This window comes from Chiloscyllium punctatum, chromosome 5, assembly GCF_047496795.1.
Source record: "Chiloscyllium punctatum isolate Juve2018m chromosome 5, sChiPun1.3, whole genome shotgun sequence".
NCBI lineage: Eukaryota > Metazoa > Chordata > Chondrichthyes > Orectolobiformes > Hemiscylliidae > Chiloscyllium > Chiloscyllium punctatum.
This window is the reverse complement of record NC_092743.1, coordinates 92,893,464-93,037,642: the sequence shown is the minus strand read 5'-3', so window position 1 is coordinate 93,037,642 and position 144,179 is coordinate 92,893,464. Positions and strand designations below refer to the sequence as shown.

The window sequence follows — 144,179 nt, the reverse complement described above, 5'->3', positions numbered from 1 at the left end:
GTGTTTCCGAACATCTCTTGCTCCTAAAATATGATGCACAGATCCGAACTCAGTACTCCAAATGGAGTCCAGCTCAAACTTTAAATAATTGGTACATTATAAATGCCCCTTTATATTCTCCATGAAAGATCAACTTTTTAGTGACTGCTTTACTTGGACCCCAAAATCTCTGCCCTTCCACAATATCATGTGGTGTAGCACTATCGCTGTGCTAAATGGGAACGGTCTTGAGCAGATCTTGTAATTCAAGACTAGGCAGCCATGAAGCAGCATGGACTATTTAGCAGCAGCAAAATCAAACTCCAACACAATTTTCAACCTTGTGGCATGGCATATCTGCCACTCAACCATTACCATCAAGCTTGGGGATTGAGCCTGATTCAGTGAAGAGTGCAAAAGGGTATACCAGGGGCAGTGCCAGGCATATTTGAAAATGAGATGTCAACCTGGTGAAGCTACAAAACAGGACTATTTGTGCCAACATCACAGGCAGCAAATGATAGACAGAGTTCAGTGATTCCACAACCAACAGATCAAATCCAACACATAGTCCTGCCACATCCAGTCATGAATGGTGGTGACAATTAAACAACTCAGTGGGGGAGAAGGCTCCACAAATTTTCCCATCCTCAATAATGGGGGAGCCTAGCACTCAGTACAAGAGATAAGACTGAAGCATTCAGATCCATTTCAGCCTCCTCCACTGGTCCTCAGCACCACAGGTACCAGTCTTCAGCCAACTTCAATTCGCTCCACATGTTATCAAGAAACGGAAGGAGACACTGAATACTGAAAGGCAATTGGCCCTGACAACATTCAGCAATAGTACCGAAGAGTTGTGCTCCAGAACTTGTTGCAGTACAGCTTCAACACTGGCATCTGCCTGACAACGTGGAAAATTGCCCAGGTATGTCCTGTACTCAAAAAAGCAGGACAACTCTAACCAGGCTTAATTCAATCCACTGTTGATCATCAGTGAAGTGATGGAAGGTGTCACCATGAGCACCGGCTCAGCAATAACCTGATCAGTGACACCCAGTTTAGGTTCTATCAGGACCACTCAGCTTTTGACCTCCTTACAGCCTTGGTTCAAACATGAACAAAAGAATTTCAAATGTTAAGTGTCAGCCCTTAACATCATTGCTGCAATTGACCAAGTGGGGAATCCAGAAGCTCTAGCAAAAATGGAATAAATATGAATCGGGGAAAACTCTCTACAGGTTTTAGTCATATTTGGCAACAAGGAAAATAGCTGTGGTTGTTGGAGGCCAGCCATCTCAGCTTCAGGACATCTCTTCAGCAGTTCCTCAGGGTAATGTCCTCGGCTGAAACATCTTTAGTTGCTTCATCAATGACCTTCCCTCCCTCATGAGGTCAGAAGTGGGGATGTTCACTGATGATTGCACAATGTTCAGCACCATTCATGACTCCTCATATATTAAAGCAGTCCATGCTCAAATGCAGTAAGACTGTGACAATATCCTGGTTTGGGCTGAAAAGTGGCAAGAAATATGCACACCACACAAGTTCCCCGGCAATGACCACCTCCAACAACAGTCAATCCAAACATCATCCCTTGATATGCCACGGTGTCACCACCATTGAATTTCCCACTAGCAACAGGTTACCATTGACCAAAACTGAAGTGGACTCACCATAAAAATACTGTGGCTACAAGGGCACGTTGGAGGCTAGGAACACTGAACTGAGTATCTCATATCCTGACTCCTTCAAGCCTGTCTGCATCCACATAACACAAGTGAAGATTGTGATGGAATACTCCCCATTTGCCTGGATCAGTGTAACTCCAGTAACACTAAAGAATCTTGACATTATCCAGGACAAAGCAATGCACTTGATTTGCACCACGTCCTCAAATATTTACTCCCTCCACCACCAACATTCAGTAGTGCTAGTGTGTGCTTTCTATAGGATTAGCTGCAGAAAATCCCCAAGACTCCTTAGACAACACCTTCCATAGCTATGACCATTATCATCTAGAAGCACAAGGGTAGCAGATATCATGGGAACACCACTACCTGTAAGTTTCCTTCCAAGCCACTCACCCCCATGACTTAGAAAAATATCATCATTCATTCAATATCAATGCATCAAATTCCAGAATCCCCTCCCAGGTGGCATTGTGGGTTTACGTACAGCATGTGAACCACAATGGTTCGAGAAGGCAGCTCAACATCACCTTCTCAAGGCAAACTAAGGACAAGCAATGAATGTTGGCTGAGCCAATGACATGCACATCCTATGAGTGAATAAATTAAAAATGCCCATCTTCTCAGTATTTAAAAAAATCGAATCTATTGTTCTTCAGTCCACTGAATGATGTCTAGTTTGTGCTCAATTCACTGAGTAATGGCACATTCTGGTCATACATGCAGTGATAGCTGACAGCTTCATGACTAGGCCATGCCACAGAAAGATCAGCATCAGTAGAAGACATTTCCATCATGGGGATGTCAAAAAAATGATTCACTGAGAGGATCAGCTTACGGGATCATATCAATTAAGAAATAATATTTTAAAAATCCCTGTACTGTTGCGTATTTCTCAATGCATGGTTATCCATTCATTCTATTCGAAATACTTCCTGTTGTGAATGCCACAGGTCACTAATTTTCATATACGAATGCACTGTTTAATGGACGGAAAGCAATTTTTTGTTGGAGATCTGTCTCACATTCCACAGCCAAAACAATCATTAATATCCAAGAGTAATAATGCTTTAATTATTTGTTACCTAATCCTTTTACTATGCTGTTGAGGCCCTGTATTCACAGAGATAACCATCTCTGTTTGGATGGAACTCCCAACCTGAAATGTTAACCCCTAATATGTTGGACCAGCTTAGTCATGATTTATTATGGTCAATCTACTGGGGACTTATTGATGCTTAATGCTTTCACATTAAAATCTGAACCAGTTCTTTCTCCTGTCTGTTGCTGATTGGCTTGTTTTGTGTCAACAGCATTTTCTGCCACTTTTAAGAATATCTGACATTGAAGAGAAGAGAATCCCTACAGTGTGGAAACAGGCCCTTCGGCCCAACAGGTCCACACCGACCCTCCAAAGAGTAACCCACCCAGACCCATTCCCCCACACAATACTTATTCCTGACTAATGCACCTAACCTACACATCCCTGAACACTACGGGCAATAAGCACAGCCAATTCACCTAACCTGCACATTTTTGGACTGTGGGAGGAAACTGGAGCACCTGGAGGAAACCCATGCCCACATGGGGAGCATGTGCAAACCCTACACAGACAGTCGCCCGAGGCTGGAATCAAACCTGGGTCCCCGCCGCTGTGAGGCAGCGGTGCTAACCTCTGAGCCACTATGCCACCATGGTTTTTTTTGTATTGTTTCCTCTCCAGTGTATTTTTAAAATCCAACAAAGAAAACTCATAAAATCAAAGCATTTGTTGCAGTACAACAGTGATTACTTTTCAAAAAGAAATCAGTGGCTTTGAAGCTTTTTGAGACATCTACTGATTGTGACATCTACTATTATATAAATGCAACTTCTTTTAAGCAATAGAAATTCTGCTTACTAAAAGAGTTGTTATGCAGTTTTCAGCTGGTCATGTCACCTTGGCCATCAGGAGCTGCTTCTTGTGCCTTGGCCTCCTCACCCACTCCAGCAAGTGCTCACGAACAGCCCCTCTGGCTGGGGCAATCTCTAGATTAATCTTTAAGATGAGTGGCTGGTCAATCTTTGGAGATGCTCAATCCTTGGGGAGCTGATGATTTATTCAAATAAAAATGAAAGAAATTCCTTTCAGAACATAATAATCTGTGGCCAGATACATCAGTCATCTCAGATGCAAAGTTTACAAGGTTTAGATGCTTGGGGGAAAGAAAAATGATGCAAAACACAAAGCAAACAACCTCTCTGCTTTTATTCATATGATTTCTGGACATGCTTTCGTCTAACTGAGGAATATTTATTGCTCTGATCAGTCGAGGAATTCCTTGTAATTGCTTCATGCAGCTATCAGGTTGATGGAAGACAAACTAGATGGCCAATGAAACACACAAAAACAAAAATTGCTGGAGAAACTCAGCAGGTCTGGCAGTATCTGGGGGGAGAAGACAGAGTTAATGTTTTGAGTCCAGTGACCCTTCTTCAGAACTGAATGGACATTCAGAACCAAAACTCAGAACTAGGTGGACATTGGCCTCTCTCTGTCAAGTATTTCCCAAGTGACTTGTGTATTGATTGAGCTCAGCAACTCCAGCAGCATCTGATGTCATAGAAACAGAGTTAGCATTTCAAGTCTGAAATGGACTCTTCTTTGGATCTAAAGGCAAATAGAAATGAAATGAACATTATGCTGATGGAATCGAGAGTGGGTTGGGGTGTGTGTTAAACAAAAGTAAGGGTCTGGGATTGGGTTTTGTTATGATTCTAGGTGATGCATTCCTGGACAGGTCAGATCTCAAACAGAAACCCTAGAAACCCAGTTTTATAGATCATGCCATGATTTCTTTTGGTTTTAACAATGTAGTATATAATTGAGTCATAAGCATGCAATACTGCAGGATTTGCTTAATCAATAACCTGGAAGTTTATTGCAAAAGGAATGTGGATTAAATAGAATAATCCAAATGACCTACTAATAATTTCCACACACACACACACACACAAACATACACTCATATACGATTTACAGAGACAGAACAAGTTGCCATTACAGGACACAGATAATGACAGAGTGAAGGATTGAGATGAATGTAGCTGACATCAGCGAGACCTTCCTATTGAAATGTGATCACACTGAAAATTTTGATGACACTGTAAACCCCATGAATAATGTTGATGATACTTATTATCAACTGAATCAGCAGATGTGTTAATGACTGAGGAGTTCCAAATAATTACTCTTAACAAGTTCAGTTTTTCAATCTAATAAGTGCAGGTAGAATTTGTGAGACGTTTTTATTGCACTTTTGACTGAGCGAAATGTCATGTTGGACTTGTAATCACTGAACAGAAATAAATTGTGCTCCTTGGTACTGTAATTAAAAGAAACCCTTCATTTCTATAGCACTGTCTACAACCTCATCCAAAGCATTATGCAACCATTAAATACTTCTGAAGCTTGTCACTACAATAATGTGGGACTCCTATAGCACAATGATTTGATTTGATTTATTTTGTATGCTTGCTTTGAGTTATGTTGCCAATTCCCATTCTAACTTCAATTAGGTCAACGTAAAATATATTTTCAAAATAGCACAGGTGACTCCTTGGTTATGTTGTCTGTTGTGAGTTGAGCAGTATTGATATTGTATTAAATGATCCAATCTGGGGTATATTTCACTGCACCTTGTGGGAGAATATCAAGTTCTGTCTATTTACTTTATCAGTCTTTAGGTTTAACTAAATTCCCTTATTCAAGTTATTGTAAGGGTACAACAATAGGTGGCAGTGTCATTCCACAATTTTTACTCTTTTGCAAATTGCCCTGCAATTTTCAACCATTGCTACAATTGAGAATGTTAGTCTGTATCACAAAGGTCTAATAGCATAGGCGAAGCTGAACAGCGTGACCAAAAAGAAAGACAGTTTCACTGCGGTAGTATCAAAGACAGCAGTAGAAAGACAGGCCCACACGTCTTTACTGAAAAAAAACTCCAAAGCATCAGGTTAATTTGAAAACTGGAAATTTGAGTTGACTGAAGACATGTATCACAAAAAACATCTGTTGTAAGGATCACCCCCACACATTCTTGCTCTCAGTCACATTGACACTATTATTCATGCAATAGCAATTTTTGTTGAAAATTAGCAAAAAAATCATGATGAAATTGCATAAGTGTTTTTCATCAGTGAAACTAAAAATCTAGGCTGTGTTCCATGTCATGTCAGACGAAAACAATTGTGAAAATAACAAATATCTTTGGGGCTTTTACAAAAGCTAAAAGATACTGTTATCATGAATAGCAGTGCAACTGTGCAGGAATGAAAGGATTTGCTAAGATGCTCACAAACACTTGAAAAAAAATTGCACATCATATAAGGGTGCAATTATACTAGAACTACTTATCTGAGGCCAGTACTGGTTCAGAGTGAAGAACAAGTAATAGGCTCAGGTTGTGCCGACACTCAGGCAGATAACTACCAGTGAATATCAAATGGTCAGTACCAAAGTGATACAGGCTCCTTAAAGTGTTTTCCTACTCCATGATTATTGCTAAGTTCAAGTCACATTTGCTTCATTGGCAAATTGTACTTATTATTTTTATCATGTGTGTTCTGTCCAAAAGCAGGTTTTTGATTCAGAATAGTCTTTCCATGCCTCTTTATCCTGTGTCAGGCTCTGCATGCTTTCATTTTTCATGTGATCTAACATCGATATTCTCTTCCTTCCTCTTCCTCTTTTTTTCCCCTTGAAGTCTTCTCTTTATAACATCTCTTACAAGGCTTTCCCTTGAGATGTTCTCTGTTCCTGATTATGTTCAGCAAATTTCTTTGTTCAGTTTCCACAGGAATTACCTAGAATCTTCACCGTCAAACCGTTTCCGTACCTATAATTTTTCAGGTCCATTTTCTCTTGGTTGATCATGCAGAAATCTGTAAACGCAGGACAGCATGGGTCATTGTTACTGCCGTTACAACCGAATTAAGAGCAGAGAACTCATTCCTTTCTTTGTCTGACTTCTCCAATAGTCACAATAAAGCTTGAATTTTAAAGGGAGATGGTATTGCCATTTACCTTTACGTCAGACTCTGTGTAATTCAGTCAGCCAGGTTCCTTTAATAATAAATCAAGGACTAACTTATTTCAAACAAATTTACTTTAAAGGATTAAATAAAGATTATTAACAAAAGGTTTAAACTGTATAAATATATATACAACTATGCTTCTTGAAGAATGTCATGCCCAACCTTCAGGTCTGGGGAGAAAACCTGATTCAATCTGCCGGATTTCTGCTCAGGGGGTGGGGATAGGTTGAATACTGGAGTCAGACTTGCTGCCCTAGAAGCAATGTAGATGTAGCCACAGAGACTGTTGAGTGCTAAGGAAGGCTGCTGGTTAAAAGGCCGACTTTTGTACTGTGCAACTTCATCTCAGTTATGCATTCTGGCCCTTACCCCTCATGACACTTGTCCCCTGCACCTGACTCCCATCCTTCCCAATACATGCCTCCACTGTTCCCCATGGCTGTATAGAGCACCTAGGCACAATTAGTTTTTATCCATTCCAAATAATGCCCCTGCAAACCACCCTTTTCTTTTTTATTCTCTAGGCCTACTCAGCAAATATCCACCTTGGGTAGGCTGCATGAGGAATGCTGAGATTAAATAATATTAAGTTCTAAGTATCTTTTAGTACATTCAAATAGCATTGTTCTGATAAAAGTCTGTACAATACTTTTTAAATCCCTTCTTGCTCTTAATATGTTTCAAAAGCAAACAATTGTATTCTTGACCCTAATCTTTTAATAACTACTTGGATCTAACCCTAAACATCCACTGCGAAAAGATAGGTTGTGAAAGCAGTCAAAAAGTAATAATACTATAATGATAACCAAAAGATTTACGTCAACAAACTAGGGAACGAGAAACACATTTTTTCAAAACTGACACAATTTTGTGTATAATTTATACCAGAATCAAAATGCTTTGCAAGATGGGAATTTAACTTACAATTATTTCTGACTTCTGCCTACTTTATGCTTTCAAAAAAAACGGTTCTGCAGTCTTGTCATGAAGTAAGATTCTCATGAATTATTGCCTCAAGGCGGACTTGGCAGGTTTGGTGCAAAAGTCGAATTCTATTTTAACTGAAGTGGAATCCAATAATTTTAGCATAGTATCTGAAAACAAGACTTGTCCCTCTCCCAAAAAGAAAATAAAGGTTTTTGACAATCTCAAGGATTCTATTCTCCTCAGTTCCATTCTTTATTTGCGGATTGCACTTCTGTGAATTCTGGTTAAATGAAGAAAGCTTGAGATGTACTTATGGATTTGGGAGGAAGTATGCAATCAGAGCAGTAGTGGGACTGGAAGTTTGATGTTGCTCCTTTAACTGCACATAGCAACTGTTCTCTTCTGGTTCTGAAATCACAAATGGTATATTGATGACATAAATTCAGCTTAAAAGGATCAGTTTAAAATTTGAATAGATGCTCACATTCTTTTTGCCTACGGCAAACTCTTGAACGCAGCACTGACTTGTTTCTATGGAGAAACCTACATAATGACAGCGCTATGCAAGACTTCCTTTTTAATCAGGTCTTAGTGCTTAAATCCACTCCATGGCCACACCCCTTCGTATTTCTGTGTGTTTTTTAGCCTGACAATCCTCAAAGTTTCCTGTGCTTCTTCAATTATGGCATCCTACACATCCCTAATTACGTTCATCAGGCTAATTGTGGCCTTGTCATCAGATATCTGGACTCTAAGCTCTGGAATTCTTTTGATTAACCCCTCTCTCTCATTTAACGCATTCATTAAAAAGAACAACCTGTTTGACCAGGCTTTAGGTTATGTGTCCTAATATCTCCTTACATGGCTCAGTGCTCTACCTGATAATGTTCCTGCAAATTGCCTTCAGATTTACTACTTTAACAGGGTTGTATACACCAGAGATTTTGTTGTTTTAATGAGTTAATCAACGGTTGTGAAGAGGTGACAAACTGTCTGGCCATGAGTATTATTTCTGCGTTGAAGTGATAAGTGTATTATGAAAGCATTGTGAATCTAGTTCATAGCATCATAACTTTGCTGTACAATGTTTACTTTTCTCTTTTATTGCTCAGAAGCCTAAGAACAGAATTCAAATAAGTGTAAAATTAGTAGTAGGGAGGTGGGGCTGAGCATGAGGAGATTGTAGCTTAGTACAGATGGCTGTTAAAGAAAATGCTGACTGCTGTCAAAATTACAACACCATAACCAGAATGAGGGTGAGGAGAGATGTTCCTGGTTTTGTCCTCAGATCCTGTTATTGTATGTCTGGATTCAGTCTGTCCTGACCTGAGTCATTATTTGTAATACTAACTATTATGGTTATGCAGGATCATGTTAATAACATTGTTTGTGTACTATGGATATGTCAACCAATGCAGAGTGGAAGGGATTTGAATCTGGGAGGCTGGTAAATGTGCTATCATCAGCTGCTTTGTCTGTTAAATAGGCTTCCTCTATTTCCATGAAGCTTGCCCAGAGGCATTTTGGGAGGTTAAAGATTCCATCATATATTAGTTAGAGAAATATTAATGCCTTACTTGTATCATAAAAATGATTTTGTCTTTATAAATTGCAGCTATGTACTGTGCACATTTTTGACTTATTTCGGAGGTATAGCTAGTGTCTGAATGGAAGAATACTAAGTGTGAAATAAAATAGCTTTTAATTCAAACAATAGGATCTATAAAGGTATTATAATAGATATTTCAATGGGCAGCTCAGACAACTGAATTAGTTGGAGTGACCAATCGTAAAATTTGGTTTAACCGCGACCAGTGTTGTGGGAGGGGAGAAGGGCACATTTGGTGTTGCTGAGGCTGTACGGAGTGTATATTTCTGGGGTCATTGTGGATTTCTCAAAAACAACGTTTGGAGAATGCATTCAGTCAGGCCAAGATCGATAAACCTACACTTGTATAGCCTTTTTTGCTTCTGAGGAGTTCAAAAATAGCTTACCACCAATTAAGCGCCTTTGAAGTTCAGTCAATGTTGGAATATAAGAAAAGTAGCAGTTAATTTGCACAGACCAAACATCTGAAAATGGCAACTTGATGACTCCCTGCAGATAGTCTGCCTCTCACTTGAGAAAAATTGAGCAAAAGTATTAGCTGGTGCTTTTAAGTTAACTCCCCTGTAAAGAAATGAGATGGGAACTGGACTAATGTGTTGTTTAAAATTTGGCACCAACAGTGTAAAACTCGATGTCAAACATTCAGCTCCTCATTGCTTATGAGGACAGAATCTGGCACTTACAGGAGAACTGAGACTGCTCCTGCAGTGATACAGAGCCATGATGACCACCAATCAAGTAAACTTAAACTTTCACATTAACTATGCTGTCAGGTTAATTCAGTGTACACTGCTTTTAACCAATGGCTGCAATACCTTTCTTCCCCATGTTTTGCAGGTACAGCCAGTACCTCCACCATCTCAAATAAGAAACATCCAACTCCACATGAAACCACCTCCTCGGCCACTGAGGACAGAAGTACTGAGGCTTAAGAGAAAACATGGCTGCCTCCTGCACCTCACCAGTCCAAATTCTGATATTTCCAGTGGGAGTGTTGGGCTTAGAGACTGCAGGACCATAAGCAGGTGAGCAGCTCACAAAGACAGCTGTACAGCTGGTCAAGGGAGAATCATACGCAGGCTCTTGGCTCTGAAAGGAATATTGGAGACCAGACACCTGCTCAGGCCCAGGAGGAGAGGACCCTGGCTGCCATTGAGATACAGGTCCAGCACCCTCAGAGTCTACTGAAGAGGGGTCACTTACATTCCATCGTACCAGCCATTGATCCTTTGACCCGAGGTCATAGTTGCACTGGAGGTATCCCTGGCACATACTAGAGGTGTCCCTTCCTCACAGGGAGATAGGAAATGCCAAGATGCACCGAGCCAGAAACGAGTCAAACACAGTCTCCTCAGAAGTCTGCATTTAGTACAGAGGTGGCTGGGCCTTCCATCTCCACTGTACATGCTCCCTGAACCCTCAGAAGTGAGCAGCCCTGAGATACAGCTTGGTCAAGTATGACTGCATGAGCTGGGTCCTTGTCCATACAGAGAGTGGTCAATCTACAGCTTTTTAATTCCTATATTGGTGCACCCGGCAACGGAGGCATGTGTTTCTTGAGTAGCCTGCTAGAGTAGTAGAGAGGTGTCACGATGATTGTGAAGGGTTGGCAGGTGCCAATGTCTATGGGGAACTGATTGCATGTGGCTGGTGCTCGTGAATCAAGCCCAGAGATGATGATTGGTCATTGGCAGCATGGTGGTACTTGGAACAAGCAGTTATCTAAATCTGCCTGGTACCACTCAGACGTGCATGAAGTTTCTCACATCAAGATTGTTTGGCACATTTGCTAAGATAGGAAGCTAATATTAATGTGGTGAATTGGGACTGAAAACAGGGCATTTAAAAATTAATGACTCTCCTTTTGCAACCCCTCCCCCCCCCCCCCCCCATTACCTTGTTAGAATCTCACCATGATGCTAGCAAAAAGCATTAAAAAAAACATGTTCCTTCTGATATTAAAATTGGTTTTGCTGAACTGTTGGTCTGATTCTGCCATAAATCTCACTACAACCAATATTACTCAGACCCTGGAAAAATTCCACCCATGACTTGTGATCAATGACCTTTCACCCAAACTGCAGAGAGACTCTCAAGCTGAAATGTTGTGGAGTATTTAATGAAGGTTGTTTTGTGCACTGCTAAACAAATGGTGAAAGGCATCATCACTTTGTGTTGATGACCACAACATGAACTCCCAGTCAGACACTTAACTGGGCTGCTACAGGCCTTTCCCTAAGTGAAGGAATTCCCCATGTGAAGGAGGGCATCCCTGGGGGAGGACAGGGGGAGGTAAATAATCTGTCTGTTCAGAAGCTGGCAGCTCTGGATTGTCCTCCAGTTCCAATGTACCCATTCACCAGAGACCTAGAATTGCCACGGGCCATGGTATTGGTTGTGCGATGGCAGTAATGGGTAATTGAGGGGTGGTGGGACACATCAGCAAGGTCAAAGGGTTGGTTCACAATCGTCCCCTCTTCCCAACATCAAGGGTTGCCCCTCAGGTGCCCATTACTGTACACCAGGATTTGATTTTCAAGCTCCCCACATAAGGGCATTAACTGCTCACTTAACGGCATTAATTGGTGGTGGATCAGAAAGATTATCCATTAGCTTCCCATCTTGGAATGCAAGAGGACAGTAGCCTGAAAGGGGCAAGGTCTCCACCAACTCCACTTCCAGCTGATTAAATTCCCCATCACTACCAAACCGGCCATGAAGGAAAGCATTAAATTCTACGACCTGACCTGAATTTTTTTCATCATTTTGATTCTGAGGTCCTTGCTTTGGGGCTAGTTTCAGGAGAAGATTTCAGAGCAAGGGATAGAGGCTGCCTCCTGGTTTTATGCCTAGGATACATTCTACTGGAGATGCAACATTGTCCTTGGACCCCTACTTCATGATGACATAGCACTTGAAAACATCAGATGCAAGCAACCCAACTGCATATCAATCTCTTAAACTGGGACTATCCATAGTAGGGTTAGAGACTTATACTTTTGCTCAGAAGCAGGAGCATGATCACAGAGCCAATGGTTTCCCTGCCTGCATACGATTCCACTGCCAGATACCAATGAAAACAATACTTTGGTTCCTGGCTGGCTGATATATTCGGCTCGAATCCACCACCTCCTGATTCAAAGAGAGGAATGCTATCACTAAGTCAAAGTGCCTCGTGCCCCACAAAATGATAGACAAATAATGTAATAAACATATGTATGAGACCTGTGTAAAGTGCATTATATTGTTCACTTGAATCAGATATGTGAGCCAGTGATTTCTGCACCTGTGCTTAACATTTCTTTCACTTTAATGTGTTGACAATACAATCCGGTGAGTATTGAAGCAGGAGCCCCTAACTTGACACCAATACAGAAAGGCAGCATTTTGCTGGGACAATTGATGGCAAGACTAATGGTGCAGTAGTGAAATTTGTTCACAAATGCTCACAGTCATGACTTACTGCTGACAGGCTCTCTCTTCCTCACTAACCCCTTCCAAGTTGTCGGACTATTTATTCACTAATAATGATGAGCTCTGTTAAAGTTAAACTGAGTGCCATTTTGTCAGCCAGTTTTGACCCAGTGCATTGGTAAATTTACTGGCATTACATGAATGACAAAACTGCTGGGATGTTCAGACAGTGTCAGTTAACATCCAAAACCATTCAACAGATCCTGAATCACCAAGTAAAAAGCAATCATTGAGACTGGACTGCCCATTTCTTTTCAGACCACCCTTGGATACAGTTCGTGCTATGTTGCATAAATAAGTTATTTCCTTTCAATCCAAAATATGATTTGCATTGAAATGTCATCCAACGTAAATCTCATAGTTTAAGTGATCAGTGTTTGTTCTCTGATTTGCATAAATGTTCAATGGAATTAAGTTGTCATAACATCCTGCTATCAGTATTCCAATACTCGTTGCCTGGGAACAAAAAGCAGACAGATTCAGCACAGTGATAAATAAAAATGTTGGTGTCTCAAACAGAGTGGGGAGGGTAACTCTTCTCCTCAGGAGTCACTGCTGCCGCTCCTGCTGCTTGCAGCTCCTCCTGCTAGGAGATCTGCTGTGATGGTAAATCACACTCATCTGTTTTACACATCCTCATACGTTCACTGTACCTTGCATGCACTGTATTTCTCTGTTAGATTCCTCATCCAAATAAACCCAGGTAAGGCCCGCTTTCTTTTGGCCTCCACTTTACCTTGTAGAGCAGCTCTTGGTAGCTTATCAGATCTGATCAGAGAGCTGAAATGCTGTAATTTTCTGTCCCACTTCTTAGAGATCCTTTTGGCTTTGCAATTTTAAGCACCTCTTCATGAGACCTGTGGACTGTATATGGAGTTATTAGCCTCTTTTTAAGCATTCACATGTCAAAAGCTTCTGTTTTTTACCAAAGAACTTCACCTATTACGTAGATTTCTGAGACAAACAGGAAAGTGGATAGAAGGTAGTATCGAAATAAGTTTTACAAGCTTGAGTTTTCCTGTTGTTAACACATCCTTGCTCTTCACAAAAGTAGTTGTGGCAACCTCTGTCTGAAATAGTTTCTTGGGTGAATCATCACAGTTTAGACCATATGCTCTAAGTTTTGCCGTATATGAGCTCATATACTGTATGCCACAAAGGTGGGTTTATTTGTTGAGACAATGTCTCAAAATTTATTAGTGACATTAACTATTTACAAAGCTATTATATCATAGACTTACATGTAGTCTACATTTGATGCTTTCTGATATTATTGCAGTAGTGCACACAAATGCACAGCAATGCAGGATGACTAAGTGGGTATCCACCAGCAACAATTAGCCTGCACATACAGCACTGTTCTCCACTGAGGCAAATGCCAGGGCAGTGACAGACTGGAGAACTTCTTCACCAGGAAAGGAAGCTTTGCTTTGGCCCAAGCCTACCTGGCCACATCTTCCCCAACTCTTGACCAGAGGAACAATGTTGGGTGCTGTTGATGTATGCACCGGTGTCGACGGCACTGCAGATGGGACCTGGTGATGTCAGTGGTGCATGTGCAGATCCTTTCTGCAGTCTCTAATGACCAGGTGACATCAAACCCTAGTTTGGCACAAGTGCAGGTGGCCATTTTGTACATTTGGTGCTACCATTCCCTACTTTACATTGCACACAGCATAACTGACTCACCGAGAGCTTGACTAAAGGTAAAGCAAGTACATTTGTATTGGAACATCACATGTCATGATATCATATAACTTTATTAAAAGTACACATCTTGTCTAGTCTGAAATCCATGCAGTAATAATAAAACATTATCCATTTTCTGACTTCTACATCACGTTCATTATCACTTTTCCTAAATGGACAAAGTTAGCTTTTTGTTCTTGTATTACACCATCTATTTCAATCTTTTTCTACTTTCTTCTAATGTTTCCCTTCTAAGCACCATTATTTTTGTCTTTTTCTTGCACTCTTCTCTTCAACTGGAACACACATCAGGAGCACGGGCTCTTAAAATATCAACTAATATTGCTGTCCTCTCTCTCATTCCAACTTTTAATTTTCCTTTCTCATCAGATCATACATGAGGCAGATATTTAGGATATGTGCAGACATTCCCAGAGATTATGGACCCAATGCATCACTTTGGTCATATTCCCACATAATTGTAATGATCTTCTCCTGTTTGTTATCCTAAGACAGGAGCTAACCTGATTATTTGAAATGAGTGTTTTAAGTAGGTTAACTGCTCTCCTAAAGTAGGACAAACAAATTGCGTATCAATATCTTAAGCCTTCTTCTGCTACTAATGCCATGTAATACTTTGCCTGAAGTGCTTGTTCTCACAACTTCTAACTTCAAATCTAATTAAGTACTTTCAATCTACCCATAATGAATGTAAAATTTGATTGAGAAAAGTACTATTGAAGCAAAACTCTAAGTGAGATTAGCACAGAATAAGGAGTTGGTAAGGATGTCATCCTTTCTCCTTTATATATCTTACTTCACATCTGCGGAAAGTGATAACAAAAGTAAAAAACAGACCATTGCCTGTTGTCATCATGCAGCAAAGGTGTGTGCAAAATAATAAAATCAGGCAAAAATGTATTTAGTGCAGTGAAGGATGATAACAATTATTAACTGAATATTTGGGGTTACCAAGATTAATTATTGCCTCTCTGATTGCAAATACGTATTTAAAGCAAAATAAAACCTTCAGTCTTCAGGTTGACTTACATGTAGTATGCATTTGTTATCGTAGTGGTGCTTATAGCAAAAAAGTTAACAGGCCATATTTGAAGGGCCATGGAGCAAAAGCATGGAATGAATTAGACAGCCATTACTACAAACTGCACAAGCACATTGGGCCAAATGGTCTTGTTCAATGCAGTATGATTCAGTTACTGATTGTATTTTCTAGGTTTACATAGAACATAGAACATAGAAGAATACAGCGCAGTACAGGCCCTTCAGCCCTCGATGTTGCGCCGATCAAAGCCCACCTAACCTACACTAACCCACTATCCTCCATATACCTATCCAATGCCCGCTTAAATACCCATAAAGAGGGAGAGTCCACTACTGCTACTGGCAGGGCATTCCATGAACTTACGACTCGCTGAGTGAAGAATCTACCCCTAACATCAGTCCTATATCTACCCCCCCTTAATTTAAAGCTATGCCCCCTTGTAATAGCTGACTCCATACGTGGAAAAAGGTTCTCACTGTCAACCCTATCTAACCCCCTAGGTTTGTTGACAAGACTGTTGCTAAGCCTTCCTTCTCCAATATAGGCAAAAATTAAATAAGGCAAGAGTAGATAGGCTCATTGTTGTTACACTGATCTCATTCTGTGATCTCATTCATTCAATCAGTGAAAAACCAGGCTCCAGAGCTCAACACCCATTCCAGTAAAATTATTTTTAAACTCTTCAAAAGCTCAATCAGCACTGGCTGTTCTGATACTGATTAAAGCAGTCAGGAAAAGTTCTACATGAAATGCCAAGTTCCTGATGTCGGTTAAGATTACAAAGCTGCAATAGTGGCATTTTTGCTAGACTATTATTCCAGGGACCCAGGTAATATTCAAATTCTGCCAAAGCAGTTGGTGGAATTTGAATTCAATAATCATCTGGAAATAACTTCGAATAACAAAGCCATTGTTGATTGTCAGCAAAAACCCACCTGGTTCACTAATGTTCCTTTAGGGAAGAAAATCTGTCATCTTTACCCGGTATGGCCTACATCTGACTCCAGGCCTACAGCAATGTGCTTGACTCTTTATTGCCTTCTTGGCAATTAGGGATAGTCAATAAATATTGGTCTAGCCAACGGTATGGTGGTTATGATAGGGGATTTTAACTTTCCAAACATAGATTGGGACTGTCATAATGTTAAGGGCTTGGACGGAGAGTCATTTGTTAAGTGTGTACAAGAAAATTTTCTGATTCAGTGTGAAGATGTATCTACTTGAGAAGGTGCAAAACTTGGCTTACTCTTGGGAAATAAGGCAGGACAAGTGACTGAGATGTTAGTGGGGGACCACTTTGGGGTCAGTGACTATAATTCTAGTTGTTTTAAAATAGTTATAGAAAAGGATAGACCAGATCTAAAAGTTAAAGTTCTAAATTGGAGGAAGGCCAATTTTGATGGTATTAGGCAAGACCTTTGGAAAGTTGTTTAGGGGCAGATGTTCATAGGTAAAAGGACGGCTGGAAAATGGGAAGCCTTCAAAACTGAAGTAACGAGAGTCCAGCGAAAGTGTATTCCTGTTAGGGTGAAGGGCAAAGCTGGTAGGTGTAGGGAATGCTGGATGACTGAAGAAACTGAGGCTTTGGTTAAGAATAAGAAGGAAGCATACGTCAGGTATAGACAGGATAGATCAAGTGAATCCCTAGAAGAGTATAAAGGCAGTAGCAGTATACTTAAGAGGGAAATCAGGAGGGCAAAAATGGGATATGAGATAGTTTTGGCAAATAGAGTTAAGGAAAATCCAAAGGAATTCTATCAATATATTAAGGACCAAAAGGGTAACTAGGGAGAGAATAAGGCAGCTAAAAGTTCAACAAGGCCTCCTATGTGTGAAACCACAGGAGGTGGGGGAGATACTAAATGAGTATTTTGCATCAGTGTTTACTGTGGAGAAGGACATGGAAGATAGAGAATGTGGGGAAATAGATGGTGACATCTTGAAAACTATTCATGTTACAGAGGAGGAGGTGCCTGGATGTCTTAAAACACACAAAGGTGGATATATTCCCAAGGCCTGATTAAGTGTACCCTAGAACTCTGTGGGGAACTGGGGAAATGATTGCTGGGCCTCTTGCTGGGATACTTGTATCATTGTTAGCCACAGATGAGGAGCCAGAAGACTGGAGGAGTTGGCTAACATGGGGCTACTATTCAAAAAAGCTGGCAAGGAAAAGCCAAGGAACTATAGACCAGTGAGCCTTTCAACAGTGGTGGGCAAGTTGTTGGAGAGAATCCTGAGGGACAGGATATATAAATATTTAGTCAGCATAGCTTTGTGCATGGGAAATCATGGCTCATTAACTTGATTGAGTTTTTTGAAGGTGTAATGAAGAAGATTGATGAAGGCAGAGAGGTGGACATGATCTATGTGACCTTCAGTAAGGCGTTCAGATTTCTTCATGGAGGCTGAGGGGCTGACCTTGTAGGGGTTTGTAGAATCATGAAAGGCATGGATGTGGTGGATAGACAAAGAATTTTACCTGGGGTGGGGCAGTCCATGCCTGCCTGACTTAGATTTGGGGTGGGAGGGGAGAGTATTGAGGGGGCAGCTTTTTCGCGCAGAGGGTGTTGCTTGTGTGGAGAGGGCTACCAGAGGAAGTGGTGGAGGAGGCTGATGCAATTGCAACTTTTGGGGGCATCTGGATGGGTATAGGAATGGGAGGGTTTCGAGGGATGTGGGCCAAATGCTGGCAAATGGGACTAGATTAATTTAGGATACCTAGTCAGCATGGATGAGTCAGACTGAAGAGTCTGTTTCCGTGTTGTACAACGCTATGACTGTGATGCCATCATCCTGTGAATGAATGATATTCCAATGCATGATCTTCAGATGCTGCGACACTGGCAGAGGTTGTTTATTTTTTGAAGCAAACACGAGATTTTACATTTTCCTTTAATAAAATAAATTCATAATTTTATCAAGGTAAAATAATTTGCCCAACAAATGTGAATTCTCTCATTCCAGAAAATATCCTGACTTGGGCATTTGTGCATGGAGCATTAGTAACAGCCTTTCCAAGGTGATGACCATTCTCTTCTCCATGTTCAAAAATACACAGTCATTCACTCGTGTGGAGAACTAATCACTGAATATCGCCATCATTATAGAGGTCTTCAAAATCATTAAAGGAATCTGCATGGACTGCCTTTTTTATTAGCTGCAAGATCCATCAGAAGTCCTGAATTTCTCCTTGCCTCATCTGGGTCCACATACAGCCCTGTTCCCTCCAGGAGCATCTCATCACTCACTAGCTTCATTGTGACCAGAATATTTTGTCCCAGACTGTCAGCTGTCTCCAAGCCCCGGATGTCTTGGAGGTGAGGATAGATGAGGTCCTTGGCAATTTGTGTACTCACTCAAGTATCTTGACTGCCCTTCTCCATATTCCCAGTGATGTCTCACAATGTATTTAGTGCCTTCCCAAATGAGCCTTCTCTATTTTGGTTGGTCAGCATGAGTCAGTGTGGGGATGTTTTCTGGGATGCTTTATGGACATCCCTGAAGCTTTTCAGTGAAGGTGACTTTGCAACACTGAGCATGTTGAATTGGGAGAAGGTGTAGCTGTGGGGTCACATTTCTTGGCAGTGAATTAGGGAAATCATGTGTAGGCACGGCTGATGGGTGCTTTATGGAGCTTGCCACTGGTTGTTCCAAGTGCCAGAAACATAGGTAGGAGTGTGAAGATCAGTGCTGCCCACAGAGAAGCATGATCCCTGGGTTGGGTTGCCATGCTGACCCTCACACACCCTAATCCTTGATTGGCTGAAGGCTAAGTTGAATCTGTGGAAGTGAGGTCATCTGTGATGGCCTTCTCCAAAAGGAGACCTGGTAGGTATGGAGAATGGTCCACATTTTCCATGATCTCACCATTAGCACAAGCATCTTCTACACAGAGAAGATCAATGATTGACATTGGAGTAATTTTGAACTCAAGATAGCATAGGTTAGACAGTCAGGTCCTGTTGGATTTAATAGGGCAAGGGATGAGGATCTTAAATGACCTGGAAAAATTCATTCAATGACTCTTGGATACTTTTCTTCTTCTGCCAGTTGATGCCCTTGCTGTCAGCAACTGCCCAGTTTATTTCAACACTGTGCCCTTAGTTTGAGTCATCCTCGATAAATGCTTCCACTATCTCACTGATGAGTTGGAATGCTCCTGACAGCTGTTTTATGAGACAACTCAAAGGGGTGATGCTTCAGTTTAGTTTTCTCCAGCTTGTTGACTCGAAAGGCATACAGTCTTCATTAGACAATTCCTCTCCATGGAAACCAAGCAATGTTAGAACAGCAGCCTCATAGTTGGATCAAAGCCAGTTGTCTTCACCCAGGTGATGATTTCATGTGGAACCTTAGGAACAGAGTTGTGAAATTCTCATGAGCGCCGGATATTTTAAATTGTAGAGATTGGGGTACCTCTCAAAATGCTTGAAACATCCAATAAGTTGTACTGGAAATTTCTGACTGGGAACTGTCAGTCTGCTCATTCTGCACATTTCATTCGGCCTTCTGTTTGTTCTTGGATTATCCCAAGAGGTGCCTTCAATTTTGTTCTTCAGTTCAGCCTGTCAGAGTCTTTTCATGTTTTCCATTATTCTGTTTCTAGTTCAACTCGCCCTGTCAATTCATAAAATGTGATACTTGTTTCGTTTTATCAGCATTACTTTGGATTGGTCTAACTGTTGTTACACATACTCTGCCAATATCCATTTGAAGTCCCCAACCTAAAAACATTGTAATGCACCCAGTGTAATAGCCAAAGTGATAGTTTTCTTATTTTCTTAGCAGCAGCACATTCATTACTTTTACACAGATTTTAAAATTACCATTTTACTTCATCCATTGTGTAGTTCCATACCAGGCATGCCTGGAGCTCCAATATTAAAATAGGATTGTAGAGTTAGAGGTTGCACTTTGTACTGCACAATTGTTTTGAATGGGCCAGTGTTACACTACCTTTACTCACTGCATTTGGTGAATGTCAGCATTCAGCCTATTTATATAATCCTCCTACTCAAATACCAATGCATGCCGTGTAGCTGTCCAGCACATTTCTTAAACCCCCAGTTTGAAGTTCATACTTCAAAAAAATACTACTGCCAATTTGTAAAAATTCCTTCATGGAATGTGGGCATCACTGACTGGCCAGCAATCATTCTTCATCCTCTGTTAGCCTTGAGAATGTGCCTTCTTGAACCATTGCAGACCGTGTGCTATGGGTAGATCCACAATTCCACTGAGGTCAGATTCAGGATTTTGATTTAGTGACGACAAGAAAGAAATGATGATAAATTTCTTGTGGCTTGGAGGCAAACTTGCAGGTTGTGGTGTTCCCATCAGTCTGCTTCACTTGTCCTTTGAAGCTGTCATGGGTTTGGAAGGTTCTGTCTAAGGATCTTGGGTGAATTTCTGCAGTGCCTTTTATAGGTAGTGCTTACTACTGCTACTGAGTGTCGCTGGTGGAGGTCTGTATGTTTGTGGATGTGATGCCAATGAAGCAGGCTGCTTTGTGTGAATGGTGTGGAATCTTTTGAGTGTTGAGGCTGCACCCATCCAGGCAAGTGGGGAGTATTCTGTAACGCTCCTGACTTGTGCCTTGTAGATGATGGACAGGCTTTGGGGAGTCAGGAAATTACTCGCTGTTGGATTCCTAGTCAAGATGAGTTTCTGGTTAAAGGTAACTCCCAGATCATTGTCTGGCATTTTTGTCATGTAATTATTGCTTGCTACTTCTCAACCCAATCTTGTATATTGTCCAGATCTTGTTACAGGCAGAAAGTGAGGACAGCAGATACTGAAGGTCAGAGTCGAGACAGTGGTGCTGGAAAAACACAGCAGGTCAGGCAGCATCCGAGGAGCAAGATAATCTATGTTTCGGGCATAAGCCCTGATGAAGGGCTTATGCCCGAAACGTCAATTCTCCTGCTCCTCAGATGCTGCCTGACCTGCTGTGCTTTTTTAGCACCACACTCTCGATTCAGATCTTGTTATAGTTGAACATGCTTCAGTTTCTGAGAAGTTACAAATGGTACCGAACATTTTGTAAGCATTGACAAGCATCCCCACTGCTGACCTTATGAAGGAGGGTAGGTCATTGATGAAGCAACTGAAGATGGTTGGGCTGAGGACACTACCCTGAGGACCTTCTGCAGAGATGTCCTGGAACTGAGCTGACTGGCCTCCAAAACCCTCAACCATCCTGATTTATCCCAGGTATCACTCCAATGGACAATTTTCTTCTTGCTTCTCATTAATTTCAGTTTAGCTGGAGCTCCTTGATGCGACACATGGTCAAATGCAGCCAAATGAGGAGGGCTATTGGTCCCAACTCACCTCTGGAATTCAGCTCTTCTGTCCATGTTTGAACCAAGTCTGTGATGGGATTAGGGGCTGAATGGCCCTGGTCGAACCCAAACTGAGTGTCACTGAGCAGGCTATTGCTGAGCAGGTGCTGCTTGATAGCACTGTTAATGTCAAGTTCCATTAGTTTACTGATGATCAAGAGTACACTTTTGGGGTGGTAATTGGTCTGGATGGATTGTCCTGGTATTTTTGTACAGGATATACCTGAGAGATTTTCCACACTTTCAGGTAAATGCCAGTGTTGTAGCTATATGGGAATAGTTTAGAGACAAAAGAAAACTGCAGATGCTGGAATCCAAAGTAGACAGGCAGGAGGCTGGAAGAACACAGCAAGCCAGGCAGCATCAGGAAATAGAGAAGTCAATGTTTCAGGTGTAACCCTTCTTCAGGACTGGGGGTGGGTGTAAAGGGAGCTGCAGAAAAAGTTGGTGGCTGGGGCAGGGTGAAGTGAGGATAGGTGAAGACAGGCAGAGGGTACGACCTGGTTAATCAATGGGAGGAATGAATCTGATGGGTGGCTGGGAGGAGTGGAAGGGAGGGAGAGGGCCTGGGAAGGGATTCAGGGGATGGGAAGGGAGGTTACTTGAATATGGAGAACTCAATGTTGAGTCCTCCAGACTGTAGGCTGCCCAGGCAGAAGATGAGGTGTTGTTCCTCCAATGTGCGGTTTAGTTTGTCCTAGCAATGGACGAGGCCAAGGATGGCCATATCAGAAAGACAGCAGGAAGGGGAATTAAAATGGATGGTGACTGGGAGGTCTGGTTGGCTCCTGTGGGCCTGGCTGAGATGGTCAGTGAACCGTTACCTATGTTTACATTATATGGGAATAGCTCGGCTAGGGGAGTGGCAAGTTCTGGAGCACAACTCTTGAGTACTATTGCCAGAATATGTCAGGACCCTTGGCCTTTGCATTATCAAATGCCTTCGATCATTTTTTGATATCACATGGAGCAAACCAAATTGACTGAAGACTGGCATCTATGTTATTGGGACATCTGGAGGAGGCTGAGATGAATTATCCACTCAGTACTTCTCGCCCAAGATTGTTAAGAATGTTTCAGTCTTATTTTTTTGCATTGATGTGCTGGGCTACCCCATAATTGAATTGGGAAATATTTGGGGAGTGACCTCCAATGCATTGTTTAATTGTCTCCCACCATTCGCAAGTCGGTGTGGCAGGACCAAGTCTGATTGCTTGGTAATGGAATTGCTTAGCTCTACCTATGACTTGCTACTTACGCTGTTTAGCACACAAGTAGTCCTGTTGGTAGTTTCAGGTTAACATCTCAGTTTTGGTGTGTCTGGCATAGTACCTGGCATTCCCTCTTCCACTCTCCATTGATCCAGGGTTGATCCTCAGGCTTGGCGGTAAAGCTAGAGTGCTGGGCCATGAGATTGTAGATTGTGTTGGAGTATAATTCAGCTGCTGTTGATTGTCCGTAACTCCTCGTGGATGCCCAGCCTTCAGCTGCAAGATCTGTTCAAAGTCTATCCCATTTAGCAGAGTGGAAGCGCCACAGTAAATATTGAAAAGTGTTCCCAAAGTGTAGTTAAGACTTTTTCTCACAAAGATCGCTTGGAGATCACTCTCACTGATGCATTTGCAGCAGGCAGATTGGTAAGGATAAGGTCAGGAATGCTTTTCCCTCTTGATTAGTTGTTGTAAACCCAGCCTAGCAGTTACGTCCTTTAGGACTCAAACAGCATGGTCGGTAGTGCTGCTGCTAAGCCAGTTTTAGAGGAAAATCATCCCACCACACCCTCCTCTCCCACTCCACCACCACCTCCATCCCAGAGTACTTTCTGAGCCCTTGCTTTCCTTGGTGCTTCCCCAAGTGCTGATCAGCATAGAGTAGAGCTGATTCACCAGCTGAGAAGTGGTGGAATATATTAATTAGCAGGAGGCTTCCTTGACCTTGTTTGCTCTGAAGCTATGCGACTCTGGAGTCAATGTTGAGGACTCCTGGAGTAGCAATCATCTGACTGTGTAGCATTATGCTGCCAATCTGCGGGATCTGTCCTGCCAGTGGGTCAGGACATATTCAGTAATGGTGATGGTGATATTTGGATCTCTAACTACGTTAGACTGTTGCTTCACTAGTCTGTGAGATGGCTCTCCCAATCTTGGCACAAGGCCCCAGACGTTAATAAAGAGGACACTTCAGTGTCAACAGAGTTATGTTTACCATAATTGTTTCTGGTACCTTAGTCGATTCTTCATTCAAAACTGCATAGTTTTAAGACATCTTTGAGTGGGATCAAACTTCTCTCTTTGTACTAGGTCTAAGATGAATCAGTGCACTCCAGGCCCTGGCACAGAAGAAAACAAATTGAGAAGGACTGTAGGTTGATACCACTGTTGATAACCCTTTCCATCACTGAACTGTTTGTAGAGATTAGACTGATGGGATTGTAATTCTCAAAGTCCCACAGGTGGGGAGATGCCTACTTTGTGTATGTTGTTGGCTGTTGTAGGGATCCAATATATTTGGTATTTCCAAGAGCATTGAAGATGTCACTACGTTCCTGCCACACACCTCGCCTTCATTCTTCTACCCAGCTTCAAGGATAACTGTGAAGAATGTCCCACTGGCAATGCTATCCTCACCTTTAACGTGAGGCTACAGGTCCCACCTACATTACTAGTGCCCACCGCTCCTGGTAAGCCTTTTAGAGTCTGGGAACAGTTACTGGTTGTTATACATATAGAGCCCACTCACTGTCCTCAACTGGTTGGGGGTCGCTAACTTGACAGTCACTGGGTAGATTGTGCAGCTGAGTGAGGTTCAGGCACCACCAGGGTCAGTACCTCCAAAAATTCCCAAAACCCGAGAATCCTTCAGGAGGAGAAGATTCTACATGTAATATTGATAACCATCTGTACTTTAAAATATTAAACAAACATACTGTTTCTGAACATCCTTCTGTGATTTGCTTCACATATTCACATTCAATTTGACAAAAGAAAGTTACTTAGCACTATGAGATGAATTCTGTTACACCTCAGTCCTGCCTTAGATGTTATTTATCTCCTTTGCATATCATTTGCTTGCACTGTGAATCCCAGGTGCTACCTCTTCAGCACAAGAAGAAAACAGTTTATTGTCGAACAATGAATTTAGGAATTGTCTGACGAGTAGTCTCTATGCCCACAAGCACCTGGTGTGTACAGTTTGCCTTCAGGTTAACCTGCCATTCAGATGGACTGAAGTTAAGAGATGCTTATGCAAATCCTTCCTGAGCCCGTCATTAAACACATATATCATCTTTATAACATGTTTAATCTACTTTGCATGATGTTATCCAGAACAATGTACACACATTTATTTCTCTTCTTTTACTGAATGAGCTTTCCCATGAACTTTCTGAAACACATGCCCCCAGCAACAGACATTTTATTAATTTTGATCATTCACCTTCAAACCAGCTCCCTGGGTATGAAATGCTGTCTGCTCTGTTTTTCATACATCACCACCACACCCTTCCCCACACAATGCTGCCCCATTAGCCTTGTTTTATTCACTTTGCTGTCAGTGGAGAGGACCCATCTCCAACTTCCACACCTAATGCACACCCCATTGTACAACACTATTCCTCTTTCACAATTAGCAACCCTTTTGTGTTTTGCACTGGGCCTCCAGACCATCTGTTATCCTTGCCTCTCTTCTGACTCTGTCAAGAATGTTAAAAAAGAAATTCCAACCCTCTTTCAGTTTTGAAGATCGTAGTGGACTCAAAGTTAATTCTGTTTCACTGTCCACAGATGCTGCCAGACCTGCTGAGTTTCTCTAACATTTTTCTGTTGTATGATGTGATAAACAACTACTCTCCCTTTTACACCCCTTTTCACCTATGACACTGCTCCATCAATCAACAACGATGGATTGGACAATAATACTTGAATACAAAACAAATCGAAACCATAGAATCTGTCTAGGATCTACCATTTGTGTTAAATTTACAGTCTATAGAAAAATAGAGAAATTGACATATAAAAATTGGAGGTTCTCCCAATCTCCTTGCGTGTAGGGGCAAGAGATTGACAGAACCTCTGGGGAAGCATGTAGAGTGCAGATTCAGGTCCAAAATTCAAGATTTGAAAGTTATATGTTGGGATGTACTGATATGCAATTTCTGGTGAAAATCTAATCAATAACTCTTGCCTATGTTAGTTGCTTGTCACACTCAAATTCCTTAATTTCATTTCATAATGGAAGCCTAAAGGAACAAAGGACATTCCTTTGGAGACTTAAAATATGAAGAAAGTGAACACCTTTCACCCCAAAGTGACCTTGCCATAAACATATCCAATTTCACCTAACAGTTACACTCTGTAGTTTCAAAGAGGCGTACCCCAACACTGCTGCAAAGGTATAAAATGTTTGACATGAAAATCCACGCATCCTGTCTGCTGACCTCAGTTTTCATGGTGGAGGACGACAGTACCATTCCAATTGGAACGGGCAAGTCAAAGGCAATAGAAAAGGTAGACCTTAGAACAACCAACATTGATAGGGAAAAGGTACTAAGCAAACAATTAGAATTGAGGACAGACAAGTCCCCCAGACCTGATGGCCTACATCCGAGGTTATTAAAGGAAGTGGCAGTGGAGATAATGGATCCATTGGTTACAATATTCTAAAATTCCCTGGACATTGGAAAGATTCCAGAGGATTGGAAAATGGCTAATGTAATTCCCTTATTCATAAAGGGAGGGAGGCAGAATGTGGGAAATTACAGACCAGTTACAGGTTCACAGGAACAGGCCCAGGAATGAAAATCTTAACAGATGAGGAACATTTGAAGACTGTGGGTCTACATGCTCTGTGTCAACCCACGCAGACACAGGGAGAAATGTACAAACTCCACACGGACAGTTGTCCAAGGGTGGAAATGAGCCTGGGTCCCTGGCGCTGTGAGGCAGCTGTGCAAGCCATTGATCCACTGTGTACATTTATTGAATGGTGTTATATGCTTGACACTAACATCTCTCTTTGGAGGAAATCCAGACTAGCCTGTGAAGATGATCAGTGATTGTTGGTTGATTGATCATATGTGAAATACATTCAGGCAACAAAAAATCACAAGGAGGGAGAAGATTAAATATGAGGGTAAGCTAGGCAGTAATATAAAGGAAGACTGTAGATATATGTAAAGGGCAAAAGAGAGGCAAAAGTGGCCATTGGACCACTGGAAAATGATGCTGTAGAGATAGTAGTGGGGAACAAGGAAATGGTTGAGAAATGAATAATTACTGCATGTCAGTCTTCACGGTGGAAGACATGAGCACTATTCCAAAAATTCAAGAGAGTCAAGGAGCAGAGCTGAGTATGGTGGCCATCAGAAGGAGAAGGTGCTAGAAAAACTGAATGGTCTGAAGGTGAATAAATCATCTGGACTAGATGGACTACACCCAGAATTCTAAAGGAGATAGCTGAAGGGATATTGGAGGCATTAGTAGTGATCTCTCAGGAATTGCTAGAGTCAGGAAAGGTGCCAGCAGACTGGAAAATCATTGGAAAACACCCTGGTTTAAAAAGGGAGTAAGGCAAAAGACAGAAAATTACGGTCCGATTAGCCTAACCTCGGTCGTGGGAAAGATTTTGAACTATATTGTGAATGATGAATTTTCTGAATACTTGGAAATGTCTGGTAAAATAGGACAAAGTCAGCATGGTTTCATCAAGGGGAGGTCATGCCTGACAAATCTGGTCGAATTCTTTGAGGAAGTAACAAGCAATTTAGACCAAGGAGGGCTAATGGATGTTATCTACCTGGGCTTCAAAATGGCCTTTGACAAGGTGCCACACAGATAAGTAAGATAAGTGCCCATTGTGTTAGAGGCAATGTGCTAGCATGGATAGAAGACTGGCTATCTGAAAGGAAGTAGACCATGGGGACAAAAGGGTCTTTCTCAGGATAGCAGCCAGTGACAAGGGTCAGTGTTTGGACTACAACTTTTCACTTTATACATCATTGATCTAGATGAAGCAAGTGAGGGTGTTCTAGCTAAGTTTGCAGATGATATAAAGATAGATAGAGGGAGAGATAGTATTGAGGAGGTGGGAGGCTTCAGAAGGACTTGGGCAGGTTAAGAGAGTGGGCAAAGAAGTGGCAGATAGAGTACAATATGGGAAAGTTAGATGTCCTGCACTTTGGTAAGAAGAATAGAGGCATGGATTATTTTCTAAATGGGAAGAAAATTCCAAAGCCTGAAGTGCAAAGAGACTTTTGAGTTCTAGTCCAGGATTCTGTCAAGGTAAACTTGCAGGTTGAGTCAGGACAGAGGAACCTTGATTATCCAGCACTCGATGATGTGAATTACAGATTATTCAGCAAGATCGCAAGGTCCCGATGCTTGGGTAAACTGTTTGATTATCCGAACATTCAATTATCTGAACAAAATACTCCCTGCCCGGTCTCTGGAGTGAAAAGCTGAAAAGATGAGGAACTGTGGGTCTACACTCGATGGAGTTCAGAAAGATGAGGGGGGATCTAATTGAAACTTACATAATACTGAATGACCCTGGACAGAGTGGATGTTGGGAAGATATTTCCATTGGTAGGAGAGACTAGGGCCCAAGGGCATAGCCTTAGAGTAAAGGGAAGACATTTTAGAATGGAGATAAGGAGAAACTTCTTCAGCCAGAGAGTGGTGGATCTATGGAATTCACTGCCACAAGAGTCTGTGGAAGCCAGGTCATAAGTATATTTAAGACGACGCAGATGGATAGGTTCTTGAGTATCAAAGGGTTCAAGGGTTATGGGGAGAAAGCAGGAGAATGGGGATGTGAAACTTATCAGCCATGATTAAATGGAGGAGCAGACTTGATGGGCGGAATGGTCTAATTTCTGTTCCTATGTCTTCTGGTCTTATGGCCTTTCTGCAGGCTTTCTCTATCTAAATAATATTCAGCTCCTCATTCTCCCTGCCAAAGTGCATAACTGCACATTTTCCCACATGATATTACATCTGCTAAGTTTTTGACCACCAACATAACGTGTCTATTTTCTTATGCGGACTTTTGCGTCATCCACACCTAGCAGCTTCCCGTCTATTTTTGTCTGATCCACAAACTTGACAATATTAAATTCACTTCCGTCAACCGAATAATTCATATATATTGCAAATATTTGTTGTCACAGTATTGATCCCTTTAGCACTCCACTAGTTATGGGTGATCATCCTTTAAATGCCACCATTATCCCAATTCTCTGTCTTCTATTGATTAGCCAATCCCCTCTCCATCCTATTTATACCTTCAATGCCAGGGCCTCTTATTAAGTAGCCTTAGGTGTGATATCTTATGGAACAGCTTTTGAAAAACCAAATATGCTACATTTACTGAAACAAAATAGTACGTGCTGGAGAAACTTGGCAGGTCTGGCAGCATCTGCGGAGAGAAAAATAGAATTGATGTTTCAAGTCCAGTTACATTTTGGCAGTTGCAGTTCAACAAGGACAACAGCAGAGTCGACTATCAGAATGCTGATTGCAAAGTTCTGCTATGTGGCCCACCCATGTAGAGTGCTTCAGTACTCAGCTCAGAGAATCTGAGATCATTGTGATCTGTTACACCCTACACAACCGTGCACAGCACAGGCATGAGGAATCTGTATGCAGGGAGTTAGTGGAGCTGGAAGTCATGCAAGCTCTGTTGATCTCCTCATGAAATGATGCTGTGTAGGTGTCTGCACGGGATATACAAGCACCTTACAAACAGCCATACCCATGCTATTGTTGGCAGGGGTGGATGCTTAGCTGGGTGATGTTCAACTATGAAGCTCGGACCTTCAACCATTGCAGGGCTGGCAACCTCCTGCTCAACCTAGGCATATGACTCACTGGGGCCCCCCTCACTTCTATATATCTGACCAGCTGGCCACTTGCTGCCTGTTTAATTATTGATTAGAAGTGCTATATATTTCTGGTTCTGTCACTGGGATCCTTGATGTGAGAAGAAGATTCTGCCTTCACTCTGCGGTTTGCCAAAATGTACTGTATCAAAGGGCATCCTACAATAGTGATCCTAATTCAAATAAAGTGCACTGTTGCTCTTCTTCAAACACATTAATGCAGGCAATTTTCCTGTGAACTGCAAACTACAGGAGCTGGGTTGTGTTGTTTATATGTTTATATAGTGATTGCTAAAATACTGATGGAAGCTTGGTTAGCTCAGTTGCCTGCATGGCTGGTGTGTACTGCAGAATAATACCAACAGCAGGGTTTCAATTCCTGTACTGGCTGTGATCACCATGAAGTATCTGCCTTCTCAACTTTGCTCCTTACTTGAGGTGCAGTGACCTTCAGGTTAGACTCACCACGAGTGGTCTCTCTCTCTCTATTGGGAAGGTGGGACTCTGGCAACTTTACCATCCTTTACTGTGGCAGACAGTGTGGAAAACATGAAGACAGCCCTGCACTACACTCACTCTAAAAAGTTGGTAATACATGAGTTAAAAACGCACTTGAAATAAAATTGACACTACGTATTAGAGTTATCATTATGATGAATTATCGATGAATGTTGTATATTGACTCTTGGATTCAGCTCATAAGTTGAACATATTTAAGCCAGATCAGATGGAATCTGTCTGTGGGAATTTACAATCACCTCCTCCAGCTATATCTGTGGCAATATCAAACAGAACAGGATCACTGACTCACTAATCCATTGTATTATAATCTATACGTTTGGCAAAAGAGCCTTGGGAACAATGGGAAAAATAATGTTTAAAAGGTTCCTGTGGGTGAGTGGAGAATTTTTACAGAAATTCAACTAACTAAGTTTGCAAGCAAGCTTCTAAAAGAAACAAAAATGTGATCAGTTGTTTCAATTGTCAGTAGCTATGTGTTAATGGATTAATTATTGTGTTTCAGTTGATTCTGTCAATGGACGTAGCTCCATGGATTTATTTTCCCATTCACAATCACAGAACTTGCAGCTGACAGCAGTTTAATCTATAGTTGAAGACATTGCAGTTACCTTCTGACATTGCCTGCAGGGTAACTGCTTAGTTCAGAACATTTACCCTATAGAAAACAAACATTTAGTAGAATGAAGCTTGCTTTTGCATGTTATTTCAGAGATGTGCACATTGAAGAGATAGCTGAGTACAATATTATTCCAAGAAAATAGAACATGAATTCATCTTCTTCCATTAAAATTGACAGGAGTTTTTATTAAGAATGCCATGGATTTCAGATCTCAAGCTAGAACAGACAGCCTTTGATTCTCACACTGTCACGTTGCACAGCATGACAAAATGTCTTGCTTCATTTAAATTGCTACTTCTGACAAGTAACAATTACAGTGATTTACTTTGTATTAGTCAAACCGCCCCAGGGTTTAGAGAAGAACACAGTCAGATCACATTTCTACAGCCATGCATTTCCATAATTTTTGGTTGGACTGAAGGTTACTATTATAATTTGATAAACTAAAGAAAATGTGTTTGCTCAGTAGACAAAGGACTCCTAAACTTGATAAGAACCTAGACTGGGTTCAGTAAATGTAACAAAGCACAGCTGCAAATGTCAGAGTAAAAGAAGTGGGATTTACAACATCAGTGGGCATAATGTCTATTCCCTTTTCTTATATAGATGTTGTCAGCTAATTCACCTCTGTTTTCAAATCATTATCTTGAAATGGCAATTGAGTACAAGCAATGATATTAATTACAGAACCTTTAGAACAATTATGGTAGCTAAACGTTCACACCAGAATTTTGCAATTATTTGCTGTCTGTATTAATTCAGCCTGTGGTATTGAAGCATTACTAATTGGTAATTTAGTGAGTGTCATTTATCGACTGCTTGTTCACTAAATTGTGACCAAGAAAATGTTGGTTTTTGTAGGGTTAGGGATTGAGTCAAAATGTGTGAGATGCTAATGTGGTACAGTCTGCATTATCACCAGAAGCAATGCAAAATCAAATGATCTTGCTCTCTCTCGTAACCTCATGGTAAGATGAAACTCCAGTAAGATGTATCTGAATTAAAGTTAATGCTCAGCAGACTCTGTTAACATTCTTTCGCAGCACAATGAAACCAAGTATATTGTAGTTCTGAGTGCAACAATGCTGAAGGCATCCAATGGATTTATTAATTTTAATTCCCAGCACAGTACTTTACCAAAGTGCCACCTTCTCCACCAGCTTCCCACTTCCTTCCAAATGATAACACATCTTAAGTGTCATATGATGGCAGTCCTTATTGAGTCATTAAGACCCACTGGAAAATGAGCAGTGTCATATGTCAGCTGAAACTTTCATATTACGTGCTGAATTTTACACTGGAGAAATAAAATTCACTGGCAGATGTTTTATTGCAATAGCACCAGCTCGTATGATGACCACCGCTGAGACTTGTTGGGAAGTGTGTTGTGATAAAGCTAGACTTCAACGTAAGTCTGAAATCTTGCCAGGCCCAAGGGTGTATAGCAAGGAGCTTGGGAGCTGAGGTTGGAGCAGGGATGGGAATGGGGTGCAGTCAGGAGGAGGAAGTTGAGGGAGGGAGGTCTCTGATGAGCACGGGGAAACTGAAGAGAAGGCATAAGTACCAGCTCATGCTGTGAAAGATAGCAGGGTGGAGGATGAGCACTGGCCTCCCTCTATGGTGAACAAAATCCCAGAGGGTGCACAGAAAGCTGATAAGTAGCTACTTAAGGTCACTTAAGGCCATTAATTAATCCACAGGCAGACAGGAGTCCTGGTAGTTCCCTGGTTGCTGGTGAAATTATAGCAGGTGTAGATCCACAAGAGCAGCAGAAATCTAGCCTAGTGTCCAATTTTAAGGGTGTCATCTGCATATAATCCCACTCTGGGGAGGTCCTAAAAATAGCACCATAAATGTTAACAGCTTCTTTCCACTATCTCTGAATAGACAAAAGAAAACAAGAAAGGGCTGTTTGTGATAATAGGTGACCTGTGAGGCCTAGTATCAGGTTTGGTAAATACACAATACAATATGGTCTACCGTTTTAGCTGTGTAAATGAGAGATCGGCCTCAGGGGACTGAGGTTTCCTGACATGCTGGATCACTTCCACTGGTATCTCTACTACCCAGGACAAACCTGGTTTCTTCTGTTGATATTTCTGGAGTGCTTGTATCATCTTTCCTTCTCGTTCATAAGCACAAAAGCAAGGAGGTTATGATGAAGCCCTTATAAAGCATTGGTTTGTCTTTGCATGGAGCACTGTATCCATCCAAACTTTAGGAAAGGTGTAAAAGCTGAAAACATTGATGAGAATGATTTTAGGGATGAAGTATTTCATTTATGTGAATAGGATAGGCAAAATGGTGATGTTCTCCTTTGGGAAGAGAAGGTAGATAGAGGTGTTTAAAACCAAGGGATATCCAGTCAGAATCTGTTTTCATTGGCAGATGCATTGAGCATTATGTAAGTTTAAGTTGAATAGCAATATAACCAAAGTGACAAGAGGAGAATCTTTATACGGCAAGTGGTTATGATCTGGAATATGCCACCTAGGAGTCTGGAGAAGGCAGATTCAATTATGGTTTTCAAAAGAGCATTGGATAAGAACTTTAAAGGAAAACATGTGCAGGCCTTTGGGGTAAGGCCAGCAATAGGTACCCCGTGAGTTGCCCATTTAGAGAGTTGACATGGACTTGGGAGGCCAAGTGACCGCCATCTGTCATTACACCCTCCTCCTCATTACCTAATGCAAACATCAAATAATCTTGGTGAATAATAAGTAATATATAAAATGACATGAAGAATATGATATCATCACGCCAAAAAGGATTGATTAACATGAAATAGAATAATACTGCAACAATACTGTCTATCATGGTTTGTTGATTATTGGCAGAAATAAGGCTTGTAAGGTGCAGAATGTGTGAATGTGAGCTGTAATTGGATGAATAGCTGTAAATGTTCATTAATGTAAAGTGCCAATGCATGATGAGATGATTGGATTTTGATGTGTCAAAATCCATCGATGGAACTGACAAAACAAAGGACAAAACTATGCAAAGAGGTTGCAGAGTTCTATGAAACAAGGTAACCACATCCTTTGTCTATCAAACACAATGGTGAAGAATCAGTTGCTGAGTTGAAAAATATCAGTGGCAGCAAAGGACAGGAGAGAGAATTCCCATGCTAAAGCACTTCACACAATAATGAAAGAAAACAATTATTTATGGACAAGACAGACAATGATTTCAATTACTGTGAGAATTGGAAAAACGTATGAAAAGAACCAAATGTGTGTCCAAATACTCCTGAAATGATTGTAACAGACAATTTAATAGTCGAAATAGTAGTATTAGTTAAACCTTGCATTGCATTTACAATTGCTTGACAAATAACCTGAAGCCAATCCAGAACTTGCCAAATAACATTTAGTGCAAACTTGGACTGCAAGTGTTGTCCTTTTGACAGCCTCAGTAATTGAACAACTGATAAAAGGTGAGAAGCAGTTACATGACATTCAATTGGATAAAGACTGACCACGTTTGCCAAATAAGGTAGTTGTGTGAATGACTCTAGGAATATAAGAAATTCTAGATTGGAGAACATGATCACAACCACGACATCCAAGAGGGTGCTAGATCCAAGTGCCATTGTTGACACTGTAATCATAACATTCAGAGGCTGTAATGCTGTTTCCATTGATTACACATAAAAATAACTCTGTGAAAAATAGGGAAGATAGCTGAAGTGAGTGCATGTTCATGGATGCAAAATGTCTTATGCAGCATCAGGGAATGTCATCCTGTTTAATGAACATGATTTGGAGATGTCGGTATTGGACTGGGGCATACAAAGTTAAAAATCACACAACACCAGGTTATAGTCCAACATGTTTAATTGGAAGCACTAGCTTTCGGAGCGCTGCTCCTTCCACCTAATGATGGAGCAGCACTCCGAAAGCTAGTGCTTCCAATTAAACCTGTTGGACTATAACCTGGTGTTGTGTGATTTTTAATTCTGTTTAATGAAAGCTGCAAAAGACTGCTTAAATGTCCAACTGCTCTGTAACATCTATGAAAAATCTTAGCCAAGGTCATAGTCATAGAGAAGTAAGATTCCATAACTGTGGCATGATCATGATTCTGTAGAGGCCTGTTGGTACAAGTTGGTAATTGTTTCAGTCTATCTCAAGCAACAAAGTAGTGATGTCCCACTTGTTCAAAGCATTGTTCACTATGTGGTTTGCTTTTGTTCACCAGAAGACATTTGAAAAGCGGAAGTGGCAGCTCTAAGCTTGTGCATCATAACATTGAGTTGTGTAATCACTTCATGCTCATTATGAACCAAATTACTTTCCAGGGATGTGACCACAATTGTTGTATTGAACTTAACTTATGTAATTACACAGATAGCACTGTGTTATAATACGTGTGGCTGAGGCTGAAAGATGGCACTAGTATCAAAAGGAAGTGGTACCTGAGACAGTGTATCTCTCAATCAAGCCCATATTTCTAACCAGATATCGTTAACACCATGCTGCAACCATGCTACGATTCTTCATAAATGCACCTCTGTCTTTATCTTTTCTTATCCCTCTCACAGAAATGGATGTATATGTATATATAATGTATATATATTTAGTCAAAGTAACCTTGAAGAAACTATTAAAAATATTTTTATTTTGCAACTCGGTTGTTTTTAATGGTCTCACACAGGCGTTAATAAATAAAAGAAGTACAATCAACCTAACCAGTTAGAATACATTTTCAAGATAAACCTTAAACAATTACATAATTTCAGTGGGCTAACATACTACTGCATCCCCTTCAGAGAAAGAAAACCATCAGACTATTGCTTCACAAAACATTATTATAAAGTTGACTTGTCTCTTTTATCAGCTCCTTTATGCCCAGTCTTGGAATTATCTGTATTGGCAGTCAATTTAAGCAAGAGGGAAAAATGCATTATTCATCAAGATCAACAGCCTCATAACTCTTGCCATTAACCAATGGCTGCAGCGTGACATGGCAAGGCAACTTTTATAATCTGTGTACATTCCCTGAGTTTGGGCAATCACTGATTACATCATTCTGCCTCCAGTTCACAATATGTTGTGTCTTTGTCAGCCAGAAAGGAGATTTATTCTCACAATATCTAGCAATACAGCGCAGCTTCATGTTGGCAAAACATGCTCATAATTTAATGTGAGAGAGGATCAATATGGGAGCAATAGAGGCTTATAGTTTTAAGAAATTGTGCAAAATGTAACTTCAATTGTGCTTGTGTAACTTGAAGCAATCAACAACAGAGAACATAAAACCTGAGGGGGTTACAAAAAAAACAGAAAGTAGAAGTTTGGAGAAAATAAAAGACTCAGAAAGTTTGAAAAGTTTTGGAAAAAAATATTTTTTTTTGTTTAGTGTTACACTCAAAAACACGAGTGCTGTTTAGGAATAAACAGTGCTTGTTTTAAACAGTTACATTTAATCTCATATATAATTAGCCAAAGATACAATGCCTGGCTTCAATTTATGACAGTGTGATACCTGCATTTTAAGGACAACCATCTGTAGCATCACAATTGAGGAAAAGGAGGAGGTGATTTAAAGGTCCACAGACAAATTAAGAGCAGGCGTAAGTCACTCAGAACTTTGAGTTGTCCCTGCAAGTCAATAAGATCATGAGTGACCTGATTATTCTATATTCCTGGCTACACCCAATAACCTTTCATCTCTTGCTTGTCAAGAATCTATCCACCACAGGCTTAAAGATATTCAAAAACTCCACTTCCACCACCTTTTTGAGGAAAATAATTCCTAAGATTCATGATTGCCGGTGAGAACAAATTTCTTCACATTTCTCTCTTAAATAGGTAATGCCTTATTTTTAAACACAGAACCTCAGAACTAAATTCTCCCACAAAGGAAGACGTCCTTTCTACATTCACCTTGCTAAGCCCCCAGAGGGTCTTATGAGTTTCTTTATGACCATAAGGGCCACTTACATCTTCTATAACCATGGCATATGACACCCAGGTATCAGTCATGAACTGCCAAAATGAACAAGTACAATGGAATCTACGGTTCAAACAAAAGGTGAGAGAATACACAATTTCAGCTTTCATTATTAACTGTGTTCTGTTACATGCTTAATATATTCACCTTGGAAAGAAACAGTGCTAGTTAATTTTCAGCTTGATGAATCCATGGCATAGCAAGAGGGCAACAATAGGTATCAAGAGAGATTGGAGTGTTCAACTAAGATGTAAGTCAATGAATGTCATAACATTCATGGTCCTATTTGGTTATTAGGAGAAAGTGAGGACTGCAGATGCTGGAGAACAGAGTTGAAAAATGTGGTGCTGGAAAAACACAGCAGGCCAGGCAGCATCCAAGGAGCAGGAAAATCGACGTTTCAAGGGCTTATGCCCGAAACATTGATTTTCCTGCTCATCAGGATGCTGCCTGGCCTGCTGTGTTTTTCCAGCACCACATTTTTCAACCCTATTTGGTTATTGACAAGGTGATAGATAGAGAAACATTGGGTAATGCTCAATCCCTGTTTCAAAACCCCTAAGATTTCCTAGGATTGGCAGTGCCCAACATGCCCTCTCCCACTGCAATTAAATATAGTGAGTGGGCAGGATTTGTTATAGACTCATTGCCCTGCCAGCTGTCAGCATGGAATGACTCTGGGAAAGGGGTTTTTAGACCTGTATGTTGTAGATCAGACCAGCTCATTTGTCAATGGTCACAAATTTAATTGGGGCTCAGATTGGGGCAACTAAAGGACCTTGACTGTAACAAATAACAACATCATGTAAATAAAATGTCACGGTTAGATTTCAAAATCTTTGAAGTGCTTTTATGAAATTTGCTGCAATGTTGTATAAAATATCCGTCAACATTTTTTAAAAAGTGACTTTGCAATTTAGTGTAAATCTTATGGGTTTTATGCCCACCAGGTAAGACCCAGCAAGAGTTTGAAGAGGTGACTGAAGTGTTGGACGGTGAAATATTTATCTGGAACTCCAGAAGGTATTTGATAAAGTGCGTCATAAGAAACTGTTAGCTAATGTTGGAGCTCAAGGAAGTGAAGGCAGATTATTGAGTTCATTAGGATATCGGCTGAGTGGCAAGAGAAAGAGAGTAGGAATAATTCATAGGGACACCAATTGGCAGAGCGTGAGTTCTGGTATCCTGCAAGGATTTCAAATGTTCACTGTATACAAAACACAAAACCCATATTAAAATCTGTCCATGCCACAAAGATAGGCTGCATTGTGAGTTATGTGGATGTAAACAAGTAATTATATATGTTTACTATTAAGTTAAATGACTAGACAAGACTATGGTAAATAGATTTCGGTGTAGGCGAATCAGAGGTCATCCATTTTGAACTTAAAAAGGACAGAATACAATAAATAGTTTGAAGTAATGGAAAGCTAGGAACAAGTGGATGGAGGAATGAGCATCCAGGTAAATAGACCATGAAAATAATCAGAAAAGGTTCAAGGAATGCTCTTTTTTATATCTAGAGTAATAGAATTGTTGGGTGGAATCTTCCCAGGCATTGAATGTCAAGATTTGTGGTGACAAATCTGGGACAGTTGTATGAGAAAACAAAAGAGGACTTTCTTAAAATTGGGGACAACAAGTCATGATTTCCAGCTAGGTTCTGGGCATAAGAAAATGCACAATTTGATTGGAGGCAGTTCAGAGAAGATTGAATTCAGAGAGTGACCACCGCCTCTTCCTTACCTATTAGTGCTTTGTCCCCTCACCCAGAGTTAACATGTGCACAGTACTTTTGTCTTGACTTGTCTTTTATTGCAAACACAAAGCCAGGCAGTTTGTCGTGGTTGCCAGCAGTCACCAGTCAACAGGGGTGACATGTTGCTGTACAGGACCATGCTAAATTAGTCTCACACTTGCATCATGTGTCTGCAACCTACACAGCAGACTGCCTGTGCTTCGAGCAAATGGCCATTTTGCAGGGTCTAAAGGGAATCATTCTCTGTCAAGTCCAGGGGCACAGCCTTCATTCAGTGGTCCTGATGTCAAGGACACCTTCAATCTCATTCTAGAGCTTAAGCATGCTCATTCAGCTACTTTGGTAATCTTGGTCAGGATTCTCTCCTCATTTGAGATGAGGAGTCACCCACCACTTATTCTGTCCCTTTCTCCCCCGATTGAGGGCTATTTCCTGGAATGAGAGTACGAGAGGAATTGTGCGAAATGAAAATGGCTAGCATAGCTGTTAGTGCTGTTGCAGGAGAGGGAAAGGTGTGTATGAATAGGAGGCACAGAGGTCATGCAATATGTAATAATGTTTAGGGATTGGGTGGTTCAGAATAAGTGACAATAATGAGAGTGGTAGACCATGAATCTTGATGAGACATGGCTGCAGCAACAGAGATAGACTGAATGCAGTGTGCCACAGAGATGATGATGGCACTTAACTTGGCAGAGTGAAAAAAGATCTTTGCCCCTCTTCCTACTCTGCAAGGCATTCCTCTGGAATGTGGAGCTCACATTGTCCTGAGTGGCAATCTGAAAACAGGCTGCCATGATCTGGTGTCATGGAATACCCTGGCAATCCTAAGGGAAGCGTACATTCCTCCTCTGCACCACACTGCCCACAATGACCTGCCTTGGGACAATTGTCACACACCGTGCAAGACAATTCTGGATTGACTGTGCTTACGTTCTTTTTAAAGCGGCAGTAGTAACAGGGATCGCAGGATGTCCCGGGATATGCCAGCAGCGGTGAGTGCTTACACCTATGAGAAAGTCAGGCCACAGTCAGACAACACAGGGGCTACAGGAGTGTAGTAGATAGTTGATTGTGTGACCTTGGGATGATTGTATCAGAAAATATTCTGGGCTTTGCAAAGAGAGAACCATCCATAAATCTTGATAAAAAAGACTCAGCCAAAACATAGTAAGATTTAACTGATTGTTACACAACTGCAACATGACAGTGATTATAGCAGCCAAGGATGTGTATTCACATGATAATTGATTTCTAGCTCCTTATAATCAATATAACAGTACCACAAGAATACAAGGGCTAGAAACAATGGTTTAGTAATATAAAGCCCTAGTTAGACCACACCTAGAGTACTGTGAAAAGTTCTAGGTATCTCACTTTAGGAAATATATGGTGACTATAGAATGAATACAGCCTTGTCGAATGATACCTGGACTCAAAAGTTAAAACTAAAAAGAGAGATTATGCAAATCAGGATTGTGTTCCCTCGAATTTAGAAGATTTAAGGGATAATCTGATCAAATCCTTCAAGATATTAATACGAACAGCGATGGTAGATTAAGGGAACTATTTTCACTGTTGCAAAATTTTCTAGGACTAGGGAGAACTTATCAAAAATTAAAATAAATTTTAAACTCTCTTCCACAAATAGCATTTGTTGCTCGATCAATTGTTCATTTGAAATCTGAGATTGAAAGATCTTTTGTCAATCAAACATAAAGTGATATGTGAAAAAGGCATGTGTTTGAAGTTAGGCCACAGATCACCAATGATCATAAATTGTCAAATAGGATTGATAGGTTAATGATCTACTTGTGTTTTTGTGTTGCTATGTTCTGCTCCATTGGCAGGCTAGTTGTACACTTATTAAAAACAATTCATTTTTATTTATTCCTAATGTTTTTAAGGTTAATGTTGAAATTCTTGCTTTAACAATTACAGATGACCTCATGTGGAAGTGACTGTAAGGATTTTGACCAAGGATTGGTAAAGAGGTGCTTATACCTTTCCAAGCCAAAATGATGTGGGAATTTGACTGGAACTTGCCAGCAGTAGTTTTTGTTCGTGCCTGATGCCTGAATTCTTTCAGGTGACAGAAACCATAAGTTTGGAAAGTACTTTCACATGGGTTACTTGTCGATGATACATGTGCCACAATGCTTCACTGGTGGAGGAAGTCAATGTTGAAGGAAGAGAATGGGATGCCTATCATCAGACTGCTTTGTCTCGTTAAAGTCATAAATCTTATGTATTGTTGATTATTTATCATCCATGTAAGTGGGGAACTTTCCAGTATATTCCTGACTTGTGTCGTGTAGATGACTTTGAGGAGAGCTATTTGTCTCAGAACGTCCAGTCCACTGACCCTGTTCTTATAGTCACAGCATTTATATAGCTGGTCCAGTTAAGTTTCTGATCAATGGAAACCCCCAGGATGATGATGGTGGGGAATTCAGTGTTGGCAATGCTGTTGAATGCATTCATTAAAATGGGTGGTGATTAAAATCTCTTGGTGGGATATAATTGTTGCCTGGCACTTTTGTGGCAGAAAATAAAATAAATCACAACCATTTTGCTGAAAACTCTAAAATCTGGAGTTAAGCAGAAAGCTTGAAATGATTCCCACTGAACCTCTCAATAACATGGCAGTAGCAATTTCCAGGTTCATAATGGCTGTGGTAGATTGTGAGATCAAGATGGTCTTTGAGCTGGGTATATGTTTAGGGTTAGGATTCTGACATTGGGACAAATCAAAATCCTGGCCCTTCATCATGTCAGGTAGTCACCCCACCATGATCTTTGACACATTAGCCAATTAGTGATCAGAGGACACTCTGTGACACAGTATACACCACTCACCATCCAGAACGGGTATTGTTGTCACACACAAGACATAAGGAGAGTGCCTCTCCATAAAGTTACCCACTGAGGTCCAGGTTTAAACAAAAAATGAGTTTATAAATGGGCACAACAGCCAGGCCATGATTGTGTCAGGATTTCCATTGGACAGCCAGTTGCCACAGCTATGGCCTGACAGCTTTGATATTAATCTACCCATTCCTGACATCAATCTCATCTCAGTTCATTGGCCGTAGGACAGGGATTTTTAAGGTACCTTTAAATACATCGATTGACCACTACTATAGCCAAGTGGCCTTCTCAAAAAAATGGTTTGGATGTGGTATACTGACATGCCAGTGAGCCAGCGGTGTGAAATTCCAGCTTGCCCACTTTTAGTCCTGTCCTCCTTGGCGTTTGAAAATCCTGCTCCGTACATCAGAGCCATGCTGTGATAAATTAATCATTTGCTTTCCAAATTCCAAGTTGGACAATAGACCATGGAAATACTTATCTATGACTTTATCATCAAGATAGTGTCATTTATTTTGCACTGTAGTATAAATGTTGCAAGCTGCTCCTTTTATTATGTGAGGTTTTGAAAGTGGAGTTGAAGATTGACAGTGTAGTGAAGAAGGCATTTGGTATGCTTGCTTTTGTTAGTCAGTGCATTGAGTAAATGAATCAGAATGTTATGTTGCAGCTGTACATAACATTGGTTAGAGAACTTTTGGAATTTTGCATTCTATTCTTGTCTCCCTGCTACAGGAAATATGTTGTTAAACTTGGAAGTGTTCAGAAAACATTTACAAGGATGTCATTGGGCTTGGAGGGATCGGCTGAATAGACTGGGGCAATTTTTCCTTCAGCATTGGAGGCTGAGAGGTGACCTTATAGAGGTTTATAAAATTGTGAGGTGCATGAATAGAGTGAATAGCTAAGGTCTTTTTTCCCAAGGAAGGGGAGTCTAAAACTAGAGGGCATAGGTCAGAGGGGAAAGATTTAAAAGGGACCTAAGGGGTAACTTTTTCACACAGAGGGTTGTGTGTGTATGAAATGAACTGCCAGGGGAACTGATAGAGGCTGGTACAATTATAACATTTAAAAGCATCTAGATGGGTACATTAATCAAGAAGGGTTGAGAGGGATGTATAACAAGTGCTGACAAATGGCTTAATTTAGAATATCTGGTCGGCATGGACAAGTTGGACCAAAGGGTCTGTTTCTGTGCAGTACCTCTATGACTCTTAAGCATGATATGCTATGAGATACCGAGTGCATCATCACAGATAGTGATGTAAGTTTTCATAATCTTGTTCTCTTCGACAATATTGCTACAGGCCATAGTGAGAAGCGGTCCAATAAAGTTTGTCTTTTCCTTACTTCAGCCAGGCTCTGTAATTATTCCACATTAGCTGCAATACCAAGAATATTACAGACCCATGTGCAAGCATCCTACCTTAAAGGAATGAGCTTCCCAGGTTTAGTGTGAAAGCTGGAAACAAGCAGTGAAATGTTGCTGCTTCAAACTGGATGAAGTTATATCAAATATGAAAGTACTTCTAAATAGCTTGATACTTACATGTCTGCTAAAAATCCTGTTTCCAGTAGACTTTGAAATTCATCTTGTCAGGACTGTCACAAGTATGCAAATCCACCTCTTAATCCAGCAGAGTCAGAGTCTCCTGTTTCCCTGGATTCAGTGTTCCAGAAAGATGGGCTTTATTTGCATTACAGAGTTCAAATTTTCTTCAACTGTTTCATGTTTGCATGACATTTGACTGCACTTCTGAAACAACATTTGTTTCACATTGTGACACCAATATGAGATGGAAAGGTATTGATTTAATTTTCAATCAAGCAGCAGCTAATCTGTCATCAACTCCTCCTTGCAGCGTAAAGGAGCCTTGATTGAGGGAAGTACACAGTTTATTTTACATCATGGAGTAATTGTTTGACAGAAGTTTCTTTTTAAATTTTGTGTTATGCCAATCTAAATTGGATAAGAAAATGTCTGGTTATAAAGAATTTTTGACCGCGAGCAGTAGGGCTGAGAGACAGCTTGTCATGTATACAAATGAAAAAAGTCATAAATGATGGAAATCTCAAAGAGAAAATGCTGGAAACAATCAGCAAATCAGGCAGCATGTGTGAACCAAAATATTAACATATCTTTTCTCTCCATGTCTCCTCCACTCTCTGTATTTTTGTTTCAATTTAATTGGGCCAATGATAAGAGTGCCAGAACTCATTAGCACCATATGTAATTAACCCAACCACCCACATACCAGCCTTCAGTTATCCTACACAGGTTAGTTCACTCACTTTAGCTTCCTTGGTTTCTACTATGTTTCATTTTCTTTCAAACTTATACCCTTACCAAAAGGATTTCACTTAGTAAGGTGTAGTTAACCTTCAGTTTCAAAAACAAATTGATGTTTGATCAGGAATTGATAAGAAGATGAGCTCTAATAAAAACATTCCTACTGGTTTCAAACAGGCAGTCTGCACGCAATCAGTTGGATAATTAATCATCGCATATTCAAATTAGAGGAAGTTGACAGTGTCAGAATTTCCAGTGTCTGCAAATTTAAATGTTGGCAGGACAAGGAGAAAGGGAATCTTGGAAAATTCAGAACAATGGAGAAGGATTTATATTTATATAGTGCCTTTCAGAATGTCCAAAGGTCTTTGCAGCTAATGAAACACTTTTGAAGCGCAATTGTATGTTTTACTTTGTGACATTTCTAAGTCTTCAGTCAATTCATAAGGCATGCTATCTCTAGTGGAATTCTAAAAATGTAGCTGATTGAGATTGAATGTTGCTCAAGCAACTAGATACCTTTTCAGACATTGTATATTGTGATTCGGCCTGTGGGATTAAGCAGGTGATACACACATGTTGGGAAGAAAGTACGTGGAAATGTAATACATGCCCAACAGTACATAGCAAAAGAGATCATTCAACTCATCGAATCTACACCATCCCTCCAAATAGCAACCCAACCTATCCCCATAACCTCTAATCCACCTAACCTGCAGATCCTGGACAATAACTTTACAATAATATTCACTAAAGACAATTTAATAGAGCCAATCCACTTAATCTGCACATTTTTGGATTGTGGGAGGTAACTGGAGCACCTAGTGAAAACCCATACAGACACAGGGAGAATGTGCAAGCTCTACACAGCGATCCATAACTGGAATGGAACCCAAGTCTCTGGTGCTGTGAGACAGCAATGATAACTACTGAACCACCATGCCCCAAGGGGAGTGATGTACAGACCAAGTCTCCAGAAAAATGAATGAAGTATAAAGCTGCTTTCAATCTAAAGCAAAGGAGCATAGCTTCAGCCCCTTTAGCTTGTCACAATAATCTTTCAGATCTTGCTTGCATCCCAATTTGTGGCCTTTCTTTTCCAGGAATTTGGGAGGTGCTATTGTTTGGAAGGCAGCCCGAACGGTTGTGAAACAAAATGTCACTATTACTGTTCCATTTTATGTTCGTTAATTCCTGGGATGTGGGCATTGCTGGCTCAGCCAGCATTTATTGCCCATCTCTAGTTACCACAGAGCAGTTAAGAGTCAACCACATTGCTGTAGGTCTGGAGTCACATGTAAGCCAGACCAGATAAGGATGAGAGATTTCCTTCCCTAAAGGGCATTAGTGAACAAGATGTATTTTTACGACAATTGATTCATGATCATCATCAGACTCTTATTTCCGGATTTTTCTTATTGAACTCAATTCAATCTGCTGAAGTAGGATTCAAACCCAGGACATTATCTGGGTCTCTTGATTAACAGTCTCAATAACAACACTAGGCCATTACCTTTACCTGCCTCATTTAACTTGTTAGCTATTTACTGTTCACTCCGCCTTCTCCATAATCAATAGGCAACAGGAAGCATTCTTTACCGAGGTGCTGCAATCTTGAGTAGGCCCAGTAAAGCACTACCTGAGGTAATTGTTCCTTCTGTAGTGATAACCATTGCTGTTGCCATGGTGCAGATAGCTTTCACTCAATGCACCTGTAAAAAAGCCATGAAGTTCATATTATATCGAAATTTGTATGATGCCTGAATCTGTCCATATGATGGCACTGTATCCATTTACAATAAACTGCCTTCCCAGCCCACAGTAATATATGGAGATATGTAGATTGCTCAACACTTTGAAACAGGTGTGGATCTGTTTGACCAGCATTCAGTTCAAAACTGTCAGATAACAAGTCCAGGCACAGATGATGCAGCTAAGTTACATGGGTTTTCTTTTATCAAAAAAAAAGGCCCTTGTCTTTTTCTTAATGTTGCTGTTGTCCAGTAGACCCATGTTTAATCATGAAATAAGTTTCAAACAAAGCTACCCTGAATTTCAGACTAAGCGAGCATGAGTGGTTAAAATGGATTTTGTGAAGAGACAACACTGATCACCAACTGCCAAACCTGTCTTTGTCTGCCTTGGCTACGACTTACAATTTTTAATTTCTCCCTGCCACATCTGAAAGGCAGCAATTCTGAGAACAATACTCTCTCAGTACTCCATTAGAATATCTAGGGTAGGATTAAGGAAAACCCCAAGGCATTCTATACTAATGTGAGGAACAAGAGGATGGCCAGAGTGAGGGTAGGGCTGATCAGGGATACTGGATGGAACTTGCACTTGGAGTCGGTGGAGGTAGGGGAGGTCCTTAATAAATACTTTGCTTCAGTATTCACTCTGGAGAGGGACCTTATCGTTTGTGAGGACAGTATGAAACAGACTGATATGCTCAAACTGGTTGATGTTAAGAAGGAGGATGTGCTGAAAGTTTTGAACAACATAAGGATAGATAAAGCCCCTGGACCAGAAGGGATATACTCTAGGCTACTACAGGAAGTGAGGGAAGAGAATGCTGAGCCTTTGGCGATGATCTTTGCATCCTCACTGTCCACTAGAGTAGTGCCAGATAATTGGAGCTGGCAAATGTTATTTCCTTGTTCAAAAAAGGGAATAGGGATAATGCTGAGAATTACAAACCAGTCAGTCTTAAGTCTGTGGTGGACAAAGTATTGGAGAAGACTCTGAGAGACAGATTTATGATTACTTGGAAAACCATAGTTTGATTAGAGATAGTCAGCATGGTTTTGTGAGGGGCAGGTCATGCGTCACAAAGCTCATTGAGTTCCTTGAGGATGCGACAAAACAAATTGATGAAGGTAGAGCAATGGATGTGGTGTACATGGATTTTAGCAAGGCGTTTGATAATGTTCCCCATGGTAGGCTCGTTCAGAAAGTAAGGAGGCATGGGATACAGGGAAATCTGTCTGTCTAGATACAGAATTGGCTGCCCCATGGAACACAGAGGGTGGTAGTAGATGGAAAGTATTCAGCCTGGAGCTCAGTGGCCAGTAGTGTTCCACAGGGATCGGTTCTGGGACCTCTACTTTTTGCGATCTTTATAAATGACTTGGATGAGGAAGTGGAAGGTTGGGTTAGTAAGTTTGCTGATGACACAACGTTTGGTGGAGGTACGGATGATCTTTGCATCCTCACTGTCCACTAGAGTAGTGCCAGATGATTGGAGCTGTCAAATGTGGAGGGCTGTTGTAGGTTGCAATGGGACATTAACAGGATGCAGAACTGGGCTGATAAGTGGCAAATGGAATTCAACCTGGAAAAGTGTAAAGTGATTCACTTTGGAAGGTCAAATTTAAAGGCAGAATACAGGGTTAAAGGCAGAATTCTCGGCAGTGTGGATGAACAGAGGGATCTTAGGGTCCATGTCCATTGATCCCACAAAACTGCCACCCAAGTTGATAGGGTTGTTAAGAAGGTGTATGATGTGTTGTCTTTCATTAACAGGGGGATTGAGTTTAAGAGCCGTGAGGTTATGCTGCAGTTCTATAAAGCCCTGGTTAGACCACACTTGGAAAATTGCGTTCAGTTCTGGTCGCCTTATTATAGGAAAGATGTGGAAGCTTTAGAGAGGGTGCAGAGGAGATTTACCAGGATGCTGCCTGGACTAGAGGACATGTCTTATGAAGAAAGGTTGAGGGAGCTAGGGCTCTTCTCATTGGAATGAAGAAAGATGAGAGGTGACTTGATAGAGGTGTACAAGATGATGAGAGGCATAGATGGAGTGGATAGCCATGGCAGAAATATTTATCACGAGCTGGCATAATTTTTAGTTGATTGGAGGAAGGTTTAGGGGAGATGTCAGAGGTCGGTTCTTTACACAGAGAGTGGTGGGTGTCAGCAGTGGTAGTGGAGTTAGATACATTAGGGACATTTAAGCAACTCTCAGATAGGCACATGGAAGTTAGTGCAATGAAGGGTATGTAGATTAGCCTGATCTTAGAGTAGGATAAAACGCTGACACAACATTGAGGCCTGAAGGGCCTGTATTGTGCTGTACTGTTCTATGTTCTATCTCTTTTGATTTTCGTGCACAAGCCCTGGAGTGAGACTTAAACCGGGAATTTCAGAAGTAAATGGAAATGAACCACAGCTGACACTGGCTTATAACAAGGTATATGTTGGTTCTTTGAAATCTTTACTCATTCTGTCTTCCTTGTTGAAATGAAAATTACTCTTCAATTAAATAATAGTTGTTCAGGAAAGAAATGAAACCTGACACTAAATCCAGATTTGACCAGTGGAACAGCGGACTACTGCTTAGCACTGCAGCCTCACAGCACCAGGAATCTGGGTTCAATTCTAGCCTTAGGAGACTGTTTGTGTGAAGTTTGCACATTGTCCCTGTTTCTGTGTGGTTTCCACCAGGTACTCCTGTCTCCTCCCACAGTCCAAAGATGTGAAGGTAAGGTGAATTGACCATGCTATATGTCCAGGAATGTGCAAACTGGATGGCTCATTCATGGTAAATACAGGGATGGGGGAGACACTCTTTGGAAGATTGGTGTAGACTCAATGGGCTGAATGGTCTCTTTCCATGCTTTAGGGATTCTATGAACCATTAAAATCAACCACATCACAAAGTTTGACAACCCTAAGTCCATGCTGTATCCACATCACCATTCAAACTTCAGCAAGGAAGAATTTATTTAAGGATTCACTTATTTAATAAGGTGAACAATAAAACCATCAAGATCTAAGGAGGTAGCAACAAATTGATAAGTGCTGCAACTAGTTAGAAAGGAATGCAGTGCAATAGGCAGGATAGCTTGTTACCAAGATTTTTGCCAGCAATGTCAACAGCACAAGAAAGATCTGACAAATGTTTTCTCCAAATCCCATATAAGCAACATTGAGCTTTGGACCTGCTGAACTCAGACATTGCAGTTTACATAAGAGTAAGTTTTGTTTCAACACCAACCTTTTCATGAATTGAATGGGAATCAGAAGAATGAACAACAACTCAGTTCTGAAGAGTAGTCTAGGAACCATTGCGTGTTTTCTTGCTAAGAGCAAGGAGTTTTGAACTTAGTGCAGGTGTGTACATCATCCTATGGGATCAGGAGGCCAAACTGGAGATGGTAAATGAGTGGCAATAGTCCAGGAGGAAGTGAAGTGGTTAGGGGAGACACAAAATAGTTTTGTGTTTCAAGGTTCTATTTCAGTACATCAACGAAAAAAAACCACGATATTTCAGCATGTCAAAGCTTCATACATCCAAGTCTGAGACATCAAAATAGACTTTATCAATATTCAATCTATTAGTAGTCTATAATATATTCATGAAAACAAAACTTTAATGTGTTAGAATATTTATATTTCTTGTTCAACAATGATAGCTTTATGAATGATTAATAGATTAAGCCAATTTTAATATAAAATGTTAATTATGATGACCTTACAATGATTGAATTTGAAATTCACTAAGCTCCCTGATTATCATTAAAAAAAAACATATGGTTCACTAATGTCTTTCAGGGAAGGAAATATGCTGCCTTAACCTTGGCTGACTAATGTCACTCCAGACAAACAGCAATAGGGCTGACCCTTACCTGTGCTCTGAAATTGAAAGCCATTCAGTCACCTTATTTTTACAGAGAAGTTAAACAAGAATAGAACTGAATGGACCACACAGCATTGTCCCAGGTGTGTCCCAGAGGTGACATAGGCACACCAAGCCTGGTCATCTCTGTAAGGTCCTGCTCACAAACATCTGGGGACTTATTCCAAAATTGGGAGAGCAGTCTCATAGACTAGTTAAGTGACACACTGACATGGTCATACTCCCCAAATCATATCTTCCAGTCTTCATCTCAAAGACCGCCAACACCATCCCTGGGTATATGCTCTCTCATCAGCATGACAGACCCTGTAGGAGATGGCAGCCTGGTGGTATACAGTCAGGAGGGAGTTGTCCTGGGGGTCCTCAATATTTACAGTGTATCCCATGAAGAGTGATGGCATTAGGGAAAATTTAAGCATGGAAAGCTCTTATGATTCCTACAACTCATGAATCAAGACATTCTGAACACCTTTGGATGAAGTTCTGAGTATAGCAAGAGCTGAATATATTCTGAGTAGGGGATTTCACTGGCCATCATCAATACTGGTTCATCAGTATCACTAATAAATTAATCTCTAAGCTTATGTTCCATTTATCCCTTACTCTATCATTACTGTCAAGTTAGGAATTAAACTTGATTCAATCAAGTTTGCCAAAAATCAGCAGCCAGAATATATAAAAAGAGAGGTAGATCTGGTGTAGCTGTGTCCATGATAAACAGAAAAGGCAGAACAGTGCTAAGCTATCATGCTATCTATCAATCCAATCAAAGTTATGTATTCTTGTCACATCCAGTACTGAATAGTTGTGGACTACTTAACAAATCACAAGAGAAGGGAATCCACAAGTACCTCCGCCTTCAGTAATAGAGATCTCCACCACATCAGTTCAAATGACAAAGCTGAAGCATTTGCAGAAGTGCTGAGTCAGGAGCCATCTTATCCTCCACTGCATCACAGATGTCAATTTTCAGTCAATTCAATTCACTCCATATGCTATCAAGAACAAACTGAAGGCACTGAATATAACAAGAGGTGTGGGACCTCACAACTGTAAAACTAACATAACTAGCTGAACCCTTCTGCAAGCTGGGCATTTACCTCATAATGTGAAGAATTGCCCAAATATGTCCTGTTTGTCAATAGGGAGGGAATTCCAAGATTTTGCCAGTGACGGTGAAGGAAAGGTAAACTATTTCCAAGTGAGGATGGTGAGTGGCTTGGAGGGAACTTGCACGTGATGGTGTTCCCATTTATCGGCTGCTCTTGTCCTTCAAGATGGAAGTACTCATGTGCTTAGAAAGTGCTGTCTGAGAATCTTTGGTGAACTTCTGCAATGCATCTTGTAAATAGCACACACTGCTACTACTGAACATCAGTGGTGGAGGGAGGGGATGTTTGTGGTTATGGTGCTAATTAAGTGGGCTGCTTTATCCTAGATGATGTCAAGCTTCTTGAGTGCCATTGGAGCTGCACTCATCCAGGCAAATGGAAAGTATTCCATCATATTCCTGTCTTGTGCATTGTCGATGATGAACAGGCTTTAGGTAGTCAGGAGGTGAGTCTCAGTCATTGAGATGAGATTCTCATTCCTGAGTGAAGACATGTCTATTAACAAGGGTTGTCACACATTGTCACCCTAATTTCTACCTAATCTCATCTCACTCCTACATATCTCCCATTCTTACACCTGCTAGATAAATACCTGATGGTAAGGATTCTCAATGTGAAAGTCTCTTGGATATGTTGTGACTCCGGCTCACTTTTGCTCTGCTGGGTTTCATTTTGGACACCGAGCTCCCACAAATTAGGGTACACTCCAAGGGCCAGTGACAGCATGTACCTCATATATACCGACATATAACACGTGAGGTACATATGAGCTTCTCTGCTTCGTCATGGCACATCTCCAACCCACATAGAGTGCTCTGCACCTTAAAGCTCACTGGTACTTTTCATTGTGATGATACTATAGTGGGTGGCACGGTGGCACGGTGGTTCGCACTGCTGCCTCACAGCGCCAGAGACCCGGGTTCAACTCCCGCCTCAGGCGAATGACTGTGTGGAGTTTGCACATTCTCCCCGTGTCTGCGTGGGTTTTCTCTGGGTGCTCCGGTTTCCTCCCACAGTCCAAAGATGTGCAGGTCAGGTGAATTGGCCATGCTAAATTGCCCGTAGTGTTAGGTAAGGGGTAAATGTAGGGGTATGGGTGGGTTGCGCTTCGGAGGGTCGGTGTGGACTTGTTGGGCCGAAGGGCCTGTTTCCACACTGTAATGTAATCTATAAGGCCACTCAATGCATAGGGATAGGCACCCAGCTCATGGACTGGCCTGGGGAGCATCACTGGTCTGCTCACTTGCCCCCTTAGCAACCACGGACTTTGCACCTCCTTGAATGCTCACATTCTTGTCTTGCTTTTTGTCATCTGCCCCCTTTACCAAAGATTAAAGATTGCTGGCTTTTCCCTTTGGTTATTGGTTGTGCAGTGATCAGGAGATTTGTTTAGCTCACCAATACTCCAGAAACTGAAAGCTCTAAACACTTATCAAATTCAGATTGGACCTTATCAGAGTAATTCCAGAGAGATGTGGAGACCAACTAAACAACCAGAGGCAACTCATCATTTTTCTGAAGACCAATATAAACCAGGCCTGATTTCAGCAGAGGCTTTTGGCTAAATTACAGACAGACAAGTGCAGCAGAAAGCAGTCCCCAGTGTTGCTGTGGAGACAGATGATGCAGCACTTCTTTCCTCAATTCCTACATCGCCTGCACACTATGTGCAGTTCAGTATAGGCAATCCACATAACCTGCACATCTTTGGACGGGGGGGAGGAAACTTACACAGACACAGGAAAACTGTGCAAACTCAACACAGGCAGTTACCCAAGGATGGGATCAAACCTGGGCCCTTGGCTCTGTGAGGCATCAATGCTAACCACTGAACCACTATGCTGCCCCTTTTCTCAGTATGAAGTGCAAGGGGCTAGCTCCTGTTTTAGACTATATAGCGACACTTGAAATCACCCTGCTTAATATCACCCTGCAGCAATTGTATTACAAACACTTTAGTGGCATAACTGGGAAATTGGGATGGCCATATATTTTCCAGTGATGACTCCAGGTGTCAAACAAAGTGAGAGCAAGCGTCAACCACAAAATAGGCACAGTATCAGCTAATGTCTATTTATATCATAATTGTTTGCCTTTATTGGTGACAAAAATTGTTATCATTTGTCAAAACATAGACTGTACAAAGTATAGAATTAAATTTGATGAAGCACTCATATTTATTAACCTTTCAAGTGTGTGGATCATATTGTGCTATCTCTTCTATGGAATGGCATCTCCAGACAGTTTGCAACTGACTTGAAAACCCAAAGATTATTGGTGTTGAATTCAAGTAGATTTTATGTTCCAGTGCTATTTACATTACTGTCATCTCTGAAATAGACGTAGTCACTCTTGATTCCAGTTATTCACCGCCCCTCTCTGAGTACCTTTTGCTCTGGAAAGTTTGATAATCAATGTTACTCGTGTTAATTTGCTGTAAATAGGATTTCAATGAGGAAGCACAAAAATAACAGGTGGATTTTATTTCAGCTATTTTACACACCTTGGGAAAAGATAGTTGACCTCTGTTGGAATTAATTAAGATCTTCTGAAGGATTTTTCAATAAGATGCTTAAAACCATGAATGTTTAAATAGAGTTTTTAAATTGTTTCCAATGGCTGAAGGGTCAATCACCACAGAGCAGCAATAAAGGATTTGCACCAGAACCAGAGGTGACATTTTCCAGGTAATGTCATGATCCCAGCTGATATCATGACTGGACAAGTCAGATCCCTGACTGAAATCGGACTTGGAATCTATTTTGCTTGTTTTCTTCTTTTGTTTTATCCAAATAAATATTAGAATTTGCTCTTTCAATGCTGGTGCACCAACTATGCAGTTGAAACTGGTCCAGGCTGTTGGATTACAGATTGCTCCATTTTGCATTCCTTCTGTTCTGAAATAGATGTAGTTGACAAGATCTTACCCTTGGGCTCAACAATGCTGACATGATCAGGGTGCAATTCTACTACTTAGGTCCTGCGTTAGCGTCATCTTAACTTTAACTCCAAACACACCATGTCCGAGCAGTATATGGCATTCAGCTGTATCAACATAGTTGTTCACTGGGTCACCATGTGGATCATCAGACCATCAACAAAGTTCATGGACTTAGTCTCTTGCTTTGTAGTTTTCTGGAAACTACCACCTCGCCGCCTTGGTCCACTTTCCATAATAAAGGTGAAAAACACAGTAAGAGGCTCGGCCAACACATTGTATTGCAGTGATTATGCCTGCACAAAGCCCTCTAGTGGCAACCTTTTCAGTATAAAACCCAATACTTCCCTCTGGAAAACCAAATTGCTTATGAGCAACAGCAGTCAATTCACAGGTTGATTTACTGAGATGGTCTTTTGCTCAAACACAAGCATACAACGTGGTCTTAACAATGAAACAGAACATCACTATATGAAATATAAATGTTAATAAATGATCAAGCTATTTACATATTGTACAATTTTCAAGATTTAAAAATGTACGGTATAAATAAATTCCATCTATCACAACACCATCAATTTACTGCAATCGAATGCCCAAGAAAATTTGCTTTTCTATCATATCTATGGATTTACCTTAACTGTTTCTTGCAATTCCTGAGCTTGAAAGTTTGATAGCCTTTCCTTAATTAGTCACACACTGAACTTAGAGCTTCTCAATTTCAAGTACTCACATCAGGGTTCTAAACAAATACTCCTGCTCTGGAGATTTCAAACAAAACCTCTTACACTGAGGTTACCTATCCCCTAACTTTTCTGAACTAACTAGTTTCTCAGGAAAAACTGTTTCATAGATTTAACACCAACTAGGATTACTGCAAACTGAAACACTAAAGTTTTCCAAAAAAAATTATCCTTCTAACTGAAAACAGGCTAATCTTCTTCAATGTTTATTCTGCTGGTTTGTAAATCTTAGCCAATGCAAATAAACTCACATTATCACTCCATGGATTCTCTCTCTCACGCTAGTTTTAAAAAATGGCTGCAGAAATATTAACAAGTTAACTATTAAACCTCTTCATACAATCAGACCAAAATCTAAATGCTGCAAGTTCAAAATCGAAGCTCTAAAATAAATGATATTAAAGTATGTATAAATCACAGCACCAAATGGTGACAATTTGGACTGCAGTGTCTGATAGTATGGTGAATACAGGTTCAATTGTCACTTTCAAAAGGGACTTGAATGAATATCTCAAAGTGAAAATATTGTAGGGGCATGGAGAATTAGCATGCAACTGTACCAATTGAAACGCTCTTTGAAACTGGTGTGCCACAAGGATAAGTGTTGGATCCAATGGTTTTCATCATTTATCTAAATGATTTGAATGTGAATATGGGAGTCATGGTTAGTAAGTTTGCAGATAGGGATATAGTGGACAGTGAAGAATATTATCTCAGAGTGCAACAAATTCTTGATCAGATGCATCAATGAGCCGAGGGGTGGCAGATGGAGTTTAATTTAGATAAATGTGAGGTGTTGCACTTTGGTATGGCAAACCAGGGCAGGACTTATACACTTAATGGTAAGGCCCTGGGAGTTTTGCCAAACAAAGAGACCCAGGGGTGTGGTTCATAGTTTCTTGAAATTGGAGTTGCAGGCTGACAGGTTAATGAAGAAGACGTTTGGTATGCTTTCATTTATTGGTCAGTGCACTGAGTATAAGAGTTGACAGGTCATGTTGTGGCTGTACAGGACATTGATGAGGCCACGTCTGGAATATCGTGTGCCATTCTGGTCACCCTTCTATAGGAAGGATGTGGTTAAACCTGAGAGGATGCAGAAAAGATTGTCAAGGATGTTGCCAGGACTGGAGGGTTTGAACTGCAGGGAGAGGCTTAATAAACTGGGCATATTTTCCCTGGAGTGTTGGACAATGAGGGGTGACCTTACATAGGTTTATAAAATCATGAAGGGCATGGATAGGGTGAATAGCCAAGGTCTTTTTCTTAGGGTGGTGGAGTCCAAAGCTAGAGGGCATAGGTTTAGGGTGAAAGGGGAAAATTTAAAAATAAACTGAGCATGATGCATGGATGGAGTGAGCTGCCAGAGGAAGTGGTGGAGGTCAGTACCATTATAACATTTAAAAGGAATCTGGATAGGTATACGGATAAGAAGAGTTTAGATGGATATAGGGCCAAATGCTGGCAAATGGGACCAGGTCAGATTGAAATATCAGTTCGGCGTGGATGAGTTGTTCCAAAAGGTCTGCTGCCGCTCCGTTTAACTCTATGACTCTGTGACTGTATGAGATCCAATGCAGCTCAAAGGGCCAAATGGCTTCATTCAATGTTATACTATTCCATGACTCTATGATTCATGCAGCAAAGATATAGTTTTAAACGGAATCATCGCCACATTCTCCAGACCCTTGAGCTACTTTACAAGACATGAAACAAAACATTCCAGTTAGTCAGCATGGTCTTGAATGTGACTGCCTTAAACGTAAGGCTGTGGAAAGTGTTATGAATGCTGGAGTTTCCACGATAATTATTTTGTGAACCGTTTTTCACTCAAGGTAAAATAAAGTAGTTTGGAGAGGGATGTGATCTCCTGTGACACCTGTTCAGAAGTAAGCCAATGTGACCTGATTTATATCTCCCTGGAGCCAAACTCATGTGATCATGCTGTAGAGGCAGAATCTTAAATGAAAATCTATTCAAGTGTAAGTCTGAACACATGCATTCAAAAAAGGAGGCTGCTTGTCATGCGGGGTACAAATACAAAGACTCTCAGAACCACACGAAAAGATTTGTGGAGCAATATCCACAATAGGCAATGTTATATCCAGCAGAAATAAAGGACAGTTTGAGATTAATCGCTTAAGTGAAGTGTCAGTGAGGACAGATCCCTGTTTAAAGGCCACCTGATGAAGGAGCGGTGCTCCCAAAGCTAATGCTTCCAATTAAATCTGTTGGACTATAACTTGGTGCTGTGTGATTTTTTAACTGTTTAAAGAAGGAAGGATTCTGGACAGCTAAGAAGCAGGGAGTCCCAAAGGGTGCCTTGCTGCTGACCATATGCTCTTAAGTTTGAATGAAGGGACTTTGTTTAAAGTAACACTGGAAGGTTCGCACTGATGTGGCAGAGAGGAGAGATCCTGTTCATATCAGGAAGAGATCGGGGCTTTAAACACATTACTCCTGGGAGTGTGGTGTAATGTCTGAAGCTACCATGGGATTTTTAAAATTATAATGAGAAGTTAATAGGGAATACCTTCTCTGTTGTTTAGTATACTGGTTGTTCACTTAGAAAGGTTTAGATGATATTGATTTTACTTTGTTACAGTAAAAGTCTTTAAAATGGGAAATCTTGAATGTTTTTTTTTCAGATGGTCACTGGAAAAATTCGTGTGTCTTCTTAAAAGTTATTGGTCATAAAAATTCAAAATAAGAATTATTTATAGGAATCATATACAGGACATAAGCAGTGTAGTTGAGATCCAGTGGAATTGAGGCAGTGTGTGAGCAAAACCCTGCAGTCACTAGTCGGCACTCAGTCCTACCTCAAGGACTCAGTGTATTAGCTGAGTGGAGGGTTTCACTTCAGAAATAGCATGTTAGGTGTCACAGAGCAGAGCAGCGTGACAGAAGCTTTATGGGAAGCAAATGTATAATGGTAATGTCACTGGTGTATGAATCTCAAACTCAGGTTAGTGTTCTCGGGACTGGGATTCAAATCTCACCATTGCAGATTGTGTAATTAGAACTCAATAAAAATCTGGAATGAGGAAACCTGGCTTAAAGGTAACCATGTGACCACTATTGAATGTTATAAAAACTCATTTGGTTTGCTAAGATCATTCCGGGAAATCTGCTGTCATTTCCTGGTCTAGCCTATGTGTGCAATGTTGTTGACTCTTGACTGACTTGCAAGGTGATGCATTTTGGAGGATCAAATTTAGGTGTGAATTATACTGTAAATGGCAGAACATTAACATATAGACAGATCTAGGCGGGCAGGTCCACAGTTCCCTAAAAGTCGCAACACAGGTGGCCAAGATGATTAAGGAGATATATGGCATGATTGGCTTCATCGGCAGGGCATGGAGTGCAAGAGTTGGCAAAACATTTTGCAGCTGTATTAAACCCTTGTTAGGCTGCTTTTGAAGTATTGTGTACAGTTTTGGTTGTCACACTACTAGAAGGACGTGGAAGCTTTGGAGACGGTGCAGAGAAGATTCACCACGTTGCCTGGTCTCGAGGGCATAGGCTACGAGAAGAAGTTAAAAAGACTAGGATTGTTTTCTCTGGAAAGATGGTGGCTCAGAGGAGACCTAATAGAGGTCTACAAAATTATGAGAAGCATAGTTGGGGTGGATAGTCAGAGGGCTTTTCTGAGGGTTGACATTTCAATTACAGAGGGGCAAACATTCAAAATGAGAGGGGAAATGTTAAGGGAGATGTATGAGGGAGGTTTTTCTTGCAGAGAGTAGTAGGAGTCTAGAACCCACTGCCAGAAGAGGTGGTGGAAGCAGGCATGTTGGTGACATTTAAGTGGCATCTGATGATTACATGAATAGAGAGGGAATAGAGGGACATGGACCAAATAAGGGCAGAAAGTTTGTTTTTCAGTTTAGTTAGGGTATGATCATCGGCGCAGGCTTGGAGGGCCGAAGGGCCTGTTCCTGCGCTGCACTTCTCTTTTGTTCTTTGGGTTTTGCTCTTGACTTCAGGACAGTTCGGAAAGAGTAACAAAAGCTGCCCTAGCCACTAACATCCACATAGAGTCATAGAGTCATAGAGGTGTACAGTGCACAAACAGACCATTCAGTCCAACTCATCCATGCTGGCCAGACATCCTAACCTAATCTAATCCCATTTGCTAGCACTTGGCCCATATCCCTCTAAGTCCATCCTGTACATATACCCATCCAAATGCCTTTTAAATGCTGTAACTATACCCGCTCCATCACTTTGTCTGGCAGCTCATTCTATACACACACCACCCTCTGCGTGAAAAAGTTTCCCCTTAGGTCCCTTTTATATCTTCCCCCTCTCACTGTAAACCAATGCCTCTTGAGCAGTCTATTCCTCTGTGAGTGAATGACAAACACCTGAAATGCCAACAGTCACGCACTACATGATATGGAAATAAGCCCCCTGTACTTCCCTTGAACAGGTTTGGTGTATTTGGGTATTGTTTACCATATGGAAGGAACAGCACTGCTAACTGCTTAACAGGTTTGCTTTCCTCTTTAAGAAATCGAATAGCTATGACCTTTTGAAAGGTGCTTGCGATGTTTGCTTGCAACAATAGTCAGCCTTGCAGTATTGCTGGTCTCAGCAAATTCTTCACTGAAATTTTCACAATCTTACTCTTGTCATGGTCCTCCTGTACAAGAAGGTACATGTTCTAAAGCTATGTAAACTATAGGAGGGGATAAACTGGATAGCTTCCATGTTCAGTCTGGATATTTACAATCCTATTTGAAGATCCCAGTGGTATTTCTATAATAATTTTAGCTCAGTGTCACCTAGGTCAAGTTTTTCATTGTGAATCCTCATGAGACCCCTAACTGTATCTTACCAAGCTTACCTCATTAACCAACTGCCCCACTCTGTGGAGTCCCTCACATTTAAGTCTTAGCCCATTTACCACATGCCATTCTCAGAACAACTCACCACTCAAGACATCTCTGTGCACCTGGACAACAACTGCCAAGGTGACATTACCTTCACCTGCAATATACTGGCACAGCAGACACACAGTCAAACTATTGATGGAGAGCATAGCTGACACGTCCTCACACATACAATCCTAATCTTTCACTCAAGTCACTGTTTATCTACCAAGCCACACAGCTTCCTTGTCCTTAGCTACGTTTCATTGAAACACCCTCTCTAACTTACACTGACTCTGTCCCATTCTCCACTATAGACCTGCCTCTTGTCATTGTCCAGTAGGGCACATTATTCACAGGCAAACAATTGGACAAATCTGAAGATAAGCTTTTATTTACAGCCAGAAAGGTGAACACAATCAAAATATGAAGAACCTGCATTTCGACACCACAATGTGAACCAAATCCTGGCAGGATGACCAAACTATTTTACATGCTGCACCCAGGTTTCATCAGCTGGAATTGGGTCCTGTCTGGCCTGTAGCATCCGATGCTCTGTCATGGCCAAAGTCTTTGTTCTTGTCTCCCCTTCAGAAGACAGCTCCTATGCCACAATTCTACAGTATCTAGCACAATTTCCGGCTCCAATTGTGTAGAGTACAGGACACCAGGATGATGCAGTACACTGAGTTTGTCCACCTGCACCCACCCCCGATTCCTGCTTGCATGCCAGTCTGAGCACTGTTGCCCACTCCCTGGATTGTAACTGGTCCATATATCCTCACTTTAACTATCCCAAAAGAGCAACTGATTGTAGTCAAGCACTAGGACTGTGTACATACTGTGCCCCTGACTGATGACACCAAGACCCTCATGACAGACAGTGCACAGCCCTTTCTCCCGCCACATCCTTTGCTGGTCTGAGGTCTAACCTCCACCTGTTTTCTGACATGGTCCTTGGTCAAATTAAGGTTGCAATGTGGTGCAGCCTAGTCCCACTCATGAGCTGGGAGTCTATTCCTGCATGCAGTGACCATGCAACAGCCTTTTTAATTGCTGGTGTGCCCACAGCACAGGTCTGAGCTTCATAAGCAGCCTGCAGGTGAAGTGGAGAAGTACCATGAGGATTATGAGTGGTTGACAAATATCAGGTGCCAATGTCCATGGTCAAGGGATGTGTACAGTCGATGTCTATGGGTTGTGCCATGAGATGCTGTTTGTTGCTGAACGACATGAAGGCTCCTCATGACCAGAGGTGAGCTGATGTCCATGTCAAGATTTATTGATGTCTAGCTTGTTTGACTAATTTGGTAAAATAGGAAGCTGAATATTAATGATGCAAGTTGTGCCATTAATAAGGTGTTTAACAAGCTATCAGCTCCTTAATTGGTAACTCGCTACTGCCTTGTGACAAAAGCACCATGTTTCGGCAAATGCATAAAAAGCGTGACGAGATGCTCTCAACATCGAGGTAGACCTCACTGGACTTCTCATGTGGTTCTACCACAAAGCTCATCATATTGAGGCCCCAATAAAATTTATTTCTATGCTTTTTTACTCTCCCTGCCAAAATAGACAATTTCACTTTAGCCCACAGTATACTCCATTTTCCAGATGTGTACACACTCACTTAATCTTTTTTTTTTAGCCTCCTTACGTCATCTTTGCATCTTACTTTCTTATCTGGTTTTGTGTCATTAACAATTTTGTCATTTTCAGGGAATCAATGCCAATTCACCCTCGAGTTCGCATAACCTTTTCTACACTGTGGTAACATCACAAACCCTATATTCCCTCTTGAAGTAGTAAGTATGATCAGACAGTATTTAGCACTGAGTCACATCAGAGCATTTTAAACCAAACAAAAAGGTCGGTTTTAGGGTGTATCTTAAAGGAGGAGAAAGGTGGTGAGGCAAGCGAGGAGTGGGAAGGAAAACCTAGAATTCCAGGCTTGGACAGCTGAAGGGACAGTTACCAATGATGAAATAATTATAATCGGAGTCATGAGAAGTCATTATTGAATAAGCACAGTTCTTGAATGGTTGTAGGGTTAGAGATTGCAACCTAACTGTATATGAGTACATAGCTTTCTGGTATGATAGAGGGAAAATGATAGAACCTCACATTTGTGAATTAAGTTCTTCCACTGATTGACATAGAATGCTACTGGTGAGTTTAGGCAAGATCATAAAGTTATTCAAATATAGAGTTAGTGGTATTAGACCAGCAATGTGAAGATCACTTACATCTTGTGAAACCTCAAAAGCTTTTATTAAGCCCCACTCAATGTTTTCAGAAAATAAATGTTGATGCAGAGAGTTGAGTGAGTCAAATAAAAAGTGGTCTGATACAAAAAGGAGCATAAATGACACCATAGGTGCAGTCAATTAAATTCTTAAAACCAGCATATTCTGAGGAACTGTTTTCTCTTATTATCAGTCAGGGATAAAAAGTGATGAAATTGTTGGCTGAGAACATTCAGATTTTTTTTCATTTATTTCATATTGTTTCCCAATAGTGATAAATTAGCTGAATCTTACTAAGTTATATTTATCCTAGCTTAAATATACAGCAATTGCCTTCATTCCCAACAGACAGGAGCCAAGCTGACATCTGTGGAGCCTATTTACTAAAGTCCTCCTCCTCTCTCCTGAGATCTCCTTTTCAGCTAGAGTGATGGCTGGTGATCCGAGAAGTACTTGTCAATGGATTATTCTCCTAAATAATCTCAAGAGCTGAGTGTTCTTTCACTATCACATGTGTGATCAGCGTACAATCGTCTGTGGGTGGAATGCCCTTCCATATTGTAAGTTGTATCTGATCCCTTTTACAAATGGTCCTTGGACTTCAGATTGTATAGTGAACAAAATTGCAGATACATTGTTTGGTTCAAGCACAGAAGTGTTGTTTATTAAAATAAAACCTTCCTGACACCCTGATACTAAACTGCTCAGCTAGTTGAAGGACACAAAACCCTAATTAGTTTGTCGGATTTAAATCCCCTTTCATGATTTAACCTCTGCTTCTGTTCCACCATCGAAAAAAAGTAACAGCAAACTGCCACAATTTATGGGGTTAAAAATAGCTTCAGTGAAAAACCACAGGCAAAAACCCCAGGTTTCTGCCACAAAATTACTTAATTTGGACCTAAACCCCCAGATTTGGTTTTTATCCTTAAATTACTTTAACTTCTCAGCCGAAATCATTTCTCAGATTTAACTGATATCTCACAATCCTTCACGTGTTTGTTTCTTCTGTGAGGATTGCAAGTCCCTGAGCCAGGTTGGCCAATCTTAGCGCTTCTTCATGTGCAGTGCCAAACCCTTTACCCTTGTCCTTTTTTATGATGGTCTGTATTGAAATATCATAAGCACATTTCCTGAGACCTCCCTGTTGGATGGTCAGTTCTTAGTGTTCTCTTTGATCCTTAAAGCCTGTTCCAGACATACTTGTTCAATGCCGATATTGTTTCCACAACTGAACACAATGTATCCCACCAAGGTGAGACATCCCTGGCTTGAAAGCTGAACTTTCATGTTTTTCCCCTTACAAGACTGCAGTGAATGGCTGTTTTCTGGTGTCATTTGGATTGTGACAATAACCACCATCATATTTTAAATAGATTACATGATGGAGGTTTTCATTGTTGTGTCCCAAATTCCTGTCCTTTTAAGATCAGGAAATAAGAGCCAAACACTGCAGATGCTGGAATTCTGAAATAAAAACAGAAAATGCTGGAGAACTCAGCATGTCTGGCAGCATCCATGGAAAGAAAAACTGAGTCAACATTTCAAGTCCAATATGACTTCTTCTGAACTTCAGAGCTGTTCTTGATGAACTAACCACTGTATAACCTTGAAATAACATCGACAAAACCGGTACTCTGGTCAGTGCAGGCTGGGGAAAAGTTTGCTATGAATAAATCAGCTGCTGTGTTTTTACATTAAATTACTGATCACATTTGGAAAGTACTTTACTGGTAATAAGAAGCATTTGGACTTCCTAGGTTTTGAAAAGTGCTAAATAAATGCAAGTCTTTCTTATAAAGTGATTAGCACAGTTGATTGGATGGCTGGCTGGTAGTGACGCATGGTGCCAACAGAATGCGTGCAATTCCTATACCAACTGAAGTTACCATAAAAGACTGTCCTTCTTCACCCTTTCCACTTGCCAGAGACATGGTGGCCCTCAGGTTAAACTGCAATGCCTCTCTCCAATGGGAGAATAGCCTTATGGTCCAGAAGGACTATGGTGAATTTACCTGGTTGCTGTCAGGGGCCCATTTGCCAGGTGATTTTGGCCAATTGGTCATGTGCCACCGCAGAGAGCTACTGGCCAATTTGTACCAGCCTCAATCTGGGAGGGAGTAGCCATTGCTGGCATTGAAGTAAGTTCAAGATTGAGGATTGTCACTGGAGCCCTGGAATTCAGGCACATGGAGTGGAATTGCTGGGGCCAGTCAGAGATGTCACTGTGGTGGTAGCTTTGGAGGTGGTGGAGGTCATCTCTACTAAGGATTAGGAGGGAAGGGTTGGTCATTCCTCTTTCCTCAATTTACCTCATCACTTCAATATTCTATCCACTCACATCGAGAAAAATCATACTCATTTGCAACAAAGTGAAAATTAATAGAATAAAACAGCACATAAAGAGATCATTCAGCCCATTACATTTGTGCTACCTCTTTCAGAGAGATATTCCATTAAGTTCTCTGCAATACTGCTGCATGACAGTAGTCCACCGACATTCTATGGACCTAAAACTGACATCACTGTATCATGGTCGAAAAATGTAGAGCTGGAAAAGCACAGCAGGTCAGGCAGCATTGAGGAACAGGAGAGTTGACATTTCAGTCATAGACTCTTCATCAGGAATGTGGCAGGGGAAGGGGTCGATGAGATAAATTGGAGGGTGGGAGTGGGACTGACAAAATGTAGCTGGGAAAGTGATAGGTAGATGCAGGTGGGGGTTAATGGTGAAAGGTCAGTGCGGAGAGTGGAGTGGGTAGGTGGGAAAGAAGATGGAAAAGGGTGGTGCTGAGTTGGAGGGTTGGATCTGGGATGAGGTGGGGGAGGGGAAATTTGGAATCTAGTGAAGTTGATGTTGGTGCTGTTTCGTTGAAGGCCCCCAAGGCGGAAAATGAGGCGTTCTTTCTCCAATTGTGAGGTGGCTTGGATTTGGCGGTGGAGGAGGCCCAGAACTTGCATGTCCTTGGGGGAATGGGAGGGGGAGTTGAAGTGGTCAGCCACAGGGTGGTGGTGTTGTTTGGTGGCGTGTGTCTCAGTGATGTTCCCTGAAACGCTCCACGAGTTGGCAGTCTGACTCCCTGATGTAGAGGAGACCACATTGAAAGCAATGGATACAGTAGATGAGGTGGATGGACGTGCAGGAAAATCTCTGCTGGAAGTTAAAAGATCATTTGGGGCCTTGGACAGAGGTGAGAGGGAGATGCACGCGCAGGTTTTACACCTCTTGCAGCGGCAAGTGAGGGTGCCGGGTGTGAAGGGTGGGTTAATGGAGGGGCGTGGACTTAATGAGGGAGTCATGAAGGAAATGCTCTCTGTGGAATGCAGATAGAGGTGGAGAGGGAAATATATATCTGGTGGCGAGGGCTGATTGTCAGTGCAGAAATGGTGGATAATAATGCGCTATATCTGGAGATTAATGGGATGGAAAGTGAGGACCACCTATTGCCTTCCCAACCACCTTTCCCCCAGCACCACCCCCACTCCCCTATTTATCTCTCAGCCCTCTTCCCTTCCACATTCAGGCTTATGCCCGAAACGTCGACTCTCCTCTCTTCGGATGCTGCCTGACCTGTTATGCTTTTCCAGTGCCGCACTTTTCGACTCTGACTCTTTAGCATCTGCAGTCCTCGCTTTCTCCTAATTATTGTATCATGAACAGACAAACAAATTAATAACGTAGAGAAGCACCACAAAGAAACAGAGTGCTACCCATTCCATTCCCTATTGCCCTGGTGACAATTCCTCACCAGCTTGCTGCTGGAGGACCGCAGGTTTGACTCATTCTCCACCTACTGCCTCAGGTGCAACATGGCCAAATGTCCAGCCATCAAACACAATCCTTCATCCCAACCCACAGCTCTTTTAAATATTTTCACCTCCAACAATATTCTCCACACTTACCGAAGGAATATAATTCTATTGTGAGGATAATGCATTTGAGAAAGCAGAAGATATAGCAGGATAGCAAACCAGCCAGGTGCACAGCTGTATAACAAGCCCTGGCATAGCTCTGTTATGTGGAATGGAAAAATTATAGGCTGAAATAATATATCAAAGAGGATATGGACTCATTAAAGAAAGGTTTTAATGGCTCAGGGAAGAGGCTGGTAGAAAGTAGTGCTTTGTTTCCTATCATAACGTACAAAGGGCCACTCACTGATGGTGGAAAAGGAGACGGGAGACTAAGAATAATTTCTCAGTCCACCACCTGCATGGATCAATGAACATTGTCAGAATTTAAATAATGCAACGTAATCCAGTCTCTTACTATCATCTGTGACTCATGTATTAAGTCATCATTTTATAGTCTATCATGATATGAAGCACAATTAAAAAAATGATACTTACCTTGTGTGTTAAAGCAGTGATTTATGAACAGGGGGTGGTGTGTCTTAGGTTGTGGCAACACTTGCATTAACAGATATATGTGACTTCACCAATCAATTCTTATTTCTGAATGACATTCAATGTACTGCAACTTTACACAAAGAAAATGTAATAATTATATACCTATCAATTTTTTAACATTAATGGGTAGACTGTAAAGTTAAAGTTTGACCTAAATTACTTAATCCATAGTTAAATGTCACAGATTGCTTTGAAAGACTGAACTGTTAAGCTCCTGAATGTTAACTGTTGCGTTTAGGATATTGATCCATTTATATGCAATCACTCATAAAGCCTAACAACTTAAATATTTGAGGCTGGTGGCTATTTGAAGTCAAAAGACACACAATGAGACATTTGACAATATGCATAACTTTACAAAACCAATACATTTAGATAATTGGTTTCCTACCTGTCTTTGTTCTGTTCCACATGTCAATTTATGTAGCTTTTTGCTTAATAGACATGTACATTGACATGATTAACAGATCAGAAACTTTGCAGCTCTACCAAAAAATTGAACAGGTTTGGACTCCATCCTTGAGAAAAAATAGTGATGAGAAGTGACTTTAGCTAAGTCTTAAAATTGAGAATGGATGGATGCAGAAAGAATCCAAAACCAGGAGCCAGTAGTACAAGATAATTTCTATGAGATCAATTAGGGAAATAATTGTCTTCACTTGGAGGGTAGTTAGCAAGTGGAGCTCATCTACAGAGGACGTGATTGAGGCAAAGAAACTGGATGAGTACATGAGAGAGGTGGGAATGGAACAAAATGCTGAAAGACTGGACAGGAGGAGTCAAGGATTACCTCCTTGGGCTAAATGGCCTGTTTCTTTTTTTCATTCATGGTATGTGGGCATTGCTGGCTAGACCAGCATTAATTGCCCATTGGGCATTTAAGAATCAACCATGCTGTCATAGACACATCCATAGAAGATGTCCTTTTCTGAAGGATATTTGTGAACAAGATGGGTTTTTAATAACAATTGAAATATTATTCTAATTAAACTAGCTTTTAGTTCCAGATTTTTCCTTGAATTCAAATTTCAGCAGTGGCCAAGACAGTTTTGAACCCATATTTCCATAACATTAGCCCTAGTTTTGTTATGATGAGTCTAGTGATATTGCCACTATACCACAGCCTTAGCTAAGTTATATATCCAGTGTACTTAATCTCTGCAGTCACTCTATACTTGTTGGACTGAACGGCTTCTTTCTGTGTTCTGGCTGTTACTGATTCCTCTCGTTTCCAAGAATGCTCCTTAATCAGAAATCTTTGCGTACATTTTTTTCCATCCTGCCACCTAAATGTGATTTAATTTGTAACAGAATCGTATTAAACATTCAGAATTAAATATCTTGGTCCGCTGCCTTTGAATAATCAACTAGGAGACAGTGATGTCTGCAGATGCTGGAGATCAGAGTTGAGTTCCTGATGAAGGGGTCTGGCCCGAAACATCGATTTTCCTGCTCCTTGGATGTTGCCTGACTTGCTGTGCTTTTCCAGCAACATACTCTCAACACTGCCTTTGAGTAATGCAGAGTAACGCAGGTAGAATCAGAAAATTATCTGAGAAATACATTAGTAATTATATTCCTCTGCACATTCATTTTTATTTTTAAAATTATTGTTGATGGGAGGGCTTCAGCCTTCTTCCAAAAACCAGGATAAAAAAATTGACTTCCGTGATAAAAAAATTGACTTTACTATTATCTTATAGTAAAAAAAATCATATGAGGATTAGTTTGTTATTAAACAAAAAGTTTACTTACATGCACTTCAAATATGAGACACACAGATGTAACAGCATCTGTTACAGAACGTGTCCTTCATCTCTCCCGAATATCAATTCTCTTCAATCCATCTGTCAATGGGAAATAGTACAAATCTCTAGTTAAAAATTGCAACAGTTGCACATATTTGAGATAATCCAAACAGTCAGTCAGTGTCAAAGCTAACTCTGATGAAGCAACCACAATCAAATAAATCTGTCATTTTATAAAAGGAATCGGATTTGAAGAAATCTCATTACTATTAAAAAGCTTATGGTAGTCAAAATGTGCAAATTCATCCTCAAATGCAATAGTAACCTTGACTCAGATTTCAGCTTTCTGAAAGGCTATGACTATCACTCCCTCTTAGAGATATTGTCCCTTCACATGAAAGATTAATTGAATTTTGACAGAGAAAGGATGGCCACAACAGTAAAGGATATCAAGGTTGGCAGTTTACTCAGACATATGGAAATATATTTAAAATAAGGGCTTGCCAATATAAAATACTTTATTAAGCTTAAACGTTAACATGCCATTGAAGACAGTAACAAAAAAATGAACAATTCTGGTTCTGGAGGATGGCTAGAGATCAGTTTACTGTGACTGCAGGGCTTATATTCAATGTAACCTTTCCAAAATTCAAAGAGGAACATTCACTGAAAAGAATCAGTTGTTTATTTATGGATTAGCTTTTTGGAGCCACTCAGGTGGTTGTCTAAGCTGGTATAGTCCTTAACTTGACTCTGTAAAGACTTGTTGGCCTTCAGATCTTTACCTCAGGCATGAGCTTACCACTTAAGCTTTAGCAGAAGCATCTATTCGTCTTTTATGTGAGATAGACAGATTGTTAATTAGTGAGGGAATCACAGGTTATATGGAAATGGCAAGAGAGTGGAGTTGAAGACTATCAGATCAGCCAAGCTCGTCTTGAATAGTAAAATCGACTTAATGGGCCAAATGGCCAACTTGTGCTTCCAAGTCTTATTAACTTGCTCCTATGTTCCTATGTGCCTCTGCTAGTTAACTTTAAAACTAGTTTCCTTTTAGCAGTAATATCCCCTTCTCTATCTTCCCACAGCAGAAACCATTCACCTCTTTGAAACAGCTTATCCTCACCCTTTTGTCCCCGCAAACCTCCCTGCAGCCTTTATTTTATTGCCTAAATCTTTGAAACCTGTTTTGATCTCTCAAAGTCATTCGTATTTTCCCCACAACCTGGCTTTCTCTACTGAAATAATGTGTTAAAAGGCACAAAAATGACAGAAATATTAAGGTAATTGGAAACTTTTTTATGCTGTTCAGCTCCCTGGCCCTCACTTATCTAATTCTGGCCTCTTGAGTATCCCCACTTTTAATTTCTCCATCACAGGTGTCCATACTTTCAGTTCCCTAGGCCCCGAGCTCTGCAGTTCCACCTACTCTGCCTCATTTTCTTCCTTTAAGACCTCTTTGAACAAACTTTTGTTCATCTGGACTAACATCTCCTTATATGATCTAGTGTCATACTTTATAATAAGTAAAAACAAGGACTGCAGATGTTGGAAAGCAGAGTCTAGATTAGAGTGGTGTTGCAAAGGCACAGCAGGTCAGGCAGCATCCAAGGAGCAGGAAAATCAATGTTTCGGGCAAAAGTCCTTCATCAGGAACCATACTTTATAATGGAGCATCTTGGAAATTTAATTCCACTAAATACATATAAAGACAAATTGCTGTTTCTCCACTACATTGGAAGTACTTTTCGAATGTAAAGTGTTGTTGTGGCTAGTAATGTGAGATCAGCACTGTGATGTCACTTTCCTTAACTCCTTTAAGATTTCCTTTATTCAGCAACAGACAAGCACAGAGGACAGTGAATTCAAAGGAGAGAGGACAAGGGAAGCTGAAATAAAGGTTGAAATTATCAAAGAATAGGAATCAATGTTATAAATCAAAGGGTCCCACACCCAGCCTTATGGTGTCCTTCTTCCCATTCTTTAGTACCAATGACATAAAGTATAACTATGAATACAACTACCACTTAGTGAAGTTACGCTTTATTACACTTTATTAACAACACCATATACTCACGACCCTAGTTCCTCAGTGGGTTCCCAAACATCAGTCATCAGTCCACCAACAACTCCTCCTATGTGTCTTCTCAGGACCGACCCAGAACTTGCTTCCTGTTGCATCCCTAACATCCTGATGGCTTAGTTTTTTTAACCACTTCCATAAACCAGGCCTTTGGCATATACTGTATAAAGCAATACCTCAAATCCCATCAGCTGATTTGGTTATTAAATCTGTCTTGGTCTTACTGGGCTCACCCCACCCCTTTGCATTTAGGCCCTGCTCTCAGCAAGGGCTCTATCTACATGACAAAATACGTATACTCTACTGTATCCTTGGTAAGTTAAACACCATTCACACCCCCATCAGGTGGTTGTTTTCCAGTCAGTTTCTTTAAACAAGGTGTTGGTGTGTGAGCGCCACCATTTCCATGGTATGTCTGGGTGTATGTCTGGGTATGTGTTGGTGCTAGTTAAATTGTTTTTGGTAAAACAGTCTTAGTATGTCCCAACAATGCTATCTGCAGTCAGGAACTTCTACTGTGCAGCTCCATTCTTATATCACCCATACAAGCTCCAGATGTTGACCCTACTCATAATGGGTCATATTTTAATAAATGTGCAAACACTGGATACATTAGGGAAAGATAAAACAACCCTAAATAATTTATGCCATGACTGACAGCAATGAACAAAAAGCAAAATGACTTTGTATCTGACACAACAGAAATAACATCAAAACAATAGAATGCCTTGTAGTGTAAATGCCAAAAGAGGAAAACAGGGAAGATGGTTTAGGGGCTGGAACTTGAACAGAAAGGAAAGGGTGTGGTACAAGTGCAGTAGATATCAACGATTTGAAAAGAGAAATGATAAAGTTGTAGAAAGGTGGGATACTCAATGGACAAGATGAGAGGGAAAAAGGTTTGTGACTTGCTGGAAAGAGTAAACAGCATCACCATAGCAGTTTTCTCTGGGTAGGCAGTGGAAAGTGCTTGCAACCTTGGAGACTTGGGTCATGGTCCCGCTGTCAGATGTGAGCTGACACAATAACACTAGGGCTGGATGCAGATGCTGACTGAACTGAAGTGGTGGGGATGGCCAGAAAGTATACGGTGTGGTTGAAAACCAAAGGTAGAATTGCTGAACAAATCAATTGCAGTAAAAATATTGGGGGTTGGTGGGGGGTGGGGGGGAGGCTGGTGGGTGGGGGGGGGTGGGGGGAGGTGGGGGGGGCAGTAGAAGGCTGAAGGCTCAACAGCTGTGAGTTTGAAAATATGGTTGCAATTGAATTGATGTTGAAGCCTTTTGGGTTGGTGGATAGGTTTCCTGGCTCTGAATCAGAATCTTTGGGTTCAAGTTCCACTCCAGCCTTTGATGGCCACAGAAAGATGTCCAGACAAGTTAATGATCAAACGATGAAGTCTTCCAATATGGTCATGCGACACAATAAGATCAGGAGATTTTTAGTGGTCAGTCAGAACTGTGTGGTAGCAATAGTGTAATAGACTCCCCTTGTTAAAAGACTCCACCGACAGATGCTTCCTGTGAGCTGAGCACCTCTTCATTTTGAGGGAATACAAGAAGAAGAATGATTTGACAGAGTTGTTTTTGTTGGGTGGCACGGAGAAGGAGGTAGATTTGGAAAAGATCGAAAAAAGATGGGTTCTGCAAAGTGTTGGTGATCTGACCATCAGATTAATGCCTAGCTGGTGAAGATAAAATTTGACCCGAGGGTAGCAATGGATTAATTATAAATACATTGCTGATGGCAAAGACCTTGTGTATGAATGGACAGAATTCTAGATGATGCAGAGAGGTGGTATGTTTTATCTGCTGCTGGAGTGAGTGAGGATAGTGATCAGTGGGTAGGGTAGCTTTGGTGGAATTAGCAAAATTGGAAAGCAAGTTTTTTGTAAGGCTAACACTCACAGCCTCATGGATAGCACGAGAGGAAGGCAGAAGAAGAAAGCTGAAGATGGATCAAATAATTTCCAGAAACATTGCACATTTGAGCACTTAATGCGCCAATCCTGCCCTCATTTAGAATCAAGCATAATAAACCTAACACTTTAATGGTCCAGCATCAGAGAACCATGCTACCAGACCCACTGAGTACTTTCAGAAATTCCTATTTTTATTTCTGTTTTCCAGCTTCTCGTGTATTTTTTTCTCTTTTATGTGGTCTATTATTTAATAAATAACTACTTGGTAATCCAGAACTTAAACATTGCCATAAAGAACCAAAATGTCAAACTTTTTATTGCACTCAGCAGACTAAACCTAAGAAACCAAACTTGGAAAGGGAACACAAATTTATAGAATTTGTCCTTACAATGCATCCTTTTCATTGAGAAAACAGTCACGAAAATGGCCAATCTCCGCCGCATTCCCCATGCCATTAGCCTGACCAATCAGAGTTGCTTGGTCGGAGTTTTCTCAGATAACCAAATTTGACAGTTAACCGTTCCTGCGCACCTCAATCCCAGCCATGGTATGACCAATCAGCACCCTCTTCCCATTTTCTATAAATTAGTATTCCCTTCCAAATTTGTTTTCTTGTGTGGCAGTCCTGATGGATACAGGTGAAAAGCTTTATTTTTGTTTCTTTTTAACTTACTTAGTCCTTTCAATTGAGGCATAAGCTTGTAATGTGATATCTAGTTTGACTAGCCATTGCATGACCTCCTGACCTGCTGAAAGCAGTCATGACTTGCTCCTTCATAGACCATGGGGGCAGGTTGATGTAACTTGTTCCATGATAATTTAGGTTGTAGCCCAACATTTTCTTCTCTTCATCAGGAGCTGTCCACCTGGACGTCAATGGCATGTGCTGATTCAGTTGAGGAAAGCCCACTACATTGGAGGGAATTCTAGGGGGTGAGTTTTGTACCTGGCGACACACTCTGATAACCTGCAGAAATCTCTCAAATTTGATTCTATCCACATATTGTGCAAATACCATCTGACGGGTTCTCCACGTAGAAGGTAGCTTGATTGATTAGCTCAGAACTAATTACACAGGTATTCATAAAATCATGAATCACAAATTTGCCTATCTGCATCAAAAATACATAACAACAAAAATCAAAATGTACAGGCAAAAAATCATGTCCCCATGAATTTAAGCCTATTTTTAATGAGCTCTGTCTGCATTTGGAAATTTCCTCATTCATAGGGTACTCAGGAAAAGAACTGTTGCAGATACGGAAGAATGACTGAATTTAACCACACATAAAAACTATTTTAAAAGATGATATATTTTACTAGTAAGTGTAAAATCATTGTCTGTTGACAAGAAATGTACTTTTTAAAATTTGAATGTTTTGTTACTTGCTTTGACAATATTGAATGCTACAAATGATTGCTTTGCCAACTACAAGTCAGAGAATATCACTTTTATGCATCTGAAAATTCATTGTCCTTCATTTTGGTATAATTTTCAGCGAATCTAACCTTGCCATTAATCATCTTGTACCAAGAAACACAAATGCAGATTGAGTTCAGGAAAAAGCTTAATCTGGGTCCTGCTTCCTATGCTGTCATCTTTAATTGTTCTAATGACGACAATATTGAATAAACTAGCAATGTTAAAAGCAGAAGCTACTTTAGATGTGTCATTAGTTTCACCCCACTCGAACCTTGAGGCACCTTTTCCTGTATTTCTTTCATCAATGTCAGATTTAATGCTATGTTTTAAAGAAGATCTAAACCCCCAGGATCAAGGTAAATGTCTTTTGGGGATAAAGCTTGATCAATATAAAACACAGTGCAAATTATATTGCCTCTCAGTGTAAGAAGCTGATAGACCCTGGTTGTCACGTTAACACATTTCCCCCTTTCCCTTCCTCATCACCTGATTGCAGTAAAGTGTTTGGAGTGGGGAGTGGACAGGAAGAACATTGTTCTGTGTATCAAATGCTATGAAATGCAATCAAAGCTGTGGAAGTAAGGCGCAGGATAGAAAAATTGGTGAACAGCCGAGAAAGAGGTGGATAACAATTTAAAATTAGCTTTCATAGCATCCTTGGCTCCTTTGTGAATAGGAATTTGTGGAATGCCTCGGATGATTTTTGGATCATCATGTAGTGGAGCCCACTAGGGATTTGGTGATGTGCAATGAGGCAAACTTGATTAGGGAGCTTAAGATGAAAGAATTCTGAGGGGGCAGTGACCATAGTATGATAGAATTCACCTTGCAGTTGTAGAGGGAGAATCAGATGTAATAGTTTAATACAGGTAATTGCAAAGACATGAAGGAGGAGCTGGAAGGAGAGCCTAGCAGGGGGTTGGTGGAGCAGCAATGGCAGGTGTTTCTGGGCACAGTTTGGGAGGCACAGCAGAAATTCATTCTCAAGGAAGACCTCATATTTCATCATCACGCCCCTTATTGTTTATTGCCGTCCTCTGCTGGTTTGTAAATGCTTCCCAATCCTTTGGTTTCCTAGTAATCTTCACCATATCTTATGCTTTCTCTTTTGCTTTTATGCTGTACCTGACTTCCTTTGTTAGCCATGGTTGCCTCATCCTCCCCTTAATTTGTTTATTCTTCCTTGAGAGATAGGGAGTGTAGTGACCAACAATAAGGAGAAGGTGCTAGGGAAGCTGGAAGGTCTGAAGGTAGATATATTAGGCAGACTGGGTGGATGACACCCCAGAGTTCTGCAAGAGATAGCTGAGGAGATTTTGGAGGCATTGGTGGTGATCTTCCAAGAATCGCTAGAGTCAGGGAGAATCCTAGAGGACAGGAAATAGGATTGAGTAACATCCCTGTTTAAGAAGGGAGGGACAAAATCAGAAGTCACAGGCCACCAGGCTATAGTCCAACAGGTTTATTTGAAATCACAAATGTTTGGAGTGCTGCTTCTTCATCAGGTGATGGCTTGGGCATATATGTCAAGCCAAGGACAAAGCTTCATGAAGGGGAAGTCATGCCTGCCAAATTTGTAGAATTCTTTAAGGAGGTAATGAGCAAATTAAACAAAGGAGAGCCAATGGACATGATCTATTTACATTTCCAAAGGCCTTTGAAAAGGTTCCACAAGAAGGCTGCCAAATAAAATTAGAACCCATGGTATTAGAGGCAAGGTACTGGCATGGGTAGAGGATTGGCCAACTGGCAGAAGGGAGAGAGTGGGGACAAAAGGGTCTTTTACAAGAAGGTGACCAATGACTAGATGAGTTCCACAAGTTAGTACCACAACTATACATATTATACTCTAACAATATGAATGAAGGAACTGAGCATTCTGGCTAGGTTTGCAGATGACAGAAAGATAGGTGGAGGGACAGGTAGTATTGAGGAGGTGGGGAGGCTGCAGAAGGACATGGAAACACTAGAGCGTGAGCAAGGCAATGGCAGCTGGAAAACAATGCGGCAAAGTATGAGGTTATGCACTTTGGTAGGAAGACTAGAGGTGTAGACTAAATGGAGAAAGAGTTTGGAAATCTGAAGTACAAAATGACTTTGGAGTCCCAGTTCAGGATTCTTTAAAGTTAACATGCAGGTTCAGTTGGCAGTTAGGAAGGCAAATGCAATATTAACATTCAGTTTAAGAGGGTTAGAATATGAAAGCTTGGATGTACTGCTCAGGCTGTATAAGGCTCTGCGAAAACAACATTTGGAATATTATTAACAGTTTTGTGCCCCAGTATCTAAGGGAGAATGCATTAGTTTGGAGGGGTGCCAGAGGAAGATGACAAGAATGATCCTGGGGATGAAGGGTTTGTTCAGGTACATAATTCATTGAAGTTTGCTTCACACATAAATAAGGTGATTAAGAAAGTATTTAACATGCTTGCCTTCATTGCTCAGACCTTTGAACACAGGAGTTGGGGCATAAGGTTGTGGTTGTACAAAGCATTGGTAAGGCCTCTTCTGAAGTACTGTGTCCGGTTCTGGTCACCCTGTTGTAAGAAGGATAATAGACAATAGACAATTGACAATAGGTGCAGAAGTAGGCCATTCTACCCTTTGAGCCTGCACCACCATTCATAATAAGCCCTTCTTCAGGAACGAGGAAGGTGTGCCAAGCAGGCTAAGATGAAAGGTAGGGAGGAGGGACTTGGGGGAGGGGCGTTGGGAATGCAATAGGTGGAAGGAGGTTAAGGTGAGGGTGATAGGCCGGAGAGGGGTGGGGGTGGAGAGGTCGGGAAGAAGATTGCAGGTCAAGAAGGCAGTGCTGAGTCTGAGGGTTGGGGCTGAGATAAGGTGGGGGAAGGGGAAATGAGGAAGCTGGAGAAATCTGCATTCATCCCTTGTGGTTGAAGGGTTCCTGGGTGGAAGATAAGGCGCTCTTCCTTCAGGCGTCATGTTGCCATGGTCTGGTGATGGAGGAGGCCAAGAACCTGTATGTCCTTGGTGGAGTGGGAGGGGGAGTTAAAGTGTTCAGCCACGGGCGGTTGGGTTGGTTGGTGCGGGTGTCCCAGAGGTGTTCTCTGAAATGTTCCGCAAGTAGGCGGCCTGTCTCCCCAATGTATAGGAGGCACCATCGGGTGCAGCGGATGCAGTAAATGATGTGTGCGGAGGTGCAGGTGACTTTGTGATGGATATGGAAGGATCCCTTGGGGCCTTGGAGGGAAGTGAGGGGGGAGGTGTGGGCACAAGTTTTGCATTTCTTGTGGTTACAGGGGAAGGTGCCGGGAGTGGAGGTTGGGTTGGTGGGGGGTGTGGATCTGACGAGGGAGTCACGGAGGGAGTGGTCTTTCTGGAATGCTGATAGGGGAGGGGAGGGAAATATATCCTTGGTGGTGGGGTCTGTTTGGAGGTGGCGGAAATGACAAAGGATGATACGATGTATCTGGAGATTGGTGGGGTGGTAGGTAAGGACAAGTGCGGTTCTGCCCTGGTGGCGATTGGAGGGGTGGGGTTCAAGGACGGAGGAGCGGGAAGTGGAGGAGATGAAGTGGAGAGCATTGTCAACCACGTCTGAGGGGAAATTGCGGTCTTTGAAGAAGGAGGCCATCTGGGTTGTTTGGTATTGGAATTGGTCCTCCTGGGAGCAGATGCGGCAGAGGTGAAGGCATTGGGAATATGGGATGGCGTTTTTACAGGGGGCAGGGTGGGAGGAGGTGTAATCTAGGTAGCTGTGGGAGTCGGTCGGTTTATACTAAATGTCCGTGTTGAGTCGGTCGCCTGAGATAGAAATGGAGAGGTCTAGGAAGGGGAGGGAGGAGTCTGAGACAGTCCAGGTAAATTTGAGGTCAGGGTGGAAGGTGTTAGTAAAGTGGATGAACTGTTCAACCTCCTCGTGGGAGCACGAGGTAGCGCCGATACAGTCATCGATGTAGTGGAGGAAAAGGTGGGGGGTGACCATGGCAACACGTCGCCTGGAGGAAGAGCGCCTCATCTTCCACCTAGGAACCCTCCAACCACAAGCGATGAATACAGATTTCTCCAGCTTCCTCATTTCTCTTCCCTCCACTTTATCTCAGTCCCAACCCTCGGACTCAGCACTGCCTTCTTTACCTGCAATCTTCTTCCCGACCTCTCCGCCCCCACCCCTCTCCAGCCTATCACCCTCACCTTATCCTCCTTCCACCTATTGCATTCCCAACGCCCCTCCCCCAAGTAACTCCTCCCTACCTTTTATCTTAGCCTGCTTGGCACACCTTCCTCATTCCTGAAGAAGGCTTATGCCCAAAACATCGATTCTCCTGCTCCTTGGATGCTGCCTGACCTGCTGCGCTTTTCCAGCAACACATTTTTCAGCTCTGATCTCCAGCATCTGCAGTCCTCACTTTCCACCATTCATTATGATCATGGCTGATCATCCCCAATCAGTATCCTGTTCCTGCCTTATCTCCATAACCCTTGATTCCACTATCCTTGAGAGCTCTATCCAACTCTTTCTTAAACAAATCCAGAGACTGGGCCTCCACTGCCTTCTGGGGCAGAACATTCCACACACCCACCACTCTCTGGGTGAAGAAGTTTCTCCTCATCTCTGTCCAAAATGACCTACCACTTATTTTTAAGCTGTGTCCTCTGGTTCAGGACTCACCCATCAGCGGAAACATGTTTCCTGCCTCCAGAGTGTCCAATCCTTTAATAATCTTATATGTCTCAATCAGATCCCCTCTCAGTCTTCTAAACTCAAGGGTATACAAGCCCAGTCACTCCAATCTTTCAACATAAGATAGTCCCGCCATTCCAGGAATTGACCTCGTGAACCTACGCTGCACTCCCTCAATAGCCAGAATGTCTTTCCTCAAATTTGGAGACCAGAACTGCACACAATATTCCAGATGCGGTCTCACCAGGGCCCTGTACAGCTGCAGAAGAATCTCTTTGCTTCTATACTCAATCCCTCTTGTTATGAAGGCCAGCATGCTATTAGCTTTCTTCACGACCTGCATGCTTGCCTTCATTGACTGGTATACAAGAACACCCAGATCTCTTTGTACTGCCCCTTTACCTAACTTGACTCCACTTAGGTAGTAGGAGAAAGTGAGGACTGCAGATGCTGGAGATCAGAGCTTAAAAATGTGTTGCTGGAAAAGCGCAGCAGGTCAGGCAGCATCAAAGGAGCAGGAGAATCGACGTTTCGGGCATGAGCCCTTCTTCAGGAGAAGACCTGTTGCGCTTTTCCAGCAACACATTTTTAAGCTCCATTTAGGTAGTAATCTGTCTTCCTGTTCTTGCCACCAAAGTGGATAACCATACATTTATCCACATTAAACTGCATCTGCCATGCATCTGTTCACTCACCTAACCTGTCCAGGTCACCCTGCAATTTCCTAACATCCTCCTCACATTTCACCCTGCCACCCAGCTTTGTATCATCAGCAAATTTGCTATATTATTATTAAGCTGGAGAGGATTCGGAAGAGATTTACCAGGATGTTGCTGGGAATGGAGAGTTTAAGTTATAAGGAAAGGCTGGGATAAGCTGAGAATCATTTTCACTGGAGTGTAGGAGGTTGAGAGGCGACCTTATAGAAGTTTATAAAATAATGGAGGGTATAGATAAGGTGAATGGAAGGTGTCATTTTCCTAGGATGGAGGATTTCAAGACTAGATGATATATTTTTAAGGTGAAAGAAGAAAGATTTTTAAAAGGTGTGAGAGGCAATTTTCTTAGCACAGAGAGTGGTTTGTGTGTGGAATAAACTTCCAGAGGAATTGGTGGATGTGGTACAACTACAGCACTTAAAAGATATTTGGATAAGTATATGAGTGTGAAAAGATTGGAGGGGTATGGACCAAACACAGTCAGGTGGGACTAGTCTAGTCTGGGATCATGGTCAGCATGGACTGGTTGGAATGATGGGTCTGTTTCCATGCTGTATGACTCTATGACTCTATTTGCAGAGCAGTTGAGGATGCTGAGTCTGTACTTGATGAAGTTTACAAGGAAGAGGGGTAATCTCACTGAAACTTACAGATTACTGAGAGGCCTGGGTAGAATGGATGTGGAGAAGATGTTTTCAGAGTAGTCAGAGAGATTAGGACCCAAGGGCACAGCGTCAGATTGAAGGGATGACCTTATAGAACTAAGATGAGGAGGAATTTTTTCAGCTAGAAAGAGGTAAATTTGTGGAATTCATTGCCACCGAAGGCTGTAGAGGCTGGGTGAGTTTAAGACAGTGATAGGTAGGCTCTTGGTTAGTAAGGGGATTAAAGGTTACAGTAAGAAGGTAGGAGAATGGGGTTGAAAAACATATCAGCTGTAATCAAATGGCTGAGCAGGCCCAATGGACTGAATAGCCTAATCTTGCTCATGTATCTTCAGGTCTATGGTCTAAGTAAACAGCTTCTTATAGTTGGAAATGCTGTGAATGACAACATTCTTAGTACATTCAGCTAGAAACAGCATTGTGACTGAAACACAAGTCACTGTAGGTTGTAAAATAAAGTACTAAAATTGCAAAGTGGAATAGCTTGAGCTTCTACCTTGGGCACAGTTGGAAGATTCTGTCGGACATTGGTCTTGTGAAGTTGCACTCATTTTAGGGTCGGTTTTGGCATCATGATAATATTACTGGTATTAGTAATCCAAAGTTCCAGGCTAACGTTCAAAGAACACTGGTTCATATCTCACTACGGCAGCCAGTGGAATTTGAACTCAATTCGTAAAACTTGGAATCGTAAATCTAGTCTTGGTAATAGTGATTGTGGCAGCCACCATCTATTGCTGTAACAACCTATCTGGTTCACTAAGTTGCTGCCATCTTTTCATCATCCAGCTGATATCCACAGCAATATTGTTGCAAGAAGTCATGAGCAAGACTGGTCTACAGTATTCCTACCAGTAACACAAATGGGCAAAATATATGAGAAACGTCAGGTGATTGTGATAAAGGGACAGCATTAATTATCAGTAACTTAATCTAATGTTAAAAAATCAGTTGCATTAGTAGCAGATGAGGAGATCATAGAATTTTTTTTGAGGCATCTACTAAGAGTAACACGTTTGGGAACCACCTAGAGAACAGGTTATATTAATAGTATTGGGGCTGTGTAATGTGACAGGATTAATTAACGATCTCAGAGCTAAGACACACTTTGGTAGCAGTGACCACAATATAATTGAATTTACATCTAGTTTAAAAGAGAGAACATTTGGCCAAAGATCAGTATTTTAAACTTAAATAAGGGAAATAACTTGGCATTACAGCTGAGTGAGCTAAGTGAACTAGATTATTGGACTCGAGACTGGATCAATAGAGATGGTAGCAGACATTTAAGGGGATATTTCAGAATACTCAGCAGAAGCACATTCATGATACAATGAAAAATTCTAAAGGGAGGACCCACCATCTATGGTTAACTCATGAAATTAGGGAACACATCAAACTTAAGAAAAAAGCATATAACTCCACAAAGATGAGTGGCAGAGCAGATGGTTGATCTGAATATAAAGAATGGTAATGAATGACTAAAAGGTTCATCAGGAAGTAGAAATTAATATGTGACAGGAAGCTAACTGGGAATGTAAAAATGGATAGCAAGAGTTCCAAAGTATTTATAAATGAAAAGGAAAAGTAAAGTGAGTATTGGTACTAAGAGTGACATTTATTCACTCATGGGACATGGGCATTGCTGCCTGGCCAGCATTTATTGTCCATCCCTAGTTGCCCTTCAGAAGGTGGTGGTGAGCTGCCTTCTTGAACTGCTGCACTCCACCTGCTGTAGGTTGATCCACAATAAACTTAGGGAGGGAATTCCATGATTTTGATTTAGTGGCAGTGAAGGAACAATGATATATTTCCAAGTCAGGATGGTAGGAAAAAGTGAGGACTGCAGATACTGGAGATCAGACTTGAGAGTGTGGCACTGGGAAAGCTCAGCAGGTCAGGCAGCTTCTGAGGAGCAGGAGAATTGACGTTTCAGGCAAAAGCCCTTCATCAGGAACTGATCAGGTTCCTGGTGAAGGGCTTATGCCTGAAACATCAATTCACCTGCCCCTCGGATGCTGCCTGACCTGTTGTGCTTTTCCAGCATCACACTCTCAAGTCAGGATGGTGAGTGGCTTGGAGAGGAACTTGCATGTGCTGGTGTTCTAATGTACCTGCTGCCCTTTTTCTAAATGGAGTGGTTGTAGATTTGGAGAATGGAACATTAATAGCAGTTAATAAGGAAATATCTGATGAGATTAATGAAGATTCTGCTTCTCTCTTTACTGTAGAAAATATAAAACAAAAATCCAGGAACGGTTGTTTATCTGGAGGTGGAAGAGTGAGAGGACTTTCATGAAATTACATTAGTACTAAACAAACTGATGGAACTGCGTACTGGCAAGTCTCCAAGTTCAGATTAACTTTATCCGACAGATCACTAATGAGGTGGTAAACACATTACCATTAATTTTCCAACATAGTGGACAAGTTTTTGGAGGGAATCCTGAGGGACAAGATTTACATGTATTTGGAAAGACAAGGACTGATTATGATTAGTCAACATGGCTTTGTCCTTGGGAAATCATGTCTCACAAACCTTGATTGAGTTTTTTGAAGAAGTAACAAAGAGGATTGATGAGAGAGGAGTAGTGGACGTGATCTATATGGACTTCAGTAAGGCATTCGACAAGGTTCTCCATGGGAAACTGATTAGCAAGGTTAGATCTCATGGAATACAGGGAGAACCAGCCATTTGGATACAGAACTGGATCAAAGGTAGAAGACAGAGGGTGGTGGTGGAGGGTTGCTTTTTAGACTGGACACCTATGACCAGTGGAGTGCCACAAGGATTGACACTAGGTCCACTACCTTTTGTCATTTATATACATCATTTGGATGTGAACATAGGAGGTATAATTATAAAGTTTGCAGATGACACAAAAATTGGAAGTGTAGTGGACAGTGAAGAAGGTTACCTCAGATTACAACAGGATCTTGATCAGATGGGCCAGGGGCTGAGGAGTTGCAGATGGAGTTTAATTTAGATAAAAGCGAGGTTTACAATTCAGGAAAGCAAATCTTAGCAGGACTTATACATTTAATGGTAAGGCCCCAAGGAATGTTGCTGAACAAAGAGACCTTCGAGTGCAGGTTCATAGCTCCTTGAAAGTGGAGTCTCAGGTGGATGGGATAGTGAAGGAGGCATTTGATATGCTTTCCTTTATTGTTCACAGTATTGAGTACAGGAGTTGGGAGGTCATGCTGTAGCTGTTAAGAACATTGGTTAGGCCACTGTTGGAATATTTCTAGCAATTCTGGTCTCCTTCCCATCGGAAGGATCTTGTGAAACTTGAAAGGGTTCAGAAAAGATTTACAAGGATGTTGCCAGGGTTGGAGGATTTGAGCCATAGGGAGAGTTTGAATAGGCTGACGTTGTTTTCCCTGGAGCATTGGAGGCTGAGGGGTGACCTTCACGAGGTTTATAAAATCATGAGGGTCATGGATAGGGTAAATAGGCAAAGTGCTTTCCCTGGGGTGGGGGTGTCCAGAACTAGAGGGCATAGGTTTAGGGTGAGAGGGGAAAATTATAGAAAGGACGTAAGGGCCAATCTTTTCACACAGAGGATGGTGCGTGTACAGAATGAATCGCCAGAGGATATGGTGGAGACTGGTACAATTACAACATTTAAAAGTCATCTGGATGGGTATATGAATAGGAATGGTTTGGATGAATATGGGCTAGATGCTGGCAAGTGGGACTGCAGTTGGTTGAGATATCTGGTTGGCATGGACAAGTTGGACCAAAGGGATGGTTACCGTACTGTATGTCTCTGTAATTCTATGATTCTATTTCTTCAGTCATGAAAGGTTCCATCAGGCTGGAAAGTAGCAAATACAACCCCTCAACTCAAGAACAGAGGATGGCAGAAAACAGGAAATAATCGACGAAATAACTTAATGACAGTTGTAAGAAAGTGTTAGAATTGATCGTTAAAGAAATTATAGCTGCATACTTAGAATAAGACAAAGCAATTGAAAAGATTCAGTATGATTTCATCAAAGGGAAATCATGTTGAATCAATTTATTGGAATTGTTTGAAGGAGCAACATATGCTGTGGATTAAAAGGAACCTACGGATGTACTATATTTGGATTTCTAGAAGGCATTTAATGTTACCACATCAAAGGTTATTGCAGAAAACAAATGCTCACGGTGATGTCAGTAACATATTGTCATGGATAGATGATTAACAGGTTGGTAGAAAACGTAGAGTATACATTGACTTGTCTTATCTGATTGACAGGGTCTGACAAGTGCAGTTCTGCAGGGATCTGTTCTGGGGTGTTTATTTTTACTCTTTACAATTTACATTAATGGGGAGCAAAGGCATGATAATTATATTTCCAGAAAACATCAGGTTTTCAGAAAGTATGCTATGTAGTAGACATAAGGAAGTAGCAGACTGATATAAATAGATGATGTGAGTGGCCATAACTCTGATGGATATTTATGTTATCTCCTGCATCATAAGAAAATGAGTGCAGATATTCGAGCATTAAAGGCTCTAACAGACATTTATTACAGCTGACTAGTATGTTGAAGCATTATATTCTTCAGCCCAATAAGTATCTGGGTTAATGTTAAGCTATTAATTTGTAACAAAACAGAATGCTTCCAATAGAGTTTCAAGCGTCAAGTGATCTGGGATAGGATGGAGTGTGAGACCTTATGCACTCACGCCATGTTGAAGTGTTAATGTTGTGAGAATTTTTCTTAAAGGTAAATTACTGTGAAACATGACCCAGCAGGAGCACAGGACTTAGGAATTTTTCAAGCCTGTTCTCCAATGCAAAAGGATCATGGCTGACTGGTTGTGGTGTCAACTCAAATTTTCTGTGTGCCACCATAAACCTTAGCTCCCCTCTCTACGAAAAGTCTTCCTCTACCTTGAAGAGGTTCCACAACCCACCTTCTGCTGCTTTCTGGAGAATCATAAAATCCCTGTAGTGCGAAAACAGGCCCTTTGGCCCAACAAGTCTATACCGATCCTTCAGAGAGTAACGCACCAAGACCACTACCCTTTTACTCTATATTTACCCCTGACTAAAGCACCTAACCTAAACATTTAGTCCCATAGTGGATGGAGTCAAAGTTGAAATTGAACCTGGGTCCCTGGCACTGGAAAGTGGCAGTGCTAACCACTGATCCACTGCGCTGCCCCAGTGATGAGCCAGCAGGGTGGACAGTTGTGTGAATCCCTTCCCACACTCACAGCAGGTGAATGATATTTCCCTGGTGTCAACTGCCTGGTGCCTGTGCAAGTTGGACGACTGAGTGAATCCTTTTCCACAGTCAGAGAAGATAAATTGTCTCTCCCTGCTGTGATGTCTCTAGTGACTATCCAAGCTGGATGACTGAGTGAATACTTCCCACACTCAGGGTAGGTGAATCGTCTCTCCCCAGTGTGACTTCGTTGATGGGTTTCTAGCAGAACTGGATTAGTGGTGCTGGAAGAGCACAGCAGTTTAGGCAGCATCCGAGGAGAAGTAAAATCGGCATTTCGGGCAAAAGCCCTTCATTAGGAATATAGGCAGAGAGCCTGAAGCATGGAGAGATAAGCTAGAGGAGGGTGGGGATGGGAAGAAAGTAGCATAGAGTACAATAGGTGAGTGGGGGAGAGGATGAAGGTGATAGGTCAGGGAGGAAGGTGGAGTGGATAGGTGGAAAAGAAGATTGGCAGGTAGGACAAGTCATGGGGACAGTGCTGAGCTGGAAGTTTGGAACTAGGGTGAGGTGGGGAAAGGGGAAATGAGGAAACTGTTGAAGTCCACATTGATGTCCTGGGGTTGAAGTGTTCTGAGACAGAAGATGAGGCGTTCTTCCTCCAAGCTTCTGGTGGTGAGGGAGTGGCAGTGAAGGAGGCCCAGGACCTGCATACCCTCGGGCAGAGTCGGAGGGGGAGTTGAAATGTTGGGCAACAGGGCAGTGTGATTGATTGGTGCGGATGTCCCAGAGATGTTCCCTAAAGCACTCTGCTAGGAGGCGTCTAGTCTCCCCAATGTAGAGGAGACCGCATCGGGAGCAACGGATACAATAAATGATATTAGTGGATGTTCAGGTAAAACTTTGATGAATGTGGAAGGCTCCTTCAGGGCCTTGGATGGAGGTGAGGGAGGAGGTGTGGGCACAGGTTTTGCAGTTCCTGCGGTGGCAGGGGAAGGTTCCAGGATGGGAGGGTGGGTTGTAGGGGGGCGTGGACTTGAACAGGTAGTCATGGAGGGAACGGTCTTTGAGGAAGGCAGAAAGAGGTGGGGAGGGAAATATATCCCTTGTGGTGGGGTCTTTTTGGAGATGGCGGAAATGTCGGCAGATGATTTGGTTTATGTGAAGGTTGGTAGGGTGGAAGGTGAGCACCAGGGGCGTTCTGTCCTTGTTACGGTTGGAGGGGTGGGGTCTGAGGTGTGGGATGTGGATGAGATGCGTTGGAGGGCATCTTTAACCAAGTGGGAAGGGAAATTGCGGTCTCTAAAGAAGGAGGCCATTGGTGTGTTCTGTGGTGGAACTGGTCCTCCTGGGAGCAGATACGGTATGAGGCGGAGGAATTGGGAATACGGGATGGCATTTTTGCAAGAGGTAGGGTGGGAAGAGGTGTAATCCAGGTAGCTGTGGGAGTTGGTGGGTTTGTAAAAAATGTCAGTGTCAAGTCAGTCATCATTAATGGAGATGGAGAGGTCCAGGAAGGGGAGGGAGGTGTCAGAGATGGTCCAGGTAAACTTAAGGTCAGGATGGAATGTGTTGGTGAAGTTGATGAATTGCTCAACCTCCTCGCGGGAGCACGAGGTGGCGCCATTGCAGTCATTAATGTAGCGGAGGAAGAGGTGGGGAGTGGTGCCGGTGTAATTACGGAAGATCAACTGCTCTACAGTTAACACTTTTCCCACAGTCGCCACACTTCCATTGCTTCTCTCTATTGCAGGTGGCTGGACAGGCCACATGATTGACTGAAGGCTCTTCCACACACAGAACACGAACACATTTTCTCCTCAATTTGAATGGTGCTTTCTCCTTCCGTGTCAAAACACAATGGCATTCCAGTTACGACAAATTGAGTGACCCCTCCAAACCCTGACAGGCCAGTTGGATTCAGCATCCTTTCTGATTCTCCTGCCTCCGCGATCTGCCCAATTCTCACCGTTTGAGAATTGCCGCGATCTGCCCAATTCTCGCGATCTGCCCAATTCTCATCTGTCCAATGTCATCATACTCTCTACATGCTCTAAACGTCTTTCAGCACTGTGCATGTGCAGCCATTTCAGAGAAGAGCATTCCACAGTCTAACTACCTTCTGAGAGAAATTTTTTTTCTGAAATCTGTCTTGAGCATGAGACCTCTTAATCTTAAATTCCTCAAGACTAGACTTTTCCATGGGAAGGAAAATCATCCTGGTATCCACCCTACCAAATCTTTTATATTGTTCCTTAAAATCACCTCTTCTGAATGCTAATATGTAGAGGTCCAATCTTTTCAATTTTTCATCATAACATAACCCCTTTATCCTCGGAATGAGTTGAATGAAACAAAAGCAGAAGTTGCTGGAGAAACTCAACATGTCTAGCATCATCTATGTTAATGTTTCAAGTTCCTTAACTCTTCATCAGTTGAGTGAATCTGTTTTAAATATATTTATACAGAATCATAGGATCATAGACTCATGTAGTACAGAAGAAGCTGTTCAATTCATCAAGGCTGCAACAACAAACATGTATTACTATCTACACTAGTCTCACTTTTGCAAAATAAGCCTATAGCCTTGAATGTTATGATATTTCAAAGTGATAATTTTTGTACTTTTTAAAGGTTATAAGGTTTCGAGCCTCAACATCCTCCCAGACTGTGCATTTCAGACACATATCACCCTCTGACTGAACGGAGATTTCCTCCAAACACCTTTAAACTTGCTATCTTTCACTTCATAATTGTTTCACCTTGGATTTGATCCTTTAACCAAAAGGAAGGGCTACTTTCTATCAACCCTATTCATGCCCTTCACAATCTTATAGGGGCTCATTTGGTTGGATGGCTGGTTTACAATGCAGAGATCTGCTAACAGTCTCAGTTCAACTTCTGCACTGACTGAAGTTATTATGAAGATTCTTCTTCTCAATCTCTCCCCTTGTCTGAGTTGTAGTGATCCTCAGCTTAAACCACTGTCAGTTTTCTCCCTCTAACGACAGAGCAGCCCTATGATCTAACACTACAGTGACTTTACCTTTACTCCTCTATCAGAACATCCCTCCCCCCCACCATCCCACCAACCCTCTCTGCTCCAAAGAAAACATCTGGGGCTTGTCCATCTTAACTTTCTATCTGAAATGCTCCACATTTGGCAACTACCTGCTGAATCTTCTCTGACCACCTCCACGCAATCATATCTTTCTATAGAGTTGTGACCATAACTGTATTCCTTTTGAAATAAGAGAACCAAAATTAAAATAGACATAGAACATAGAACAATACAACACAGGAATAGGCCGTTCGGCTCACCAGATCAGTGTTGACCATGATGCCACTCTAAACTAATCCCATCTCCCTGCACATGGTGTATCTGCCTCTATTCCCTGTCTAAATGATTCTGTCTAAATGTCTCTTAAATGTTGCAACTGCATCTACTTCTGTCACCTCTCCTTGCAGTTTGTTCCAGACATCTACAACCCTCTATGTAAAATTCTTACCTCACACATCGCCTTACAAATTTTTTTCTCTCACCTTAAACATGTACCCTTTAGTATTTGACATTTCTACCCTGAACAAATGTCTCCAACAATCCACCCTATCCATGTCTCTCTTTTATGTTTCTATAGCCTTAATAACCTTCTAATAGTGTGGCAACCAGAACAATACTCCAAATATGGCCTAATTAAAATCTTTTACAACTGCCAACTTTTACAGATAATGCCCTGCAAATGAAGACAAGCATATTGTATGCATTCTTTACCACCTTATTCACTTGTGTTACCCTTTCAGGGAGCTATAGACTTGCACCTCAAGATCCCTCTGTCTATCAGTACTCCTAAGGATCCTACTATTTACACAACGCTTTCCTCTTGCATTTGATCTCCCAAAATGCATCATTTCACACTCGTCTGTACTAAACTCCATCTGCCAATTCTCCACACAATTTTCCAACTGATCTATATTGTGATGTGTCCTTTGATAACTGTCCTCACAACTCAACCCATTTCTATCTCATCTACAAACTTACTGATCAGACCACTGACATTTTCACCCACATCATTCATTTATATTACCAACAACAGACGTCCCAACATTGATCCTTGTGGAACACCACTGGTCACAGGCCTCAAATCAGAAAAACATACCTCCACAACTACCCTCTGTTTTCTATAACTAAGCCAACTTACCAACTCCCCATGGAAACCATGTGACTTAATCTTATGGACCAGGCTACCTTGAGGGACCTTGTCAAATGCTTTAGCAAAGCCCATACAGACAATATCTAACATCCTCATCTCAATAATCTTTGTCACTTGTTCAAAAAACTCAATCAAATTTGTGAGACAAGACCTCGTCCACATAAAGCCATGCTGACTATTCCTAATAAGTCAATTATTTTCTAATTGCAAGTCCATCCTGTCCCTAAGAATCTTCTCCAATAATTTCCCTATCACTGGTTCAAGACTCACTGGCCTACAATTTCCTGAATTATCCCTGCTGCTCTGTTCGAACAAAGGAACAATATTGGCTATTTGCCAGCCCTCTGCGATTTCACCTGTAATTAAGAGGATACAAAGATCCCTTCCCTCCTTCGGAGTTAGATTCCATCAGGCCCTAGGAATTCATCTACCTTAATAATTTCCAAGACACCCAACAATTCCTCCTGTTCCTTAATATTGACATGCCCTAGAATATCAACATACCCCTCTCTGATCTTGCCATCATCCATGTATTTCTCCATACTGAATACCAATGCAAAATAGTTATTAAGGACTTTACCCACTTCCTTTAGCTCCACACAAAGATTCCCTCCTTTGTCCTTGAGTGGACCTCCCTTTCCCTCGCTACCCCATTGCTCCTAATGAAACGTCTTGGGATTCTCCTTAATCCTACATGCCAAGAGTATTCAATGGCCCCACCCACTTCCTTGTGTAAGTACTTTTCTGCCCCCTTTATATTCCCTAAGGGCCTTGCTTGATTTCAGCTTCCTAAAACTCATATATTCTTCCATTTTCTTTTTGGCTAAACTTTCAATATTTCTTGTCACAAACAAACAACATTTGGTTTGCCTTCCTAATCATTTACTGTACCTACATATTTTACATGATTTATGTCCGAGGGCACCCAGATCCCACAGCATTACTGGGTTTTTCAATCTCTCTCCACTTTAATGGTAAATTGCTTTCTTACTACCCCTACAAAATGGACAGGTTCCTATTTCCAACATTTTTTGAAGTCTTTGTTTGCCCAACTTAAGTTCTAACCAAGCACTTACATTTACTGTTAGTAGATGCAAAGCTTGAATTTCACTTTAACTACCACTAGAAAAAAATGTTAAGTAAGCTTAGCTGAATAAGGTCTTGGTAATGAAATCAGATACTTTGTGTTAATTGATGAAGGTGATGTTGAAAGTAATAAAGCAGATCATTACTTGCTATTGTCATGCAGTAAAGATAGGTGCAAATTAACAAAATCAGGTAAAAAAAAGTGAAAGATTACAACAATCCTTGACTGCTGATTTGAAAGTACAATATCAATTACTGCCCCTCAGGTTACAAGAATTATTTTTTTCTTTCAGTTTTTCCCATGCTACATGGGGTCACTCATAATGCTGGTTGATCACCTTGATGTCAATCATCATTTTGGATTTGGCAGCTAGTTTTACAATCGAATGCCTTTCCTGTTACTGACCCCGCCCATTTATCTGGGCCTGAGAACCATAGCATGGCTGACCAGGAAATTTGCTTCAGATTGCAAAAATGTATTTCATAAAAGAATAAAGCTTTCGATTCAGGTTTAAGCATTCTAAAAGATTTAGGTCATATTTGCAGGAAGAAGCAGAAAGTCAGTGAATGGAATTAAGTTGTCCCTTTTAAAGAGCAAACCTCATTAGGATAAGGCCACTGTTTTTGAGCCATATGGTTCCCGAATTGTATGTGGTCAATCTGGGTTAATTTCTTGCCGCGACATTTTTCCAACACATACATAGAAGAAGCTTAATCTACATATTACATTTCGTTCTTAAAACTACCTGTATTTGATTACAATGTTTTTCCACCTGCATAATCAGTATCTCATGACTTGCCCTATGCTCTGAGCCCTCAGGAGGGAGTATTCTGTTGCCACTCCTTTAGCATGTTATGAAATGAGAGAAAATGTTGCTATACCAGTCAGGAGTTACTTAGCCGGTTTTCACTACTGAGATCAAATGCATTACTGCCCTGTGGTGCATCGTCTGTGATGCACTACTGAACTATTCTTTAAAAGAAAAAATAAAGATTAATGCTAATAAGAATAAAGGCTTTGAAATAATGTAGCGGTCACTAACCAAAAGTAACTTGGCTACAAATGTCATTCTTCACTCATTCTGAACAGGTATTTCGAATAATTTTAAAGATTATCATTTTGTGCATTTATGTAACCTTTCCCAGTTACATCCCTGATTTATGCTTTCATTTCCTGCACCAAAAGGTTAAACAGTGACTTACTTCCACTTTTCTGTCTCCTTTCTCCGAATCATTTTCAAGTATAAAAGTAATGCAAGTTAACATTTGGGCGATATAACTTCAAAAAAATCAGAAGTGATTTCATTAAAACTGGCAAGATTTTCACGAATGTGAGCAGGTTGATGCTAGGAATCATAGTGACACACAGCACAGAAACAGACTCTTTGGTCCAATTCGTCCATGCTGACCAGGTTTTCCAAACTAAACTCATCCCTATTGCCTGCCTTTGGCCCATACCCCTCTAAATCTTTCCTATTTAACCTGTCCAAATGTCTTTTAAATGTTGTAATTGTATCTGCGTTCACCACTTCTTCTGTCAGTTCATTCCACACACGAACCACCCTCTTTGTGAAAAAAGTTGCCCCTCAGGTCCTTTTTAAATCTCTTCTCACCTTAGAAATATGCCTCATAGTTTTGAACTCACCCACCCCAAGGAAAAGACCTGTGCTATTCACCTTATCTATGCCCCTCATGATTTTATAAAACTCTTTAAGGTTACCCCTCAACCTCCAACGCCCCAGTGAAAAACATCCTAGCCTATCCAGCCTATTTTCATAACTTAAACCCTCCAGCCTGGCAATATCCTGGTAAATCCTTTCTGCACTCTCTCCAATTTAATGGTATCCTTCTGGTGGTGGGACGGCTGACATTCAAATTTTGTGAACCTTTTAATTTTTTATAGATATTCAATTACTGAAAATATTTAAGGCTGGGATAGATAGGTTTTTGGTCTGTCAGGGGAACCATGGTCATAGGGAATAAGCAGGAACATGGAGTTGAGGCACAATATCAGCCTTAACATATTGAATGACAGTACAGGCTCATTGGGCTGTCATGTCTACTCCTGCTTCTACTTCTTGTGTTCTTATTGTTCTTACTTGCATAGCTCCTTCATGCAATAAGCTTCAGCACAGGCAACTAGCAACAGCATGAGTGAGTGCTCTGAGTGCAGGCCACTGGTAACAGGGGCAGACTGCCCTTAAGAAGGAACGACTGCACTTTGCTGCATCAATAGCAATAGAACTTGAGCAAGTGATGAGCTGTACTCCTGAATTTGGAAATTCCTGATGAAGAAATTATGCTCGAAACGGCAACTTTCCGGCTCTTCAGATACTGCCTGATCTGCTGTGCTTTTCCAGCACCACGCTTTTTGACATCACTAATGTTTAGCCCTATGATTCGGTTGGTGAAGCAGTGAGAGGCTTCATCTGTTAATATATCTGACAGGAGAAGAAACAGGCACTTTGAACAGATGTAACAACCCAATATAAAACTTATAAAGGAACTATTTTATGTATAACGTAGACGGAAATTATTTTCTCCAGCCTGTGCTAATTATGAGGCTTCCAAATGTCTCAAGATATTTTCTCAAACTGATTCTATGATTTGCTATATCAAATTAATCCCAATCACTTCCTTAACATAGGAACAAGAGTAGGTTCCTCAATCCACTGAGCCTGCCTGCTATTCAACCGGATAGTAACTGATCGTTTGCTTAAGGATTATCAGGTCAGCCATGATCTCACTGAATGGCAGAACAGACTCAATGGGCTGAATGGCCTCTGGGTCTTATGCCTATATGGTCAATTATACTTTTATGCATTATCTCCATAACCCTTAATATTATAATTCTCTAGAAACTTATTGATTTCTGTCTTCAACCTCCTTGAATTTCCCCAGCCTTCTAAGTACAGAATTCCTAAGAATCACAAACCTCTGAATGAAGAAATTGTTCCTCCTCTCAGTCTTAAATGGTCTGCCCCTTAACTTTTGATTATGCCTGGTGCCACCATTCAGGGCAAATACCTTATCTACTTTTCATATCCTGTAAGAGTTTTATAAGTTTCAATGAGGTCACCTCTCAATTTTTGAATTTCTCGGGAATACCGACCCATTTTCTTCAATCTTTCCTCATGAAACAATTCCACCATCCCAGACATTAATCTGGTGAACCTCCTTTGTGTTGCTGCTATGGCAGTTATATTCTTCCTTCGATAAGGAGGCCAAATGCATAGAATATTCCAGATGAGGTCTCACCAAGGCTCTATGCAACTGCAAGAAGACATCCTTACTTCTGTACTTAAACCACCTTCAAAAAAACACCAACATGCCAAATGCCTTTCTAATTCTTACTATTTTTGTATCATTGCTTTTAGTGACTTATAGGCAAGGATACCCAGATCACTTTGGAGAATGACACTTCCCAATCTTTTACCATTTGAGAAATATTCAGTCTTTCTGTTTTTTTTGTTCTCTTTACAGGGTGAATAATATCACAGCTATTCACATGATATTTCATCTGACATGTTTGAGCCCAATCACTCAGCCTGTCTAAGTCTTTTTAAAGCTTTCTTGCATCCTCCTCACAACATCTCTTCTTATAGATGACTCGCTTTGGTGTCATCAGCAATTTTGGAGATAATACAATTGGTTTTCAAATATAAATTACTTATCTTGATTGTGAACACAACTGACCCTTGTGGTACCCCACTGTTAAGAGATTATGAATGATTCATTTATTCATACTCTGTCTTTTGTCTATTAACCAATCCAAACTAATGAATTCCCACCTATCCTAGGTACAATAATTTTATTTACTAACCTCCTGTGTGGAACCATTTCAAACATCTACTGCAAATCCAAATAGTTCACAACCACTGGCTCTCCTTCATCTATGCTACAGATAACAACTTTAGAAGACTTCAAACAGTTCATCAAACATATTTTGCCTTTCGTGAACATGTACTGACACTTCCCAATTTTGCCATTTTTTTAAATGTTCTGTTATCAGGTCCTTTATGGTGGATTCTAATATTTCCCCTGCCATGGTTCATTAAGCCAACAGATCTGTGGTTCTCCACCCCCCCTCACTTAAATAAAAGGGTGACATTTACTATGCTCCAATTTGCAGGATCATTTCTAGAATCTCGACATTCTGAAAGTTAACCACCAATGCCTCTGTTATCTCTATTGCTATTTCCTACAACACCCTGGGATGAAGTTCAGATAGAGGAGATTTGTCAACTCTCAGTCCAGCTTTTCTTTTTCATTACAATACTAATTTCTTTTAGCTTCTCTGTTACAAAAGTCACTTGATTACCTAATACTTCTTGGAGATATTTTGAGTGGTGACCTTATTGAAGTTTTTTTTAAATCATGAGGGTTTGGAGACATCTTTGCCCAAGGATGGGGGATTTCATGACTAGGGAGAGAGATTAAAAAAAGACATGAGGGAAATTCTTTTTTACATATGGGGTGGTTCACATGTGAAATGAACTTCCTGAGGAAGTAATGGATGTCGGTCTACTTTTAAAATATACTTAGATAAGTATATGAATAGGAAGGGTTTGGAGGGATATGAGTCAGGAACAGGCAATGGGACTAGTTTAGTTTGGGATTTTGTTTGGCATGGACTGGTTGGACCGAAGGGTCTGTTTCCGTGCTGTATAACTCTATGACTGTGACTCTAAGACAGATACAAAAGGCTCAATCATATGACTTTTTTTCATAAAGTGCATGTTGCATCTCGATTTTTGGAGAGATTCTCACTGTGAAGCCTAGTGAGATTTCCTCTCCTATCTTACTGAATGTGCCTTATAAATTACTTATTCTGCTGCTATGATGACCCTTTCATTTGATTCTAGCTCCAAGCTTACCACATACCATTCACAGAACAGCTGGTCACTCACTGAACATACTGAAAGACCAACATGCCTTGGACTGCGATCATCTTAAAAAGCCCAATGTATACCCGGACAAGCACTGTCAGTCTAGAGCTGCCCTGGACAGGGCAGACTGAGGGAAATTGGCACTCACTTTATAGACAGTATCCCGGAGGTCCTGCTGTACAAAGTGGTACACAGGCTGGACCCAAGAATCTGCAGTGAATACCACGAAACCACACCATATCAGCCTTGTTTGAGGTTGCCACCTGAGTCAATGCATCTAGGGAAATGCCGAGCACTGTAGAATAAGGTCAATCACTTTCTCCATTCCACCAATTTAATCTCCAACATCTTCGCTCTGCTTCCTCGCACTCATTCCATCTCTGCTACTGCACCCACTTCCCAATAAGATTCAAACTCTCCCATTCATAGTATTAGAGTCACAGAGTCATAGAGATGTACAGCATGGAAACAGGCCCTTTGGTCCAACCCGTCCATGCTGACCAGATATCCCAACGCAATCTAGTCCCACCTGTCAGCACCCGGCCCATATCCCTACAAACCCTTCCTATTCATATACCCATCCAAATGCCTCTTAAATGTTGAAATAACACCAGCCTCCACCACTTCCTCTGGCAGCTCATTCCATACACATACCACCCTCTGTGTGAAAAAATTGCCCCTTAGGTCTCTTTTATATCTTTCCCCTCTCACCCTAAACCTATGCACTCTAGATCTGGACTCCCCAACCCCAGGGAAAGATTTTGCTTAATTACTCTATCCATGCCTCTCATAATTTTGTAAACCTCTATAAGGTCACCCCTCAGACTCTGACGCTCCAGAGAAAACAGCCCCAACCTGTTTCAGCCTCTCCATATAGCTCAAATTCTCCAACCCTGGCAATATCCTTGTAAATCTTTTCTGAACCCTTTCAAGTTTCACAAAATCTTTCTGATAAGAAGGAGACCAGAATTGCATGCAATATTCCAACAGTGGCCTAGCCAATGTACTGTACAGCCGCAACATGACCTCCCAACTCCTGTACTCAATACCCTGACCAACAAAGGAAAGCATACCAAATGCCTTCTTCACTATCCTATCTACCTGCGACTCCACTTTCAAGGAGCTATGAACCTGCATTCCAAGGTCTCTTTGTTCAGCAACACTCCCTAGGACCTTACCATTAAGTGTATAAGTCCTGCTAAGATTTGCTTTTCCCAAAATGCAGCACCTCGCAATTTTCAGAATTAAACTCTATCTGCCACTTCTCAGCCCATTGGCCCATCTGGTCAAGATCCTGTTGTAATCTGAAGTAACCCTCTTCACTGTCCACTACACCTCCAATTTTGGTGTCATCTGCAAACTTACTAACTCTACCCCTTATGCTCGCATCCAAATCATTTATGTAAATGACAAAAAGTAGAGGGTCCAGCACCGATCCTTGTGGCACTCCACTGGTCACAGGCCTCCAGTCTGAAAGACAACCCTCCACCACCACCCCTTGTCTTCTACCTTTGAGCCAGTTCTGTATGCAAATGGCTAGTTCTCCTGCATTCCATGAGATCTAACCTTGCTAATCAGTGTCCCATGGGGAACCTTGTCGAACGCCTGACTGAAGTCCAGATAGATCACATCTACTGCTCTGCCCTCATCAATCTTCTTTGTTACTTCTTCAAAAAACTCAGTCAAGTTTGTGAGACATGATTTCCCACGCACAAAGCCATGTTGACTATCCCTAATCATTCCTTGCCTTTCCAAATACATGTACATCCTGTCCCTCAGGATTCCCTCCAAAACCTTGCCCACCACCGAGGTCAGGGTCACCGGTCTATAGTTCCCTGACTTGTCTTTACCGCCCTTCTTAAACAGTGGCAACACGTTTGCCAACCTCCAGTCTTCTGGCACCTCACCTGTGACTATCGATGATACAAATATCTCAGCAAGAGGCCCGGCAACCAATTCTCTAGATTCCCACAGAGATCTCCGGTACACCTGATCAGGTCCTGGGAATTTATCCACCATTACCCATTTCAAGACATCCAGCACCTCCACCTCTGTAATCTGGACATTTTGCAAGATGTCACCATCTATTTCCCTATAGACTATATCTTCCATATCCTTTTCAACAGTAAATGCTGATGCAAAATATTCATTTAGTATTTCCCCCATTTTCTGCAGCTCTGCACAAAGGCCGCCTTGCTGATCTTTGAGGGGCCCTATTCTCTCCCTAGTTACCCTTTTGTCCTTAATATATTTGTAAAAACCCTTTGGATTCTCCTTAATTCTATTTGCCAAAGCTATCTCTTGTCCCCTTTTAGCCCTCCTGATTTCCCTCTTAAGTATATTCCTACTTCCTTTATACTCTTCTAAGGATTCACTTGATCCATCCTGTCTATACCTTACGTATGCTTCCTTTTCTTTCTTAACCAAACCCTCAATTTCTTTAGTCATCCAGCATTCTCTATACCTATCAGCCTTTCCTTTCACCCTGACAGGAGTATACTTTCTCTGGATTCTTGTTATCTCATTTCTGAAGGCTTCCCATTTTCCCGCCGTCCCTTTACCTGGGAACATCTGCCTCCAATCAGCTTTCGAAAGTTCTTGCATAATACCATCAAAATTGGCCTTTCTCCAGTTTAGAACTTTAACTTTTAGATCTGGTCTATCCTTTTCCATCACTATTTTAAAGCTAATAGAATTATGGTCGCTGGCCCCAAAGTGCTCCCCCACCGACACCTCAGTCATCTGCCCTGCCTTATTTCCCAAGAATCGATCAAAGTTTGCACCTTCTCTAGTCAGTACATCCACATACTGAATCAGAAAATTGTCTTGTACGCGCTTAACAAATTCCTCTCCATCTAAACCTTTCACACTATGGCAGTCCCCATAGTAGGGGAAAGTTAAAATCCCCTACCATAACCTCCCTATTATTCTTACAGATAACTGAGATCTCCTTACAAGTTTTTTTCTCAAATTCCCTCTGACTATTAGCAGGTCTATAATACAATCCCAATAAGGTAATCATCCCTTTCTTATTTCTCAGTTCCACCCAAATAACTTCCCTGGATGTATTTCCAGGAATATTCTCCCTCAGCACAGCTGTAATGCTATCCCTTATCAAAAACGCCACTCCCCCTCCTCTCTTGCCTCCCTTTCTATCCTTCCTGTAGTATTTGTGTCCTGGAACATTAAGCTGCCAGTCCTGCCCATCCCTGAGCCATGTTTCTGTAATTGCTATGTTATCCCAGTCCCATGTTCCTAACCATGCCCTGAGTTTATCTGCCTTCCCTGTTAGGCCCCTTGCATTGAAATAAATGCAGTTTAATTTATTAGTCCTACCTTGTCCCTGCCTGCCCTGACTGTTTGACTCACTTCTGTTCTCAACTGTACCCATCTCAGATTGATCTCTTTCCTCACTATCTCCTTGGGTCCAACCGCCTCCCCCGCCACGTTACTAGTTTAAATCATCCTGAGCAGCTCCAGCAAATTTCCCTGCCAGTATATTAGACCCCTTCCAATTTAGGTGCAATCCGTCCTTCTTGTACAGGTCACTTCTACCCCAAAAGAGATTTCAAATAATCCAAAAATGTGAATCCTTCTCCCATACACTAGCTCCTCAGCCATGCATTCATCTGCTCTATCCTGTTTGCTCTCACACACCTATAACCCTGCATGCCCTCTGCACTGCCCACTCACTCAGAACATCTCCCCCCATGCAATCTACTTTAATCATAAGAAACACCTGCTTCTCTCTCAATCCAGGAGAAAAACAGGACTTAACTTGGCAGAAGGAATCATGATAGGTGGTGGGCTGTATGATGTTTGGCTCCTTACCCCGACTGTAAATGCCTTGAGCTCCTGACTGACTGTTATCAAGCCTTTGGACTATTATTGGAGGCTGCCTCACAGTGCCAGAGACCGGGGCTCAATTCCTGCTTCAGGCAAATGTCTGTGTGGAGTTTGCACATTCTCCCCGTGTCTGCGTGGGTTTCCTCCGGGTGCTCCGGTTTCCTCCCATAGTCCAAAGATGTGCAGGTTAGATGAATTGGCCATGCTAAATTGCCTATAGTGTTAGGTGAAGGGGTAAACGTAGGGAAATGGGTCATTGTGGACCTGTTGGGCCAAAGGGCCTGTTTTCACACTGTAAGTAATCTAATCTAATCTAATCTAATCTAATCTAATCTAATCTAATCTAATCTAATCAAAGTAACATAATGCTTTTCACTGAGGGAGAAAAATGATAAAAGAAGGGAAAAGACAATGTGAGGCAGGAATGCTGGCAGCGTCTAGGTAGGCTCAGAATAGCTGAAAACAATTACAGTGATGAAGAAACCAGAGACACAACCTAGTCCAGTCCATGAGCTGAGTGTGTGTCCCTGAGTGCACAGTGACCTTGCTCCAGCATTACATTGAGACTTAAGAGCCCAGTTTGAGGTGCAACACTGAAATGAAGAAGTGTGATCTAAGCGAATCAGAGATATGCCATAACAGTTGTTAGAGACTGGCATATGTTGGATGTCAATGTCAGTGGATATGAGGATCCTGAGCCCAGTGCCCATAAAGTGTACCCTGCGATGCTGGTGCCTAATGTCCTATGTGGAAGTCCTTCAGAGCAAATGGCACATTAAATGTTCCAGTTCCTCACTTTGATTCCCACATCAAGAATTCTCAATCGCTTTTTCACTGCATATAGTGAAATAGGAAACTGAATATTAATGAGATGAGCATTAGAGTTAATAAGACATTTAACAAGTAATAATCCTTCTTAATTGGTCACTCACCACTGCCTAATGACAAATGCACCTCACTGCTTGATGAATGCATAAAAAATGCAATGAGGTGCTCCATGAAGAGATAGGTTTGACTGAACTTCCTGTCCAATTCTGCCACAAAGTCACCATGCCCACTTCATTCAGATATATGTAAGATCCCACCTAAAGTAAATGCTTAGTTTCCCTGCAATTTCCCTGTTCTCTAGTATTAAGTCTCCTATTCCCACCTGTAATAGGCCCACATTTGTGTTTGCTAATCTTTCCATTTCACAAATGGGTCGTTCTTCTATAACACACGTTTCGTCAACGCAATTTGGCTGTAACGTGATTGGTGAATTGGGGCATGATTTTTTTTTAAAAAACGCGAGCTCCTGTTGATTATCACGTGATTCCATCCCAGGTTTCCTTAAGCCCACTCTCGGCGTTTACTTCAGGTCAAGCAAAAGAGATTGGAGAATGGGGCAAATTTCTTTCTGACCTTATTGTTGATATTTTTGAGGATGTTTTTAGAAATTATTGCAGGAGTAAAAATTTGGATTTCAAGATTCTCCTCATTCTGGACAATGCACCAAGCCATCCGCCCACCATTAGTGAGATTTCTGAAAACATTAAAGTGTTATTTCTACTTCTGAACACAAGCTCTCTCATTCAACCCATGGACCAGGGTGCAATAGCAGCTTTTAAAGCCTATTATTTAAAACATACATTCAGGAAGCTGATTTGCAGGGGGATAGTGTTCTTCAGTTTTGGAAGAGGTTTAATGTTAAGAATGCTATTGACAGATTGCTTCTCCCAGATTTTCATCATGATTTTAAAGGTATTGAACCATCAGAGGAGCTTCCATCAATCAAAGAACATTATGTTGATCTTGCAAAGCGAGTTAGATTTGAAGAAGTAGAGACTGATCTACAATAATATGTTGCTGAGGGGGAAATTGAAACTTGAGATGGAGATGATGAAGGCCAGGAAGCAGCACCATGAGAACTTTACACTTCCCTTTTGTCTTCTATCCTGATGGAAATTGAGAAGCAGGTGCAGCTCTTCGAAGAATATGTCTATAAAGCAGAACACAGCAGGGTAGCAGTTCATGGCATAAAGTCTTATCTGGCACCCTACAAACAGCTTCTTCATGAAAGAAGAAAGATAGCAAAGCAGCAAAAAGCCAGTTGCCTTTTTTAAGCCAACTCCCAAGAAACACTCTGCGAACAATAAACCACAGCAATCCACGACTAGACTAAATATTTCTTTCATGGTAATCCTGCACCCAGATTGCACCTGAAAGTAATGATGATGCTGATGATGACCCTCAGCCCCTGTCTTAATACAGTACTGTAACTCAGCAAACTCAGAAACCCCTTAAAGTGTTAAATTTATTAATTTCATTAAAATGCGTGATTTTAACATTTACTTCGACTGTGTTATCAGTTGTGTTAAGCTAACTATTATTTTTGTTTGGATTTTTGCTAATATTTTTGGTGGCTTGCCCCTGACAATGTTTTTCTATAGACCCAATATTTCTATTACTTTGTTTTCAATAACACGAGGTCGCATGAGAATGCAAATACTGTGTTATAGCAGAACAGACTGTATTCATAAAAGCTTTTACAGTTTGCCTTTATGTTTCTTGCTATTTTGCATTCATATTCTCTCTTTGTTTTCTTATTAGTTTCTTCTTCTACTTTGCTGTGTCCTAAATTGCTCCCAATCCTCAGGTTTACCACTGTTTCTGACACTCTTATAAGTTACTTCTTTGATCTAATGCAATTGTTAACTTATTTTGTTAACTGTGGTTAGTTTACTTTTCCCTTTGGCTGTTTGAATTTTAGAGGAATATATATCTGTTTTAGACATTGTAATATTAAATCAAAACCTTTAGTGTATTTTCCCAATCCACCTTGGTCAGCCTGCCCCCTCACCACCCCCATACCTTTATAATTTCCTTTGTTCAGATTTAAAACCTTAGTTTTGGAATAAATTATATTGCACTCAAATGTCTTGTAAAATTAACATCGAAATATTTTACTTGTGTGAACTCAACTGAAAGTGTATGCTTCATTGCTGAGTGATTTATTTCTGTTCTTAAAAAAAACAAATACTAAGAGGTAATTTGGCAGTGTCAGAGATTAACATTACATAATTTAAATATTGTCTGCTGGACGTATTATTGAGTACATTTCGTCACAAAATTTAAGATTAGCCTTTATCCAGCGTAAATACGGTAATAATGCTATTAACTAGCTATGCGCAATACTCAGTTTTATGAATGATAAGCTAATAATAACAAGACTACAATCTTATTAAGGATCATATTGAATTAAAGTATGATTAACTCATTTCAGTCCTAAACATAACGAGGCATAATCAAGTTGATGAAAGCCCAAAAATGCTGCTCACTTACTTGAAAGTCAAACAGGAAGACATAGGTAAGAATGCTAATAAAGTATGGTTGCCTACATGACGAAATCATTGGTGATGAATATTTCTTCAAGAGACAAGCTGAAAAGCTACCATGTAATATGAAGATATCAGGATGTGTAAGATTAGTTGGGTTATTTTGGTAAATATTGCATGTAAAAACAATTTCTTCATCTTTCCCGAATGAATACACATTTAGGTAATGACGTAAAATTTGGAATCTGCACATTTTGACATTCCAAACGCATGAAATATGTCTGGAGTTTGTAATAGAAGTTCATATATCATGCAGACACCAAGTTAGCAAGTGCCACAAGTCTAAGTGACAGTTGTGATAAAGGGTGCTATAATTAAGGAAACTTACAAGACTTAAAGAAAAAGGCTTGCATTTACATAGTGCCTTTCAGAATCTTTGCTTGTCCCAAAGAGATTTATAACCAATGAAGTATTTTTGAAGTGGAGTTACTTTTGCAATGCAGGAATGGATGCAGAGCTATGATAATTTAATAATTAGTGCAGTGGTACAAAAGGTTCAGGAAATTGTAGCATAAGTCATGACATTACAATTTTCTTTATTTTTATTCATCAGACATACACAAGTATCCAGAAAATTTTCATTTAAGATAAATCATTTCATTGCTTTTGTAATTCAGTCTTAAATAGAGAATTGAAGGCAAGAAAACTGATCTCCTGTAACAGCAGAAATAACCATTCTAAACTAAACATGTAATTATTGAGATGATCCTAGTGTTTGAGAGTGTTAAGTACATTTGATTTGATGAAGAGGAATTCTTCATTTATTAGTTGCCATTGTCTAAATTGTGCAGCCAATGTTCCTCTGCCTACATCTGACCTTTCCCTAAATTAGTCACATTCCTGCCCCATATAATACAACTAATCTCCCTTCAAGAGCTGACAAAAATATTACAATTTTACAGCTGATTTCCTTGGTAAGGAATGAACGGATGAATCAAGGAACTTTTCAAATCTGATTTTCTCTTTTAACTGAAATGTAACATTTATTACTTCTGTTTCTGCTGTTCTTTTGCACTTGTCGCTTCCAACAGGTATTTATTATGTTTTATTACTATCAGTAGTCCTGAATAGCTAAGGAAGAAAGTACTGATTTGTACTTCATCCTGAATTGTTTTGTCAGACAATGTATGAGCAAGAGTATATACGAGTATTAGACACTGCAATCAGGGAACCCCATCTCCATCATTAATTCATTTGTGACCATCTGTAAGTTTACATACATTGTCTCTCTTTCTCTCTCTCTCTCTCTCTCTCTCTCTCTCACACACACACACACACAAAGACATATGCAGTGTCTTGCACACACAGGGACACATAACTCCCTCTCTTACATACACATACAAAGACACAGACACACACATAAACTCACACAGGGGACACAGTCTCTCTGTCTCTCTCACACTCACACGCATACACAGATGCATAGATCCTCTCTCACTCACTCACACATACACACATTCAGCCTCTGTCATGCACAGACAGGTGCACACACACACACATGGGGACACATAATCTGTCACGCACTCTGTCTTTCTCTCTCTACACAAACACATTCTCTCACTCAAACACACAAACACACATAACGGAACTCATACACACACATTCTGTCTGTCACACACATGCACACACACAAACATAGGAACACATACACTGTCTGTCACACATATACACACACACACTGTGCCACATAGATTCTCTCTCTTACATACATACACACACACTCCAATATGTACACAGGGGAGCACACACACTGTCTCTCTGACATAAACTTGCATGCACACAAAATAACACATACATGCTCTCTCTCACACACACACGCATCTCCATACACTCTCATACACAGGCATAGACACAAAAACGGACACAAACACTGTCTCTCACGTAAATATACATACACAGAAACACATTGTCTCACATTCACACAAAAGCACTCATACACTCACTCTTGCTCACACATAGAAAGATCCTCTCTCTCACTTACAGACATATAAATATGTACACGAAGGGAGACATACGCACTCTCTCTCTGACACACTGACATATACAGAGGGACACATCTACTCTTATTCACACACACACCCACACTTGCACATAAATACACACTCACACATAATGCTGTTGCTCACACAAACTAATAATGGGAGTGCAGCAAGCCGTGGTCAAAACTTATCCCCACGTTTAAGGCTGGGTATTTCTGAATTGAATCTTCTTTCTCACAAATAGTTGCATACACATTCCTGTAAACTGTAACATTTCAGAATGCCACACTCCAATGTTGTTCCAGTTCAGTATGGTTTAAAAGACCAATTGCCGCTATCATTTTTTAATGTATGTTTTTTTCCATTCTTTTGGAGGCTCAAGAGCAAGAAATAACAGCATTCAGTCATGTGATTAAACTGAATAAGTCACAGCAGCCCAGTGTCATGAAAACATCAAAGTGGTTATAGTTGCTGCGCGAAGCAAATTATCAGATTGAAACAGCAATCCCAGATGGAACTAAAAGGTGCATCAACTGGATAATTCAGCAACTCAGGGAAGCCAAGAAGTAATGCAAAGTAGCAATGTTCACAGAAGAATCTCACTACATTTGTACAACATTAATGATGTGTAAAGCCCACCATGGATAATGTATTTATTCCAGGCCTCAGTTTTGTTAAGCCCCCATGTCAAGACTTTCACTCAGACACAATCCCGATCACAAAACCTTTACCTGGACCTCCAGAGGCTGTGAGCTTAAATCTCTTATATGTCCCTAAGTGCCCTTGAGAAAGTGATCATGAACAAATGAGCATAAACTGCAGCACTCAAGAAGGTGGCTGATCACTGCCCTCCAAGAGGCACTTAGGGATGGGCAACAAATGTTGATCTGGCTGGCGATATCCACATCCAATGAATTAATAAAAATCAATGTCAGATTCAAGAAATCTATGAGCTAGGACTTAAACAACCACACTGTTGCCAAAGGTCTGTTTTCACATAAAACACTGGCTAACTCACGCCTGTGCTCAGTTTTGAAGTTGGAATGGATGACAGTTCTCAAGAGAAGCCTCCCTTCTTTGTCAGCTGCAGTTAGGTTGTAATGGTATATGTGGACAAGCAGCCATTTCATCAAAGTCTGTGGCACCTAGACTTGTCAAGATCACTCGCTCCTCCATGGCTAGAGAGGGAGCAAGGGCCGTTCATCTTGCCTCCTCTTTCACTGCTAAAACAGTCCGAGTTTTATGATTAGAGCTGAATTTACTACTGAACAAATCAGATCCCAGAGTGAAGTCTAATTTGGTAATTCATATTTGCTTTTCCTTTTAAGTTAGTGAGCCAGACTTTGATTGAAACATGAGGACACAAGACCCCACAGTTTTTTTAAACAATAGAACAGAAGTTTATTACACAAAATAAATAAGAATAAAAGAAAATAAATCAAGCTATCTAAATATAATGTAGTTTGAAAGATTTCAAACACACAACAAATCTCATCTATTTCCCAACAGCACCACTTTGCAGTGAATCAAAATCCAGAGAAAATTTTCTTCGCTGTCCAATCTGTAGCTTTGATCTAATTGCCTCTTTTAGTGTCTGTCCCGTCTGATGTGAAGCCTTTTCCTTGAAAACTAACAGAATTGAGAGTTGAGACTTTCTTAGGTTTGAATAACAAATCTCAGGTTTCTAACCAAACACTTCTGAGAAAGTCTTTGCAAGCGACTACTCTCACACTTAAGCAACTTATTCCATTCACTGCTTGAACAAGCTCCTTCTCTAGAACAGCCTATACCTGCATCTGTCTTCAGTCAGGTCTCCTTCAAATTGAACGAAAAATCTTTCATACTATATTAATAAAAACAATTTTTTCTCATCCTAAAAGCAGTTAAGTTAATGACTTGATATTTTCTCTCTCCAGACATAAACCTCAATTTGATAAATTAACTTCCATTAACACTCCAGGAGGCTATATACTGGATTAAAATCATGTTCCTGGATAGAGAGCATGTGCGAGGTAATAACAATGACTGCAGAAGCTGGAAACCAGATTCTAGATTAGTGGTGCTGGAAGAGCACAGCAGTTCAGGCAGCATCCAAATCAACATTTCGGGCAAAAGCCCTTCATCAGGAATAAAGGCAGTGAGCATGAAGCGTGGAGAGATAAGCTAGAGGAGGGGGTGGGGAGAAAGTAGCATAGAGTACAATGGGTGAGTGGGGGAGGGGATGAAGGTGATAGGTCAGGGAGGAGAGGGTGGAGTGGATAGGTGGAAAAGGAGATAGGCAGGTAGGACAAGTCCGGACAAGTCATGGGGACAGTGCTGAGCTGGAAGTTTAGAACGAGGGTGAGGTGGGGAAAGGGGAAATGAGGAAACTGTTGAAGTCCACATTGAAGTGTTCCGAGGCAGAAGATGAGGCGTTCTTCCTCCAGGCATCTGGTGGTGAGGGAGCGGCGGTGAAGGAGGCCCAGGACCTCCACGTCCTCGGCAAAGTGGGAGGGGGAGTTGAAATGTTGGGCCACGTGGCAGTGTGGTTGATTGGTGTGGGTGTCCCGGAGATGTTCCCTAAAGCGCTCTGCTAGGAGGCGCCCAGTCTCCCCAATGTAGACGAGATCGCATCGGGAGCAACGGATACAATAAATGATATTAGTGGATGTGTAAGTAAAACTTTGATGGATGAGGAAGGCTCCTTCAGGGCCTTGGATAGAGGTGAGGGAGGAGGTGTTGGCACAGGTTTTACAGTTCCTGCGATGGCAGGGGAAAGTGCCAGGATTGGAGGGTGGGTTGTAGGGGGGCATGGACCTGACCAGGTAGTCACGGAGGGAATGGTCTTTGCGGAAGGCGGAAAAGGGTGGGGAGGGAAATATATCCCTGGTGGTGGGGTCTGTTTGGAGGTGGCAGAAATGTCGGCAGATGATTTGGTTTATGCGAAGGTTGGTAGGGTGGAAGGTGAGCACCGGAGCGTTCTGTCCTTGTTACGGTTGGAGGGGTGGGGTCTGAGGGCCGAGGTGCGGGATGTAGACGAGATGCATTGGAGGGCATCTTTAACCACGTGGGAAGGGAAATTGCGGTCTCTAAAGAAGGAGGCCATCTGGTGTGTTCTGTGGTGGAACTGGTCCTCCTGGGAACAGATCCGGCGGAGGCGGAGGAATTGGGAATACGGGATGACATTTTTGCAAGAGGTAGGATGGGAAGAGGTATAATCCAGGTAGCTGTGGAATTCAGTGGGTTTGTAAAAAATGTCAGTGTCAAGTCGGTCGTCATCAATAGAGATGGATAGGTCCAGGAAGGGGAGGGAGGTGTCAGAGATGGTTCAGGTAAATTTAAGGTCAGGGTGGAATGTGTTGGTGAAGTTGATGAATTGCTCAACCTCCTCGCGGGAGCACGAGGTGGCGCCAATGCAGTCAGCAATGTAGCAGAGGAAGAGGTGGGGAATGGTGCCAGTGTAATTACGGAAGATCAACTGCTCTACATAGCCAACAAAGAGTCAGGCATAGCTGGGGCCCATACATGTGCCCATGTCTACCCCTTTGGTCTGGAGGAAGTGGGAAGATTCAAAGGAGAAATTGTTAAGGGTGAGGACCAGTTCGGCCAAACGAATGAGAGTGTCGGTGGAAGGGTTCTGTTGGGGACGTCTGGAGAGGAAAAAATGGAGGGCTTGGAGGCCCTGATCATGGCGGATGGAGGTGTAGAGGGATTGGATATCCATGGTGAAGATGAGGCGTTGGGGGCCGGTGAAACGGAAGTCTTGGAGGAGGTGGAGGGCGTGGGTGGTGTCTCGAACGTATGTGGGGAGTTCCTGGACTAGGGGGGATAGGACAGTGTCGGGGTCAGTAGAGATGAGCTCAGTGGGGCAGGAGCATGCTGAGACAATGGGTCGGCCAGGGTGGTTAGGTTTGTGGATCTTTGGAAGGAGGTAGAACCGGGCAGTGCGGGGTTCCTGGACTATGAGGTTGCAAGCTGTGGGTGGGAGATCTCCTGAGGTGATGAGGTTCTGTATGGTCTGGGAGATGATGGTTTGGTGATGGGGGATGGGGTCAAAGTCGAGGGGGCAGTAGGAAGAGGTGTCCTCGAGTTGGCGTTTGGCTTCAGCGGTGTAGAGGTCAGTGCACCAGACTACCACTGCGCCCCCTTTATCCGCTGGCTTGATGGTGAGGTTGGGATTGGAGCAGAGGGATTGGAGGGCTGAGCGTTGTGAGGGTGAGAGGTTGGAGTGGGGGAGGGAGGTAGACAGGTTGAGGCGGTTAATGTCCCGGCGGCAGTTGGAAATGAAGAGGTTGAGGGCAGGTAAGAGGCCAGCGCAGGGTGTCCAGGTGGATGCAGTGTGTTGGAGGTGGGCGAAGGGGTCCTCGGAAGGTGGGCGGGAGTCCTGATTGTGAAAGTAAGCTTGGAGTCGGAGGCGACTGAAGAATTGTTCGATGTCATAGCGTGTATTAAATTCATTGATGCGTGGATGGAGGGGGATGAAGGTGAGTCCTTTGCTGAGGACTGATCGTTCGTCCTCAGTGAGGGGGAGGTCTGGGGGGGTGGTGAAAACTCGGCAGGGCTGGGAGCTGGGATCTGGTGTGGTTGTAGAGCTGGGAGTGGGGGCGGAACCTGTAACTGGAGTGGGTGTGATGGTGGGGGGAATGGGGGTGGAGTCATGAGCAGGGGTAGTGTTCCCCTCGGGGTTCTGGGGGGTGGGGATAGTGACAGTGGGGTCTGTTGCGGGCCTGTCAGAGCATGTGCTGTTGACTGGTCCCCTTGATGCCTCTGTGACTAGAGGCCATTGGAGAGGGCGCAGTCTTTCATCATACCTGAAAATATCATTTACTTGATTTTTTAAAGGTTTTCTTTAAGGATTTGGGAGGGGGCAGGGTGACATTTGGTATACTTTATGAGTGATATGATTTTCCCTCATATTTAGTGTAAACCTTGGATTGTTTGGATAAAAGAGTATTCTCATCACCATGGAAACCAGTACCATTAGTATCACTACATAAAGAGGAACTTTTGTCAATCCTGCAGGTTTCACACTTATTATATACATAGTATCCAGCATGAGCTGTGTTCCCTCTCATCATGCACTTCTCTGTGAGATGCAGTGGGTGGATAAGAATAGTTATTGAACCTTATTGTTGATAAGTAACCTCACATGTCAGTCACAATTAATGTACAAAAAGCCCTCATCCTTGTTTTCAGACTGTTCCCACACCTGCATCCTGTTCCTTCTCTGTTGCCTTTCAACTGAAGCTGATGAAACTGAGCAAACATCTCTGCTAAACAATCTGACATTGGTGTTTTATCCCATGTATTAGCTTGCCAGCACCTGAGAGTGAAAATCAATTTCCTTGCCCCACTAGAATTAGGAGGTTATCAATAAATTGAGTTAATTGGATGGTAAGGCTGGAAATTAACCAGATTACTTGTTCATTTTAATTGAATTAATAGCTGTGTTGTTATATCAATCTATTGTATGTCAAGGTTCTACTATTAGTAACAGCTGCAATGTTTAACTCAGAATACTGCACATTAAGGATAGAAGTTTGTAGGGCTCTGAGTGATGCAGGATATAGTGGGGTTTGTGAAGAATGAAATGGGAAGTACAGGGAAGCTTATCTTAACATTGGGAGCATCTCTGGCTATCTTTTATGCTTTTATTGAGAGGCAATACAAATTTCTCACCAGGTGGCAGCAATCTGTCAAGTAAGCATGATAGTCATTTTATACATGCTGCAAATTGCCTCATTAATTTTGGGCTTCCTATCTTAGCAAACGTGCCAAACGCAGAAATTTTGACTACAGAAATTAGAGCAGGTACCTGATGATTTCAACTCACTGCTTGCTCCAGAGGACCTTCATGTCTCTGAGGACCAAACAGTATTTCAGGGCACAATCTACAGACACCAACACATGAACTTGCAGAACGCTATGGATATATAGTCCTTCATCGCAGGGCCAACCAGCAAATAGGAAGCAGCAAAGACACTTTGTAAACAGGGACGGACACCCAGCTCACACATTGAACAAAGACTGCATTTTACGGCTGCCTACTTTGCTCTCTTAGTGCTCACTCGCGTAATGCCATACCTTGCCTTCTAATGTCAAGACTTGGTAGTTAGCATATTGGCACTTCAACAAGAGCCTAAAGATTATCAGCACTGCTGCATTGACAGGTTCATTTGCACAGTCACACAGACAGGCTGCTTTTTGTAGTTGTCTATCAGTATCTGTCGGAGGGAAGGAGATGTTGATGTACAGCACACCAAGCTGCCACCTGCCTGTGTGGCAAACACACTGCATATCTTTTCAATGGGTCCTAGTACTGTCAGTCAGGGAGACAGTCTGTAGAAAGGCCAAGTGCTGACCGCAGTCAGTCGTCAGCATGGGATGCTGATAAACAGGGCTTCAAAAACTGTCCAACAACAATCCGGGGAATGTGTAATAGTCCCCAGTTGTAGCACCAATAGCATCAATAAGGGGAATCCCATATCATCAGTTAAAGAGTTATAAAGACTGTGGTCAGGGGTCTAGTCGGTCATTCATTGAGGGCATTCAGAGATTGGGGTCTCATCATCAAGTCTTGATGGAGGTGGAAAGGGGTCCTGTACAGGCAAAGGGGAGGTCACCACCAAAAAGGTTTGGGGAGTCAAGGCTTAGGAGGTAGTAAGGTGGTGGTGGGGAGGAGAAGCAGAGGCTTTGGGTAGTTGGAACCAGGGTTGTGGAGAGAGATCTCAATATGTATGGGGGAGGGATGTATGCAAAAACAGGATTGGAGGGTATGTTATGGGAGGAAGGGTTATTTTTAGTGACATCCTTAGCCTCCACAGTGGGGTGCATTATTGGAGTTGAGCTGACATTATTAAGGTAAAATGTTGGGATTTGGGGGAACAGTCGAGGCAAAGTTCAATATGGAGTGGCTGTTGGAGAAGTGCAAGGTAGAAAGGGACATGGAGGCTCTGGAGATTACATGGTGAGCAGATAGGGCCCAGAATTGACTGCATCCACCATAAACTGTATTCCTTGCCATTATTTGCCTTTCTCTAGAAGTAAAATACAACTGAAAAAATGCCAGGGTGGATGGCACCAGTGTAACTTTGATAAACAAAAGTGTGGCCTTCACAACTGCTGGATGTTAGACATGGAATGGGCAAATCCATGAAGCACTTGTTTCCAATCTCTGGCAACAATTCATTTGCAGCTATTTAGTTGCACATGTACAATCCATGCAAAGTGAACGTGCTTATGTTAGTAATGGTGAATTGGAGAATGTCAAACTATTGTCATCTCAGTAAAGTAGATGCTAACATCAATAATTTAAAATGATACAAATGCTGGCCAAGAGCATCCAATCACTGACTGGGTGATGACAGGATGCAGGCCTCCAGTGGGCATTGGGAACAAAGATAGCTATGACTTTCATGAGGGTGTTCAGATGGGATGTAACTAAGGACAAGAAAACTCTGTGGCCTGGAGGTTAAACCGTGCTCAGGGACTGAGAATGGCATTGTTTGTGCATGGGCGTGTGAGCCATGTTGGCTCTGTGCCATGAACAGAGTGTGGCTTTGTGGCTGCTGTGCCATGACATTGCCAATAACGGGCAATGCCAGATTGCCAATGCTTGTCTGGGTGCATGGCAATCTTTTAAAGATGGCAAGTGAGTCCAGATATCTACTGAGTCGTGAACAGCTTTGCGAACAGAACATGATAAGGTGAGGATAGAATTGAATGTGAGGGACAGGGTACGTGGTTAATGAGGTGAGTTTGATATGATGTGGTGAGAAATCTCACATTGAGAATTCCTCCAAAAAGCAATTCACAATCAGTCAAAAAATAACACAAGAATCAGCTCTCAGATTTGTCAAACCAAATTATGACAGAGATTTCTAGGACTTCTTTGACCTGTCTGGTTAACTGATGGGCATTAGGAGAACCCCAGTAAAATACTTGAAACAGAGAAGATGAGTAAATGTATGGGACTGATCTTAGTTCTAAGATTTTGATTATTTGAGTAGAATTGGAATGAGTTGGGCTGTGGGAGAATCGGATGAGAAGTTAAGTAAGGCCTTTCTCATAGTCTGGAGAAAGAGTTTCATTTTCCAATAGTGTTTCCAGTGAAATAGAATAGAATATCCTTTATTGTCACGTGTATTCCTGTACAGGGTACAGTGAAATGTTTTTACAATGGCTGCCTTTAATGGCGCCATCTTAAGTACAAGTACATAGGCACAAATCTTAGATACAAAAAAGGGCTAAAAAGGAAAACTAGTCAGTTAGTTAAAGGATTGACATTACAGACCAATAAAGAGCTTCTAAGAACAGTAGCTTAGCACATGGTTTGACCACCTGCACCAGGCCCCAGCCCAACAACTGTCCCACTCCACACCAAGTCTCCAGCATTCAGCTGCACCAAAGTATTTGTGGGGTTTTTGCTTGTTGCCACCCTCTCTAACAATGAATATCACATCATCAATATGCAGACTCCTAATCCACTGTGCATTGGATTGAAACTAGATGCTGAGAATTCCCAACAGGAACATCAGAGCAGGTACCTGACTGGAGAGCAGTCATTTACTTATTCCTCCGAACCTCCATAGTATCATACATTATGGAAACTAGCCCTTTGTTCCAAACAGTCCATGCCAGCTATGTTCCAAAATTAAAGTAGTCCCATGTGCCTATGTTTGGTCCTCCAAACTTTTTTTTATTCATGTAATTATCCAAATGTCTTTTAAATATTGTAACTGTAACTGTATCCACCACTTCCTCTGGCAGTTCATTGCACACATTCCCTGTGTAAAAATGTTGCCCCTCATGTCCTTTTTAAATCTTTTTCCTCTCACCTTAAATATATGCCCTCTAGTCTTGAAATCCCCCACCATGGGGAAAAGATACCTGCCATTCACCTTATCTATACCCTTCGTGATTTTAAATACCTCAATAAGGTCACACCCCTCAACCTCTTACACTCCATTGAAAAAAGTTCCCTGTAACTTCTTCCTGTAACTCAAGCCTTCCATTCCCTGCAACATTTTGGTAAATCTTTTCTGCACCCTCTCCAGCTTAATAATATCCTTCCTTTCGATGTCAATCTTGGAGATCAGGCGCTCATTTCAGGGCATGCTCCAGGGCAACATCCACATGAACACCACATCAATGCAAACTGGCATCTGACACTTGACAGCTCTTGGCACCACCATGGCACATCTCCAAACTACTTACAGCACTCTTCCACTTTAGAGCTACACTTTGGATGTGCTGGAACCTCCCACTACAATGCTGCTACAAGGACTGTTTGAGCACATGGACAAGGCACCCAGTTCACGGATTAGACCAGGGTGCAAGTCAAGGATCTCTCTGTGCTCATTCATTTTGTGACTGCTTCAATGCTCACAGTATCTCTGCCTTGCCTTGTGTTTCAGTACTTTGCCCCTCAGCCACAATTGAGGCACTCAAGGTACTGGTTGTATCGTCTTGCAGTGTAGCGCAGGCAGTCATCAGACAAGGGGCTGCTGCTACAAAGCACAGTGCGACTTCAATCTCACTGTCACACTATGTGGTAATAGCTTATATGAAAATACACATGGCAGTTCAAAGTCTAAGTTGCATAGTCTTCAATAAAATCTAGGAAGACACCTTAGCAGTCGAGGGGCAACGGCACAGTAAATCACAGGCAGCATCCAGTATTGATCCAGAGATGTTGGTCTGGCCAGTTAGGTGTTTGGAATTGTCACAATTAGGGTCCTCTCTGTAGTTAGCAAGGAGCTCCCACCACCCATCCTGACTCGTTCTGCTGTATTGTGGGCTGTTTTCCCTGGGACAAGAGAAAGGAAAGGTTTGAGGGAATAGATGGCACAGCTGTTAACAGTGGTGCAGCTGCAAGACAGATATTGAGGTGTCCCAAGTAGGTGTGTAGGCAGTGCAGGGAGCATACCAAGTTTATCATGTAGGGGTTGCAGTTGTGAGAGGATGAGCAAGTGAAGGATGATGAGGGTGTTAGACCATGAGCCTTGGTGGGAAGTGGATGCAGAGAGAAGATGGTGACACTTCCCGTGGTGCAGCTTAGAAGACCATGAATCTTGTCCGTAGTCTGCTAGACATACCTCCAGTTGGCTGAGATTGGTCTGACCTGGCTGGCAGCCTTGAGCCAGCCTATCAGAGTCTGCTAATGTGTCCTCCTCTGCTAGTCAGTGTCTCTCCTTTGCAACCATAGTGTCCAGTCAGGCCTCCAGACCCTTTTCTGGAAAGTGGGCCCCAAGTTCCCCTTATCTGCTATATCCAAGGCAAATGTCTCAAGCAGCTCCGAACTGATGGGGTTGGCCAGGACTTTTTAAAGCCGGCATTGGTAATTCCAGGATATCCTGGCAGTGGTAAGTATTTCTGGCTACACTGAATGGGAGAGCACCGAGAAAGAGGACTGCCACAAAGGCAGACTATGGTAGTTAATAAGGTGAGGTTGGAATCATAATGTGAGAAAACTGTCTAGGCACATGGAGAGCAACCCTCCATAAAGCCTTCCTCGATCACTTAATCTGAACTATCAACATCCTTTCTCCCCCAGCACTCCAACGATGCACCCAAATTATTGCATAAACTCTGCCCCCTCCACACTTCATGTCAGCTTTGATGAAGAGACATCTAGACTTGAAACGTTAGCTTGCTTTCTCTAACCAGATGCTGCCTGACCCATTGTGATCTCCAGCATTGTTCGTTTTCGGCCCATAGCCTTGTGAGCTTTGGCATTGCAAGAGCACATCTAAATACCTATTAAATGTTATAAGGGTTTCTGCTTCTACCACCCTCACAGGCAGTAAGTTCCAGATTTCCACCACCCTCTGGGTGGCAAATTGTTTGCTCACATCTCCTCTAAACCTTCTGCCCCTTTGCTTTAAAGGGAACATAGAGAACAAGAGGTGGAGAGGTTCAGTGAGGTAATGCCAGAGTTTAGGAAATTGCAATTGAAAGGCATGTCCACACCATTGAATGATTAAAATGCTCAAGGAACCAAAATTGAAGGAAAACAAGTATCTCCAGACATTTGTCTGGGGTGATGGGAGTGGTGATATGGGGAGGTGGTGGCAGGGGAAGAAATGCAGAAGAGAGGGTGATATTGTGGTAGGCCTTTAATGATCAGTTAGGAGAAGCTTTTCTGTCAGCAATGGGGGCCTGAGATTAGCACAGGAATGGCCCTCTACATTCCTGTGAAAAGAGTCCAACAACTAAGTTTGATGTAAGTAAAGGACAAGTTGTCTTAAGGTTTTATCCCAATATGTTGGAATTCTGCCCATTAATGCAATCTCCTTTCTTTGCTCACTACATTGGGTCTGAGTATCACACACAGCATCTGAAAATTTAATGCTTTACAGAGCAATTTCTAGGCCAGCAAATATTTGAAAAATCTGTCGCTCAAGTTACAACAAGCTCATTGTATTTAATTCTGAAATTCAAGCCAAAGTCTGCTTGCTTTGTTTCTATTCACTTCAGATTCCTATTTTAAAAAATCACATGTATCTTTTTGTCCCCTCCTGCTCTTTCTCTCTCAATCATTTAATAATCTAGCTCATGCGACTCCATCTTTTCCCTTGTTCCTCCCTTGAATCTGTATCTATATTATTTTTATATCGTCAGCCTTCATTCTCCTTTCTGTTCTCTTTATCTCCATCTCCCCGATTTATTTTACAAATTTGTTTTCACTTTACCTTTTACAGTCAGTGTCCTTCCCCTTCCCATTCAAGCCAAATGATTTTGTTAACAGAAGTATTATCATTGTCACTGTTCAAAAATAGTGATCCTCATTTAAAGCAGAAATAGTTTTACTTATTTTCTCTCTCTCTCTCTCTCTCTCTCTCTGGTTACTGAGTCATAGAGTCATAGAGATGTACAGCATGGAAACAGATCCTTCGGTTCAACCCGTCCATGCCGACCAGATATCCCAACCCAATCTAGTCCCACTTGCCAATACCAAGCCCATATCCCTCCAAACCCTTCCTATTCATATACCCATCCAAAAGCCTCTTAAATGTTGCAATTGTACCAGCCTCCACCACTTCCTCTGGAAGCTCATTCCAAACATGTACCACCCTCTGTGTGAAAGAATTGCCCCTTAGGTGTCTTTTATATCTTTCCCCTCTCACCCTAAACCTATGCCCTCTAGTTCTGGACTCCCTGGCCCCAGGGAAAAGACTTTGTCTATTTATCCTATCCATGCCCCTCATAATTTTGTAAATTTCTATAAGGTCACCCCTTAGCCTCCAATGCTCCAGGGAAAACAGCCCCAGCCTGTTCAGCCTCTTCCTATAGCTCAAATCCTCCAACCCTGGCAACATCCTTTAAATCTTTTCTGAATCCTTTCAAGTTTCACAAAATCTTTCCAATAGGAAGGAGACCAGAATTGCAAGCAATATTCCAACAGTGGCCTAACCAATGTCCTGTACAGCCGCAACATGACCTCCCAACTCCTGTACTCAATACTCTGACCAATAAAATAAACCATACCAAACGCCTTTTTCACTATCCTATCGACCTGCGACTCCACTTTCAAGGAGCTATGAACCTGCACTCCAAGGTCTCTTTGTTCAGCAACACTCCCTAGGACCTTACCATTAAGTGTATAAGTCCTGATAAGATTTGCTTAACCAAAGTGCAGCCTTTTGCACCGTTTTTCTGAAAAAGCAGTGGAACCAGAGCTTCTGGGTATTATTAAGACCGAAGTAGATCAGGGGTAGGCAGGAAAGATGGGTGGATTTGAATTTACAATCTGACTAGTCATGATCATGTTGAGTAGAAGAGCAGTTTGAGGGGCTGAATGGCCTACTTCTGCTCCTTATTTGTAAGTTTGTAAAAGATCTGTATTCAGATCTTTGTGAACAGGAGGGCAGGCTTCCATATTGGCTTATGTAGTGACACAAGATTAAATATCATTAATAAAATCAATGCAGCAAGAGCAGCTCTATTGGAGAAAGACTGTGAATAAAAATGGCAGAATGGTCATCAGTTATTCAGATTAATCCAACCCTACAGGATAGGAATGATAAGAATATCTTCCCAATCCTGCACGAAATAATTGTGCATTAGTAACCTCATGGTGGGGTGGGCAGATGGAGCAGTAAGTGGTGGTCTTGCTGTCATGATAATTGTAAATACTTCAATTCTTAAAGTACAAAAGTATCCTTCCTGAGAATGTTTGAGTAAAACTGCTGTGAGACCACATTATTTGGTCACCTCCGTATCACAGCAGTAAACAGAGCACTGACATGACCAGTGAAGAGAATGGCTGAAAGGTTGTGGCCATTGACTGTCTACATCTCTTATCTGGTGTCACTGAGAATTAAAGTGCCCCTGACTGGAATTGAGGACTGATGAAGAGACACCAACCACCTACCAGAGTCAAGTTGGAACCTGAGCCCAGGATGCCGCACTCCCTGAGGGAAGGTACTTCATGTCATCCTGAATTCACTTCAATTGTATTGTAACTAAGCATGCTGTCAAAACAGGTTTCATTTAAATTGTTCAACCAATCCACCTGAGGCCCCAGGACAGTTCCCAAACTGATGCGGGATTGTTTCAAATGTTTTGAGAGTCACTCCTTCTTCTGTTTGCGAAAGAGCTAAGCATCCCAGCTGTCAGCCTGCACCTGACAGTCTGCCAGTATAACCAAGGTCCTGCCAGTAGCAAATTGAAAGTACATGTACCAGCATGAAATCGGAGGTTCCAGTATTATTGCAGCTTAAGCTGTGCCAATTGAGTTATTTAATATTGCGGTATCGGCTTAATACGAAGTAGGTTTCTCTTCTATCCTCAAAGACATTGGCGTTTACACATAGGTAGGTTTTATTACAATGTATTCACAGTATGGTACATTCTCGGCACATATAGATGTGGGTTGAAGGACAGCAGGCTCTGCAGCCCAGGAAAATAAGCAAAAGCATGATACAAAGCATAGCCACCCTGAGCCACCCCAGAACTTTGAGGACCAAGTAAGGTGTGCTGATAATGAGGCCAAACAGGGTGAGTGCAGGGTATCACCAAACAAGGTATCATCACCCTCATCGACAAGCTGAAAGGGGAAAGGGAGAGCATCTGAAACTGGCCACCATTGTTAAATGTGGATTAAAAAATCTTTTCAAAGGTCATGGCCAACCCAGTCAGGTCTGCTCTGGGATCAGTAATTCACCCCAACCAAATCTGTACTGTACTGGGGAGGAAGATCACTGAGAGTCTCGCATTCGTCAGGGATACAACTGCCTACATACAGGACAGGGGGGTGGACACCTGCCTCATCAGCATGAACCAGGAGAAAACCTTTGACAGGATATCATAGATGTACATGAGAGATGTTCTCTCAAATATGGGCTTTGGGGAGGGAATCTGCAAATGGATCCGACTGCTCTACACCAACACCATTAATGCAATTTCAATCAACAGGTGGGAATCAGAAAGCTTTCCAATCTAATCTGGAGTCAGGCAGGGCGGCCCACTCTCTCCTGCCTTGTTTGTGTGCTGCATAGAGCCATTTGCCGAGTCCATAGGAAGGATGTGAGCCTGAAAGGGGTGACAATTCCTGGCAGTGGGAGTCTACAGGTTAAGGCCTCCCTGTACATGGATGACGTCATTATTTTCTGCTCGGATCCACTAATAGTATACAGATTCATGTGCATCTGTGATCAGCTTGAACAGGCCTCAGGGGCTAAGGTAAATCAAGGCAAGAGTGAGATCACACTCATTGGAAACTGGGCTGACCAATTGTCTATCCCCTTCACCATCAGGACAGACCATAGGAAGGTGCTGGGTATTTGGTCCAGGAGGGCTGGGGCATGCACCAAGGCTTGGGAGGAGCTTGTCATTATGGTGAGGCAGATGGAAGCACCAATCACTCTCCATGGCAGGTAAAAACCTGGTCATCAGGTGTGAGGTACTCTCAGTGTTGTTATACCTGGTGCAGGTCTGGCCTTTTCCCTGAACCTGTGCTGCCGCTGTCGCCTGGGCCATCCTTCACTTCATGTGGAGATTGAAGATGGACCATGTCTGAAGAGACACTATGGACAAAGAACTAGGAAGAGGAGGATAAAACACACTTAATGCTATCCTCACCCCGATGGCCACCTTTGTGTGTGGCTGCATCAAGCTATGCATGGATCCCCGGTACGCAAACACCAAATGTCACTATCCCTGAGGTTCTACCTGTCCCCAGTGTTGTGAAGGATAGGCCTGGCCTTGCTGCAGCAGAATGCTCCAAGTAGTTAGACTGTTCCGTATCACCTGTCTTTGTGGAGAAATTGGGGAAGGAAAACAGCTTTGACCACAAGTCCATCAGGAAGTGGTAAGCACAAAGTGTCCTCAAGACCCTTCAGGAAAAGGAGAGTGTGGATCCTGTCGATCCCTGAGCAGACTGTCAAAGTCATTTGGTAAAATGCCTCATGCCAGAACTTTCCAACAAGCACCAAGACACGGTTTGGCTGGTGGTAAGAAGAACTCTGCCTGTGAGATCCTTTATGCACACCTGGACTCTCTGTGTCACTGCACGCTGTCCTCGAAGCAGCTGTGGAGGGGACAAGACTGTCACACACCTCCTTCTGGAATGTGCCTATGCAAAGGAAGTCTGGAGAGGAATGCAGTGGTGTTTGTCGAGGTTCATCCCAACAGCTCCCTGACATGGACGCTGTGCTATAAGATCTGTTTCCTGGGAAGCACACCAAGATGAACATCAACTGTGCCTGGAGGACCATCAACTTGGTGAAAGATGCTCTTTGGTCTGTCTGAAACGTGCTGGTCTTCCAGCTGAAGGACCCGACCCCGACTGTGTGTTGCCAGCTGGTACATTCCAAGGTCCAGGACTACGTGCTGAGGGATGTGCTGAAGCTTGGGGCACCTGCTGCCAAGGCACAGTGGGGAAAGACCACCATGTAATGTTCTTCTGCTGAAGAATAATGGAGGTCCATTCAGGAACTGGGCCCTGCTGACACCTTAGCTAAATGCCAAGAGAATGACTGTAAATATAGAAAATGGTGAACATCAAAGACTGAATTTGTTCCCTGTAAATAAAGAGAGTATAGATCTGAATGGCTTCATTAACTGTACATTGACCAAAGATTTCTTTCATTGAATAAAGTACATTTTTGCAAGAAAAGAAATCTGTAGCTCCAGAATACAACAAGCATTTGAAAGTGCATGCTGCTACAGCGACTGGACTCCCTGTGTGAACTGTAACACATCACCTAAATGCACAGAAGGAATCTCTGTTGGAGGACATGGCCCTATCTCACACAATATGCGCAAGCTTGTGTGTGAAGTAGAATCCCGTAGAAGTACCATAGACTAAATTTCATAAGTGCACAATAAATAGGCCACTATGTTGCTGTATCCACTGCCTCTTTGTCCAATCCTATCAACATATCTTTCTATTGGCTTCTGTCTCATATCATAGAATCTCTACAGTGTGAAAGCAAACCATTCGGTCCATCCCATCCACACTGACCCTCCAAAGTGCATCCCACCCAGACACACCCCACTACTCCTGTATTTCCCATGGCTAATCCACCTAGCTTGCACATCTGTGGACATTATAGGCAATTCAGCATTGCTGGCCCACCTAACCTGCACATCGTTGGACTGTGGGAGGAAACCAGAACACCTGGAGTAAACCCACATAGACACTGAGAGAGTGTGCAAACTTCTCACAGACAGTCACCCAAAGCTGTATTCAAACCTGGCGCTGTGAGGCAGCTGTGCTAACACTCGCCACTGTGCTGCCTGTATGTTTATCCAGCTTCCTTTTCAAGGATTCTATGCTAATTCACTTCAACTTTTCCTTAGCAAGTTCCAAATTTTGATAATTCTTTGCAGATATGTATGTTTCTGGAATTACCTGTTGGATTTATTGATGTCTATCTCATATCTATCGTATTGGTAGCCTGGGACACATGGAAATACCATGATTACTCCATCAAACCTTTTCATAATTTTAAAAACCTCCGTTAGGTCAGCTCTTAGCCTTTGCTAGAGAAAACAGCACCAGTCTGCACAACATTTCCTAATGAATCTGTCAGTTCTGCTATCACCTTTCTGCTATCAGCATGTAATTTCTTTTACATCTTTGCCAGACAAAGTGGAGAGAAACCAAAAATAAAACATACACTTCGCAACAATCTTCAATCCCCTCATTGGTAGATTGAACTCATTTTTAAAGTACACTATAGGGTGAATGTCAATTGACAGAGAGTATTGAAGTGTTCTAACATTCAGCAGTCAGTACATTTAACAATTGCATGTTAACCATAGATAATACTTTGAGCATTGTATAAGGAATTGATGGAAGATGTGTGGGCGAGCGTAGGCGAGGTATATTAAATAACTGAACTACAGTTTCTTTCAATCATTTCTACCTGCCGCGTTGCTCACAGGATTCAGCAGGGACCCACTAAACAGCTGCAAAGTAAGTATGTCAACATACTTTGATGACACATGAGAAACAGTGTGTGGGAGAAGCATAAAAAGAACTTAGTTGTTATCCTTGTCACATTATACAGTTTCAAAAGCTCTTCCATCTTCAGGGATGTTTAGGGTGAGCCTCTTTTTCTAACCAAGGTTTCTTGTGGTACATACTGCAGATCTTGTGAGCTATGATAATTGGTATGTGTTTCCTTTCTTCAGAGATTCGCAAGCCAGTAACAAGGAGTTGATTACTCCCTGTCGAACTGCAAGCCACTCCATGTGGATTATATCCCAAAATGTAAAACTATTTTGTGTTTTTCCCTTTGAAAACTACACAAGCACAGGGGTTCAAAGGCCAGCTTCTATTCTACTGGAGTGGACTAGTGGGATTGAGTACTGTCATGTGTACCAGCTTGTGTTTGAGCGTAATGTACTGTGGAGAGTACAGTCAAAGAGCTAGCTCCTAGTTGCCTTGTTGAAAGTAAAGGGTGTCTCTCACTCTGAGTACTGCAAACCAGTTCAAAAAGAAATCAGGACAAAGGAACAAAACAAAGAATTTCTATACAACTGCCAATAGCAACACAATCAGTGCAACCCAATAAAGGCTACACTGTCATCTTGTATGTTCGTCATGAGCAACCCAGTGACCTGTGTAACCTTTGCTTTCACTTTTAACATTTTAGACCCACCTTGTATTTCTAATCCACTTGTATATTCTTCTCATGTTTAGGAATTATAACCTGGCTCCTTTAAAAACATGAGTTCCTGCTCTCCAAGGGAAAGGTAACCACAAGGGAAGGGAACAATTTTTAACCTAGCCTTGTTGCAATCAACTGAGGGGGTTGGTGAATAAAGGAGAGCCCAATCAATCCTTCTCGCCTGAGAGCTTAACACTTTGTGGTATCCCGTATGAAATCATAATGAATGAGGGAACCTTGGCCAGGGTCTAATCATAACATGACTTACTGATAGCAGGATGAATTATAAGATGTGGCATATAATGTTGAGGAATTGGAAGCAAATGATCTTGGGGAATGGGTTGTATTTGCATTTGAAGGTCAAGTTGGTTGCAAAAGGATATTGTTAGGCTTTAGTCTGAATAAGCAGCATGAAGAGAGCTGGGAGCCACGCCCGAGCCCTGTAATTTATGATGGATGGCTTTAGTGCTGGCAATATGAAATGGAAGAAAGTCACCACTTTCTCAATGGCAAATAGGAACAGGCAATAAATGCTCGCCAGCCAGCGATGTCCACATCCTACAAGTGAGTAAAAAAAGAGATGGTGAAAGACAGACATGTTTGTCTTACAATGACAGCAGATCTCTTAGCAGGAGTAGCTACAACCAGCATCAGAATGGAATAGAATGGAATAGCCTTTATTGTCACATGCACTCGAATGAGTGCAGTGAAATGTTTGTAATGTTGCCTCTTGACACCATCTCAGATACATACCCAGGGACAGATACTTTAGGGGTTGTTGCAGAATTGAAATAGTAAAAAGAAGACTAGCATGGGAATACAGAGTTTAAAAAGCCCAGAATGAGAATAAAGAGTATTAAGTTATAGTCCTTTTCTAGTGAGTCTGTGTCCACCAGGTTTCAGAACACGAGGCCACTCTGCCTCCACACACTGGCCTCTGCCCAGGACTTCGCTCCCCGGCCGGCACATGCTCGCTTTGCTCCCGCTCCAGTCTCCTGCCACGACTTAGCTCCCAGCTCAGCCCACGCTTGCTCTGCTCCCCGATCCAGGTTCTGGCTAGAACTCACTTCCAGAAAACTGCTGCGCTTGCACTGCTCCCGTTCCGGATTCCTGCCATGACTCGGCTCTCTGCTTGGCCTGTTTTTGCTCAGTTTCCCGTTCCAGACTCCTGCCATGACTCAGCTCTCTGCTTGTGCTCGCTCTGATTCCCGTTCCGTATTCCTGCCATAACCTGTCTCCCTGCTCGGCCCATGCTCGCTCTGATTCCCGTTCCGTATTCCTGCCATGACCCGGCTCCCTGCTCGGCCCATGCTCGCTCTGCTTCCCCTTCCAGGCTGTGGCCACAACTTGCAGCCAGGTCCCAGCCCATATTCGCTCTGCTCCTGTGATTTGCATCCAGGCTGTTGCTGCTCCAGCCACAATGTGCTACCAGCACTTGGCCCACGCTCGCTCTGCTCCAGCTCCAGCTTCAGCCCCAGCCATGACCTGTCTCCCACGCCAGGCTGGTATCGGACTCCGTTCTCCATTCCCTCCAGGGAGAGTACTTTAGGAAGTTAAAGGTTGGGGGGTGTGGGGAGGGTGGCGGTGGAAGAAAAACAACAAATAGTGGGGAAACGTCAAGAAAAGGAGCTGGCAAGCAGAGGAGCTCTCACTGGAATGTCTTTCTCTGCCGTCATCTGAACTAGAAGTAGGTCACTGAAAATCATTACATGATTGGGTGGAGTCAACAGATTTCTGGTTAACCAACCCAGGCAAGTCCAAATTATAGCTGTCATCAATTACATTCAGAATTGAGTGCGAAAATCAGACTGTTGAACAGACAAACTTTATTAGCACAACAGCCATTCAGCATCTATTTTTAGCCTGTGGCCAAAACAATTCCAGTGCATTTCAATTGATTTACAATTGATTTGGAATCATTTCAGGCCTGACCTCCCCAGAGCGTGAATCCCTTTCAGACCCTGTCAACCTGTTCCTAAGATAATGTGGACAAACTTACACAAGTCTTCAAATAGTTCATAACATAGCACTGATGGCTTGTTACCATTGATTCTGGATAACTGAGTTATTCATACCAGCATAAAAAGTGCGTTGTTGACAAAACTAAAGATCATCCAAGTTTCAACTGAGTCACCACAAAACATTTGCATCCAAAAGCTATAAAATAACTAAGCTGATCCTGTTGAATATTTGCCCATTGTTCTTATCTACCTTAAATTATTTTGCAAATAAAAGTACAGTTTCCACACATCAGTTCATCAGTGTTGACATACAAACAAACACAGTCATCTTGTTTAGATTTACCTGACCAATATTTACTAAATGTTCACTGTAACATTCCTCTGTGTTGGACCTTATTGGAAACCAATACTGGCTGGATTTTTCCAAAACAGGATTGAAACCACTCCAGCATTAGTTATAATAAACACAACTCTTTATTCTCCAGTGTGCATGCATAAAAGGGTTGACAACCTAATCAAAAAGACAATAATTTTTACGTGCTAGATCTTCACATGCTGTCGAGCCATTCCTGCTTGTAAATATTCAGTACTTGTTGATGTTGCTGGAGTAAAAATAGATGGAAATATTTTGGCTACACAGATGGGAAACACAGCTGGAAGGTATTTCAGTATCACTGACTCTTAAAAGAAATCGGCTAAATGTCATTTTCATCAAGTTTCTTTCCACCATAAGACCATAGGATACAGGAGCAGAATTGGGCCATTCGATCATCGCTACTAGGTTTCTCAAGCCCATTCTCCTGCCTTCTCCCTGTAAGCCTTGATCCCCTTACCAATCAAGAACCTATCTATCTCTGTCTTAAATGCACTAAATAGCTTAGTATCCACTGCCTTCTATGACATTACATTTCATTGATTCACCACCCTTTGGCTGAAGAAATTCCTCCTCATCTCAGTTTGAAAGAGTCATCCCTTCACCCTGAGGCTGTGCCCCTGAGTTGTGGTCTCTCCGACTGGTGGAAATATCTACTCCACATCCACTCTATCCAGGCATCTCAATATTCCCCAAGTTTCGATCGCACTCTCCCTTATCCTTCTAAATTCCATTGAGTACAGACCCAGAGGCCTTAACTGCTCCTTATGTGGCCAGGTCTTCATCCCCAGAATCACATGGCTTAGCAAGTTCTCTCACATAATCATTCCACTCCCTCCTCACCAACTATTGTGCCTCTTTCATTCAGGATCTGGAGCTAGTGCTAGCCTGATTCAGCACTAGCCTGATTCTCCCACTTGCTGAAACCAGAAGTACTTACAATTGCCAAAATATCCCTGGCATTGGTGCCATCTTTAAGTATACCTGGTGAATTGCTGGCAACCTGGACCCACACTGTTTGGTTGGAAATGTTCATACAAGGGGAAATCCATACCCCAAGTTGCAGAAAGGGACCTTGTGGTTCTGGAGGAATGGATGGTACAAAGAAGTGAGGTCTTCATCCCTAGGACTGGCTGAGGAGACCATGCCACTACACCTGGCCACCCTCCTCTGAGGATGCATCCTGGGTTGGTGCAGTGTCCATGGTCCAGTAGAATATGCAACAATGCTGAATGGACATCAGACACTTTCTGCACTCTGCCAGTGTAAGCACCAATATCCTTTTTCTGCTATGTCACACTCACTGTATTGCTAATAATAAACAGACCTTCCAGCAAGGCTCATGTTCTACCAATCATTATTGAATGCAACCTCTTCTCTTACTCACTGTCAGCTCCCAAGATGATGCACCACTAATATTACATGGCCTCTGCGCTGCCAACATTCTTATTTGGAATGCCTCACCTTTGCTTCACCTGCACCACCATTGACAGCTATGCCACCCATTTTCACCTTACATTGACCCTCCCTTTCTCTCATTACAGGAAATAATGGCCCATTTTTTGGCTGAAAGAGGCAGGATGGGTGTTGTGGTGCCAGAAATTCATCTCCTCACCCCCTACAAGGAGAGATTCTTGTCCCTGCCAGCAAAGATTGGGACCACTCCTGCAGAAACCTCCATGTCCTGGCAACTGGGAAAAAATGCATTGTTCATTGCTATGCTACTTTCCCTTATCCTGACTGTCAAGGTAATGTTAACATGTTACACCTTGTTTGGGAAGCACTCTCTTTGTTTGATTCCTCTAGGTATGAGTAGGATGTCCATAATGGCCATAGTCAAGAGGGTTGCCCAAAAGGCCTAACTTCCTCCACCTGAGTGGAAGAAAGCACAGATATCTCAGACAAAGCAATGACAAGGCTCCCTCCTGAACTCCCTCTCAGCTCAGATACTGACCCCTTGGTGGGTACATTATCTAGATTAGAGTTGTGAGCACATGCTGGTAAGTATTTCACAGCTTCACGAGGAAGAAAGGCCCAGGCAGCTGGCACTGGGAGGACTGGCAGAGACCAGGCACTTGCTCCTCTCCAGGCAGATGGGGACCCTGTGGATGTCAGCAATTTGATACTTCATCCAAGTGCACATAGCGCCAGCAGCAGGAAGGTTTGCCAGGAACACTGAGAAACTGAACACAAAGGCTGCAGCACCACTCAGGCATGACATTGTCTGGCTGCCTCCAGAAATAAGTTGGCAGCTGCCATTCAAAACCAGCTCCAGATCCTCGGTCTGCTGGATTGGTGCTCAACACCAATGACATGGCAATGGGGATTGGGGCAGAAACAAGAGACCTTGTCTTCAGTGAAGATGCCCCTTCCTCACAAGGAGGCAAGATGGTGGCAGTAGGCACACAGCTGGTGGAAGAGCCACATACAATACTCCCAGAGGTTTACCCACAAGAAACTCCAGAGGTGGCTGAGCCCTCCACCCTCACCCCCCCCCCCCCCCCCCCCCCCCCCCAACTACACTCCCCGCCACACCTCACCCTCAGCCTAGTGGGAGGTCAGGCTGAGGAAAGTGCAGCTCGGTCTGGGCATGTCTAGGCCCAATGGACAAAAATGCCACTGGAATCACCTGGCCAAACCTCCGAGGCCAACAGACTCCAGTGGAGGGTAGGCACCCCTCCACCTCAGCTGCAGGATCCGGGGCAGCCCTGACACGTTGTTAGAGAGAAAAGAAGAAGTCCTCCTGAGGGCACAAAGGTGGGTAAACAGGCTCTCACATTTGGAAGAATATTTTCACAATCAACTGAGTTTAAGTCTCTGTCTCACTACAATTACCACACTGAAAATACAGAGCCATCCATCCTGTGTTACACAATGTTCCATGGTCTAAGGTGTGAACTGAGCAGCTTCTGCAAGATGTCAATGGCAGATGACAGTTTCTTAGCAACTATGCTTCATCTTTCCAGCTAGACAAACACAGCCACTGAATCACATGCATTAGTGGGATTCATTCACTGCCTTGAATGTTATGGGCAAGTGTATTTGGAGCGAGAATTTGAATTTCACACCATCACTAAGGTTGAAGATTCACAAAGCATGTAGTGTTTTAGCTTCACTGTATGGTTGATGGCATAACGCTGTTGCCCTTTGAAGGGGCTCATATCACTCAAAAGTGAATTTCCCACTGCTCCCCCCAAAGATTGAAATGCTTTCTCTGCCCATTCTGTCAGCCAATTTTATCTCCATTGCGTACTTATTATTCACAGCATGATGAAGGCAGCACTGATCACCTTGAGCATTAAGTCTCAGGCTCTGCTTACTTTGACTTGATGAACTCTCAAATGCACATGTCCCCTTCCTAGTAGCTGATATCCCCATTAACCCAATAAGCTTTGCCCTTTCCCAAGTCCCCATCCTACCCATCAATCTAACTCTCCCTCTGGCCACTGCATTCCTCCCAGCACCCAGTCCTAGATATAACAAGTAGACAAGCCAGATCTGGTGGTGCACTGTCACCCTATGGAAGTCAGGTTGCTGCTTACATTTAATGACAGTCCCCCTCAACCAACACCTACAGCTGCTTTCCTTCCTATCATCTCCATCACATTATAATTTGAGCAGACTCCCTTCAGTCTTATAATCCCCTCTGCATCCCAGGATTCTGACTCCAATCCCCACAATTAAGTTACCTAGCCTCCACTGATAAAACACTCTTAATTTTAGTGGATGTACCATCAGAACTGACCACCTGCTTGACTGACTAAGCAGCACTGCCCCAACTAAGAAGCAATCAGATCTGACTGATATTTGTAGCGATCTGCAACTGCATTCTCTCAACTCTCAGGACAGATTGTACAATACCCACAGGGCTGACTAAGACCCATTCCCCAGAGGACTCAGACCACCCCAACTGGCTGACTGACAATGCTCAAGTGCCTAGTCTGATATTGGAGGCTGTCCTTGACCTATTGTGCAGGAATCGCCTTACTGAAGGGTGCCTCCTGGACTTGACTGTGGACTATTCCCTGTAGACTTTGAGACATGGTCTTTTGCTAGCGGCACATGCTATGCCTTGATACTGTTGCAACTGGCAGTGAGGTTGACCTGGCACTGTGCCATACAGAAGCGTGTTCATGTTATTCACTCATGACTGCAGCAAAACGTGACAAGCCGCCTGGCTTTGTGTCTGCAATTCACAACAAGGCAAGACAGATGTACTGTCAAACTGAGTGGCCAAAGTGCAAAAAGACAAGGCAGAGATGGTGTGAGCATCTAAGTAGGCACCAAGTACTAAGATGGTAAGCAAGCAGGCCTGAGATGCTCTCTGGTTTAGTCTGTGAACTGGGTACCTGGTCATGTGAGCTAAGTGTCCTTGCAGCAGCATTGTAATGAGAGATGTTGTTGCACTCCAGTGTGCAGCATTGAAGTACAGACCATACTGTTCAGTGGGCTGCAGATGTGCCATTGTGGTGCAGAGAGATTGGCATATGTTGACTTCCAGCAGCATTGGGCATGGATGCTTGCAGTTCTTCCTCTGAGTGTGCCCTGAGACCATGGAACTTGATGCCTAAGACAGAGGAGCATTGGAATCATCGAGTACCTGCTCTGACTTCCATGTCGGGATTTCACAGCGTTTAGTTTCTATCCAGCAGCTGGTAAATTGGGAGGACTGCATATTAATAAAGTGAGATTAAGTAATTAGTAGAGTGATAATGTATGATAATCGCTGTTAACAGGCTTCTTACTGCTCACTAATAAAAATCTCATCTCAGTGCCTGGAACTCATTTAGAAACTTGCCATTTTGGTCTCACTTGATATTGTATGTAATTCTCCACATTTAGCCCACCTGGTTCTGAGGTTAAGAAGATTCAACCTATAATCTATCCATCTGTCTGAGACAACTAAATGTTCTGGAAAAGGTCTTAGAACAGTGTGTAATTCTAGAAGCAGAAACTAGAAAGAAAGAACAAATTTATTTCTCTTGCATCTGGTAGCAAGTGGCCATTGGTAAACAGGAGAGCAAGATTGGCAGGAAGTGGCCTTAAATCCTTTGTTCCGATATCCTGGCTTTTTTTTCACACTGTAAAATGTGTTCACAGAATTCTACAGCAGAAAAGATTAGGTGAGAGCAACAAATTGGGTAATTCTTTCAAAAAGTCAACATACGCAAAATAATCTGGATCACCACCTCCTGTGTGATTTGATGCACAGCATTAGCAAATTCAGCTAGTTTGCTTATTAATGTAAATTAATGTCCTTAAAAGTAAACAAGAGTAAACTCATGCAGAAATCCCTTCAGGGAAGCAGCTGATATAAGTGAACCTCAGCCCAGAGCTGATATTAGTTTAACATTTTGGATGTGTTTCCACAGTTTTCACACAGCACAGCTGTAAACTGTTAAACTCAGTGGTGCAGCATTTGGAGAAAGTGAGGACTGCAGATGCTGGAGATTAGAGTCAAGATTAGAGTGGTGCTGGAAAAGTATAGCAGGTCAGGCAGCATCTGAAGAGCAGGAAAATCAGCGTTTTGGGCAAAAGCCCTTCATCAGGAGCCCTTCTCCTCCTCTCTCTACAAGGATCTCAGTGAGTCTCTCTCTCTCACTGCAAACCCCAGATCATCCCCTCTGCCCTGAAACTCTTCAGCCACATCCTCAAACAGTCACGCTACCATAGCCACATCTCCTTCCTCAGTGCTTGCCTCTGCAACCAACTGATCCCACATGGTGTAGCATTTGTGGAAATGCTGAAATACATTGGACAGTATTGTTAGTCTCATAGTCAATATGTCAGTGAGAGATGCGTGCAATAATTGTCACTGTAAGACATCACTGTGATGTGAGGATGTTAAAGTCTCTGACTCTATGCTATGCTGACTCTATCTGTCATTTCTCACCATTTAGATAACATGCATCTTTTTTATTCTTCCCGCCAAAATGGTCAATTCCATATTTTCCTGCATCATACTCCATTTGTTAGATATTTCCATACTCACTTAACCAATTGATCTGCCTTTGTAGCCTCACTGTGTCCTTTTCACAACTGACTTTCCTGTCAAACTCTATGCTAAATCATGCTATTTAAAGTTTGACGTGCTGATGGATACATGCTACACTTTGTAACTACTTAGCTTAAAGTCAACCCAGATATTAATGCATCTATGAGTACAACATTTTTGTATATATTAGTGAGTTGTAATAAACGTCATTTGGATTTTTCAACACAATGATACCCACATCGTAGTTTCTTACGTTATGAGGGATGACGTGTCTATTGCCACATCAAATAAAGATACCCTTCTGGCAGCAAAACACAAATCAATCAAGCATCAATTAGAGTATTGTGTCCAATTCTGGGCTCTACATGTCAGGACTGATGTTAAAGCCTTGGAGATGGATGCAAAGGAGATTTACGTATAGGTCATTCATATAGGACCAATGTTGAAGGCAATTGGTGATAAAATCAGGAATCAGATGAGGAGAGTTTTTTTTTAATTCAGTGAGTTATTATGATCTGGAATGTACTTTCAGGAAAAAAGGTTCATTGACTCACAATACTCTGAGAGAAACAACTTTGCCTCATCTCTATCTTAAAAGGATGATCCCTTATTTTTAAAGAATGACCCCATAAAAAGTAATGTTCTCTCTACATCCACCTTCAGAATCTTGTTTCAATCAAGTTACCTCTTACTTTTCTAAATTGTGGTGAAATACAAGCTTAGTCTGCTCGATCTCAGTCCATCCTGATATTAGCCTGGTAAACCTTTTTTGAACTGTTTCCAACACATTGACATTCTTCCTTAATGCAAAAGTGGTCTCACCAATATCTTGTATAACTGAAGCATAACCTTCCCACTTTTTTACTCAACCTACTTTTCTAATCAACCTGTTCAGAGATGTTATTACACACCTCTGAAGCAGGTGGGACCTGAACTCTGGCCTCCTGGTCCAGGAGTAGAGATACTACCAGTGCACCACATGAGGCCTGCTTTTATACTCAACTCTCACATTAAATTATATTGTTCTATTAGTTTTCCCAGTTATTTTCTGTACCTGCAAACTAACCTTTTGTGATTCTTACGCTAGGGCACCAGACCTCCATGTATCTCAGAGATCTGTCATGTCTCACCATTTAGATAACATACATCATTTTTATTCTTCCTGCCAAAATGGTCAATTCCATATTTTCCTGCATCATACTCCATTTGTTAGATATTTCCATACTCACTTAACCAATTGATCTGCCTTCCTAGCCTCGCTGTGTCCTTTTCACAACTTACTTTCCTGTCAAACTTTATGTAATCAGCAGGGTTAGATCTCATTCTAGGTTCTTACTTTCAAATCATTAATAAAAATCATTCCATGCTGAGGCCCCAGCACTGATCTCCATGATACATCTCTCATGACATAAAATGACCTTATGAACTGATACAGAAAGTACAGTAGGAAATATGAATCCCTGTCTCTGTTTAAGGGTCAACTGTGATTGGAGAAGGAGACATGTCTTCAAGTTAGTAAGTTTGATGATGAATTATATCCATAATGTGAACGTGCTCTTTTACTTAACAAATGCTCACAGTATGTTTTCAAACAAATGTGCATTCTTGAAGCTTATTTTAATAATGTGTAGAAAATCATCCCTTAGTTTTAAACAAACTAAAAACGTTGATGAATTAATCATTCCTCAGACCTAATATATAATCATTATTTCCCGCGCTTGTATTGATACAAGATTGTAATCCACTTCTGCCAGCAATGCTTCTTCCAATTTTTGTAAATTGTATCTGCTCCTTGGGTCCAACCAAGTTCAAACCTCAAAAGCAGAGCTTGCAATATCAGACAAGAACAATTTTTCCAAGTTCTTCTGTACAATACTGAGATTGTAATAAACATTTGTGTCTTTATATGCACAACTCTGTATGTTTTCCTGTGAGGAATCAGAATACAGGCCAAATATTGAAAGTGATGGGATATATCGGAGGATATAGCAGGGCTATGTATTTTGGTATGCATGCCAGAGAGAAATGCAATTTCAGTCACTTCATTAATCATATCCAACATCCCCATGAGACAAGTCCAACTCATTGAGTGCTTGTCATCACAGGAGGGCTTCTTCATAGACTGAATTAAGCATGCAAATAATTAATGGATGCAAGAGTCTGTCAATGTTTCTATCATATAATTAAACATTTAATTAGATCAGGCTTCATGTCAATTCACACCATTATAGTATGTTCGTAATGAATCATAATTGATTGATATAGTGTTAATTACTACTGGTCAACCTTTTACCAACACACATAAAGGAATGAATTACAGGCAGGGCTGTAACATACATTCATAAAGTTTTGCAGCAGAGGAAGATTTGCCTATGGCCCCTTTTGCCTGTGCCTCCTCTTAAGAAAGAGTTGGTAAAAGGAGCAGGTTTTAGCATACAGCCTGAGTATACAGTAGATGCTGAGGCTGCTGTGAGAGAGAGGTCACCAAGTTTCACCTCTATTGACTTTAAATTTCTATTCTTTGCTTTCTATAATGGATAGTCATGCCTGAGCCTGGACACCAAGCTGATTCTAAAATGTTTTTCTAATTTTCAAAGCAATGTACGCAATGTGATGCTTGATATTATTATGCAAAAAAGCAGGCACGTGCTCTTCTAGAACAGATATGTTGTTGAGTCTATGTTTGGTGCGACATTCACAAATTGTATTTCAGTTGTCATTTATCAGGAGCAAAATAATATTATTGTTTGAAGTTTCTTTTTAATCATTCACAGGATGTGGACACTGCAGAAAAGGAAGCATTTATTGCTCATCCCCAAATTTCATCCATTGAGTAGTTTGCTAGGTCGTTTTAGAGAGCAGTAAAGGATCAAACACATTTCTATGGTCTGGAGTCACATACAGGACAAGGACAGCCTTGTTAACCCTGGTAACCTTCTTTAGGTTTGGTGGGAAGAAGGTTAGGCACTTGGACAAGTCAGTTGACCTCTTGCAGTGTCAGCTTCAGACCTTCTTCATGGATTGGGCCACTGTCAGTGCTGCAGCTCCCGTGAAATCAGATTGGGGATCCACAGTAAGTGATTCAGCGAGCTGTACAAATATGATTTGGGGTCTGATCATTTATCAGTCAGGATTGTCTCACAGAATCAGTCACAGGTAGTCGCAATCAGTCCTGTGTTTCTTTCCATTGAACGTCAAAGTGGGGGTTACAGAAGCCATTGGTGTGTTAAGCTTCAGTTGTGGGGATTGATGAAACCATGTGTTAAATAAAAATGCCACCCTTTCTCCCCTGTACTCCATCGCCCACCCCTACCCACTATAACATAAATGCTGGCCCCTCCACACTGCATGAAATGTTAGCTTGCTCTCTTTCCATGGATGCTGCCCGTCCTGCTGTGATTTCCAGCACTTTTTGTTTTCAGTATAGATTCCAGCATCCACAGTAATTTGCTCCTACATTGTGTTTATTATGATGCTACCTGGACTGGAAGATTTAGGGTATAAGGAGAGGTTGGATAGGCTGGGACTTTTTTCCCTGGAGCGTAGAAGACTGAAGGATGATCTTATAGAGGTATAGCAGATCGTGAGAGGCAGAGATAAGGTAGATAGTCAACAGCTTTTCCTCAAGATAGGGGGGTCTAAAACTAGAGGGCATAGGTTTAAGGTGAGAGCAGAGAGCTACAAAATAGTCCAGAGGGGCAATGTTTTTCACAGTGAAATGGTGAGTGTCTGGGACAGACTGCTAGAGGTGGTCGTTTATATGAGCACAATTTCATCATTTATAAGCATTTATACGTGGATGGGATAGGTATAGAGGGATATGGAACAAATGCAGGCAAATGGGATTAGGTTAAAGTGTGAAAACTGTGCGACGTGGCCAAGTTGAGCCGAAGGGCTGTTTCCATACTGTAGACCTGTATGACTCTATGACTCTATAACTGTTAGTTGCGCTTTTTTTTCAAGCTGCCTTTTACATTCTCCCCTTATTACATACATCCCTTTTCCTTATTTTCAGTCCATAGTCAGAAAGAATGAGATATCATCATCACAAACCCAACTAAAGTATCACTTTTAGTTTCACCCATTAGCTTCTCACTCAATGATTAAGTTGCAAGCATTTCCTTTCAGTGGCTTCCTTCATATTCACCAGATGTGATTCTTTCTATTATGATTTCTCCAAGAGACAAGCTCACTCATGGAAATCTGAAAAAAAAACGCAAGGCATTTCCAACCCAGTCTACTGGGAGTGCTAAAGCAATTTAAAATCTCTCTCCAGATCTAATGGCCTGGAAACTACAAAGCATATTTACATCTACTTTATAATCTAAGTTCCCAAATGATAATAAAACATTTTGTAAACCTTTGTTACATTATTTAGTAACTTTCAATTTTATGTCAGTGGCATAAAGATAGTCACAAAATATAAACTCAGGAACTCCCAAGTAAAAGTCTCTCTCTCTCTCTATGTATATATTTATAATTGCAATTACGAACAAAAAAAGTCACCTGCCTGGTTATATGCATTTGATTACCAAAGTGATGCATGAAATGCTGTCATTGAGAAACTGATTTGAATTATCAAAGGGTTACCTTTGAGGTGCAGTGTTTACATTTTAAAAATTGAGGAAACTGATGTTATGGTACTAGAAAAACTGAGCAGTCCATATCTGTTCAAGTCCTTGCATAGCCAAGTAACACCTTGACAAGTATAAGTAATGGTTTTGTGACCTATTAAATGAAACACCCAACCTATTCATAGAGTCATAGAGTCAAAGAGATTTACAGCATGGAAACAGACCCTTCGGTCCCAACCCGTCCATGCCGACCAGATATTCCAACCCAATCTAGTCCCACCTGCCAGCACCTGGTCCATATCCCTCCAAACCCTTCCTATTCATATACCCATCCAAATGCCTCTTTAATGTTGCAATTGTACCAGCCTCCCACCATTTCCTCTGGCAGCTCATTCCATACACATACCACCCTCTGCATGAAAAAGTTACCCCTGAGGTCTCTTTTATGTCTTTCCCCTCTCAACCAAAACCTATGCCCTCTAGTTCTGGACTCCCCAACCCCAGGGAAAAGACTTTGTCTATTTATCCTATCCATGTCCCTCATAATTTTGTAAATTTCAATAACACTCCCTATGACCTTACCATTAAGTGTATAAGTCCTGCTAAGATTTGCTTTCCCAAAATGCAGCACCTCGCATTTATCTGAATTAAACTCCATCTGCCACTTCTCAGCCATTGGCCCATCTGGTCCAGATCCTGTTGTAATCTGAGGTAACCCTCTTCACTGTCCACTACACCTCCAATTTTGGTGTCATCTGCGAATTTACTAACTGTGCCTCTTATGCTCGCATCCAAATCATTTATGTAAATGACAAAAATGTAGAGGGCCCAGCACCGATCCTTGTGGCGCTCCACTGGTCACAGGCATCCAGTCTGAAAAGCAACCCTCCACCATCACCATCCTCTGTCTTTTACCTTTGAGTTAGTTCTGTATCTAAATGGCTAGTTCTCCCTGTATTCTATGAGATCTAACCTTGCTAATCAGTCTCCCATGGGGAACCTTGTCGAACGCCTTACTGAAGTCCATATAGATCACATCTACTGCTCTGCCCTCATCAATCTTCTTTGTTACTTCTTCAAAAAACTCAATCAAGTTTGTGAGACATGATTTCCCATGCACAAAGCATGCAGACACCATGATTCCGGCTTCATTCTCTTACAGTAATGTGGGAAAACATCTTTGCGAAACAATTCAATCTTGTACACAATTCCTCAAGAGGGAAGAAACCATTGTCTAGTTAAATAGAACATTATTTGGGGATACATGGCAAGAAGGTTACTGGAGCCTAGCTTTAGAAACAGGATGTGGATTCCACTAATGCACAAAGACTGTCTTGCTCTTATTGGGAAAAGATAAAGGAATCTTTTTTAATTGTTTCATTAATGTAAAATCAGTATTAAAAATGGGAGATCAATGGAAATAAAGTGGCTCTTGAGATAATTAACAACTGCAGTTTGAAGTATAGAAGCTCAGTCCTAAAGAACTGAATGGACTTGCCTCAACTCTAAAGTTTTTGTATAAAGTGACATATTTTTAAGTTATTCTAACTTGCAGCAAACAATCAGCTGCTGTTAGTACTGTGTGCCCATTCAAATTCCACCTGGTGGTGTAAATGATTGAACATTAAGCAGCTCTTGCAGCTTTTAACTTTAATAGGCACTTTTGTGATCCAACATACATCAATGTCCTCAGTGTTTTTTGAATGGGAAGGTAATGTAAAGTAGAAAATGAATTGTCACAATTGTGATAGTGCGATTTAGCTCTATTTGCTGAAATAAAAACTGCAATTGTCTGTGTCAAAGAAGACAGCTATTTTTGTTTTCTAAGTGATATTTTAAAGGTTACAATTTATCGAGTGTTATCCTGACGAATGATAATTTCTCTGTAGCTTGGTCATCCAGCAGGCTAAGAAACAATTTCAATAACTGTGATGTGTTATTTAACAAACGAGGATAAAATTCTTCTTCTCTTTATTTTCATGAGTAATGATCGCCCTTAAAGTAATTGCGTGACATATTAGTTAAAAATTCGGTAAAAGAATTCCATGCAAATAGTGTAATGTTCTGCATAAATAACAGTGGAAAATACGATTGCAGCTCTTTTGAGGGGTTCAACAACAGTTCTCAAATTAAATAAAAGATTTAACATGATAAATGCTTTACCTACACTGGTGAATTTAAAGCAACAATGTAAGGAGAATAATCAGGCAAACATTCTTTCTATGCCACTAAATCAAAGGTTCATATTTGATGAGACCAAACAATGAAAACAATTAAAGCTGTCTTCATTTGTTGAAGGGAAAACAGGATGAAAGAGAAAGCCTTTGAAATGCAGAGTGGAGACTGAATAGGTTGACCAGAGCCCATAGAGGGTTAAATGGGTTAGTGGCCATATCTTGTTGTAAGCTGAAAATGTGTTGCTGGAAAAGCACAGCAGGTCAGGCAGCATCCAAGGAGCAGGAGAATCAACGTTTCGGGCATGAGCCCTTCTTCAGGAATATCTTGTTGCAACCTTATTTTTGATTATATTCAATGTCTATATTTCTTAAGCTTAAAAGCACTGCTTTGCATTTTATTTTTTATTTTTTCTTTCTTTTTTCTTTTTTTTGTGCAGGTGTGAGACACAGTGAAAGACACAAGGTGCACCAATCTTTATTCAGTTTCCACCACCAGGAAGAAAGGAAACACCCGAGTGGCCAGTGACAAGCAGTGCCCTTCACATCAAAGGGCAATGCTGCGTGATTAAACAGTGAAGGGAGGGCAGGGATTTAATCAAAATAGCAATGGATGGGGAAATAATGCACTCCACTCCCTGTGACGCCCACCTCTCCCTGAACAACTCCAGGGTGTTGGTGGACACTGCGTGCTCCTTCTCCAGAGACACCCGGGCTCTAACGTAACTGCAGAAGAAGGGCAGGCAGTCGACCCTAACGACCCCCTCCACGGCCCGCTGCTTCGACCTGTTGATGGCCAGTTTGGCCAGGCCCAGGAGCAGACCCACGGGGAGGTCTTCAGACCTGCCCTCCCTCCTCCGTACCAGGTGCCCGAAGATCAGGAGCGTGGGACTGAAGTGCAACCAAAAGCAGAGAAGGAGGTTTTTGACAAAATCAAAGAGGGAGTGCAAATGCCCACACCCAATGTATACATGGTCCACGGACTCCATAGCACCACAGTTGGGCTTTGCATTTTATTTGTCAACTCCGATTATTGCGATTGGCCACCTAATTTGTTATGATGCTGATGGGATCACCCAAATGGTTGAGCATCGATGAGCAAACTCCCTTCTTAATACAATCCCTTTATCACAGCTAGGTGAATTTAAGCAAAGATCCCTTCCCTCATGGATAACTTTTCCCAATCCAAATGTATTTACGTTTTAAAAAGATTCAAATAAATTAAGCTTTCTTGAGTTAAAGAAAGGATACATTTATAAGTTACGAAGTGCAAAAAAGAATAATTAAAAATGCAACACGCATGCACACAGTTTAGAAATCTAAATTGAGAAAAAGATAATTGTTAAAAAGATAGACAAATCAATCTCTGAGTTCCACGAAGAGTGAACAGAGCAATGTTGAGTCCATTATGTTTGGTAATATAAGTAACATTGACCTTAGTAGCAAAACAATTAGTTTCAAGATTTTTGGCTCTGCAGTTAGTTGACAAGCTTTCGTCCTGTTTCCCTTTGGCTGGTGAATTCACTGACTGGACCAGCTTCCGCTATTTAGAGTGAGGACAAGCCTTTCTTTGATCTGCAGCATAAAGATGTCGAATGGCTGTCCTCAAGCTGTGACCTTCATGACACACTAGTTAACATTAACACAACAGTCTACTAACACATATAGACCAGGAGTTGTTGTTGGTTTTTAATGATTTTTGTATCGTCCTTGAACAGAAAGATACAAACATGTCTCCAGTTTTGGACATAATTCACTGCACATAGCTGAGGGATTGAGTCAGACCCTCAGGATCCTTTCCTTTTAAGTCTCTCTGTTTGAAGTTTCCCTAGCACTCCATTGATGTGACAGTCCATAGCTTCGTACAGGGCTTTACCAGACATCCATTGAATTTACATCTGCTGTCATCATTTGGCTGCATGCCTTCCTTAAAAGTAAAACACTTGTTTTGATTATTGAATAATCCAAGATCATAATCTGTTGTTACGATATGATGTTCCTGCAGCCAATAATTGACCAGGGTTGATGTACTCTAATCATTTTAGTTGAATACTTTGAACTTTAAAATATGAGTTTATCTAATATCAGAATATGGATAGTGCTGATGACTTTGTTTCTATCATGCACTCTTCAAGATTGATATAAGAATGCCGATTTTTAAAGGGAACAGCAATTGCCAATGCATGAGAAAAGGGTGCTGATTGGTTGGCAAGTCAACTGTAATTGGTCAAGGCATTTCCAGGTAGACAAGCAGGAGGTTGGAAAAACACAGCAAGCCAGGCAGCATCAGGACTGGCAGAAAAGTCAACACTTTGGATGTAACCCTTCTTCAGGATGGCAGAGAACTTCTTCAAAGTGGGCATCCTTTGAAGAGACTTTGCTGTGGCACAAAGTTGGTTAGATACCAAGAAACTGCAGATGCTGGAATCCAAGGTGGACAAGCAGGAGGCTGGAAGAACACAGTAAACCAGGAAGAATCCGGAGATGGAGAAGTCAACACTTCGGGTGTAACCCTTCTTCAGGATTCCATGGTAAATGCACTAGGGCACTGCTGGTTCCCCCATATTTTTGTTAATTCAAATTAGGTGCAATGCCTAGACATGTTCTTTGTACCATTTTCCCAAATTTGATGTTCTTGCATCTCTGTATGCCAATGAGAGTGAAAAAAATGTTTGAAGACATGTCCCCTCGTTACAGCAATAATCAAGCTAAGAAGTCAAATCTCACCATCTTACTCTTGCTAGGAAACTTTATGTTCTCAATCTTACTCTGTCAAAAGATATAGTGAGTGTCAATTGTGGCTTGTTTGTTGGTGCTCTCTCCTCTATGTCAGAAGGTTGTTCCCAGTCCCGTTCAACGAAATCTAGGCTTACTCTCTAGTACCAGGGGGAGTGCTGCCATTTGGATAAAGTCTTAAAGCAAGGTTGCAGTGGCATTTTATGAGAGTTAGGGTGAGCTGCTTATTGCAACTTGGACTGGATGCTGACTCACTCCTTCTCAGCCCATTGTATAGTGGGATTTCCGGCCTATCCTTGCAACGCGACCCACCCTATTCCCCCAGACATTCCCTACACCACCACCACTCTCCAAGAGGAAATTTCATCCTCTGAATCTGCCAGCCAATCTTACTAAGAAGTAGATGTGCTGCAGCTAGCTCCCAGTAAATGTATGAGTGTCGATAGTCTTCATTTCACACAGTGCACCTACATAATCACTTTACCAATCCTTCTGTCAGGGCAGGGATCAGGTAGGTGATATTGAAGAAAAGGGAGTGGTGTTTTGAGAGTTGTGTCCATTGCATGCAGAGCACACTATAAATGAAATGCTCCTTCCCATGTTTGTTCATACTGACTTTTAAAACCAGTCTGCCCAATTCTACTTGGCAGTCCATGCCAGCTGTATTATGGTGTGGGCAGTATGTTATTGAGTGCTCTAGACTTGTTAACAATTAAAGTTTATTAATATGTTTATTAATAAAATATTGCCTGGTGGGGTGTTGATTTCAGCTCCAACTGATCCAGTGCTGAAAAGGATGAGTTGAGAGGAGCCACCTGACCTAATTTATGTGCCTCCTTGCTAAAAACACATTCCGTGTGGGCACATAAGATTCAGCCCTGCATCTCCCGTCTCTGATACATTTCGAAGATCACATCACATCCTTTCAAAAAAGACAAGGGGAATTTCTCAACGTCCTGTCAAATATTCATTCTTCAACCAATGCTGCCAGAACAGATAATTGTGTCATTATCAACCCAGAGCTTGCTGTGAGTACATTGGCTCCATTACAGCACTGTCTATACTTGAAGAATTACCTCATTGGCTGTAAGGTGTTTTGGGATGTCACGAGAGGCAGCATTTGGTGATCTGACAGTGCTACCACCCCAGAGTTCTCAACTGAAAGCCTCCCTCCAGGCAGGCATTATATTGAAAATCCCAACTGAAGAGAAACAAATACACTTCAGCTGAAGCAAGAAAATCTGAATGTCAAGGAACTCTAACTCTTGGTGATATGACCTAAGAATTCATCAACTATCATTTGACTTGCTTTGCATTTCAATTCTGCTTACAATAGAAAACAATGAAGAATGTATAGATATATCTACCTTCCCTCAGATGTTCGAAATAGATTTCATGCTGGTTTCAATATATTTAACCGATTTAAGTTTTAATTGTAATATTGCCTTTCATGGATTAGTACAAACCCTCAGCAAAATAATTTTCAATATTTGATTTGTATTGATTTGATTCACCTGACACATTTGTTACAGGCAATCTCAAAAAACCAAAATCTTTAATAATCATCCGTTCAGTGCCTTAAAATGTGTACACTAGTTATTTTAATTGATCTGTTTGGATATGCAATGTCACACATCCAGGATAGGTGGGACTTGAAACTACACTGCCTGGGTTCTAGAGGTAGGGACCGCACCACTGTACTACAAAAGTCTTCAAAGACATGGATCATAATTTAGGGTCCAGGGGCTAGGACTGTGATAAGAAGAAATTCCTACATTTAAAGGATTGTAAATATTTTCTATTATCTACCTCAAATGACTGAGATTGGGATGGGCAGATGCTAATACCTCAGAGGATTAGAGATATGGGAAACTGTGGGAAAGTGGGATTGAAGCCCAAAATCAGCCATGATCATAGTAAATTAAAACCGAAAGAACTGCAGGTACATAACAGAGACAAAAATAGAAATTGCTTGAAAAGCTCAGCAGGTCTGACAGCATCTGTGGAGAGAAATCAAAGTTAACATTTCGAGTGACCCTTCCTCAGATCATATTAAGCAGCAGAGCAGGAGTAATGGGCTGCATGGTGTACTCTTGGTCTTATTTCCTCTGTTGCTGTTTAGCATTTATTTTAACAAAAAAAAAAATCTGGTGTCAGGAGAAACATTTGGACAAAAGTTAACAAGAAAGAAGATCGTGTTTCTTAAAGTTAAGAAATTGCCATGAGGTGAGCATTTTTCCTTATGTTCTCAAGAAACTGTCCTCTCATCTCCAAATGACATGAATTCAGTACCAACATGGTGATGGCCAAAGTGATGACTGATTAGGCCTATAAAACTGACAGATGACCAGAAAGATTTTTAAAGCCAGGTTTAGCAAGTTGTTGGTGCTTTGTGGATGCTGACAGACAGACAGTGCTCAAGGGAGAGAGTGTGAGAAATCGTTCATCTGCAGGGTTAAACTGGAAAGGCATAATTTAAAGAAGTTTGGGACAGTTTCTTAGAGCAAAATGTCTTAGAGCCAACCAGGGAACAGGCTAACCTTGCTCTGTTATAGGATAATGAGGCAGATTTAACAAACAACTGCAGAGTAAAATGTTCCTAGGAAATAGTGATCATAATATGATTGAATTTAATATTCAGTTTGAGAGTGAGAAACATGTTTTGGATCAACTTTGTTTAACTTAAATAAAGGGAACTACAATGAAATGAGGATAGAGTTAGCTACAGTAGGCTGGGTGGATAGTTTAACAGGAAAGATAGGAAGCAAGCAGTGGCAGACATTTAAGGAGGCGACTCTTGGCTCTCAGCAGAGGTATACCCCAGTAAGGAGGAAGTATTCTAAGGGAGGGATAAACCAATTAGTGCTAACCATGTCAGTTGATGAGAGAATTAAGTTGAAAGGAAAAGCATATAAAGAGATAAAAGTCAGTGATGGTCTTGAAGAGAGGGCTAAGTTCAGAATCCAGCACATGAAGTCAAAAATGATAATAAAGGCAGAGAAAGCAAGCAGTGTGGACAAACTAGCAAGGATTATGAAAATTGACAATAGAGGTTCTTTAAATGTATAAAAAGGAAGAGAGAGGTTAAAGTTGACATCACAGATGGGCAGAACTGAGATGTTGAAATGGCTCATGATAGTATTGAATCTGGGAGATAATTACAGGGAACAAAGAACTAAACAGATATTTTGTATCAGTCTTTATGATGGAAAGTACTTTGAACATTCCAGTAATACTAAAGAATAAAGAGTATGATCATCATAACTGGAGAAGTAGCACAAAACAAATGAATGGGGCTAAAGGCAGATGCATCCCCTGATCCTGTTGGTTGCATCCGAGGATCCTGAAAGGGATGGATACGGGTGGAGGTTTGTTCACTGACCTGTAGGTTTAATATCCAGACGTTTCATTACCTGGCTAGGTAACATCATCAGTGGCGACCTCCAAGTGAAGCGAAGCTGTTGTCTCCTGCTTTCTATTTATATCTTTCTCCTGGATGGGGTTCCTGGGGTTTGTGTTGATGTCATTTCCTGTTCGTTTTCTGAGGGGTTGATAGATGGTATCTAGATCTATGTGTTTGTTTATGACGTTGTGGTTGGAGTGCCAAGCCTCTAGGAATTCTCTGGCATGTCTTTGCTTAGCCTGTCCCAGGATAGATGTGTTGTCCCAGTCGAAATAGTGGGCTTTTTCCTCCATGTGTAGGGCTACGAGGGAGAGAGGGTCGTGTCTTTTTGTGGCTAGCTGGTGTTCATGTATCCTGGTGGCTAACTTTCTTCCTGTTTGTCCTACATGGTGTTTGTGGTAGTCCTCACATGGAATTTTGTAGACGACGTTGGTTTTGCCCATGGGTTGTGCTGGGTCTTTTAAGTTTGTTAGTTTTTGTTTGAGAGTGTTGGTGGGTTTGTGTGCTACTAGGATTCCGAGGGGTCTTAGTAGTCTGGCTGTCATTTCTGAAACTTCTTTAATGTATGGTAAGGTGGTCATCGACCTGGCAAAGGAAACACTTACCACACTTTTAGAAGAGACCATCACACACACCCCAACCACCATCAGTCACATTGCCAACAAAAACATTATGAAGCTAGTGGACCTGTGCCTCACCACCCACTTCACCTTCAACAACACAATCTACAAACAAACCAACAGCACACCCATGGGATCTCTGCTATCAGGATTCATAGCAGAAGCAGTAATGCAAAAACTAGAACAAACAGCCCTATCAACCATCAAACCAAAAATCTGGGTCCGCTACGTAGATGACACATTTGTCATCACAAAATGAAACAAGATAGAAGAGACATTTAACATCATCAACAACACCCTCACAGGCATAAAGTTCACCAAGGAGGAAGAAACTGACAAAAAACTCGCATTTCTGGACGTCACAGTCGAAAGAACAGACAACGGAGAACTACAAACCTGCGTATACAGAAAACCGACAAACACTGGCCAAATACTTAACTACACCAGCAACCATCCCAATACACACAAACAAAGTTGTATCAAAACACTATTCCAACGAGCCACCCCACACTGCAGCACAGACAAACTTCAGAAAACAGAGGAGAACCACCTATACAATGTATTCAAGAAGAATGGATACTCAAAAAATACAGTTTGCAGATTCCTCAAGAACAAACCATGACAAGCAGACCAAACACAGCCAGAAACTCTAACCACCTTACCATACATCAAAGAAGTTTCAGAAATGACTGAGGAAAGAGGTCAATCTGAGACTGTTACAGTTAAGAAAAGAAGCGTGTCAAACAGTTAGGGCAGGCACGGACA

General features: G+C 41.7%; 2 pseudogenes; both read right to left on the bottom strand.

Annotated features, from left to right (window-relative positions):
- Positions 1-18,596: 18,596 nt before the first annotated feature.
- LOC140476757 (COP9 signalosome complex subunit 9 pseudogene) lies at positions 18,597-18,771 on the bottom strand (annotated as a pseudogene).
- A 34,502-nt stretch (positions 18,772-53,273) lies between these two features.
- On the bottom strand, positions 53,274-122,753 carry LOC140476799 (small ribosomal subunit protein uS3-like; annotated as a pseudogene).
- Between the last annotated feature and the right edge of the window lie 21,426 nt (positions 122,754-144,179).